Source organism: Bactrocera tryoni, chromosome 3, assembly GCF_016617805.1.
Source record: "Bactrocera tryoni isolate S06 chromosome 3, CSIRO_BtryS06_freeze2, whole genome shotgun sequence".
NCBI lineage: Eukaryota > Metazoa > Arthropoda > Insecta > Diptera > Tephritidae > Bactrocera > Bactrocera tryoni.
Window position 1 is genome coordinate 78,784,703 of NC_052501.1, and position 109,761 is coordinate 78,894,463.

Here is a 109,761-nt window from a genome sequence, read left to right on the forward strand (position 1 = left end):
CAATAAGTTAACCAGGGTTAAGCCTAACTCGATTGCATTTACAAATCAAATGCTGACAAAACATAGCCGTAGGTGTGCCCTAAGCAAGCTTTGTATGTAGTACAACTACTATTCGACAAAAAAAAACACAAAAAAACAATGTACGCATGCATGTATGAATGTACATACTTACGTACATATGTATGTATGTATTTAGATAGAATCCACTCGCACAGATTGTAAATGCAGTCATTCATATGCAAATCGATGCCTAACTTTATGTATGTATGTTAAACGAAACAACTTTTAATCGAATTCTTAACACGCCAACGAATCTCACAGATTTCAGAGATTTCACAGATTTACTAAATAAGTGCGGGATTAGCGGCTTTTTATTATTTATTTACATACATAAATGGATATGTATGTATTTACATGCAAATGTATATATTTGTCTAACACAATGGGAAAAATGGCTTTGTGAACAGCGAAATTTAGGCTGAATTAATTTTTTCACACATATACATAAATACGCGCGCATATATATACACACACACACACATACACAGCGGAACAAAGTTAGTGGTCGAAAACTTAAATTGAAATGTCTGCCTCATCGCCACATGAAATTAGAAGTGTTGGGAACTGCGAACAGGCCAAAAGGCCAACATCATGCCACCAAAGCAACAAAAAAAAAATAACAAAGAAACAACAACAACTACAGCGCATATCCTTTCGCATTTTAAAGCTGTCGCTGGCAAACGCCCCTAGGCTCTTTTCAACTGACTTCCTTGCTCGCCAGAAATGTCATTTTCGCACAAACACGCACACTCGCATACACACATAGGCGCGCGCACGCATCGCAAACACACTTGCAATGAAAAAGCAATAAAAATTAAACTAAAATACAAAATAAAGCAGAAAAGGAATAGTCAGCATTAAGCATAAGAGCATCGAAAAACTATGCAGACAGAGGCAGACGTGTCAGAAGACCTTAAAGCTGAGCAAAGCAAAACTCGTAAACAGAAACTGAAATTTTCGGACATCAGCAGCAAGCATACAAATACACACACAAACACATGCAGATATAGTGCGCATAGCGCAAGTGGCAAAGATGAAATGATGAAAAACGAACAAAGATGTGGCACAAAGCAAAAGCCAATGAGTACATGAATACGAAAACAAAATACAACAATAAATATGCGACTTTGGATTTTCAGCGCGAGTACGAGCATATTGTATATGGGTGTACGTATGTATGTATTTGGGTATATTGGCCGCTTACTGAGGGTGTCCTGCTGGCCAAACTTCATGCTACAGCGCTTAAATCTATTGTGAATGCGTGCAGCAAACCGGAGATTGAGATGAAACCGCATTGAGCGCGAGATTTCACTCAAAACGCGGCAGTTAAGAGTCGCGAGAGAGCGCAGCGACGGAATTATGCGGAAAGGTGTGTATGTTTGAAGGTAATAACGCGGTGGTATGGTGCTGCCATATGCGAGTATTGGTAAGATAGGTAAAGTTTAGTAATTCTGCCATTGTCGCTAAGAAATTTATAGAAAATTTGTTCTTTATATTACAAAAGAAGGCGCACACCTAATGTGAAATGAGAGATTTTTTTCATATTTCGTCAGGTTACATTACCACAAAATTAAGATACGAAATTTTTTAATCATTATCTCAATTAGTTTTTGGGTTACAGCCTTCCAGAATCTAAAATCTCAATTCAATCAGCTTAAACAGTTTATTCATTAAGGGTTCCATTGGTTTTACGGCCTCAAAAATTTCTTGAGTTACAGCTTTCTTAAATGTTTCCTCTAGTTCAATTAGTTTATCCTTAAGGGGTCAACTATATAGTCACTTAAAATTTTATATGTCTTTTCCTCGAAACTGCGTTTTCAAAGTCGATTGTGAAGATTTCTTCGCGAACTACTCAAACGATCTTAATGAAATTTTACCCAGGTTTTCAATATATAAATTACAAGGTCGAACGGAGATTTTTTTTAAATAACAGTTACTACAAAACCATCGAGAAGTCTTCATCTTAATGACATTTTACACCGATCTTCGATATATATTTTTCAATGACGGAAGTAATATTTTTTTTTCAATTACAACTATTTAAAAATAAAAAAACTTAAAGAAATTTTCACCAAAATTTTAAATTTTTTGTAAAAACGTCTGCAAAAAAATACAATTTTTCGTAACCGCCGGAAATGACGTCATAATGGCCAAGTTTTGACTACTTTCTTTTGAAAATTTCACATAATCTTTTAAAAAAATGTATTGTTCAAATAATAAAAGGTTTGATAAAATATTTACATTTCTAACTGAAAAAATAATTATTGAAAATATACCGTTTTTTTGCTCAACGAACCTCTTGAACGAGTTTTTTCTCGAAACAGCGTTTTTCAAATAAGCCTGAATAATTATTAGGCGAAAAACTATCCGATCGCCATCAAATTTTTTCTGCATGGTCTGTACTCTGGTCCAAAGAATGATCCGTCTGAACAAAAATCGAATTAGGACATTCCATAAACGAAAGTTCTCTTAGGCGATCTTCTGAATAAATAGTTGAAAGCGATTGAAGTAATCACGAGTTAGAATCGCGAAATCATAAAAAACACCTGTTTGAACTAGACATATCATCCCCTTATAACTTTTTTTATAGAACTCGTATTATTACTCGAAATGAAGATTAACTGTTCTTAACCATCAAAAATACAAACACGCCACTACCCTTCCTTTTCCCGACATTAGATCGACCATAAATTATTTATCCCTTAATGTTCGTTATTTAATCTTTCGTTTTCGATGGATTTCATTCTCTTATAAATCTGTTTTCAAAAAAACTAACAACTACTCTGGTCTAAAATTATACAAGTTTCAGGAAATCTGTAAATTGTTAATGATTTTTAAAGCATCTCGCTATGTTTTCAGCTTGAAAACAATAAGTAAAAGCAAACAAATTTTGGTTTCAAATTATTGAAGCTAAAATCAACTGTCACGAAGTGGTCTACGTTCCACCTGAATGGCAGTGGTGCGTTCAAGGACACGTCAAGGACAGAGTTTTGAAAACAAAAAATTATTTAATCTAACTCCAAATTTAAAAATTAATTAAAAAAGTATAAAAAATTTGTGCAAAAAATATGTGTAGTTTGCTGGCAAGCTATCGTCAGAGATAGGACCAAAATTTTTTTTTTTAAGTTTATAAATTGCTATAAAATTCCTATAATATTTACTTATATTTTATATTAATCATTTGTATCATAACCAAAATATCGTTTCCAACATTTTATGTAGTATGTAAGTTGTGGCTCATTTTGAAAAAAATATTTGGCAAGCGAAAAAGCATTCAAGTGGCAACATTGGCACTGCAGCATTGGCAACGATATCGAAGCCAGTAGCAGCAGCAACCGTAGAGACTACCGCTGTTGATGCGATGATGAATTCTCAATAAAAACGTTGCAATTTACCAAACCAAGCAATGCAAAGTACAGAAGTGTTTGCGCAATGCTTATACGAGTGCTTTGCAAAACAGAAATTAGATGAAGAAGAAATACAAAAAAACGGAAGAGTAAATAACGCTTTTGACCCGTCGTCATACAACATGAAGGGCCCTTAAGCTGTCACCATTCTTTGTGGTTCATGCCATATTTGCTTTTGTACATTGTATCTCGCGGCCCATAAATTACGCAGATAAACAAAGTCGCTAGTATGTGTGGCTGTATGTGGCTACGCCACCTGACTATTCTCACTTGAAGTTGTAATTAAAAAATTATAAGACTTGTAGGTAGCTAATAAGTGCTTATGATTGCAAGGAGTAGCTGTAGCAGCGGCAGAAGGCAAGAAAAATAGCGTGCAACAATTAAACAGGGCAAAGTATAAACAATATTTACATACAGATGTACACATCATATCGCTTCGAAATATATACACATTACCAACATTGCAACTACTTGTACATAAGTACGCAAAGTATATTATATACATACTTGCATGCTCGCATATACACAGCACTCCTATATTTAATCATTTTGTAGATAAAATTTAACTCACATTAGCACACCGATTCATGCGACGCCGAATTATCCTTTTTTTCCACCAAAAAATATCGATACTGACAATTTTTCGCTCGTACAAATTGTATTAACGCCGAATATTGCTTTTTTGTTGTTGTTCTTGTTGCTGTGCTCCTGTGTGGAAAACTCACTTCCAATTGACACTTTTGTTACAATTGGTTTTTCACGAAACGTCGCTTATGCAGCTACATGCATATACTTACAACAAGTATACTCTAGCGTGTGTACGTATGTATGTATTTAGTAACACATAGCATTTTTCACAAAAATTTTGCACCTTTCACTTCACACTTTTTTCTCCACTTTCGGGTTTCTACCCGTTTCGTGTACGCGCAGCACCACAATCAGGAGGAGTCGCACATACAAAAGCAGTCGTAGTGGTCGGTTGTCGTATAAAAAAAAATTTTTTAGGCAAAGTATTATATACTTATTTGACGGCTTTGCTTTGCTCCGCCAGCAAATTGTAATTCAATTCGATTTATTATGTACTATATACTCTGTTTAACAAATAATTGTAATGAAATTTACAAAACTTTTCGTGCACGAAAATTCGCCTTACAGGAGTAAATTTTCCCATAGCCAAAATTAATTAAATCAACTTCTTACATTACTTGTGTGTGTGCGTGTGTGTATGTACACTTATTTTCTTGTTAAAAACTCAGGTTTGTCACAAAAACGTTTGAACGCGTGCACTTTTTGAACTTTGTATTTCACCGTTGCGTGCTCAAAATCAACTGAAGTTGCAAGTTGTGAATTGTGAATAATTTTGTGTTGCCTGAGTGAGTGGCGCTCAGCGCTGTCGACTGCGCTGCGTGCGCTGTGCTGATTGAGTGAAATTGTTTGGTCATTCCATGGGCATCATGCAGTCGTGGTGGTGAGTTGTTATTTCATACTTGTAGATATGTATGTGTGGTATGGTGTATGCAACATGCGCTGCATAATATTAAAGAAATATAAATTTTTAAATAAATTAAGCGCTTAAATATTAGTTTAATATTAAATTAAATATTCGTTTCTTTAACTTTATAAAAAAAAATAGTAGGATAAGTAAAGTATTAATTTTTTATATTATCAAAAAGTAGAGATTTCGTTAAACATAAAAAATTACTTTAAAAAAAATCCGAAATTTCAACATGAGTGAAGTGATTGAAAATTAGAGGTTTTTCGATTTAGAGTCCAAATTAAATTTCCTGATATTTTGAATCCTTAATATTTTAAGAGGAATATCCTAAAAAAATATGATACAGTATGTTTGGGATATGTGAAAGTAAATTTATACCAATTTTCGTGGAAAAAAATGTTGTAAAAAATAAAAATAAAAACCAAAAACTTGGTTATTTAAATTTTTCACATACATTTTGCGGTTACGTGATAAGAATCTAGATACAAGAGTCATAGATCTATTAATTACCTACAACATTGCCATATAACTTTTTTCTCTAGGACCCGTAGTTTTGCCGGAAATCGAAGTAAGCCGTTTTTAACTCTTAAAAATTCAGCCACCTCCCACCTCTTACTTTTCGAGGCCTCAGATCGCTCATAAATTGTTTTTCCATTTAATGTTGGTTATTTTATCTTTAGTTTCGGATGGGTTTCAAACCACTATGAATTTCTTCGTTTTTATCGTTTTTAAAGGCTTCGTCTTTCGAAGTTAGCTTCCAAATCGAAGTAAATACATTCGAATTTCGAAACTTAGCTCGTTGGCATCACAGTTTATTATATGTATTTAAGTTCCTAACAGTTCTTAAACAGTAAAAATTTGAGTACCATCCTTGTTTTCTTCGAATTTTAATGGTCTATAAAACTTTTCGGTCATTTTGAGCACCATCCTTGTTTTCTTCTGATTTTTATGATTTTATAAAATTTTTTCGGTCCAGTTTAACCAACAGATGTTATAACATTTCCAAATCGGGCCAGTATTTTTAAAATATATTTTTTTTCTTTCAACTTTGCCCTCCGTTTGTGGCACTCGGTTAGTAGGAGATCGCTAGCCTTTACTTTCGATTGACGCAACCTTGTCTATAAAATTCATATGAGTGGCGGTTGGTAACGGAATCTGGAAGTTGTGAGAGTTACGAGCTTGGAAGAAAAGCGTATAATTTTTATCGGTCAGAGTTAGAACAAGAGTTGCCTTATCCATTTTATCCCAACGGAAACTCAGCCAATGAGCAATCGCCAATACTATTGATCTTCCAAGGTCCTACTGGTTCAGTAAGGTCTAATAGGTCCGATAAGGTCCTACTGGTTTGTTTATTACGATCCCTGCTCCCAGTAAAACCCGCTATCCATCTAATAATTTTAGGTCAGTGCGGACATACGAGGCAACACGGGCATATTATTATATTTGATCTTCTTAATGAGCCCGGGCTAAACTAGCAATGCGACCGAGAAAGTGAGACCTATGAGAAGGTACACAACTTTTTCATTCCCCATTGGGGATGAATGGGCCATGCTTCTTTTTCAGTTTTAATGCGAAATCTATCATATTATCACCGACAAATCAAAGAATGAAAAAGGAACACAAGAGGGCTTCTTCTGTAGTATTGTATTTGAAGAAGGTAGCTTCAAACTAAATGACCACATTTCAGTCTTTCAATCCGAAATTGTGGGCATCACAGAGGGTGTTAAGTGGACTTCTGCTCTAACCAGCACGCTCAGAAACCTTCTATTGGATAGCCAAGCGGTCGTTAAACAGGCAGAAGATATATTTTCAGTGGGTAACTCGGTTAAGATCATCTGGGAACCCAGTCATATGAGAATAGAAGAAAATGATATAACAGACTAGCTGTCTCGCTCGGGGACAGCTGGAAACACAATTCCTATAAGCTGGCCCAGGCTATTCAACTCCTTTAAGGTTTTTTTGATGCAAAGGACCCTAGAGAAACACCTCAGATCTAGTAACACAAGCAACAAGAGAGAGAGAGGAGAAAAATAAAAGCAAAATTATATGGTAGCAACGGTGGCAAACCTCAACCAAAGGAAGGTGGACTCACAGACTTATACCTGACATCCATACGTGGATAACTAGACAACTAGATAACTAGGGACTAGGATTTCCACATGGCCCAAATATTAAGTGGGCATGGGTACTTCAGAGGCTATCTTTACAAATTTCAAAATGACGTCAGTCCGTATTGTTCGATGTGTACGGAGTCTATAGAAGATTCTGAACATGTTTTTCCATTGTTCTCGGTTTCTAAATATAAGGGAAAAGTTAGAAACTGCACTAGGTGGTAGTCGGTCCTCTGATAAATAGAAAGCTGTTCGCGTAGCGGCAACTTCCTTCATGACTAAGTTAAGACAGTTGCAGCAGAATAGGCGTCAGTCCGGTTCATGCTATAGAAGCGACGTAAAATGTCTTATTACTCCCACGAAGTAATACCTTTTCTAATGATTCCGTGGGAGAGTCTTAAGTGGGAGTAGATTAGGTTTAACGGATTAAAGTACCGGACACCGGCTTTCGATGATTCCCCCTACTATAAAAAAACACAATCCATACTACAAAATTACTTTAGTTTTCAAGTATCTGCCGGGGAAAGCAGAGGAAGAGGAAGACCTTCTTTCTGTTGGAAAGACCAGGTGGCACCAAACAGCAAAGAAGTCACTGGCGGTCTGTTGCAAACTCAGCTATAACCGCGCAAACGATGTCTACGCCAATAAAGAAAAAGAAGAAGTTTTGATGGTTGACAAAGCAAAAAGTTCCTACTTCTAGACAAAAGGGAACTTAGTATCACTGTAGGACACCTACAATTAAGATCACTCTCTTAGAAAATGGGAAAAGTGTTGTTGGCAGACTGAGTCGCTGGAACATTATCTAAGCAAATATTCAGGCTTAATTCGGTTGAAATGGGAGATATTTCTCGGCTCCAATGCTTCAATTTAAGAGATATTAAGCAGCTGGGATGCAATAGCACCACTGAGTTGTGGGATAAGGCTTAATTTGGTTGCGGCTTAATGACGACCTAAGAGTGACCAACTGCGGTCTGGCTGCCAAGCTCTTTCCTTTTCAGCCAACCAACCAATTCAGATAAGATTTTCAATAACAAGGCATACGAAGCTAATGTTATATACTCAACTAATTGTGAATTGAATGAGTGACAAGTATTTTCACTCGAGTTCAATATGCTACAGCTTATAATTTAGTACTAAATAGTATAATAATTGAGCAGGAAATTGAGTTTTTTCTTTATAAATTCCACAACATTTTTGATTATTTTCCATGAGTAGAAGAAGAGTAGAAATAAACTTTGAGTGAAAATCAGTAATATAATTGTTACTCTTACGCTTATACTCTCGCTTAAAGAGACATATAGTTTGATTGAGTAAATTCAAGCGAGAATTTATACTTAATTCAAGATTTAAGATAACTAATCCATTACTTACGCTAAATTCTTATTTCTTTCGTTGTTATCACCAATTACACTCAATGCAATTGAGAGAGAACGCTATTGAGTTTTCATAATACGGAGCAATTTTCCGCAGAGTTTGAGTATTGAGTAATTTTCCTTTTGTTATGGCAGCAACAAAACCCAGCATGCCAAGCAAGTAGGCGCCGATGAGCAAGCAAACTTTACTTCTAATAAGAAAAGGTCGGTCGTTAGCGGAAATAAAGTTTAAAATTCGCTTAGAGCAAAAGCTTAATGATAGTTAATGCTCACTAAATTGACGAAAAAGTGTTGTATGCATGTATGCTGCTGCCGTTTTCAGCGGCTATGGGAATGTCTGCTGGCTGCTTGCTGGCGCTTTTCCGCTTTATCACATTCACTTCCGTTTTTCGCGTCCAGAATGACTCTAATCGGCTTATTGTTATTGTGTTTTTTGTTTTTGTTTCGCTGTTTGTTTTGTTCTCCAAAATCTCTTTAATAAATGTGACATATGTGTGCTTGGCGACGCTGGCAAGTCAGAGACGAAATGACGCGCAGTTAGAACGGCATTCACTAGGTACTCTAGTAAACTACATAAATACAGGAGAAAACAAATAGAAGATCAGACACCGTTTTTATTGCGATCGAGGGATTAAGCTTTAAGTGTTATTGTTGGTAATAATGCGAGCATAAAAAAGGCGCAATCATACACTGTACATGATACGGCACAAACACGCATGCTGCACATAACTGACAAACACTCACATACACCATCGGGGAGTAATGCCGAATAGAACGTGCCCTCAACAAAGAGGCAACTACTTTGTGACAATTTGTAACAGTCAGCAACGGAATTGGCGTTTTTGTTGTAGGTTGTGCGCATGTGAAAACCGTGTTGCATATGCGTTTCGGGGCATGGTGGCATGTTATTAGTGTCCGATTGCGCTAATGTTCTAGAAGAGCATATTTGCGATGCTGAAGGAAATAATTCGACGCATCTTGGTATATAAAGAAATTCTATTGGACCACACGAGAAGTGGCTGATTTTATGGGGCATTCTGTTCGTGGATACCTAAGACCCCCCGTCTGAGCATTCACTTGCAAAATGTTCCAGCGTCTCCTCATTTCGCTCTGCATTCCGCCGATTCCACATTTCCCATTTTCTGAAGGTGGGATCTCAAGCCTAGGTGCCCTGTGTTAACCACTACAGTGATACTAGTCTCACCTTTTGCCTAGAAGTAGGAGCCTTTTGATCCGCCATCAACACGATCCCAAAGTAACTTCGTCGTATGGCCTTTGTTGCTTGTGTTCCAAGACCTGAGGTGTTCTTGTAGGGTCTATTGCTTCAAACAACCCTTGAAGAAGCTTAAAAAATTGGTGGAATTTATCCCTACAGTAATTTAGTATCCGTTTTGCTTAGAAGTAGGAGCCTTTTGGTCCACCATCAACACGTTCCCAAAGTAACTTCGTCGTATGGCCTGTATTACTGCTTGTGTTCCAAGACCTGAGGTGTTCCAAGACCTGAGGTGTTCCTATAGGGTCCATTGCTTCAAAAAACCTTTGAAGGAGCTGAATGGCCTACGGCATATTGGGGAAATTGTGTGTGCAGCTGCCCCTGAGCGGGCTAACACGTCTGTCGGGAATAACAAATGCAGTGTGAGATAGTGCATTATCGCTCTTCTTTGTTCAATAAATTCAGATATAGTAAAAATCGAAGAAATCACTTTTAGAGCCTTAACCTTTCAATTTGATCACAGTAGTATTTTCTAAACAGAAGCAGAAGCTTAGAGACTACATTCAGAAAGATCTAAAGGCGAGAAGGAGTAAACATGCATGCCATTCGTCGTCTACATCTTCATAGCTTGAGGCATGAATTGGAACTGTACACTATAGTCTCTCAATAATTACATACTTCGCAAAAGGCCGTCTCGTTTTTTGATACAAAAATCGGAGCTACATACTTACAACAGCTCAATCTTCAGCATGGCACAGAGGAAGGTCCTTGAAAAGATATACCGTACAAGTCATCTTCTGTTAAGGATCTATAGAAGGTAAGCCCCTCGATGTGAACTTTAACGAACGCCATAACGGTTGTTCAGAGATTGACTGGTGATGTAGGACTGGAGCCAGCCATTCCAAAGAAGGGAACGGTGTCAGCAATTAGTCGAAGGAAAATCGCCAAGTTGGCAAGCAATATTTAGAGAACTTGCCCAACACGCCCAATGAAAAGAAGAAAACAGCCTCAGTTAAAGTCCTCTCTCGACAAACAAAAACCAAACTCTAAAAGTCACTCATCATCCCCGTCGTGCTATATGGTGTAGATGCATGGACGGTGACAATATTTGATGAGTCGGCGTTACGGGTTTTCGAAAAAAAGGTTCTGCGAAGATTTTTGGTCCTTTGCGCAACGGTGAATAACACAATCGATGGAACTATGAGCTATACGAGGTATACGACAACAGCGGCTATATTGGCTAGGTCATGTTGTCCGAATGGATGAAAACACTTCAGCTCTGAGAGTATTCGATGCAGTAACCGCCGGAGGAAACAGAGAAAGAGGAAGACCTGCGCTCCATTGGAGAAGGACTTGACAACACTTGGAAAGAAAAGGAGGAACTATTGTAAACTTCGACAATAAAAGAGAAGAGAATCTTTTGAATTTGTGAAGCTTTGGTGGAATCGAAGTTATTGTTTTTTCCTTGTTTCTTCTGAGATCAGACTGTAACCAAGTGCAACTTATCTGGGTGGCCGGTCACAAAGGCATAGCCGGGAATGAACTGGAATCTGACCCTTTCATTGCGGTTGGCCCGCATATCATAAATGAGCAGCTCCGTAAAGATGATGGAGCGGGTAAGGAGGGGTATTGGTAACAAGTCCAAAGCATGCGACATGGAGCCCGAAACTCCAGAACACTTGCTAATTGACTGCACGGCAGTCTGTAGGCCAAGGATTAAGGCCCTTGGATCCAGTATATTGGAAATTATCATTATTGCGACTTAGGAGAGGACACAATAGACCTTTGATGGCGGTACAATCCTCATATGTATAATTATCTAACCTAATCTTTCTAAGATCGACTTTCAAATATATATCAGCACTCTAATAGACTTTATGGCCTACTTCACACAATTACTTTAAACATATGTATACTACACATATGCATATTATAACGGTATATAAGTAAGCACACTAACATAGAGTATGTGTGCGTGTGGGTGTGTGCTCAATTAATTTGTTGGTGAGCAATTTATAATTAAATCTTCTCACAAAATCAGGCCTCTTAGATGTGGGTACCCACTTGAGTTAAGAGTGTGAAAGCATTAATACACACACACGCATATAACTAATGTCATTAAAGCTCAAAAGAAGGTGTCAAAGGACAATAGACAGACATACACACGGATACTAACACAAAGCAAGCGCACTCAATGACTGGCTAATTGGAAAATGTACTCTAATGGAGAGCATAATGGAGACAATTTCGATAGAAAATTAAAATCGAAAAATCTAAAAATTGAAAAATTCAAATATTTCGACAATTAGTATTTATTTATTATTTATTACTTGTATTATTTATCATAATTATTTATTACACTCATACGCTTTTAATATATATAACTATTTACATACATAGTACACGCAAAACACATTTAGTTACTTTGCTTATTTCACCTCCATTCTTCTCACTTTTCTTTTCTTTTAAATCACAGATGTATTACTTCCGCTGCCGTTGACGTCCTCGTCGCACGCCGACGCCGCAGCTGCTGTGAATGCTGCGCTGCGCGCCATCGGCGCTGCATTCGTCACCAGATTCTCAATCGAACGGAACGACGAATAATTATTCGCTGAGAGTTCGCAGAGTTCGGGCGTCGAGGGCGACACAACCGCCACGGTGTCGGGACGCATCTGTGCAGTCGCATGCGAAGTCGAGCGCAGCACGGTGACCACGTCGTCCGCGGTGTAGGGCGCACCACGTAGGTTGCGCTGTCCGGCATCCGCGGTGAGTGCACGTTGACTGCGCGCACCGCCGCCGCCAATTGTGTGATGTTGCTGATGTTGTTGTTTAACAGTAAACTTACGACCGAGCGACAGTGAGCGCTGCAGTTGTTCGCCGGAGCTGCATGGGAAAGTTTGCTGTTGATCGGATGTTGTGAGCGCCGTATTTGTAATCGGTATGTCGGCGCTCGTGTAATGTGGCGCCGCTACTTCGTGTGTATGTAGCGATGTAGTGGGCTGATTACTCTCCGAGTCGATGGTGAGTATGGGGCGTGCGCGACTGCGATCACCGAGCACACTAAGCATACGAATTAAGGAAGAGATAACGGTACATTAGTGCTAGTTCGTAATCAAGTTAAAATTGTTTTGTAATTACCGGCGTACACTGCGACGTATGCTTTGTCGTAGTATCTTGGCGAAACGCGCACCGGTCGCTGTGGTGTACGAGGGGGGTGGCGTATATTTTGGCGGTGCATCATCTTGTGCCTGATATGAGTTGAGTTCGAGATTTCCAACGGCGCCGTTGCCACCGCCTCGTCCATAGTCGCTTCTGCTGCGATCACTTAAGGAGCTGTTGCGTATTTCACGTAGACTTTCGCCGGGACGATAGAGTAGTTGGATGCGCTGCAAAGTTGGGGGAGACTGTTTAGTGATGTTTTGAAAATTTTCGAAAATCAGACGGAAAATATATTGTTTATTTGTTGTACACAGGAAACTTTCTAACAAAATGCCACCAATTGACATTGCAGTGGAAAGCTCGGCAGCGAAGTCAGCTGCGGTGCTAGGGGAATTTTCCATAAAAACCTTCGGACATAGCTCGATAGTCAAGGAGTCGGTGGATTTAATATACCCCATATCCGTACGCTTTATCTTCGAGACAAGGTTTCAGGTCCGGGAAACGAAATAGCTGATGGAATTGCCAACAGTGCAATTCTCTTGACTACCAAACCTTCTCACGAACTGCATAAGGCGTTAAAAACGATACACAGTGAAATTACTGAAAGGGTTAACAGACGGATCAGGGGGATTTGGAATGCTTTAAGGGCTTGCAGGATCGTCAAAATCATATGTAAGGGAGCAGAGGGTAAACACGCAAGCTTTCTACCTTAGGGAGCCGAAGGTAAACACACACGGCCTCGAAAAGACTGTAGGACGGTTGTCGACTTAGTCACAGGGCGCAACTTACTGCCATCGGATGTAGAAACCGCAAAGAAGTAGACATAAGAGAGACGCTGGATCACCTCCCCTGCTTATGTCCGGCCTTATCTGGAGTTCGGCTTAGATATCTAAAAGCTTCACAGTTCAAGGAACTGAAAGCATAATCAGAATTTGATATCAAGTCTCTACTAGATGCTGGAGCACCTCATCTGCTTATGTCCGGCCTTATCTAGAGTTCGGCTTAGATACCAGCAAGAAAGTAGGATAAGAGAGACGCTGGAGCACCTTCTCTACTTATGTCCGGCCTTATCTAGAGTTATTTTATTTAGCTGATGGAAAGTTTTGATTTTATTGATAAAGTGTGAGACCACTAGTCGGGGAAGGAAGAATCCTTAGTTTTTTAAAGTTTTCTCGAAAAAGTGTTGGACGAAAAAGTCTGAGATAACTTTTTTCTCTGTACAAGTTTTGGTTTACTAAAACGCTCACTGAGCTCACGGCTTTACTGGATACTATCTATTATAGGTGCCACCTCTGAAGCGCATATGAATTTTTTAAAGAAGGTTTTGCGTCAGGAATAGAGGCCGAAGTAAAATATTACTTTTCAAAGAATGGGTCTCGTTACTATACTCATTCTTTGAAGTTATCGGTGGAGGATGTTATATTATTTTATTTTATTTTTTTTTTACTTTCATTATCAACCCCTCCGGATAAATAACACTTACGTCCAATATATCCGGCGGTCCATTTGTTAAATATCGATAAATTTGTATAATCGCTGTAACCGGTATAAGTAGTAGGAAACCAATTTGCAATGAAGCTGCCACTTTTCTGGCCCAGTAGGTGAAATACGACTTGCCACGCCAATAATAGAACTGATTCGAGAACGATGACTTATAGCTGACGACCGATAATGTTATCAAACCAATCGGCAGCAAAACATTCCATGCCAAGGCGACGAACGCGGATAAGGAGTTCGTGAACTTCAATTTATTCACCAAATCATCACCATTGTATGGACGCCCGCGTATCAAGAACACACCAAATATCTGTGCCGTCCATAGTATAGCAACAAACCATGAGCCGCCTAGCACCAAGTCCATATAATACAGTATGGATATGCCGATTTCGGTTGTGAAGGGTACACCCAAGAGCATGGCAGTAACGCAACTCAATAAAACTGCGCTAATTGAATTACCCAATGCGCTGGCAATCGGTTTCCACATGGCGCACAATTGTGATATGCCCAACAGGGTGAAGGAGCCAAAAATCACGGCGGCCCAAATCCACGAGAGGTTGACACGTGCGGCTATAAATGTGGCGGGCAGGATTTCGCTGACGAAACGTAAAGCTTGATAGCCGCTTTCCTGGAGCGTTAGCTGTCGTCGATATGACTCTCCAATAAAACTGGAGTAATGTGGCATCCATTTCGCTGGTATCGAAATGATATTCAAGTTGGTTATGGACTCGGTCGCGAAGACGGACTTTGATGATTCCAGTGATTCTATTAAATAAGCAAAGTATGTTGTATGAAGTTTTTAAATAAATTTACGACTTACCAAACGAACCCGGCACATAAATGTAGGAATGCTGATTCAATATAAGGACACAAAGTTGTCCCATCATTGCGGCCATAGTGAGACTGAAGAATGTAAGCGTTATGGCAAAGATGCAATCGCGTCTTAACGATATTTCGCTGCGACTAGGCGGATGTCCACGGCTTGTGATGGAGATTACTGAAGAACCAAGTAGACCCCAGGTGAGGAAAACTTCCTGTGCGGCAGCAACCCACATTTTGGAATTTTCGAAGAAGTCACTGAAGTCGGTGCTGCTCAAGGCGTTCTGTGGCGAAAAATAGTAAATGTTACGCATTTGATTTTTTCAAAAATTAGTAAGGGTCCAAGCTGATCTTTTACAGTATCTCATGCGTTATAAGAATATAGCGCTCTGATCTAAGGGAGACTTTAAATATCTCCTGTCATCAAACAAACAGTCACGTCTCGTCACTGTTGACAGTCACAGCTACGAAGTCGAAGATAATTTAGTCTATATTGGAACCAACAACAACGTCAGGCTCGAAATCCAACGCAGAATAGCTCTTGCCAATAGATTTTACTTCGGACTAAGTAGGCAATTTAGAAGAAAAGTCCTTTCACGACGAACAAAGACCAAATTCTACAAGTCACTCATCATCTCCGTCCTGTTATATGGTGCAGAGGCATGGACGATGACAACATCTGATGAGTCGAGTTTTCGAAAGGTTATGCTGAAGAGTTATGGTCTAGAGCTGTACAAGTTATACGAATATTGACATAGTTCAGCAAATTAAGAGAGAGTGGCTAGGTCATGTCGTATTCGACGCAGTATCCGCCGAGGGAAGCAGAGGAAGAGGAAGACCCCCACGCCGTTGGAAAAACCAGGTGAAAACTCAGCTATATGCACATATGCGGTGTCCATGCCAATAGACTTTAAAGTCCATGTGTCAGTTTTAAAAGCTGAGCCTTTGAACTCGACCGAATTCATGCGAAATTCGGCCGGTCGTCAGATAATTTACAGATCACGTCGGAAACTTTCAAAAAACAAAACCTTCTTTATTTACCTGTAATTTTACGGGATCCACGATGTAGAGTAGTTTACAAATAACGCATGCCAAAGCCACGATTGGTACAAGGATGAGCGGAAAGACCGCATTACCGAACGATTTCAGACCTTTGCACAAAACTAAGAATACAAAAACCCAAATTAGGGTCAAATTGAAGGCCAACTGCAATTAAAGTTAAAAAAATTATTAGTTCAAACTGAAAGGCCGAACAAAATTAGACTCGCAACTCACTCACCCGATTACTCACACGAAAACGTACATTGCCACCATCCGCCGGCTTCAACAGGTGCAAACGCTGCAACACAACAATATTAAAATAATCGGTAATGCTTTCGGTTATATTCGCAGAGCCATTCGTGCCGCGCCGATAGGGGTTAATCATTTCCTGCCACATGTAACCGTCCTGTCCCTTGTGCGGAAATGTGTCACGCAGATAGATTAGCACCCAACCGATAGCGACGGTCGAATAAATGGCAATGAAACATTGCACCAACACCAAAGCAATACCGATACCGCGACATATCGGACTGATCTTCCACATTGACACCGGACCGGCCTTAATCCGTGAGCCCAAACACATGTGCAACAGGAAAAGCGGTATGCCAAAAAGTACGGAGAGCAAAAAGAATTGCAAAACAAAGTTGCCACCATACTCCACGGTCAGCACCGCAAAGCGTGACATATTAAATAGACCCACTGTACAGCAGAGTAGTGCGAAAGCGCGACTGCACATATGCGGCCACTCCTTATCGCTGTCCTGCGCGCTTGCGTGTGTAGTGTTATTATGCTCCGCATCCGTTTGTTCGTAACGACCGTTTGTGACGAGTGTCATAGCCGCGTTGTGACCACCATTGGTTGATGGCGTGGTCGAGGCGGAGTCTGTGCTGGATACGATGGTGATGGGACTGGAATTGCGCGACGTATGCGCCGAACTGCCATCCGAACCCACCAAGAAGTTCGAGTGACGCTCGTCGGCAGCGTGTGCGGCATTACGCGCTTGACGCGCCGCTGTCGTAATTGCAGGCGCGCTCTGCGGTCGTTGATTGTTGCCAGTTGAGCCGAAGCTGTGATTGCCTTCTAGTATATCAGGTCGTACGGAGAGTACAGGCGGTTGCCCCGCCGCGCGACGTCCAAACTGGCGCGGTCTATTCACCAAAGTGCTGCTGGTGTTGTCGTTTTGTAGTAATAAATTATTAAAAATATCTTCTTGTGTCAGCATTTCAGTGCGACTGTTCGTGCTAGTGGTGCTCAGACGATTCTGTGAGTGACAACGTCTGAGCTCGGGTCGCAAAGGCAAAGTGTCGGCGGCCGCTGTTTCATACGCCACCGACGTCTCGTCATTTTGTGCGCTAATACTGTGATGTTCTGTAAAATCTGTGAGATGCGCTGCGCCCAAGTCATCATTATCGGCTAAAGCTTTACCGTCGTGACGTGCGTCGTATGTTGGCTCCGTCCAAGGTGGTGGATCTGTTGACTGCAAATTTGTGCGCTCATTGTTATCCTCGGTTATGAAGAGTTCATTGAAAGCCTCCTCGCTGGGCATGCGTGTAACTTCACGCGGTGTGTCCTCCAATCGCTCCATTAGATCTGAAAGTAGTGTAAAAGTTTATGTTTGAGTTATAATAAATAACTGAGCAATTACATTTGCTCTTACCCTCGTACAACTTCTCTTTCGGTGAGGTAATTGTGCGTCTCAGTAGCTGACCGCGTTCTATGCTGCCACCTACGACGCTTGCCTCCTCATTCTGCTCCCGCTCGGCATTCAGTTGTGTACTCTTTTTACGACTCATCGGCAACGAACGGTTACGTTGTCGTGTAGTTAGACGTTTCGGGCTTGGCGTACGGGCCAACTCCGTCGAACTCTTATCGTCCTCATCATTATTACTAAAACTATAATCATCCATCTCTTCTAGATAATTATCTAAATCCAATAAACAGTCTTCGACTTTAGTCTCCAATGAATTGGTCGCGTTTAGCGGCGTCGCACCGTGTATATCCAAAATCGTGTCGAGCTCATTGAGCACACGTGTCGCATCGTCGGGCGTACAGTCGCTGGTATCTGTTGAATGCATGGATTCGTTTTCGAGATCACTGCCATCCCACGAGGAATCAGTCGGTGTGCGCTCGTGTGGGAAAATATCCTCACGTCTTATATCGTGCAACTGCTCCATCTCCAACGAGACCGTTGTATCGTTACTATTACTTATTTGTGGAAATATATCCAAACTACTAATTTGAAAGCTATCCTTGGCGCTTCCTAAGCTACCCTCAGCTAAATCTATTGCAGCATTATCATAGTTAAGCGTATTCAAGCGCGATAAGCTTCTCGCTGTCTTCACGTCTCTCAATTGTGCGCTCTCATTCCCCAAAGCGTGCGTACGCTCCGCATCAGTTTCCACTACTGCGCAATTCTTGGCCGACAAGAAACGTCGTGGAAGACTAGAAAATGGTCGGGAGCGATGGGAGGTGCGTGACTTTTCGCCATCTGTTAGGCGATCACGTTCTTCTGTTGTTGTGCTGTTGCCAGCATTGCTTGCTTTGAACATAACTTTCTCCTAATTGTAGTTGTAGTATGCTTTTTCACCGCCAACACTGCCTCCGTATGCTATTCAAACTGCAAATGTGAAAGAAGAAGAAAAGTGAAGTTAGGAAACATGCCAGTGCAATAGCGCCAAAGCCCGCGTAGATTTATTTATTTAGTACACACACACACAAACAAACATTTAAATATTGCAGTTAAATAGTCTGTGCAAATACGCTGGCGACCGCTTGCAATAATGCGCTGCCGTCCAGCTCATATTTCATGTTCGAGTGAGTCTTTCCGCGTCGCTTGACTGCCTCACTGACGCGCCGTCTTATCGGCTGTTAGCGCCGCGCTTGGCACATAACTGGCGGATGTCTTATTCAGGTGTTAAATGCTTGTTGTTGCTGAAAGCAGTGGTCTTGTGAAATTTCAGTAGAATATGAAAATTCGATAGCCGTTTTGAATTTCCAAGCCCAGCGAGCCTCCGATGACGGCAATGACCCACATTGTTTTGGGTTTTTTTATGTGCGATTTTATTACTCATACTATTGGCGCCAGAACGCGCTGTGAGCAGGTGTCTTTGAAGTGGTTGAATAGAACATTTAAGTTGGCGGTTTGCTGGTCAATTAATAAATAATAGGAACAGGCTTCCTGCGGATTCATATCCATGATATCCGTACAGGATATGGCGCTCTACTCCGTTTCTTGGGCTCCGTTTCCTATAAAAACGCTCCAGAACACGAAAGCAAAATTCTACAGCTATGTCTAAGTCTTATTTAGTAGAGCTTAGGATGGCTCTAATGGCTAGTTTAAATACAAATTCGATCTCTAAAACTGCACGCAGCGCGTACTGAAGCCGCTCGACCTTTCCAAGCGACATTGCTGCGTTCTATGAGCTCTTGAAAAGTTCCAAGAAGATCCGACGTTTTCGAGCCAAATTTTTTCAGCGGTGAGGTCCATTTCTGGCTCAATAGGTATATAAACCAGCAAAATAACCATATTTGGAACGACGAGCAACCTGAAGAGATTCAAGAGCTACCATTTCATCCAGAAAAACAACGGTTTGGTATGGTTTGTGGGCCGGTGCAATCATCGGTTCATATTTCTTCAAAAATAATGCCGGTAACCGTCAATGGCGACCGTTATCGCGCCATGACAACTGACTATTTGATGCCTGAAAGTGAAGCTCATAGCAAGACGGCGTCACTTCCAACACCAATCATTGGATTTATTGAGAAAGCAGTGTGTACATAATTTCACATTTGGGGCCGGTCGATTGACTATCAAGATCGCATGATATTACACCGTTAGACATTTTCCTGTGAGGATATATTAAAACAAATTCTGTGCAAACACTCCCGCTTCGATTCAAGTCTTGGAGCAAAACATCACGCGTGTCATTTGCCGGTTATCAGTCGAAATGCTCGAATGAGTCATCGAAAATTGGATTCAAAGGTTGGCGCATCTGAGACGTAGCCACGGCCAACATTTGAAAGAGATAATCCTCCAAAAATAAATGCCAAAGAATGTTCCTTCGAATGATAATAAACATTCCTCGTTAACCTCGCAACTCAAAATGCATCACCCTTTATAACCGTTCAACAGAGATATACTGAGGCAGTAGAACTTATTCAGGAAATGATTTTCGCTCTCACTTTCAATGACATGAGAGTTGAGCATCTCTTTACCTCTGACTGAGATTTGAGCTGAGTTTCAATAGCTCAATTGGAATCATGGAATCTCTTCTCATTTTCTCGAAGACGGCTGCTTAAGAACTTAATTCTCAAACTAGGACGAGAAGTCTTAACTATATATAACTATAACTTTCGATATATTCACCACCCCTTCATAAATTTTGAACTCATTTTAGTGCTCGTGTGAAGAGTTCAGAAAGACACTAATGCGTAAGCTCAGATAAGCTTTCGAAAGTGCGTATAAACGCGTTTTATTTTTAAATCATCGCTTATCAGCGCGCTTTTATTTGTTTACTTGCCTTCAAAATAATCTATTTTTGAATCCATTGAAACTACTTATTCGTCATTGGAAAATACTTTACCGTAAAGTTCATAGATTTTTGAATTGAACGATAATTGGCGGAAGAAACTAGGTTACAGGGTCACAGAGAGGTTTAATAATAGTGAAACGTCAAACGATCTTCTTTTTTTAAGAAAATCATCTTCTCCGATAAGGCTCACTTTCATCCACCATGAACCACCATTACATTCGCCTTAATTGACAGTTTGGTGTGGTTTATCGTCTGGTGGAATCATCGTTCCGCACTTCTTTCGAAATGAAACTGTAGACGATCGATCGATGATAACCAACTTTTTTGGCCGCAAATGGAAGAAATTGATCTTGATAACATCTGGCTCCAACAAGACGAGGCTATGTGTTACACAGTTCGTCCAACAACCGAACTATTACGAGAAAAGCTGGGAGATTCGATTAGTTCAAGAAATTATGACATTAAATGGCCTCCAAGAAGTTGTGGTTTTACACAGTTAGACTACTTCTAGTATGGCTCATTTGAAGGCATAGGTCTTTAGCTGTAAACCAGACTCTCTAGAAGTCAATATTGAACTTGTTTTTCATGATGTATATGTGCTTGATTTAGTAGAAAAAGTACTCGAAAATTGGGTTCATCGAATTCATTTCTGCATAAGAAGTCGGGGAGCTTCCAACTACTTGAAAAAATGTCTCGTAGATCATAGAAATTTAATTCCTATATACATACATATGTACATATATGGCACCTTTCTACAAATGTGTCTTATACTCTTGCTCATTTGCATTTGGAATGGCACGGAGAGGTCAAATAATTTAGTGATCGTCAGAATTAGCGGTACATTGCGGAAAATCGTGTGCAGCTAATACAAACACAAACATACAAACATTTATAAATGCCCATAAATATGTCGGCTGCTACTTAACATAAACAATGAGAGTTGCAATGAGCAACAACAAAAATGGCAATAAGCTAATAAACATTTTTTAGCACAAATATAGTAATAATGCGAACTGTAGCAAACAAGCGAATGGAAAACGAGCAACAAAAAAAAACAAAAACCCAACACACGCAGATTATAATAAACAAGCAATTGTTTACCTGCGTAGATATGTATATACTACTATATAGATTTATTGTATATTTTTGTAATAAAAATACATGTGGCAGGTGTGTTATTGTTTTTGTAAAGAAAGAGATATATTTCTCATTTTATTTATTTTTTTATATTTTTATAATTAGTATATCTTTTTAATTTTATAGCTTGTTATGACTTTTTAAGTTTTATTATTTTTTAATTTTATTTTTATTTCCTTTTTTATTTTCAGCGTGAGTCGCTTTAGCTATGCCTAAACGTAAGTGAACTAGTCTCTCAGTTTTTGAGATATCGTTTCGAAATTTTGCACACGTCTTTCTTTTCCCAAGTAGCTGCTTATTTGTCAGAATCGCCGATATCGGATCAATTTTGTCTATAGCTGTCATACAAACTGAACGATCGAAATCAAGTGCTTGTAAGAAAAACTTTTTTGTTTGATGAGATTTCTCAACAAAATTTGGTCTGAGTTATTATCGAAAGCTATAATGTAATCTCCGCAGAAATTGTTCAGATCGAATCACTGTGGCATATAGCTGCCATACAAACTGAACTATCAACATTAAGTTTTTGTATGAAAATCTTTTTCATTTGAGGAGATTTCTTAACGAAATTTTACATGAGTTATTACTCAAGGCCATAATATTATCTCCAAAGAAATGGTTCATGTCGGATAATTATAGCACACAACTGCCGTACGAACTGAACGATCGGATTAAAGTTCTTGTATGGAAAACTTTTTTGTTTGACAAGATACCATTCACGAAATTCGGCCCGAGTAATTACTCAAGGCAATAATGTAATCTCCGCAAAAATTGTTCAGATCGAATCACTGTGGAATATAGCTGTCATACAAACTCACCAATCAAACCCCAGTTCTTGTATGGAAAACTTTTTTGTTTGACGAGATATCTTCACGAAATTTGGTCTTAGTTATAACCTAAGGAAATAACGTGGTATCCTTAGAAATTGTTCAGTTTGGATTACTAGAACGATAATGTGATATCCTCAGAAATTGTTCAGATCGGATCACTAGAACATATAGCTGTCATACAAACTCACCGAACAAAATCGAGTTAAAGATCATTTTGTACGCTTTTATGTCATAAGAAATGCAACAGTCAAGGGTATTATAGCTTTGGCGCAGTATTATTTTTTTTTAATTTTATTATTTTTTTAATTTATTTTTTTTTCTTTTTTCTTTTTTATTTTTAATTTTTTTTAATTTTTTTTTATTTTTTAAAGTTATTTTTTACATTTTTCTTTTAATTTTTAAATTATTTTTATTGGTTTTTGCACCTGTGAAGAGTATTATATGTTGCCTTGGTGCAGCATTATTCTTTATTATTTTTATTATAATTTATTTATTTTTTATTATTTATTATTTATTATTTTTTATTTATTTAATTTTTTTAATTTTTTTTAAATTTTTTTTTAAATTTTTATTGTTATTTTTATTGTTTTTTGCACCTGTGAGGAGTATTATATAGAGCTTTAATGAAGCATTGTTTTTTATTATTACTTTTCTTTAATTTTTTTATTTGTATTATGTTTTTTTATTTATTTTTTTTTTGAGTTTTTTTATTAATTTTAATATATTTATTTTTATTTTTAATTTTTTTTTTTAATACAATTTTTAATATATATTTTTTTTTATTATTTTTATTATTTTTGCACCTGTGAAGTGTGCTATATGTAGCTTTAGTGAAGCATTGTTTTTTATTATTACTTTTCTTTAATTTTTTTATTTGTGTTAAATTTTTTTATTTACATATTTATTTTTTTTAAGTTTTTTTTTATTTTTTTTTATATATTTATTTTTATTTTTTAATTTTTTTTAATTTAATACTATATGTATGTATTAAATTTATTTAGTACTACATATATGTAGCTTTGGCGCAGCATTAGTTTTAATTACTAGTATTTTTTTTATTTTTTAATGTTTTATATATTTTTTTTATATTATTAAAATTTTTTGTTTTAATTTTTTTATATTCTTTTTAATTTTTTTTTAATATTTTTACTATATTGTATATTGTTTTTTGCACCTGTGAAGAATATTAATTGTAGCTTTGGTGCAGCATTATTTTTTATTTTTCTTTTTGTTTTATTTATTTTTTTAAATTTTTTTACAGCAAAAATATTGTGTTTCACTCGTCGGCAAGCGGCCGCTTGAGTTTGTAGAATTAGAAATATTTACAAATATCAAGTATGAATGGAGAGCATATACATACATACATACATACATATGTATGTACATATATAATGTATGTATCTTCATATATGCAATTATGTATTTTTCGTGCTTTATGTACTTGATGTACATTTGTACGCTCATTCACGCGCTTGTTCGTACGCTATGCCTTGGCCAGCCTTAATGAATGCCACATAGTTTCCTTTACGCCAAACTATTCTACACTTTAAACGCAATAAGCAACATTTTTAATTAGCTACCATATAGTACCATTTTACGATTGCACAAGTTGTACTACGAAAAAGAAGCAAAACAACAACAACATATTGAAAAAAATAATGAATGTAACACGGAAATTCGAGTTATTTACTGAAGCGTGATCCACGTTGCTTGTTATTATTACTGCTGTTGTTGTCGCTGGTGGTGGTGTTATTGGGCTTTTGAGCGTGTATTTCAGGGGGGCGTCTACCACAGTGATACATGTGCGTAAATATGTATGTACATATGTATGTATATACATATACTTGATGATGGGCAATAATTTTTATGCGTTCAACACTTTGGAGGCGCACAATATGATAATGAATACACTTTACACGTTCACTTATCTATCAGACACACATATGTATTTACATATTTACTGTTCGTGCATGACACACTGCTCACTGTTTGCTATAAAATGTTAAGAAAAAATATAAATAAAATTGTTTTAAAAACTGCTCAAACACTCACGACACTGAACTAGTCAAAAAATAAAAAATAAAAAAAAACACAAACAAAAACAACAAAATAACTGTTAAATTTGTTGCTTATGATTTTTATTTTTTATTTCAATAAAACAGTTAAAATTTCAGCTGTTTACATTCAAATTGTGTTGAATACCGAATTGCGCTAAGAACGCTTGAAAACTTGAAAAGTTGAAAAGTTGCTTTGAGCCGAGCGCTGACTATAATAACAACTAAGCTGGGCAGCGTTTAGTGGCCGTCAACGTCGCACGTTTGCCAGACTAGCAATACGCGCTGATCTCGCAGTACCAATGAGCGTTATAACGTCGTGGTATTGGTGCGCGGCGCAGGCACACACACAATACACATACATATTTATATACATATTTGGTGTGTATAAGCGTGTTTACAGGCGTAACGTAGCACGTAAGCAACGTAACGTAAGCGCTACGTTACTCTCTTTTAAATATTTCTATGAATGTGTGCGTTTAAGCGCGCGTTAGTTGGGTTTTTTACACGTGTGTGCGCGCAGCAACTGCTCGTGTGAGACAGTGAGTTTATACGTAAGTATGTGTGTGTGAAGAAACCAGTCTTCGCTTGGCATTGTTGCAGAACTACAAACATGAATCGCATGAATTGCAGGTAAAATATCAAGAAAAGTTCACCCTTTACACTGCGGGCGCCCGCGCGTTTGCAGGCGCGACGAACGTGTAGTAAACGCTTGCAAGTTCTTAGCCAGTAGGCGTATAGCGCGCGTGCACAGTGCGCGCTAAAATGCTCATGTAGTCTTAAATATTAATAATATGCGGATTTGTTGAGCTCGCGTTGACATTTATTTGACTTATGACATAGCTCCGCTTTGACTCATGGCTTGGCAACGCGTGTGTCGCAAAGCCGCCGGTTTGGCGTTTGGTCTCTAATGATTAGGCTCGCATTTACACATACAAAGTGTTGGTTTAACCGGTTTCGCGTTGCTAATTTCCGCTTTTTGCGAGCTCGTAATTTCGATTAGACCTTCGTTAGCGGCAAGCGAGGTCTTTTTGGTAGTAATTTTGCGCTTCCGGCTTCATGAGCCTACCAAATTTCGCATTTACGAACCAGACGTTAATAAAATGTAAGGCAACGGTAAATACAAGGGAACTGGAATGTAAGTCTGTCCGTTGTAGGCAGTATCATGATCCAATGAAGTGTCTCGTGTAACGTAACAGTAAATAAAAGGGAACTGGAATGTCAGAAAGACGACGTAGACAGTGTAATGATCCAAGGAAGTGTCGCTTTCAAATAAAAAGTGTTTGCTGGAGTCGGTATATGAATGGATTATTTCAAAATCTAGCATTTCTGCAGCATGTCCTGGACTAAGGCTAGAACACTACTTCACAAGCGCTCGGCTGAGACAATTACTAAAGCACCATGGACTAACCGCTTATATTCCACATATGTTTTGAGCGTTTTTGTAAGCTGGCCGAGGTCATTGCATAGAGAAATACTGATATCGGAAGAGTATCGAACCTTGGGATCTTTTACATCCACACATGCATACATATGTTATCCGTCCATTAGTAAGAATTGAGCTTTTTTGTAAGCCGGTGGAAGTCATTGCAAAGAGAAATACTGATATTGGAAGAGTGTTGAACTTTTGGGCCTTTTATTATTTTTCTTGGAATATCATTAAGCTCAACGAAACAATTCAACCATATAAATAGCTAAATTACCAACAACAGAGCTGTGAGATTATCGATTCTGCGACAGTCGGCGCTTCGTAACCGACCGAATGGATGTGGGTTTTTAGTCGACCAAGCACAGCAGTTCCGCAGAATTCCTCAAATTATTTGGTGTACGTTTTCAAGAGGTACAAGAACAACAGCCATCTTGATTTATCGGAATACCTAAATTGTCGAAAGTATCCAACAAGCATCTAGCATATCTAGCAAATGGAGCTCTAAAAATTCACCGAAACCGAGAAAACCAAAATTCGTTGAAGGCACTGAAGGTCACCCGCATACCAAGACTTTTAACCAGTGTCTGGAGACTTGGTCCGCTTGTATTGGCTCTGGTGACTATTTGGAAGACGATTCGATTAACAATTAACATGTTTTTCAAACAGCGGCAAGATAACGAAGCACGTCCAGGGTTAAATACAAGAAAAGTTATTTACTTCCGAAAACTATTTTTTTTTCACGGTAATAAGCAGTAATACGACAAAGGAAGAAGCAAAACAAAAAAATTATAGACTCATTAAACGCTTTTAAGAGGGTTGATATATATGACAAACCAAAACCGAATCACCTAGGCAACTAAAGAATTACAGTTAGACCAACTGCAAAAGCTCAAAGGTGGAACTATGGCCACCGCACAATTTTGTGAGTCACTTTAGCACCTTTTGTAAGTTCCGACATGTGCAGATGTATGCGTTCCCTAACACACACACATACCATGTATACATATATACAAGTATACTTTAAAATGTATGTATATGTGTGTTTCGGTGGCGGTTATTGTCGCTGCATGCGCGGTGTGCAACATAAATGTCATACAGAATGCATGTGCGGCTAATGGCCTGGTAGTCAGGCAGGCAGGCAAGTAGACAGACAAACGGGACAGACAAAGAGTCAAATAGACAGCCAAGCAGAGTTCAGTGAAACGCATTTAGATAAAAAAGAAACATATGCTTACTAAATACGGACACATGCACGTAAATCCGAGCACGCATACATAGCTGGACACATACATACATGTATATTATCCATGTTTGTGTACTTCTTGCCTGAGAAAGGAACTTATAAGCGCAAAGGCAAGAGATAAGAACAAGAGCGGCAAAATGTTGGTATGTGCACACACACACCTACAGAGAGTGTTTATGTACCTACATACATATCTATGTATATGTACATTTAGGTGTTTTGAGTCACTCAATTCCGTGATTTGAAAGGTTTCGGCGTTTACATACCCTTCGGGATTTCCCATTTTTGCTACATATCTAGAATATATTATTTCTTCGGGATCGCGAAATTTGAATACCTACTTTCGGGACTACAAAAATTCATAAAATTAACAAAACCAAATGACTGAAAATAATAAATTATACATACATACGTAAACTAAATTAATATTTTCAGGATTCCGAAATTTCAATACCGCAATTTGAATGCCGATTTCCGGGATTACAAAAATTCATAAAATTAACTACAAAAATACTGGAAATAATAATATAATATACAAGCGGATTACTAAATTACTATTTTCGGGATCCCGCAATCTGAATACCGAAGTTCGGTACTACAAAAATTCAAAAAATTAACTACAAAAATGTTGGATATAATATACAAATCATGCCAGCGGATAACTAAATTACTATTTTCGGGATCCCGAAATTTGAATACCGAATTCCGGGGCTAAAAAAAATCATAAAATTACCTAAAAAGTAATCGAAATAATATATATATGTATCATATAGACGTATAAGTAAATTACTATTTTCGGGATCCCGAAAGTTGAATCCCGAAATTCGAGATCAGGCAAAATTAAAAATAATTACAAAAGCACTGGAAGTGATATGTCATACATAAATTAAAATTTCCTGATTTGAGTAATGATTTTCGGGACTGCAAAAATTCATAAAATTTACTACAATTATTCTACGAAATTCGAGTTCAGGGAATATGCATACAATTAAATACGTACTAAGTTCGAGCTTTTCATAAATATGGACTTAACTCCCGTATAATCATCAGGCTTCCGAAATAAAAAGTTTTAAGTTAAGTTATGTAGTGTATTTTAAAGAAATTATGTAATAATTACGATTTCCCCTATTAATTACAAAAGCTTAATCAAAAGGTTTTGGTAGCAAAAAATCTCTGCAAGCTCGCGCAAAGTATTACCAGGGTCCATAACCTACATATGTGAGTGTGTGCATATACATATGTACATATGTACATACATATTGAGATAATGTCGGGATCCCTAAACTCAATCCCATTTTTTTCGGTATTTTTGCACTTAAATATTCTTTTTTGTCTATATGTATGTTTCGTAATTGTAAAACTTACAACAGAGATTTTGCAACACTTTAAGCTTTCGGGTTCCCGAAACACAATCCCGTTTTCTTCGGTATTTTTGCATTTAGTATATATTCTTAATTGTCTATATGTTTCGTAATTGTAAAACTTACAACAGCGATTTTACAACATATTAAGCTTTCGAGATCCCGAAACTCAATCCCGTGTTTTCGGGATTGTTGCGTTTTTGTATATATTCTTATCTGTTTATATGTTAAGAAGTTGTAATACTTACAACAGTGATTTTACAACATTATAAGTTTTCGGGATCCCGAAACAAAATGTAATTTTTTCGGAATTATTGCATTTATTGTTAAAAGTCTTAATTTTCATTATATTGAACAGTTGTAATACCTTCAACAGCGATTTTACAACTCAATAAGTTTTGGGGATCCCGAAAATCAATACCGTTTTTCGGGATTGCTGCGTTTACATACATACATATATGTATATTCTCAATAGTCTATAATGTGTGCCGTTAATGTTACATTAACTTCCTATGAAAAGTAACAGTAAATCTATAAAGATACATTTTGTAATACATATCTACAAGTATACAAGTATAGGGAGGCATTTGTGAGATACTTAGATAAATCCATATACTATAAGTATATGTACATACATATATATGCGTATAAATGAATATTATATTTGTGTGCCTGTGACATGGCTGCCCATCATTCATATCAATACTTATTGCTGCACATTTCACTGCGTTGCACCACACTCCCGTTTCATATCATCATTTCATGCATTTTGATTTGATTTGATTTCACTCAGCAGTGCATTGAACATTTCACTAAGATTACTTACGGCTTGAAAATGCATTTTTAGCACATATCTACATATGTACATATGTATATGATGAGGCACATGTGTATTTATTACATATACATATGTATGTATGTTTATATTTGTATGTATGTGTGTATATTTATATTTGCTTGTATGTACATATATATTTCAGCAGTCACCACGTTGTTTATTTATTTATCTGTAATTTCTGCGGCTACTCGCAGCTTATTTAGTATAATTGTTTTTTTTTTTTCACAATTTCATTTGCATTTTTTACAAAATAACATTTCACAATTTCATTACCACACTTGAGCATTGACTTTTAGGCGAACTTAGTCACTGACCGTCAGCACGTTACTTAAGCGCTCGCCAAACACCTGGCTTTGTGGCATATTTAGCAAAGACTTGTGCGAGCAATTTTTCAACTACACACTCACACATACATACATGCAATTATACATGTTATATGCATTTGAATGTTGTACGTTTGTATGTGTATGTATATACATATGTATGTATTGTATGCATTATAGAGTAGTTACTGCCTATTTGGAGACAACACGTTGGTTGCTATAGCGATTGGTGTGTCGGCGCACAACGAAAAATTGCCAACAACCAATTAATTGCGACAAGTGGGGTTAGCGGTACATGCATATACATAAACATACAGACATATGTACATATATGCATAACTAACGTGTCATATACCTATGTACTTGCTCAAATACGCTAAGCTATTAGTCGGGTATATAGTGTCATTTACTGCACCTACAAAATTCACATTTGCTTGTATTGAGGAACTTGTGCTTATTTCTAAAAATACAATGCGACATCAAATGCAACATTCAATAAAAAGCAACAACAACAACAATATTGTCGTAATATTTTATGCACATTTTTAATTTGACGAAATTTACACTCTTGAACTCAATTAAATGTAGTTAAGCGCTAGACTGCGAAATTCAAATGCTACAAATGCAAAAAAAACAACAACAACGAATAAAAAAAAAACAGAAACAAATGAGTAAAAACTTTGACTGCACCGAAGCTATAATACCCTTTGCAAAAAAAAAAACAAAAAACGATTTGATCATTCACTTTGTATGACAGCTATATGCTATAGTCAACCGATCTGAACAATTTCTTCGGAGATTGCATCACTACCTTTGGCAATAACGCATGCCAAATTTCATGATGATACCTCCTCAAATGAAACAGTTTTCCATACAAGAACTTGATTCGGAACGCCCAGTTTGTATGACAGCTATATGATATAGAAGTCCGATCTTGAACATTTTTTCAGATATTATAGCATTGTCTTCAAAAATATACTCTACCAAATTTGGTTAAGAAATCTTGTCAATTATAAAAATTTTCCATACAAGCACTTGATGCCGATCGTTCAGTTTGTATGGCAGCTATATGCTATAGTGATCGGATCGGATCGGAAAATTCTTAGGAGATTGCATTATTGTCTCAAGTAATAATCTGTGCCAAATTTCATAAAGATATCTCGTCAATTGAAAAAGTTTTTCATACAAGCAATTGATGCCGATCGTTCAGTTTGTATGGCAGCTATATGTCCTCGTCATCCGATCAGAACAATTTTTTCGGAAATTGCAGGATTATCTCTGATAACAATTCATGTAAAATTTCATAAAGATATCTCGTCAATAGAAAAAGTTGTCCATACAAACTAACTAGATGCCGATCGTTCAGTTTGTATGGCAGCTATATGCTAGTATATTGAAGCGATATCAGCGGTTTAGACAAAAGAGCAGCTTCTTAAGGAGAAAAGAACATGCAAAATTTCTGCTCGTTATCTCAGAAACTGAGCGACTAGTTTGCGTATACTATACAGATCGAGAAACGGAGTTGGATCGAGTCAACACACCAAGCTGATCATTTACATATATACCCATATACTTTAAAGAGTTTTCTACGTTGCCTTCCGTGTGTTGCAAACTTCGTGGCAAACATAGTTTATCCTGTACAGGGTATAAAAACCAATCACAACAACAACAAGCAATGGTATGTCATCACTATCGCTGGGCAATACACAATTCTGCTGTTCATCAATAGTGACTTTTTATTAAATTAAATGCTTTGGCGCACACCATGCGATATATAAAGACATACAAACCCCCATATAGGTATATGTACGTGTGTAACACTATTTTTAGTTAGAAAGTCAATTAGATTTGCAATTTAAAATTACCAAGTATAATTTAATAATGTGTTTTTTTGCTGGCGATTTTTTCACTTGAAAATAAACAGGGTTGCGCAGTTAGGGTTTTTCATTAATGGACTGAATGTATTTCATCGACGCTGCAACTATTGCTTTCCAACAACCTACTTCAAGCTCTTTCCAACACTTCTTTATTGGTAAATCGGTTAAATTTTACAATTACTGCTTTTCAAAGTCTCCGAACCGAATGTTGTGGTTGTAGCGACAGAAAACATTTCTGTAGTAATTTCTAGGCTAATAGTCGGGTCGGGTCGGTACCGGTTTCTTAGACCCGACTATCGTGCAAATGGAAGATTAATCGCATCATACTCGGCCTTCATGCGTTTGTTTTTATCGAATAAATAAATCCCAGTAAGAACGTCAGCTCAAACTGAACCCTGAAAGCGTAAGTCTTTTCGGTTTTAATAGGTCCGCCATTCAACATGATTTCAGTTTCCAATCGACTTACAAAAAGAACAATACTTCTAATAGTGTTAGCCCTTTGGTAGGTAAAGGATTGCCTTTGCCATGTAATGTTTCTCAGAAGAACCATAAACCGTACAGAGGTCTATGAACTTGGCAATGAAACGTGAGAGTCCCTATGAAATACCTATATAAACATACAAGTATATATGTATATATGATCAACGTAGCGAGCTAAGTCTGGCTATATATGTATGCTAGTCCCTTACTTTTTGAGAATCGACTTGATTGGAAATTTGACGAGATATCTTCACAATAGATTTAAAAGCGTCTTAAACCAATTCAATTGCTATTCACTTAACCCTTAGGAGAGCTCGATGGAAAGGATTTTCAAACACATACCGAGCCAAACAGCGTTAGATCACCGAAATAACAGCCCTTGGCCGGATGAAATCCGGACGTAGAACCGACTGTTTTGGCAGCTTTTAGGGAAAAGATAAAGCAATGTTCTTGGCAACACACAAAGCAATCAGCCAATCGGTTGTACCATAATCTACATGTATGGTCGTCTGCATACAGACACGAGAAACTTCAGACGTGTAAAAATACTGCACGAGTGCAAAAAGCCACTTGATGTCTCCCGTTGAACATTTACATGACGATATCCGCATGCTTCCGGTCAAGGAATATAATGAAATTCTCTCCATCAATGTTTCCACAGAAACCATCACTGCAGTCGTCCGTTTGAAGTTCTTTCTTGTTTGGGTCGACAACATCGAACAGTACGCCAGCCAGACTTCGGACGCAACTTACTTTAGAAACGCGCGGACCGCCATTTAACGTGGAACCATTAACAACTCCACCGGCTCCATCTCAATGTATGGCGTACTTGAAGTCGAAGAGTAAGAGAATCTAGACAGGCGCTGACCGCCATTTAACGTGGAGCCATTAACAACTTCACCGGCTTCATCTCAATGTATGGCGTACAAGAAGTCGAAGAGTACGAGAATCTAGAGTGAGCCTTGGGAAAATTGGTTTTGAATACTCTTCTTCTTCTTTATTGGTGTAGACACCGCTTACGGTTACAGCCTAGTTTACAACAGCGCGTCTTCCTCTTCGCTGTTCGTTCTGGACACTGCAGCATAATCGACCCCGACATGCACTCAAACCATCTCCTTGCAAGCTCAGCGAATCCACGCTTCTAACACCCCTTTTCTTAAGATCCGATACTGTCGAAGCAGCACGTTAACTAGGCCTACCTTTAAATAACTTCGATGACAATTAAGCCGAACCTTACCACCCAAGCGGCGACTAGATAACCGCTACAACTACAACAACGATAGAAAAATTCGGTTTAATATTCATTCACGGCGAGCAAGAAGAGAACATGTTTCAAGCTCTTTAGGCCAAACGTAGTAAATAAGTACGGAGTTCTCAACGCTGTTGCCTTTCGTCAAGCTGTTACAAATGTCGAAATGGATCCACATTTCTACCGATCCAAGAATTGTCAATGTCACAATATGTTAGGTTTAGGTTAGGTTAATCTGGTAGACCCATAAGCCACGCATAGACCAGTTTGGTCCTTTGCCATACCAGATGGAGTTGAGTTGCTAGGTCCATGAGGAGTAGTCATCCTTTAGTATACCTGAGCTTGACGCGAATTTTAACAGACTCTGCGGCCTCACTATCGACACCTCCTTCTATGTATCATAACGTGGGGACTGCAGATGCTTACAGAGTAGTCTTGCCAATGCGAGACAAGTGCACAAGAGATGCTCCATTGTTTCGCTGGTGCCCTGCTCTAGACATTTTCTGCAGTCTTCTCCACTGCTCGAAGTTACTTTTCGTTAAGCTGTTTCGAAGAGTTATCTGGTAGACCCATCAGCCACGCATAGACCAGTTTGGTCCTTTGCCATAGCATATGGAGTTGAGTTGCTAGGTCCATGAGGAGTAGTCATCCTTTAGTATACCTGAGCTTGACGCGAATTTTAACAGACTCTGCGGCCTCACTATCGACACCTCCTTCTATGTATCATAACGTGGGGACTGCAGATGCTTACAGAGTAGTCTTGCCAATGCGAGACAAGTGCACAAGAGATGCTCCATTGTTTCGCTGGTGCCCTGCTCTAGCCATTTTCTGCAGTCTTCTCCGCTGCTCGCCTTGTCAACTCAATAACATTAGAAAAAAATTTTTAGGGAATATTTTGCGTCGCTACAACAACAAATAAGTTTCAATTAGGTCTGCGTTGAGCGATGTTGGCTGCAGAAGTGACCACATTGGAGTGGCAAACTATTTATGTTAAGATAAGCGATCGCTAAGTGAAAAACCTACTTGGAACACCAACCTATTTTCAGTATGGATAAGGCAACGAGTGCTTTTCAACCTTACAAACATACGGTGCTGCATATAATCCAATGAAAGCAGACGGCTAAGAACTGCATACGTACATACAAAAACATATGTATATGTATATACATATTTATCTGTGCATGTATGTATGTATTGTTGTATTTGCATATTTGTGTGCGCTGAGTAAATTGCAACTATCTTCGCTATCACTCGGCTACTTGATACATACATACTATACATATATATGTATATACTTACATATGTATATGCAAACATATTTATATACATGCAAACATACTTATATACATGCAAAGCTACATAAATATATATATATGTATGTATGTATGTATGTTTGTACATCATTAGCCGCTTTCGATGCTCCGCTTGCACTGAAGATGTACTCACACAATATCACCACCACTACACAAACAAACACACGGTCGCACGTACACACATACACACGCACACACACAGCTGCATCACTTTCAGCTACTCAGATACATGGTGGTTTTCATTAAGCAACCATATTACCAAGAACATCTGAATGCCGAATTTCGAATTGTTTTGTCTTTTGCACGATTCTGGTTTCACTCTCCTACGCCGCTCTCACTTCCGTGCCCTTCTTTCAGCACTAATTGGTATACTCAACGTTTTTATCTCTACTACTTTAAATATATTCATTAGTAGATATTTGTTGAATAAAACAGAAAAAAAACAAGAATTTTTGCTCACTTTGTAAACTTTGGAGGAATTGTGGTACAAATCATATGTACATATGTACTTAGGTACATAAAATCTCTATATATTTGTATATATGCACGTTTGTATGTCTTATATATGTACTTGCACAGACACTGGACCGACCAAGCGACCGACCGTCGTACCGATCTTTTACGCTATTACCACGAGTATGTGCTCTTTTGGCGAGTGAAGATTCCAAACTGAAGCAACGCAAACGAACGTGAAGGCGCATAGTCGCCAAAGTGATGAGATATCAAGAGACAAGCGTTTGCGCTCTCAGACACCAATTGCATTTTCACAATGCTCTCTTCATGCGCCTGCTGGTCGCTAGTATGTGCTAATGTGTTGTATTCTCTTCGCTTTCGTTAGCATGCGCATGTGATCGCTAGAGCTAGAGCTAGCTTTATACCCCACAAACGCTAGAGTGCTGTCTGCTCGTATTTCAAACATTACTTCTAACAGTTATAGTTGGGGCTTTGTAATGCTGCTGTGGAGTTTAAATGTTGACATGAATGGCAGCTAAGATTAGGTTTGAGAAAGAAAAACTTTCGCCGATTTTGGACTAAAACAAAAGAACGCTTAGAAGAATGATTGTATGAGCGGATCCATGATGGTCACACATTATAGTTGAGGTTTTGTAATGCTGCTGTGAAGTCAAGTCAGTGGAGTCATCTAATATTAGGTTTTGGAAACAAAAGCTTTCGACGAGTTTGGACTAAAACAAAAGGCCTCTTAGATAAATAATTGTAAATCAGGATGCATGATGGAGGATAATGTTGAGGGGAAGCGCGTAACGGTTGGAAAAAAACTTTACCATGTCGAGATCAAATGCTTAAATACATATGTATTAACTGCCTCCGTAGCCCAAAGGAGGTTGGAGGATGGAACCATGTGTAAAAGTTCATCCAAATGAGGAAAGTTTGTTGAGCGCCATTCACTTGGGGGTGGCCAAAAACGATGCTTTTACATATGGCTCAAGTAGCTTACCAAGTATCTTCTGGGTACCCAAAACAGATCTGTTTGAAGGCGAGTTAAAGTGAAAAAGCAACATCCCTTCCTTGTGTGTTGGGTATGGAACTGGTCCCGTAAAAAAACACCCCCAATGAGAAGCTGGCTGTTAGCTGCTTCTATAAAAGAAATGCAGGCACGATGCCTGGTCAGTGCTTAGGTGACGCTCGCACCGCGATGTGATGTGATTTAACAGTCATAATGTAATCTCGCGGGAAGCTGTCTGTTAGCTGTGATGTGATTTAACAGTTATACTGTAATCTCGCGGGAAGGTGGCTGTTAGCTGCTTCTATAAAAGAAAAGTATTGTGGTTGTTTTGGTTGTTGTTGTTGTAGCGGCCACTTTTCCGATTTGCTTCAAAACTTATACAGAGGTGCCTTATGTGAATAAAAAAAAATCGCATGTCGTTTTTGTTGGTGTTAGTGTTTAAGTGAAAAATTCAAATTTACAAAATTTAACGAAAATTTCCAAATATCAATAAAAAAAATTAAAATGAATTTATACAAAATTTCAATACCTCATAATCCGTTTTTTCGTAAAACATTTATTTATAAAACAAAAAAAAATTTGAAAAGTGAAAATTAAGAAAAAATACTAAAAAAAACTTTTTAAATGAAAAAAAGGCAAAAAATTTAACGAAAATTTCCAAAAATAAATTTAAAAAAACAATTCAAAATGAAAAAATTTTTTGAAGTGAAAAAAATCAAAAATTTACAAAATTTAACGAAAATTTTCAAAAATAAATAAAAACAATTCAAAATTAAAAATTTTTTTTTTGATGCATTTTTTCGTAAAATATTAAAAAAAAAATAATAAAATTAAAAAATTGCAAATTTATAAAATTTCTATAATAGAAGAAATACGAAATTAAAAAAAATTATTTCCTCATGATCCGTTTTTTCGCAATTTTTTTTTATTTAAAATAAATAATTTTTCAAACAAATAACTCCGTCCTATCCAGCTCGCGTACGTCCTTAGCTTATTCGCATAGAACTCCCTGCTGCAACTGACAACGACGATTTTTCGTGAAAGTTGGCTACATTTAGGCGCTCAACATTTCAAATCCAAATAAAATTTGAAATCCCTGGTTGATCAAAAGACGGCATTTCATAGATTTTTTCGCGTAGAACTCCTTACACTAACTCAGAACTGCGGTGAGTTTCCATGAAAGTTGCCTACCTTTAGGCGCTTAGCATTTCAAGTCCAAATGAAAATTTAAAGTGCTTGATCGATCAAAAGGCTGTATTTTATTCCTTTTTTCGCGCAGAACTCCGTACTGTTACTCACCAGAACTGTGGTGAGTTTTCGTGAAAATTGCCTATATTCAGGCGCTTAACATTACAAATCTAATAATTAACACAACAAATGTTTAAATAATTTATTTATTGCATAACCATTTTTATTTTCACATACAATAATACTACACTAAAGAAAAAACACAATATTTCGATAAATTACATTCGATATTCATGAGAACTGGTATCAATTTGACTTTTTAAAAGTCGAAAAACATAACAGATAAAATACATGATTTGATTTTATTGCAAGGTAGATAGGTTTATCATACAAACAAAATTTTTAGTTTGTCGTTCAATGATAAGTAAAAAGCTACTAGTGTTTAACTTTATCTATATATCGATATATATAAAGTGTATATATATTTATGTGTGTATATATTTGTAAAATCATTATTTATATTTACTTTACCATTCCAAACTAGCATAACATTTATATAAGTATATGTGTATGTATGTACTAAAGCAAATTTAATAGCAACTACCGTATAATAAATTAATATAACACATTTTGAGAGGAAATAAATAGTGAAGAATGTTCAGCTATTTACGATAGGTAAGTGCGTACAAAACCTTTAATGTCGGCACGACACATGGGACACTGACCAACGCCGGGTGCGCATTGCACGCATGTAACTGTAAATGATAAAGGAATTAAACAATTAAATATTAACAGCTAAATGCAGCGTACGCACCTAAATGTCCACACGGCAAAAACACTACACCGACTTCTTCATCCAGACACACTTTACATAACCGTGCATCCTTCAGTTTACGATTTTCTTCTTCCAGTGATAAGGTTCTATTGAGCGTTTGTTCGCTAGCTACTTTGTTTGTGCACGCATCATCGGCTTTATCTGTTTTAGCTGCTGTTTCTGTGTTATCACCAGTGTTTTTCATTTGCAAGGCATTGGTTACCGCCGCCGAACAACTCGGTCCATTCCACGCACTACCATATACTTGATTTTCTACATTACTTTGCTCTAACGTTGTCGTACTATTGTTAGCGTTATTATGACTTTCACCACAATTACTACCCACGCCGGCTTCATCTAGCATATTTATTAAACGTGAAACATCGCCTGCCAATGAAGCACTAACGCCTTCCGTGCACTGACCATTTGCGATTGGTTCAGCATCGTCAGGATCACCGAATACCGCTTTAATTAAATCTTCGACTGTTTCATATGGACGCCCGCAAGCTAATAATTGCCGCTGTGTGGCATTTCGTATTGAGCCACCATCAATGCCGATTTCGAGCGCCTGCAGTACGGGTGCTGTCATCATGGCTTCATCAATGGAAATTTCGTTGTGTGGTTGATGACCTGATTGTCGCGTCAGATCCTGTACATGCTGTATGTAGTTCGCCCCTTTAACGAGACGCACGAATTGGCACTGAGGAAACCTATAGCAAATTTAAATAATACTATCAAATATATGTTCTCCTATATATTTAGTTAGCTAGTAACTACTCACCACTTTGCATGCTCGAACCAAGGATCATCTTCGCGTTGCCATGAACGCAAACCTATATTACAGTGAAAACAACGCACTTGATCTTCGACATTTTGATAGTAGAGCCCAGCTTGTGCGAGTGCATCGGGTTTCTGTATATCAGGTATGGGCCAATTGACATATGTGCGTAGTCGTGAATCCAATGAGGAAAATTTTGGCTTTTTCGGTGTAGAAATTTGTTGTATGCCCAAATCACGTAGGCCATCGCTCGCCATTTCTATAAGTGGACCTAATTGCACGCGTGGACAGTTGGGAAAGAAACGTTTATGCTCCTCAAATGCATCGTCTTGTTCCTCCCACATAGCTATTATGCCCTTGCACCATGCACATTTTACTTGATCAGAACGATTTAAATAGTAGAAACCTGCTTTGGCCAGTGATTGCGGTGAAATATTCGGATTCTAGGTTAAGAAGCACAAAAACGTAAATATTAATTCAGTATTTATATTTGAAGTTGAAAATATCTACACATTACAACAAACACTGCGCACTTCATTAGAAAAACAAACATACAAAAATGTATATATTTACAACAATGAGTAAACTAAATATAGTACACAAATTTGTATTTCAACACAAATGATACGCTTCTTTATCTATAAATATGTAGGCGGCGCACAGCACACGATAGCTACTCACAGGCCAATTTTTAAAAGTAGCCAAACGATTGGCCTCCACTAAATAATCACATTCCTCAACAGATTCTTCCATTTTCAAGTCAAATGATAAATATTTTACTTTTCTAAAACCAAAATCAACTTTTCGGAGTAGTGATGTGGAATTCCTGAGTAGTATTGAAGTACTTCATGCTGAAGCACTTAATAACCGAATACTTCCTTTTACACAGCAGACAAAAATATTTTTTACAAGTTTTTTACTTAAAGTGATCCAGTAATTTTTTATTATAGATAAGTAGAATTTAATTCGTAAATATAATTTTATATAATTTGCTTAGCGATGAATACATTTATAGAGCTAAACAAATAATCGGTTTAGTCAGTAACCACTGCATTAAAGACACAAAATATTTACACCGAAACAATGCTGCTTTGTTGTGCGGAAATATTTCCCTTTTTATTAAAACTTAACTTGCTTCAAAATCAAAAATTACGCTGCAAAGATAAAAACAATATTATTTGGTTGGAGTTCAAAAGAAATATATATACATATATCATATATATGCATATGGAATTATATTTGTGTGCAAAAAAACAAAACATTTTAAAAGCATACTCAAAATATTTATTGCCTCAAATTATTCTCTGGCAACACTATTTCCGCCTGTTCAAATTTCGTAATTTCATCAAAAGAATGTAAGCAGTAAATTTATTTTTGTGTATTAATAAATTTGTTTGTTTATAATGAAAGTTATAATTTCAAAATAAGTGCTAAGTGAAGAGTAAATTGTGTTTGTGAAATTAAACATTTAGTTTGATTTGTATGTATTTATCGTTTTACCAATAAACGGCGTATGCGGAAGTGCCCGTGTGCAAGACGCTGATTCAGTTGCTCAATAAATTTGTTGCTGTGACGTTGAGCTTGATGGCGTTAAAGCTTGCAGACTGGCATCTTAATAGCGTGATATGCTAGTAAAATATATATAATTTAAGGTAGCCTAAAGAATTTAGCAACTTTTCGGCAATCATAACCTCAAATGTATTTGAACTCTGCCAAGTGCTCTATATATGTACATACATATGTAAGTGCTTATTTTGCTATAGAAAGCCGTAAAAACATATGTATATCGCTTCTGCATTATATACATATATACGTACTTAAATTGGCTCTAGAAAGCTGTAGAAACATTTATCGCTCCTGCATTCATGTTTATATGCCCTCGTTGGACTACCTACAGGTAAGTAACACATTTGGTTTATATTTACAGTGAAAACTCCCTTGGGCGGACACTCACCGTCAGTCAACTTTTGTCCGCCCATGAGAGGTGTCCGCTCAATGGAGTGGGTAGCTATTTTATAAATTTTTAATTTTATTATGTCCTTAATACTCACCACTTTCAGATTTAAATGCAAAACAATTCATATAACATTGTTCAAACAGGAATTTATGTATGTATTATGTACTTCAAAAATTCATATAAATTTCATGTTGTAATATATAAAAAATATAAATATTAAATTCATTGCTTGAAAAACTGGGTAATTGTAGACTGGCTTAAGTTTTTTTGCTTTTTTAAAAGAAAATTGTTTTGCAGATGGCTTTCCAAATTTTGCAACAATCCGAATGCAATAAGGTCGTCGCTACAAAATCTTTTTAAATTTGAAACGGCAGTCAATGCGGTTTCGTTTGAGAAAATTTCATTTCTTTCTTCGGTAGTACTCTCGTTATCAGTACTATTATCGTCAATAGTTTCTATGGTTTCGTCAATTATAACGTCTAACTCGAAGTCTGAGCTTTCGGTCCATGCATTATTATCTATTTGGACAAAGTCATCCGGATTTGAATGAGTACACTCTCCAAGGGCTTTTGATAATTCAAAAATCGAAGCCAGCGTTGATAACGGCAAGTCATCTTCGGGATCGAATTCAGGAGCCAGATTTCTATTTTTGTCAAATCCTGCCTTTTGGAAGCAATTTTTTATGGTTTGCGGTTGAACATTTGTCCAGGCTTCTTTTATGAAATGTATTGCCTCTAAAACGTTTATATTTTTTTTTGGCGAACCAGTCTCAATGCTTACCAAAATATTTTTAACCTGAGAGTTTCGGTAGTGAATTTTAAAATTTTGAATAATTCCTTGATCCAAAGGCTGGCAAACTGAAGTGGTGTTACTAGGCAGAAATAGTATTTTAACATTTTTCAAACTTATATCTCGAGGGTGGGATGCTGCGTTGTCTAAAAACAAAAGTACTTTTCTGTTTTCCAACTCCATTTTTTTGTCGATTTCTTTCAACCACTGTGTCATCACTTCACGCGTCATCCATGCTTTCTTATTGGACTGCCAATTTACTGGAAGCTTTTTTAAATCTATTGATGCAAACGCTCTCGGTCGTGCAGCTTTCCCTATGACAAGGGGTTTTTCTTTTTCCCCTGCCATATTTGCACAAAGCAAGACAGTCAACCTTTCTTTCGATAGTTTACCTCCACGGCATACTTCATTTTTAAGAGCCAATGTTTTGTTTGGCAAAGCTCTGAAAAAAAGGCCTGTCTCGTCCGCATTGTAGACATCCCTAGGGCTATAACCAATCAGAAATGATGGTAGTTTATCTAAAAATTGCTGCACATCTTGCATATCAACAGCAGCACTTTCACCACAAATGTATTTGAATGTTATATTATGACGGCTTCGCCATTTTTGTAGCCAACCGTTAGAAGCCACAAAATCTTTAATCCCCAGCTTTCGGGCAATTTCTCTTGCCTTTTCTTGGATTATTGGTCCAGATATTGGAATGTTTTGGCTTCGTGCCTTATTGAACCAGTCTAAACACATTTCATCAACTTTTTTTCCATCGATTTTCATGAATGACCTTTTTGATTCGACATTGCTCCCAGACATCCATTTTGTTCGAATTTCTTCTTTATTTTTAATAACCAGCGCAGCCTGCGTTTTTCCAATTTTGAACCTGATAACAAAAATTGGGCACATTTTCAATAACGTATTCCAACAGGAACTCAGTGTGTTTATAATTATGTTGCAAAAATATGTGAAACAGGAAAATAATACTCAATTTTGTAGTACTAAACGATTGTGTTTGATTTAAAAAAAATTGTATACACAAAAAAAAAATTTTAAATAATTTTTGCACGATTTTAATATTAAAACTTACCTTTCGGCCAATGCGCGGACAGACAAATTGTTTTCCTCACTAACGTTGATTAATTCAATTTTTTCTTTTAAACTCAGGTTTGACCTCGCCATCTTACGCATTATGTACACAAATGTTTACACAATCACTAAACGCAATTCACTGAACAAAAAACCTAAGCATGCGCAAAAAAAAAGGATAACCACCTTACCGTGAACAGCCTAATTGAATTCGGGGAGTCCCCTTTTTCCATTTGTTATAATCTGTTATTTATACATACGCCATACACACATTCTCATATTTTGTCCGCTTACGAGGGGTTCGCGTCCGCCCAAGAGAGGTTTTTGATTGATTTGTTATGAAAACAGAAGTCAATGTCCGTCGATAAGAGCTTCGTGTCCGCTTAGTAGAGGGGTTTCGTCCAACTTTGTAGCAATGAACTGTCCGCGTCCGGCCAAGAGAGTGTCCGCCTAAGGGAGGGCGATTTGTTCTGAAAATTGTACTTAAAACTTGGTGCATGAAAAAATGTCCGCCCAAGGGAGGTGTCCGTCTAATAGAGGTGTCCGTTAGGAGAGGTTTCTCTGTATATATAACAATACTTGATTTAACATCCTTTACTAATAGATAATGAACGAGAAAATACAAGTAATATTTATCCTCACATTTAGAGTTATGTTCACATGTAATCGCATAAGCATTTCCTTGTTCCTGCCCAACTGATTTATGCACATAATTTTGTAAGATTTGTAACCTTACATTTACTTTTCTTCATTTTTTGTAGTATAAGCAAAAAACCAGCAAAACCCACATACGGTGTTTTAAAGCCGGTAAAACCGGCCATCATTGAGCCATCACTTGTTGAAATTTAATTTATTTATTACTCTTCTTCTTAATACAACTCGAGCGACAACAAATCAGTAAAATGAAGATGCACAAACTATATGCATATAAGTATGTGAGATTTAAATTAATACGACTGCGCAGATACTCTTACAAATAAGTATATCTGCACAAGCGTACAGGTAAAAAACCACCTGCAGAGTTGGGTCAACTAAAAACAGGAATGGCTTAGCTGCGTTGATGAAATAGCAAACACGCACACATACAACATATCCTCATATGCACTTACACATGCACATATGCCCGATTAATCTCGACCTTGAGGAAAGTTTATGTCTTTATAAGCACATTTGTATGTCTTTATATGCTAATTTTAAAGCTAACGGGCATTGGCTTCGTATACGAATTTGAAAAATTGCACAACTTTTTCAATATTAATAATGAAAGATATGAATAAGCTGAATGCACGAGTGATACATACAAACACGCCTGCGCGTAAATGACAAAAGTTTGCTTTTTTTGTGTACTAATCACTAACATTGACTTACAAAACGCAAATAGACTTAACCTCGTGTCAAAATTAGGGACAAGTGTTCATGTGGTAGTGTGTATGCGTGTTTGTTTTTGAAAGCTGAAACAACCAATTTCAAAAATATTACAAACAAAAGAGTGTGCAATCTTCATTACCACTCCCAAAGTTAGGTATGTGCATAGATTGCTTTGTGCTTCGTGTTTTTTTTTTAATCCAATTTGATAATTTTTACCAGTTTTCTAATAAAACCTCACAAAAATAGACTTGTGTGAAAATAAAAAACCTTAGAACTGTGCTTAAGTAAAGTTTTTGATAGCCTTCTTCTTTATAGGAGTGACAAATGGGCCGCATTTTTCAAAAAATAACAGCCAAAATTTGGCGAAAGCTGATTGAAGTTATTGGTGAATAAAAAAATAATATATTCAAATTTTTTTAACTTTTTTTTTAATTTTTTAAACAGGCAATAAAAGTTCTTAAAATACTTTCATAATTAGTAAGGTGATTATTTGCATAATTTTACACTTATATAAATAAGAAATTTTATACTAACTTTCCGCATTTCAGACCGAAAAAATTTCTAGCTGCTTGCGTTATAACCTGAAACGTGTTCTTTTACTAACACATATGGAGAACGTATAGAAAAATATACTTTAAAAAAAGAAAAGTGAAAACAACAACAAATTAGTTCTTACATTTTGACACTGTCATTAACCGTAAATGTGGTTTTTGTCATTTTCGAAAACATTTCGGCGGCGTCGTTAATGCACGGTAAATAATTTCCGTTTTAAAATGGTCAAAGGTAGAGTTTATTGTGTTGACAATGGAAAATTATTTATGTTTCGTTCTTAACATCAGCAATTTAACGCTTATAACGGGTATAACTTGAGCAATTAAACTTGTGTATAAAATTTATGTCTTTGTGTGTATTTGTGTGCCGTTGCGTAATATCGTTATATACCAGTCAAAGTTTAAAGACAGAAAGGTGCTAAGTAGAAGCAGCAAGAAAAGAGAAAAAATACCCAAAAAGTAGGTTAGTCTGGAAAGACGACACAGGCGTTAAAGAAGAGCTTAATGCGTGTACACACATACCGACACACACACAGAGAAATATCCGCAAATTGCGGTAAGAAAATACTAGCCTGACGACCGGCAAGCTTGCGCACAACAGCAGTTCATCACCGCACAGCAACAACAACAACGCATACGAACGTAGTATTTGTATCCAGATCCCAAAAACCGCTCCACGTCACTTTGGCTACTGGCGACAGCAGCAATCTAGCAATCTGCTTCACATAACCAACAAACATTTGGCATGGCCCTTGAATGTGGTGATGCTGAGGTGTGTGCGCCACCTAAATATGTAAACATACCTTGCATATACACTACATACGTATATACATATGTATGTTTGTATAGACAAAGGTACGTAACATGTCATACTTGACTATAAAAGCTTAAGATGACTGCAGCCAGTGGTTAGTCTGTAAACACGCGTCGCAGCCAAACGTACAAATCCATAATAAAAATAAACAAATAAGTGCATTTTGTAACAGAAAAGTTTTGTGTGAAAGTAGAAAAACATTCGAAATTCAAAATGTTGAAATTTATTTTGGTTGCCTGTCTCTTAGTACAAATCGCCGTTGCGGCTCCCATTGTAAGTGCCAAATATTTTTATTCAAAAATTCATGCTTGTGTGTATGTATGTACAAAAAATTACTTGTAAAGGAAAAAAATATTTTATGTAGTATGCTAGAAAGCTACGTATTCCTTGTGACTCGCTGTGCCGCTTAAGTTCTGACACACTTTTGACGTTTTGTCGAGCGATCCATTTCGCATTTCTCATAGGGGCTGCATTTAGTGTTGCCACAGTAGGCGCCGGAGTTGCCGCTGGCTGCAATTGTTAAATAAAAATTACTTTTTATGTACATATGTACACATGTTATTAGGTGAAAAATCTTTGCTAGAGTTTTTTAGTGAAATAAAAAAGTTTTCTTTAAAACACTAAGCAAACTTACGAAAAATAGATAGTAAAATAAATTTTAAATTTTTTAAATTTATTAAAAAAGTTAAAATATTTTTTTTGGTAAAAAATTAAAAAGTAAATACATTTTTTGGTAAAAAAAAAATAAATTAGATAAATAATGTTTTTTTGGAAATAAAAATATCATTGATTGGTAAACAATATTTCACAAGAAAATATTTTTTATTAAAACATAAAAATAATATTCGTTAGTAAAATTTTCCTATTTTTTCTCAAAAAATTGAACATTGTCATTTTTTTTACAATGTTCAACAAAAAATATTTGGTTTTGTTTAAAAAGTGTAATTCTTGGCTGAATAGATTTTATAAAAAATTATATTTTTTGATTAAAATGTTAAAATTTTGTTTTTGATAAAAAAAACTAAAAATAAAAACTTTTTTTGGTAAAAAAATTAAATTAGGTAAAATATTTTTTTTGTTACTAAAACTTTTGGGTATAAAAATTAAAATAATATTGGTTGGTAAAAAATTTGTCACCATTTCAATTATATTAAATATTTTTCTTAAAAAATTGAGAAAGTATTGTCTTTGGTTAAAAAAGAGTAGTTTTTGGTTAACAAGAGATTTTTTTATTAAAAAATTAAATTAAAATAGTTACGAAATACATTTTTGTGATAATGGAACTTATTTTTTGATAAAAAAAATATTTAAAATATTTAAAAAAATTTAAAAAATGCCTGGCATTTTTGATTTATTTAAATAGTTTTCTCAAAAAATGTAGGATGCCCTGTTAAATTTTATAATAATGTCAAATAAAAAGCAAAAAAATTTAAACATTTTCAAGCATTTTTTAATAATATTAATTTTTTTCTTATAAAAAATAATACTATTTGGTAAAACAATTAAAAAAATCATTTTCGAATTATATTAAATATTTACTTAAAAAATGTAGGATGTCTTGTAATTTTTTTTTAATAATTGGAGGTTAAAATTTTTAGTTAAAGAAAAAAACAAAAAAATTATTAAAGAAATAAAATATGTAAATAATCAATGAAAACTACTAATTTTTTGGCAATAAAACTTATTTTTTTGGTAAAAAATATTATTTTAAAAGATAAAAATGGCTAATAAATAATAATTTTTTACAAAAAATAAGTTTTATAACCCAACAAATTTTTAATAATTTTTCTTAAAAAATGTATGGCAAATGAATAAAATAATATAAATTATAAAAAAAAATTATTAAATATTTTTTTGTGTAACAAAACTAGTTTTTGAAAAAAATATAATTTTAAAAAGAAAAAATTAAAATTGTAAATAAATAATATTTTTTTATAAATAATTTTTGGTAAAAAAATATTACTTTAAAATAAAAAAATAAAAATAGTTATTAAATAATGTTTTTTAAATAAAATATTGTGCCACTTTTATTAATATTTTAATGAATCAAAACACTAAAATCAGAAAGAGAAAATACTAACCACACAAACTATTAAATTATAAACAGTATCAGACAAAAAAAAGTATATAAAATTTGAAGAAGTAGTGATAATTTATATCTAAAACTCACTCAGTAACTGTTATTAATAATTTTTTTTTACAACAAATTTTTATAAATTTATGAAATAGATATGTATATATTTTTTATTTATTTTTATTTTTTTAATTTTAGTTTATTTCTGTTTAATTTATTTTTTTCATTAATTTAGCAAAAAAAAAACAATTTTTTTTCGTGAAAAAATTAAATTTCTCCGATTTTTCTGCTCATACTAACATTTTTACATTTATATATAAATTTATTTGGGATTGTACTCACAATATTTGTCGCCACCCTTGGAGTTGCCATTGCCCTGGTCCAATTGGTTGCGCTGTATGCACGAGCGTTCGTTGCACAAATTCGGGCAACATTTGCCGCCGATTGCACTACAATCCGTATCTTGTTTGCACTTCGGTGTGCAGCTCAGCACCTTCGTGGACGAGGGACAACCTACTTCACAAAAATGAACACAAAAACGAAAAAGTGCAAGAAGTTTACTCAATAACTGACACTTTGAAAAAGAAGCGCAAACAAAAACAATTTAACACATACTTTGTGCATTGCTCATTACCACCAGCGCCAACAACAGCAGCAGCAACACTTTGAAAGTTGCACCGCCTGTCAGAGAAACAACAAAAAAGCAATAAAAAGGATGAAAAATTCATATTCACTCATATTTTTATGCAAATTTTTTCAATTAACACTTGACTGATTTTTTCGCAATCGGAAATCGCAATGTGTACAAATGAATTTCTGTGTGTAATTGTCATTTACCAAAGAGACGGTAATTGCTGTTGTTGGTGTTAAATGCTGACGATCCGTTGTGGCGAAACATGTTCACTTCTGCGCTATTAAATGAAAACTACCTTAAAAGCGACGCGCACACGCCGTGTTTATAAGTTTGTTTGTGCTCTGCAAACACTTACGAAGTTGAACGCCTGCCGCCCCCCGCCAGCCCATAGTTTTCGTTTGAAGTTTCTTGCGTTTATTTTGCTTAATAAGAAATTAGTTACAAAGGTACACACAGATTCATTTACGTGTGTCGAATATTACATATGTACGTATACACTAGGGTGGGTTAAAAATCTGAACTTTTTTTAAAATTAAATTACAACCACTAATATCTTTTAAACGGTTAGGTCTACAAAAAAATTGTTTAGGAGAAGCCTTTAAGAACTTATCTTTCATCTTTTGCTGTTAATTTTCATAGTACCACGCGAAAAATTATTCGAATTTTTTTTAGAACCACCCTAGTATAAACTTATGTTCGTCCTTGCACGGCTGTTGGAAGCTGGTTTACGTTTTGAGCGTCTTTTGCTATTAATTTTCATAGTACCAAGCGAACAAATTATTCGAGACTTTTTATTAGAACCACCCTAGTATAAATTTATGTATGTACGTACCGATCTTGGAAACTTGTTTTCATTTTGAGCGTCTTTTGCGAAAAAATTATTCGAGACTTTTTAGAACCACCCTAATAAAAACTTATGTATGTACATACGTCCGTGCACCGCTCTTGGAAACTTGTTTACGTTTTGAGGTTGACAACGCATCTTTCGCTATTAATTTGCCGCCAGCAAACTTTTAAGATTACTTGTTTCCAGTTCTTTTTCGCTTATTTACATACAATACATGAATATCAATGTATATATGTATGTATATATGCATGTATATACCCTTCATACGCCGTTGATCGTAATTACTCAGCGTTCGCAAAATTTGAGAATATCAGCTGAAATGTGACGCCTGTCTCATAGAGTTTTGCTCAACTCTCCCATAGTGTTCTACTCCCAAACAGCAAGCGTTGAGCATACCGCTGCTGTTTTGCTGAGCTAAAAAAACTCGTCTGAGACATTTTCTTCTCCTGCCTTACTCTCTCTTTAAACCGTTATTCAGTAAAAGTTGTACTAAAAGTTTTCCTCTTGAGCTCTGGAGATCTAATGAGCGAGCCATAACAATATCTGATTTTTTTTCAAAAAAAAGTAAAGTCATAAATCATGTCGTTGGTATAAAGAAGCCTTCCTTACTTCATTCCGACCATATCGGTTCAAATTTCAGTAATTTGGTACGGAGAAGTTTTCGTTCCTTTCAACCTTTCTTTAGACTGTTCGAACGTAAGAAATTAAACAAAAAGATTGCATAAACACCATCGCTCTAACCCTGCTGACCCAAACTGAGCACAACTCTTAAGTATTTTTCAACCTCTTTTCTTTATGGAAAGGGTATATGCTCTGTCATAGAGTCATGTCTATACCTAAGCCACTTTGCGCTAATTTTCATTTATTCCATATTTATTTTTTCCTCAAGGAGATGATAAAAATTACTCACGAAAGATATGTTGTACTCGAAGTGTTGAAGAGAGGGCTGCGGTCAGAGCTCGGGGTTATTCTGAAGTGAGATATATTCTTATCTCGATGACGCATCGCTTCGTGAGATATGTATATACATACATACATAATATGTATGTACATATAATTAGTAATTGTAAGAAACTGTTTTGAACTCGAAAGTGGCCTTTCCAAGTAATTGTAACATTACGTGTTAGTTTACTTTGCCCATCGAACCATAGAGATCGGACAGGCTGGGAGCTCATTTTGTACTCTAAATTACAAATATTTAATCAGAAACTTTTTTGTCCTGTACAAATGTCGACTAGGCTGACATCCATTATTTATATTGGATTTTTTCTCTTCGAAGACATTACTGGATGAGGATGGGGTGACATTAGTAGTTCCGAAGTGCTCTGGCTCTGTTGCCATTTTGTGTTTTCTCAGTCTTAAGCAGATTCTAGCTGAAAAGTTTTATTGGATACTGAGTTAAATTATTAAATTGAGAACTTTCCACCGATCCGAAGACATATTATCTATATTGTGTAGAGCTCCGACCTTCTGAGTGACATCATGTGGCATATTTATATGTGTGTATATATGTACATATATACGCGCCTATTCATACATACTTACATAATAATACATCACGTTTTAAACGATGGCGGTGCACATGCACGTAAAAAATTAAACAAGAAATCGCAGTTGGATATTAATAAAAAGTACTCGTTTCTACATACATACATACATACATACATATGTATGTACATACAATAATACATAGAGACATAAAAATATGCAAATGGCTGGGTAATTACACATTTTGAAATGCACATCAGCTTACCGACACTTCTGTAAGTCAAGTGCTTACTAATGCATATGTATATTATCGATTTTCGGGATCCCGAAATTTCGGTATTGTTGAGTAAAAATTGCTCAAACACAATATTTTCGCCTTTTATATATTTTAACGTAGTCCTGAATATTTTCATAATCGATTTTCGGGATGCCGAAAATTTCGGGATTCACAAATCGACAACAAACATGGCCATTGCAATCTGAACTGCTTACGCTTACTAATGCATTTAGTATCGATTTTCGGGATCCCGAAATTTCAGGATTTTCACTTGAGATTGTCTTAACTGCAATATTTTCACTGTGTATTTGTATATTTTAACGTAATCCCGAAAAATTCCGTAATTGTTTTCCGGGATCCCGAAAATTTCGGGATTCACAAATGACAGCAAACATGATCATTGTACGTAAGCTTATCTACACATTTATACGAGCAAGTGCTTACTAATGCATTTAATATCGATATTCGGGATACCGAAATGTCGGGATTTTCACTTGAGATTGCCTTAACACAATATTTTCAGTTTTTTGTTGATTTCAACATAGTCCCGAAAAAATCGGTAATTTTTTAGAGATCCCGAAATGTTCGAGATTCACAAATTGTCAGAAAACACAAAGTAAACACGTCCGTTAAAATACTAAATGTACTACCAAAAATTTTCGTAATTTTTTTCCGTGATCCCGAAAATTTCGGGGCTAACAAATTGTCAGAAAAAAAACAAAAGAAACGCATCTGTTAAAATATTAAATGTACTTCTGAATATTTCCGTGATTGTTTTCCGGGGTCCCGAAAATTTCGGGATTCAAAAAACAAACACGTCCGTTAAAAAACTAAACTGTAGATATCTACCAGCATGCATAACTAATTGGCTGTATTAATCATTTGCAGGGCACTAAAGCCCCGCACGAACATCTTAAGGCTATCGACAGCGCTTCGTGCTAAAACTGGTTAAACAAATGTGTATTTTTTAATGATTTTACAAGTACACAAGTAGGCATACAAACATACATACATGCATATGTATGTATGTATATGAGCACATTCAAGTAATTTTGTAAGATAAACAGTTGCAACACTAGCAACAGCATCTCTGAGTTTGTGCAATTCATGCCTAATAACAGGTTCAATATTTACATTTCTTTGAGTTTCACCGGCTTCACTCACTTTTATTTACTTTTTTGTTGACGATAATCGTTTTTTACTTGTCTCATTGGTTTTATGTCACAAGGTCGTATGCGAAAGCACCGCTTTTGTGGCCGAGTGAATGTGCCATTGCAATGAAAGCACTTATAGCATATATACATACATACTAACTGTACATTCATACATACATACATACACACATGGAGTTGTAGTTTTGCAATAAAAAGTTATTTATTTTCCGTACATTCACTATTTTTTTGCTTTGACTATGCAGGACCAAGCGGAGGCTGAGGAGAAGGCCGAATTGGAGCGTATCCAAAATGAGAGCGCACAGTACTCTTATGGCTCAAATATCGAGGACAACATAAACGACGGCGCCATTCAACGTGAAGAGACACGTGATGGTACAAAGGTAAGAAATTGTTCAAATAATAGTAAAAGTTTGACTTAAAAGGCTTCAATATCCGGATAATATTGAGAGGAGATTAGGTGAGATGAGATGGGATGAGATGGGATGAGATGATATGAGATGAGATGAGATGAGATGGGATGAGATGAGATGAGATGGGATGAGATGGGATGAGATGAGATGAGATGAGATGAGATGAGATGAGAAGAGATGAGATGAGACGAGATGAAATGAGATGAGACGAGATGAGATGAGATCAGATGGGATGAGATGAGATAAGGCGGTATATTACAAAGGAAAAGACAATGATAAAGTAATTTATTGGGGTTAATTTAACTTTAGAAGAAGTAACATTAAGAAGTCGAGAGATAAGCCTGGGTTGTAATCTGATTTATTGAGATCGGAAGGAAAATATGAAAGACAGATGAAGATCCGCAGGTTATTGACTGAGATGAGAAATGAAGTCAATTTATAAGCTCTTAAGGCTTAAGAAAAAGGGAAAGGAAATTCGCCAAGAAGTTTTATAAAATACGGAAGGAAACATCGGACACCCTAGGTTAGGTTATGTTAGATTAGATGGCTGATCTAGAGAGATCGCATGTGGACTGCTATATGTCCTTTGTGAAGCCAAAGAAAAGAGGAGCTCCTACGTTCAAACTTATAAATTTTTTATAAAATTTGCGTAGGCGTTTAATTTACATTCCCGCCAGTTCGGTAGGATGTCTGAAGGTCGCTCCCAAGTGTTTAAGTCTTGACCTCCCAAACCCAGAATAGTCAAGAGGGAAGTGTTGAGTTGTTTCCACCACATCTTCTTCCATACAGTTTCTGTAGATGGATTCCCAACCTTACCGAATGGACGCCAATAGGGCAATGGCCTGTTAAGAACCCAACAACTAGGGAGAGACTAGTCTTACTGAGAGCAAGGAGATCAATAGATCTCCTGCGATCGCTCTTGAGCCTAAAGGCCTTTGCACAGCACATATATCGAATAGCGCTGGGCAAGCTTCCGTGAAGCCCAGCTATCTAGTAGTAGAACACAAGAGGATATGTGAGCACCGAACCGTGTCCATTCCACCGATAGCGGTTCCAGAGTGCCTTTCTTTGCTAGCTTATCATCTTTACAATTTTCTGCGATTCCGCTATTGTTATTATTATACTAAATTATCACAAAGATACTTGATGCTATTGATAGCGAGGTTGACCAACCCTGAACGCACTGTTTGTGATTTTAAGACTAGTATCGCCGCTCTGGCATCGGAGTGGCTGGTCACCTCTCTGAAGGAGGCTGTACTTCGGAGCAGTAAATCTTCTGCGACCTTAATGGCTGCAACCTCGGCTTGGAAGACATTGCAATTGTCAGGAAATCTAAAGCTGGAGTTGATAGAGGGCTCCTGACAGTAAAATATATTATATACTATATATATACAAATAATCAGAGTCGATTTAGCCGTAGGTGTCTGTCTGACTGTCAGCCCGTCTGTATATCCGCGACTAGCGCTCACATAATTTCAGTATATTTTTTTTCAGATCGAAACACTATAGCACTAAGCTGTTCGATCGAAATAAAGCTAATCATCTTCATATACTTTTTTGTTATAAGAAAATCAACTGTGCAGGGTATTACAGCTGCGTTGCAGCCAAAATTAACGTCTTCTCTTTTTAGAACTGGTTAACAAACTATTTTTCTTCATACTTTCAGGTTAAGGGCATGTACTCGTACCGCGATGGTTATGTCATGCGTACCGTGTACTATGAAGCCGATGAGAATGGTTACCGTGTGGTCAAGGAGGATACCCAAGAGATCGGCGATGGACCACAGTTCGATGAGAATGGCGAGGCCACCGTTGAGGGCTCTTTGATACCCAAATACTCCATTCGTTTGGACAAAACCGACAACGAGAAGCACTACAAGGATGCGCGAACCAATTAAATCGACTGCTTAGCATTTAATGCATACGCTTTATAAGCATTATGAGTTAAGAAAACAGACTGAAACAAAAATTATGCTAGCATTGCTTCGCTTGTTGCATAAAACAACGTGTTTTTTTTTCATTTTTTTTATTAAATACAACTTGAATTTAATGTGATTTCGTCACAGTGAAGTTACAAATAAAAACGAAATGAAAAATTTACAAACACAAATCTTTGATTGAAGCGCACATTTGTTGTAGTTGCATGTATGTTTCACTACATTAACGGTTTAGAACCGGTTCAATGTCACATTGCATAGATAAGCGGTTGTTAAGCACCGCAATTTCAGCACATCAATTGTCACAATAATAAAATTTCACAATTTATTGCATTCTTTGTTTTTGTTTTTTTTATTTTATTTTATTTATTTTTTTTTTTTGTTGTAAGACTTTTTCATGGTTACTTCATGCATATTTATAAAGCTCGTCGCATACATAATTGATACTCGTCGTCAGATGGCACGCTTAAACGGTTCCTTTGCTACGCAGTGGCTGCGGCTCATCGCGGCTCGCCTGTGGCAGCTCCATTAAACTATTATTGGATTTCGATATGATTAATGCTTTTTGTGAATCAGTTAAGTTGATAAAGCTATGCTTGGTCTTAAGCTCATCTTGTATGGATGACAACAAATCGGGCGAGTTGGCACGCCTACCGGCCGCCGCAGCGGCTATTGCGCCCAGCAAGCCCGCACGCTGCTCATTTGCGGCCGTCACATGCTCTTCGTCCTCGATGCTTGCCAGCGCATTGGGTCTGCTCTTCTTGCGCATACGCTTAGAGCCGCGTGTGATCAGCATGACGGCGGGCGACTCATAAGGCAATGCCTGTATGACAGTCTTCAAGAGTTTGGGTGGTGTTTCCGGTGTTTTCGGGTTACTAATCACCACATCGGCTTTCAGCGCGCTTTTGGCACGTTCCTCCTCACGTTCGCGTGCCGCATTCTTACGCATTAGAGCGCGTGCCCGTTTCTTCAGCATCGCTTGTGCGTTGGGATAGTAGGCGATCACTTCGTTCAAATCGGATTTGGAGAGTACGAAGAGATTGGCATAGCCTTTGGAGCGTACATCGGCTGTGCGCCGATCGGCGCCATTTATACCCAATAAGCTGATTTCGCCGAAGACTGAACCCTCGGAGAGTGTGGCTAAGACAATGTCACTATTTGGACCGCCCATCACTTGCACTTGTCCGAGTTTGATAATATACATTTCGCGTCCCACTTCGCCTTTGCGACACACATAATCGCCGGGCAGAAAGGTTACAGCACGCAATTTCAAGACCAAATCACGTAGCAGCGCCTCCTCGCAGTCGGCAAAAAGTTGTACTTTCGAGAGTGTCTGTATGTGTACGGCGATAGCGATGTCCGTCTTCAGATTGATCGGTAATGAGTCCAAAATGTTGGCTTCATCTGCAGAGGGAGCAAGAAAGTTTTGATTATTGTGAAAGTTTGTGCGTTTTAAGCTTTTGTTGAGCATTTATATACTTGACTTTTAGTAAACTTGCTTATGTTAAGCTTTCAGTGAAATTTGTTGTAGGTATTGTGGAAGCTTTTTTTGTTTTAAGCTTTTGTTGAGCTTTTGTGTTCTAAACTTTCATAAAAATTAATTTTGTTTACGCTAGCGTGGAAGCTTTGATGAACTTTTTGTGAGCTTTTAGTGAATTTAGTTTAGCCCAGTGTCAAAGCTTTTTAGTTTTAAGATTTTATTGAGCTTTTTAAACTAAACTTCTAGTATGCTTAAATATGTGAACCTTTTAGTGAAATTCGTTTAGACTAGTGTGGAAGCTTTTTTCGTTTTAAGGTTTGGATTCTAAACTTTCATAAAAATTTATTTTGTTTACCCTGGTGTGGAAGCTTTTCATGAGCTTTTGTAAACTATGCTTTTAGTAAGCTTTTAGTGAATTTTTTTGCCTAGTGCGGAAGCTTTTAAGTTGTGAGGTGTTATTGAGCTTTTGTAAACTAAACTTTTATTAAACTTTTTAATCTTTTATTATAGTTTGTTTAGGCTTGTGTTGAAGCTCTTTTGTTTTAAGATTTTGTTAAACTTTTGCATTCAAAACTTTTACTCAAGTGAATTATAGGCTAACGAGGAAGCTTTAGATGAGCTTTTGTAAACTAAACTTTTAGTAAGCTTTTAGTGAACTTTGTTTAGACTAGTGTAGAATTGTTTGTTTACACTTTGATGAGCTTTTGTATTCTAAACTTTTGGAGAGCTTTCGGCTGATAAGCTTTCAGTGTGCTTTATTTACCCAAGTTACCTACCTAAAGTACGTTGTTGCTCCCACGTAAACTTAAACCACATTTTTACACGTCCCTGCACCTCTCTCGGTAAGTTCAGACGTCGCATATACTCCAAGGTCTCATCTTCCAATTGCCGATATTCATTTTTATTGCGCGTCGCTGTGGAAATTATATCGCGTATCTGACCGATCAGCAATGCAAATACAAATACACCCATCAGCCATGCGGCGGTCATGAAAACATATTCGCCTTCCCGTTCGGGTTTTGGATTTTTACCTAGAGACGAGAGAGTTATGGTATATGTATAGATAGAGATTGTGTATAGTTTTAAAATGTGCGGAGTTCAAAAGCTTACCTATAGATGTCGCTGTTTTAGTCGCGAAGGCAAAGCAACGAACATAGGGATGTCCTTTGCCGCTGAAAACCCAACGGTTTACGCCTAAACCTGTAGATAGCAAGTAGTACATGGTATGAAAAGATCTAGTTGAGTTAGGATTATGTTACCTTGATAGTCACTGTAGGCATAGTATGCGCAAGCCGTTAAGTGGATCATATACAACATATAGGTTAGGGTCTTAGCAACACGTACCTAAGAAAAAGAGGAGAAGACGTTATAATATCTGGTATATAAAACATAAAACATCACATACGAAATGTGGCGAAGATATAACACGGTCCAACAGCTTGAAAACCTCCCAGAAGCTTTGTATTTTGAATAGGCGTGGAAAACGCAGATAAACAGCGCCAGTGCCATATTTTAAGTAGAAAAGCTCCAGCGGAAGTAAGGCGAGCAAGTCCAACTGAAAGTTAAAAATATAAATTTATAAAAATTTACTGTTTTATTGTGATTTAATAAGGCTCTCAGTCATAAAAGTAGATATTATATAAAGCGGTTGAGAATTGTTGACAAAAATGCGGAAATCGATGAAGAATGGGCGGAGCAAAAATATTCTGTGCTTATTTACATAGTTAGGTTAGCCGTTCCAAAAGAGGTTCCACTTGGACAGCTGAGAACTTCGGATATAAAAGTGCCGATCCAAAAGAGGATCCCACTTGGACAGATGAGAACGCCGGATATAAAAGCCTAAAAAAACGAAAAATACACACGCTTTAAAACTCACCTTAAATTGGAGTTTTCTCATGTAATTCTTGCGTGTAAGATTCTTATTCTTCACCCAAAATCCTTCGAATAGATACATTATACGATGCTTGAAGAATATCACATCCAAAAGGTAGATAATGTCCGCACAGAAATCACAAATCAACCACGTGTTCGTATTCTCCGGTGTTTGAAATGGAAATGTGGAACGTAAGGGGATAACCCAAGCATTATAGAGGAACGATATTGAGACAACACACAACCACGATATGTAGATTTTACCCTGCGGATCAAGCGTCTTCTCCTCATTGTTGCTGCCGCACAGACTCGAACAGATCCAGACATTCGAACGCGATGTGTCAGCTTCGAAGAGACGTCCACGATTCAATGACTTGGCGGCGTCTTTCAGTTTAGTTTTGAAGGGCGAATTCTCGCGTGTTGTACTTAATGATTTCAAACCTGCTGGGAGTGAGCGTACGGGGGAAGCTGAACCACCGGTGCTGCTGATGGTGCTGGCATCGGCGCTGTTGCTGCTCGACGGTGTGGGTGGCAACTCAATGTGGGACTTCACTTTATTGGCGCGTGCGGTAAAGCGACGCACCAGATGGCGCACCTGATCACGCACATCCTCGTTGAGACTGCGGAGAGGGAGTGGAAATAATGAAATGGAAAGTTTTAAAGGAAGTGTTGGAGTAGAAAATAAATTTATGTATCACAAATTTAGTTACAAAAAATTAATCTTTCAGATCTTAGAAAGAGTAATGAGGGATTAATCGGTGCGCAATTTGGGTTGGGGTTTTCTGATTCCTGAAAATGTAAGAAGTTTTGAGTTGTCTGAGGAAAATCATGTCGGATTCAGTGGGGGTAAAGTCTGAAAGACCGTAAAGACTATAAATTGTTATAACCGACACTTTGAGATTTCTTAAAGAGACCATAAATACTTTCTTAAATAATATAAAATCGGAGCAGCGCTAGTTGCACCGATTGTTTCGTACTTGTACTTAAGAACCGTTTGGCTAAGACGGATTATCTTATTGTTCAGATTTTCGAGATCCGAACAGCGCTACTTTCTCGATTCGTTCTTGTTAGAACATTTAGCTAGGACGGATTATGCTAACCGCGCAAATTTTCCAAACCCGAACGGTGCTACGTTCACCGATTCGTTCGCATTTGAACTTAAGACCCGACTGGCTCAGGACGGATTATGCTAACTGCAAACGTATTTGAATTTCTACCAAATAGAAGTTTAAACCAACGAGTTTAAGGGAACAATTAACCAGCAATGTCCCTCTCTAAGAGGGTTGTTTGCACAAGTCACCAGTCCGCTTACCTCGTCGCGCTAAAACGCCTATCAGTAGCGGTTTCCGTTTCCGGCTCCACCGCAGCGAAATCACTCTTCACCAACTCCGGACCGAAGTTCTGCTCATCATTCAATATGTCGGGCAATTCGTCATAACAAATTTGCACATCCTGCTCATCGTCATCGACCAACGCCTGCGACTGGGACGTCGTATTCTCTGTCATTGAGGAGCCCACACTTGGTCCACGTCGATGACTGCTGCTGTCAGGCACATTTACATTATTGCTAACGGCGTTAGAGCAACCATTTAAACCACAAACAACAACATCATCGTCATTCTCATCGGGCACTGCACCAGGCAGCAAAACCACCGCTTCGCAAGCCTGCTCGGGCGCCTGACCAACAGCAGCCGCATCCGTTTCGACTGTGGTCGGTGTTGTTGGTGTGGTTGTTGTTGTTGATGATGACTTTGGCGTCGGCGTTTTTGTGCCATCCAATACACGTCGCACGCTCTCCGGACTCACCAGCGGTTTCTCATGCACATACTTCAAAATATCTTTAACCAAAGCGTGCGTGCTCTGTACATTGGAACCATGCGGATCGGCCTCCAAACAACCGATACGTCCATTGCGAAAGTAAAGTTTCGAATTGGTCAGACGTGGACTGCGCATCTTCTGACGTTGCCGCTTGAAGGAGTGCACTTTGAAAGTGACCGGCGATGACTTTTGCGTGCTGCTATGCGCCTGGCGTTCGGTGGGACTCGGTGTTTTATTTTCCTTATTCGGCAGCGCTTTGCTGCGACGTCGCTTCAGCGACGGCTCGGCTTTATTAGCATTACGTACAGCTATTTCTGTGGCGGTAATGACATTTTCAATCTCTTTAATATCCTTGGAGATCTCCTCGAGACTGCGCCGCATAGTCGCCTCCTGCTGGCTGGGTGAGTGATAGCGTGTGCTATTCCATTTTCTATTGTTCATTGTTGCAGTTGTTACTTTTTTGTTATGGTTGTTGTTTTTAATGTTGCCTGTTTGTTTGTGCTCATGTCATGCGGTTGACATATGCTGGGTTGGGTGGCGGTGGCGGTGGCGTTGACGTTGACGTTGGCGCTAGAAAGGTCACTGCTTGCACAGTAAAGTTGACTCGGTGACGTTATACTGTTATAGTTCACTCGGTTTTCACATAAAGTGTTTTTAATGCCACAACATTGCTGCCCAGCGTCTCAAGGCATTTTTACGATTTTTATTTAAAATTATTTTTGTTTATTTTTTTAAATTTTTTTGTTATATATTTTTGCTAAATTTTTGTGGCAAATATTTTTTCCAATTTTTATTGCAATTATTTTTTTTTAATTTTTTCCAATTTTTGTTTTTTGTTTAAATTTATGTTAAATATACAATTCAAGCCAAATTATTTTTCATGGAAAAAAATTAACTGCGTAAAGCCGAATGTCAATTCGTGGCTGTCAAGGTGGTTTGCTTGGACATAGCCAAATGTATTGAATTTATTTTTGAACTGCACACGAAGCGTTATAAATCGAAACTAAACGCCGAGCACACACTGGAAACAAAGGCAAAGCGCTGAATAAAATTATTATTATTAGTTTATTTTTATGTTTGTTTTTTTTTCGTATTTTCCTTTTAATTGGCATATGTTTTACGACGCATGCAGCCGATTTGTGTGTTTCGCATGCCAAATATGCAATCAATCGATCGCTGCCCGATAGTGGTAAATTTTATGTCGTTAAAGTCGCTATACCCACACATACATACATATATGTACATAAAAATATATTTAATATTGTAATTTTGTGCGCTATACTTGGCTGACTAATTGCTTTTCACTGTTATTTGTGCACTTAGCACAAGTGGATGTGCTTTTCGGCGTGTGTGTGTGTATGTCTCATATGTTAATTACACTTAAATATATAAATATATTGCCGTAGATTAGAACAAGTGTCCTTTAAGCAAAATTAATTAGTCCAACAGCATTTTTGTTGTTGTTTGAATATTAAAACGCTTAAAGCAGTTTGCAAAGCACTACATTTTGTATAATATTATATTAAAATATTAAACTTTATTATAATTATATTATTATTTATTTACTATATTTCCTGTAATAGGTCACTTTTTCACTTGCAAGCACGTTTAACTCTACATGTTTGCACATTAACTTTTATTTCGCCAATTAACTGAAGCGCATGCGCATTTTGCCACCCACTCCACCCACAAAAATGAAACAGCTGTGCGAACTACAGGTGATTTGACAAGTTTCTTTGAACTCGAAACACTCAAATTTGTTGTTGTTGTTGCTAAAAAATAAAACAAATCCTTACGTTGAATAATTTTGAGGCACGCTGCTTGATAACACGGGTCAATTCACTTTATAGTACATTATACGACACGACAATAGCAGCGACTGTGGTGAGTTTATGCGTTCGTGTATGTAAGTATGTTTGACCAAAACTATTGTGTTTTATAAATTGAGCGTTGACATTTTTAATGCTGGCAAATATATTTACATACAAACACCAATTTTACAACTGACACATACACAAACAACCGAAAAAAATATAAATTTTAAATAACCCACACAGCATCCGCCGGAAGTAAACTGGCATACACATACACGTTTACATATGCACACACACGCGCTAACACAGTACTGCATATACATACATACACATATTAAGCCTATCACAAGCGAAGCTTAAGAAAACACTTCACATTATACCCCCTACCAACGGTTATAAGTAACCGAAATATAACTGAATTTATTTTACTCCAATAATTAGCCAAATAATATCAAACCTGAAAGCACCATGCAACCACACACAAATTATTCAAAAATATTTTTCGTTTTTTTTACAAAACATTACTTATATTGTACTATTGTTGTTTATGCACATAAATTTGTATGTAGTTATTATAAACATTAGCGTTAATCGAAAAAATCCTAAGTTGCAAGCGCAGAAGAAACACATTACTCGTTAATTAGTTGAGTGCAGTTTAATGAAATGAACCGTTAGAGGAAGTAAAGTTGTATATTTTATAGTGACCACACATACTGCGTTCATTTTGGTTATATTTATATTTATAAATTTTTGTTTTATTTTTATTTTCATTATATTGTATATGTAAAGTACTTGCGTAACATTTACGAAACTTAAAATGTACATGAAGAAGTCTATGCATAAATGTTCGAATTAATTATTATTAGCTTTTAATTTAACTTTTATGGTTTCGGCTGCTGTTCTTAACTTCAACATATAAATTCTTTGCAATTGTTTTTAGTGCTGCAACTAATTCCCTACGCTGTAGGTTCAACATTTACGCTCTCTAGTGGTTTTTCTTATTTTTCTTCTTCTTACGATGTGGTTTCTTCCTGTTCTTTCGTTCCTATTTCTTGCCACCCTTACCACTGTCTTCTGTGCTTTTAGCAGATTTATCATCGGCTTTTTTATCTTTGTCCTTTACATCTTTGCCATCCTTCTCCTTATCTTTATCCTTATTCTTCTCTTTCTCCTTTTCCGCTTCCTTGTCGGCCTTTTTACCTTCCTCCGCATCACGATTCGTCAATTTGTTATTGATGAGATTGTGCAATGCAATGATGGAGCGCACCATAGACGCCAAATAGACGACCAGCATTTGATCGTTCGTTTTAACATACATGGTTTCGGTAAATTGTTCACTCGTTATGTCGGGTAATAAGTTGAAGATATCCTGCAGCTGGTATACAATTTGATGATTGATGGGCATTTTGCCATCACCAACACGTTGCAAATAGTTTTTGATGTCATGCAATTGTGCGTTTAAGCCTTTCAAACCCATTAATTGGTTGGTAATTTTTTGTGAGAGGCTGCCGACTGTGGTGTCCTTGATATCGCGTAGTAAATGTTCAACGCCCACTTCCTCGGCTTCTTCAGCGCCAATTTCGCTGGGCACATGTTCGAAGGTTTTGCTCGTCGGTGAACCATCATCATGCACCTCTTCTATTGCGATGTAAGCTTCAGTTGGTAAACCTAAATCTTTGGGTTTCGCATCAATTATCACCAGCACTGAGTTGGGGCAATAGCGACGTATTAACTCGTTTATGGCAATATCATTTTGATGTAGTTTAGGACCGGTGTGATACCAGCCGACAACACGCTCGCGTGCATTTACTTTCTTGAACATGCCATACATATTTTCCAAATAATCATGATCTAAGAACCACACCGACTTGTCTTTGTCATCCTCATCGAAAGGAACTTGATAAATATAGTAAAGTAATTAAAAAACCAAGTTGAGTTGTAAGTATTTCTCATATACATACCAGCAAAACTGTTGGAGACATCAAGAATTCCTTTTGAACGCCAACAACCCAGTAACACACCGACAACACGTCTCTGGTTTCCGATTTTGCCCATACGGTTGAAGTGATCCACCACAGACAGCAACACCAGTGGGTGCACAATCACCTTGTTTACATTTACCTCCAGTGATGGCATTTTATTTATTTCCTATTATTTATCTTAATATTTGTAAGGTCGATGGTAAAATTAAAACCAACTAGATGACTTTTGGAAAACTTTTGCTAATAATGCCGATCAAGAACAAGAGCAATGACAGTGGAATAAATTGTGTGATGTTGTCGGCACTGACAACTGAAGTCGATAAAATAGTTGAACTGATAACAGAGTGTGTAGCATTGCAGATTGTTTCTTATGAAAACGTTGCATGTTTTTTATAAAAGATGTATTAAATTATTATTATTAATACAATAATATGAAGTATATGCCCAACTTGAATATCATAATAAATTTTTCTTTTAGATATTTTTTTAAGTGTATACCCAACTTGAATATTAAAATAATTTTTTGCTTTAGTTCTCTGTCCTTAATTATTTTCAGCCGATAGATGCCGCCGTAAACAGAGTGCATTGATTACGATTTTTTCTTTGCGCAATTATTTGATTGCAAGTTGAGAGTAGGAAACTCTTTTTTTCCTATTTCGCTTTTATGTCAGTTTCTACTTTCTACTATACTTCGTAAGTTGATTTAACATCGGTCGGAATATGTTTTTATAGTTTAATAAATTTTAGTTATATTAATATTAAAATTGTCAAATAAGCGTTTTATTGAAAGCATATAGTTTTATTTGGTGTTACTATTTGTTAAATTGTTGTGAAAAATAATTGTAAAAAATGTCCAAGGTGCATTGTGGCAGCAGATCCTTACATGTTCGGCAGATTGCTTAAGCTGCTTTTAAGCTCAAATATTTTCAGTTCAGTGCCAAAGAAGGTGTTCGAACATATAATATGTGACCCTAATTAGTAAAATTTATAGGTTTTTGAACCAACAAATGTTTTTTTGTTGCAATTTTTATTCCTCGCATGACCAATTTTAATCATATTTTGTCCTACCTCGAATAGGGCTGCCAACTTCTACGCAATCGTGCTGATGCGTCGCTATGAAAAAATGGGTGTGCGTTCAAATCAGTGACCTTGCCTTTGATTATAAGAAAGTGACATAGTGCTTTAATTTCAATTGGGAATTTTCCCATTTTGCAATAAAGATAAACTGAAATGTATGTCATATTATTTAAAAGTTATCATTTGATTACATATTTCGGGTAAAGCACGACAGTTGGCAGTCCTAAAATAACCGCCATTTTATTTTAGTTATATGTTCTTTTGGACGGTTTCAGTGCTGTCATGAATCAATGTAAATATGAGTGACTAATAGCGATAGTGATAAGCGCCGCAATTTTACCTCATCGTTAAAAAATTTTGTGTTTAATAGAAGCAAAAAAAAAGTGTTGCGAAAACTTGGCTTATAATGTTAATTAAATGCACAAAAGTATAAACGAGCTATGAATGAAATTGCCGAGTTGCCACGCGAAGAGCTAACGAATGGCAGCTGATGGTTGGTTGGCTGACTAGCTAGCCTGTGCATGAATGAACCAGGAATGCAATGAATATCGACTAGTTTCTCTGGCTGGCTGGTTGGTTGGGTGTTAGCACTTTCATATTTACGTATAAATAAAACTATTTTGAAAGTCGTGAAAATTTTATCGCTATTGCATATTAAATGATAACAGACAAGTTGATAATTTTAAAATCGATTCGTTTCCACTATGGTATGCAAGGCCGACTACGTGAGAGTTACTGATGCCAAGAAAAAACATAAAATTGATTTTCTCAATTTAACGTCTAGACTTGGACAATATCATGGCCTGGTGTAGTTAGTTAAAAGTCCAATGTAAAAGTGATACGTGATTTTTATATCCAATTAATTGAAAATTATATAAACGTGTACAACTAAAGTACATATTTAAGCCGAGCTGAATTACATAGGTATATAAAATTAGTGAAACATGCAGTTTTTTCGCAGCTTAAATGAGTCATATTTTGTGCACTGATGTAATATTTAAATTTAGAAAATTTCAGTATTTGCAAACAATTGAATAAATATTGTAAACTTTTCACGCTGCTCATAAACTTGGATCATATGCTAATCACTGTGCCAGATGTGACAACAGTCAAAGCAATCTGCTAAACATCTTCGTAAACAAAATATTCAGTAGGGTCGGGCGAAATCTACTTTCACCATACCAATGTGCGAATTTAAAGTCTATATTTTAAAATATAATACATGCATTAACTTATTTGATACATTATTGACCCGTTCAGTAGAAAAAAAAAACAAGATATTGATTTCTTATTTTCATACTGTTGAATAATTCCATTCAACCCATTTCAATTGTTCATCATTTTTATTATTGCTGTGCATTTTTTGACGCTATTGAATCTTTATTTGGTTTTACAGTTCTAAACGTACCCGATCACAAAGGCATGAAGACCTAAATTTAAAGCCGATAATTAAATTAGAGAAGAGAGCAGAATCGTAGAGAACTTTAGAACGACTAAAACGCAAACGGTGGTAGGGGAACACGTGCGTCGCAACAAATACTGCTACTGCTACTACTGTCTGCTGCTGCTACTGTTGTTTGCGCGAGAAGGGTGACCCCCTTTGCTTATTGGAATTGAGTGTAAACTTGGTGGACATGATTTTCGACTGATTTGAAAATAATACAAAAAACGAGAAGCAAAGAAACTGAGAAGAAGAATTAGCTACTGAAGAGCAATTAAGCTGCTGCATGAAAAAAGCTGAGTGAAATGAAAACAAATACAACTACTTTTGTATGTTAAAAACAAAATGTAGTGCCTTTGGAGTGTAAAACTGCTGTGGATAATTTTTTTTGTAACGTTAATGTAGCAACATACCCTTACGACATAAATATTTAGCTATAATTTATATACGTTAAATAAGCATAACAATGTCGTTCATAAATAATCTTAAGAAAGTATTCCACCTTGGTGGTGGTGAGGCGAAAAAGAAACGCCTCTATAATAACATCAAAATGGACACAGATCCGGCGGAGTTTTGGGAAATGGTAGGCGAGTTGGGAGATGGAGCTTTTGGCAAGGTTTATAAGGCGCAGCACAAGGAACAAAAACGCTTTGCTGCGGCAAAATTGTGCACATTAGAAGATGAAGAGAATCTAAGTGATCACATGGTTGAAATAGATATTTTGTCAGAGATAAAGCATCCAAATATTGTGGAGTTGTATGAAGCCTTCTCAATTGAAGACAAGCTGTGGGTGAGTTTTTACAGTCAAACATGCATGTATGTATGTGATATACTGCTACAATTTATCTCTTTCTGCAAAAAAAAATCTACTATTTTTGTTCATAAATGCGCAAAACTTTGTTATTTTGCAGATGTTAATTGAGTATTGCGATGGCGGTGCACTTGACAGCATAATGGTGGAATTAGAGAAACCACTCACGGAACCACAAATAGCCTACGTTTGCCGGCACATGACTGAAGGTTTAAATTTTCTACACAATAATAAAGTAATCCATCGAGATTTAAAAGCTGGGAATGTATTACTAACCATGGAAGGCGGTGTCAAATTAGGTTTGTACATTATGTTTGCTATAAAAAATAAATTATAATTTCTTTATTCGCTTTACAGCTGATTTTGGCGTGTCGGCTAAGAATAAGCATACTTTACAAAAGCACGACACATTCATAGGCACACCTTATTGGATGGCGCCAGAGCTAGTGTTGTGTGAAACATTTCGGGATAATCCTTACGATTTAAAAGTGGATATCTGGTCACTGGGCATAACATTAATCGAGTTAGCACAAATGGAACCACCAAATAGTGAAATGTCACCGATGCGTGTTTTATTGAAAATACAAAAAAGCGATCCCCCCACACTGGATCAGCCATCAAAGTGGAGTAAGGAATTCGTTGACTTTCTAAAGAAAGCTTTGGTCAAAGTGAGCGCCTCTTAAGCAATATGCCATAATTATTTTCTTAAATTTATATATGCACATGCATTTTCTTATTCTAGGATCCACAACAACGTCCACCTACAGATATTTTATTACAACATAAATTCATTAATTGTGAACTAGACGCTAAACCCATAAAAGACTTATTATTAGAATATAAAGCTGAAGTTGTTGAAGAAGTTGTCGATGATGATGCTGAGGTAAGCGTTATTTTGTGTATTTCTAACAGTGCCTTACTATTATATGTATATTTACATATATACATATTTCTGTAGCATGTACAGTTTGTATGTACAAGTGCAAAAATAAACACATGCTTTCATTATTTAATAATTAATAAGTATAATATAATAATTTATTTACACGCTGCTAATTACCTCGCGCAATGCGTTCTTTTCCATAAAACTGCACACTAATATTGCAAATAAAATAAACAAATTATTTGTATACGTTTCACGTACATTGTTGTTGCTTTTAGAAGCTTAAACGCCAAGTGAAGCGGCGCTCTCTTTATCAGAGGGTTGGTAAGTCGGTGGTGGACTGCTGAGCGACCTCGTGTGTCGTTTATTGTTTACCACAGAATTTTTCATGTCGTTTTTTCTAACTTTTCATTAAAGTTTAATTAATGATTGCATGCCATATTTTTTGAAATTGCATCATATCGTTAACAACATTTTGTTTTTCGATTGATTTTTTGAAAAATCATACATTTCGAATTCATGACAATAATTTTTTTTTATTTAAAATTGTGAGTTTTTCTTATTCGAAAAAATTTGAATGGTTTTCTGAATTATAGAGCTTTAAACATTATGAAATGCAAAACCAAAACTAACAAAAACAAAAAAAATATGGAAAAATTAATAAAAATATACATAAATTTTATTAATTAAAATAATTTTAATTTTTTTCAATTGTTAATTAATAGATCGGAAATTAATAATTTTTTTAATTTTAAAATTAAAAATATATACATAAAAAAATAATTTTTATTTTTATTGAAATTTTAAAAATGTTTTTTTTTTTTAATTTAAATTTTTTTTTAATTAATTAAATTTTCAATATTTATATAATTAAAATTATTAACTTTTTAAATTTTTAATTAATGAAAATTAGTTTAACTTTTTTGTTTGTAATTTCTAAGTAATTAAAATTGTTCTTTACTTTTAATTTATTTTTTAAATTCAATTGACTAATTTTTTTTTTAATTTTTAGTGAATTAAAATTAATTATTTTTGTTTTAGTTTAATTAATTTAAATTAATTGTATTTGTTTTAATTTTTAATTAATTTAAATTAATTTAAAAAATTTTAATTTATAATTAAACAACTGTTTTGTTGGATATATTAACGGAAACTAATAAAGTTTTTTTTTAACGTTTTTAATTAAAATCTCAAAACACAAGTAATTGTATTTTCAATAATTATATAATTTTTTGTAAAAATTATAAATTTGTAAATCACCTCGCACATCCGTAAATTCAGTGTCATCGTAAGCTTTTTCGTAGCACCATCTCTTCATTTTCTAATTTTTAGATTAGTCAAAATTTTTTCGTTTCCAAATTTACTGTAGTCGCTATATTTTATTATACATAAAGTGCATATAATATTTAACAAAAATCGTATATAAAAAAGCTTTAAAGAAAATATATATTTTTTTCATATTTCATTTGTTAAATTAAAATTTTGAAAAAGTATTTATTGACTACTATAATTAATTTTTTTTAGATAATTCGAAATTAATTTCTTTAATTCTAAATTAAAATTCTTTTTGAAAATTCGAAATTAAAATTTTTTTCGAAAATTCAAAATTAATTTTTTTTAATTCGGAACTAAAATTTTTTTTGAAAAATCAAAATTAAATTTTTTTTCGAAAATTCAAAATTTTTTTTTAATTCGGAATTAAATTTTTTTCGAAAATTCAAAAATAAATTTTTTTCGAAAATTCGAAATTAATTTTTTCTAATTCGAAATTAAAGTTTTTCCGAAATTCTAAATTGAAATTTTATTTTGAAAATTCGAAATCAAATTTTTTTTCGAAAATTCGAAATTAATTTTTTTTAATTCGAAATTAAAATTTTTTTTTTGAAAAATCGCAATTTAATTTTTTTTCTAAAAAATTAAAGAAACATTATAAAACTAAATATAATATTTTATATAAACTGAAAATATGAAATATAAACTAAATTTATATATATTTTTTAAACAGTTTCGTGCTTATTTATTATAATTGTGATCATTTATTTATATACCGTTTATGTTAAATATCTGCAAAAGTGCAATAATCTTATAAATATTGTGTATTTCAACATAAACAATTTTCCTTCAACTTAGGAACCCCGCAACTCGGCGCTCCGGCTCGACCTGGACGATGACTCTGCCTCTTTGCAGAGCCAAGATATTGACAAACGTAAGCTTCACCTTCTCATACACTTACACATATACAAACACAAACACGCATTCGTTGTTGTGCCAAGCTTAGCCATATGATACGATTTATTTAGTTCCAGGTACCCCAACATCAGTATCTATGGACTCTAAAGAACCAAATCAAACAAATAGTATACCACAAAGTAAACTATCACAACAACAAGGCGGAGCTGCAGATAATGCTTCACCTGTTTTGCAAAAAACTCTTGAAAATAATATAACACCATCTTCTAAGGGGGCCAAAGAGGATGAACCAATATTTAGCGTTAATAATACGCCCAAAGATAATGACACGAGTAATAAGACGCTTTCAACAGCTGGAGTGGCCAGTAAGCAAGCAGTTGCTACCAACACTGCCAACGAAGCTGCTGATAGTCTTCCTGAGAGAGGCGTTGACGCCGATAGGAAGGTGAGTAATGCACACATTTAGTAAATAAGAAACCTTTTACTTACTAAATTCTCGCTTTTTAACAAATAGATCACCAAAAAAGAGAAGGGTAAAGCGCCACCACCACCGTCTACTGCTGCTGTAATCACCAAGCCGACCGAAGCACCAATACCCACAACGGCAACTGCCAACGCACGCGCTGAGCCGGAGAAGCGCAGCAACGAAGAACGTACACAAGCACCGCTAGCGCCTATGACGGTGCCCATCGAGCTGACCAAAAATGTGGAAATCGATGTACAAACAACGCTTGCCGCACAAGCTGCACAAGAGCAAGCGCACGTGCCAGCACCACCATCGCCGACCACATCATCGGCAGCGGTTTCGGTGAATTCCGCTTCGTCGTCGTCGGTAAAGAGCGGTGCTATGCTCAGCTCCAGCACTTCGCTCATCACCATAAATAGCGAGGCGTCGCCAACCGGCACGCCAACTCGTGCATTCAACAATCAGGCACAACAACAACAGCAACTACAAAATATAGTTCATCCCAATAGCTTGGAAGCTGGCGTCAGTCAGATAAGAGTCGTGACCAGCACGCATCCACCGGTCATAATTGACAATTCAGTGCCGGCTGCCGCTGCTGCAGTGCCGCAAAGTGAAGTGATCATTGTTTCGAATGATTTGAATAAGAGCACACATGTGCCGGAATCTTCAACTGATGATGATTTCACTTCCTTCGATGACAGTCTGGGCGATTCACCGCTATCACCCCGTCAGTCATCCATGATAGTGGCCGTTTGCGAGGAGAACACCGAGGAAACGGACAAGGCTGACATAAACACCGAAAGTAATCAGTCCATACGCGGTAAAGGTTCGCGTGCGCGCAAATTAGACGAGAGTGAGGTGCTAATAGTTAGCCCATCTTATGTGGATGATGATTCTGCGTACAATACAGCCACCGGCAGTCACGAACACAGCGAACATCTAATGGACACTAGTCACGTGTCTGTTGTGACTGTTGGCGATGAGATCAAAGTCAAGGATAGTAGTCATCTAAGCACCGATCAATATGATACGACACTCAGCAACGACAACAACAATCTGAATAATCAACGACCATTCATAAAGAATCACAATAACAACAACCACCAAAACGGCCAAATTATCGCTGGCACATCGACCGAAGATGTAAATATTATTATAAATCGTAATACACCACAAGACATTGGTGTCGGCAAACGACCGTCACCGGATAATAGCGTCGGTTCTATGGATTCGCGTACATTAAGCGATAGCGGTTCGTTGCGTTCGAGTGGCGGTGTGGTACGACGTGCTGTCGGCTTGAATATTGCAACGGTTGATCAGAGTGACGTTGAGAGTATCGGCACCACAACTAGTCATGATAGTCGTAATGAGGCGGAGACACCCATAATGGGCACGAAGATACCCGAAGATGAGGAAGTTGTCATACGACGTAAACAGGGTGCGCCGAAGATAGCACCCACTGGGCCGACTAAAGAGGAAATCGAATTACGTAATCTACGTAAGAAGACACGAAAACGTACGCGAAAATTCGAAATCGATGGTGTACAGGTGACAACCACCACCAGTCGTGTTATATACGGTGACGAGGAGTCGGGCAGACTATACGATGATCATGTGTTCCGCAAGCAAGAGTTGCGTGAATTGAAAATGTTGCAAAAGCAGGAGAAGAAACAGCAAAACGATTTGCAATTGAAGGAGCAAATAGCGCGTGAGCAACAGGATCGTCGTTTCGAGCAGGAGCGCATTTCGCTGGAGAAGACGTACGAAGCGGATATGGATACTTTGGCACGACAACAGAAGCAGTTGATTGAGCGCACGGAACAGGCTCAGGAGAGTGAGGTGAGTGAAAGTTTTTTTTTGTGTTTTGGTTTGACGGTCCAAGTAACCGAAACCGATTAGGACTGTCAACTTACTTGACTGACAGACAACTGGGTTCTCACCGTTGTGCCCTCTCTCCGTTAATACTTAACTTCTATATTTCGAAACTTCCTCAACTTCGAGAGGGAATTTCCCCATCACCTCAAGGCAATCGGTTGACCGGTCGTAAACTACGTCGCACCCACGTAATTGGCTGGATAAAGTGAAACGCAGACGAAGAAACTTCAGACTTGTCAAAACACTCCGAATCTCTTGATGTCAAGGAACATAATGAACTCCTCTCCAGGCAGTTTCTGCTTGGATGTTTTCGCAGAACTTGAAGTCAAACCAGCACCCGTTGCAGACGAAGAGTTCGTGTTGCCTATGGAATCTAAACTGACCCTTGCGCAACTTCGTTCTAGATACTGTAGCAGGCTAAACTCCTGCTTATCTAGAATCGACTCCGACATACTAAACATACATATGTCCATCGTGCAGTGAGTCCCCGCATGCCTCTAACCATCTCTTTGCATATCCAGCGCACCGAACTCATATAGCGCCCCTCTCCCTAGTTTCCGACCCCTTCGAAACAGCACGTTTCCTGGGCCTACCGTTAGATGGCTTCGGTGAAAACCAAACCCCCGACCCTTTACCACCGTAGCGGGGTTAGACAACCGCCACAAGAACAACAACATGGATGATTTCTGTGGCCACAACAAACCTTTTTTTTTTAATTTTTAAAACTTTTTTTTTCTTTTCTTTTCACAGTTGCGTAGCTCATCGAAACGCATACGTTCCGATCAAGAACAGGAATTGAAAATCTTCCGTGAGAATTTGAAACAAGAAATCCGTTTGCTCAAACAAGAGGTGGACTTGCTGCCCAAAGATAAACGTAAGGACGAATTCAAGCAACGTCGTTCCGCCATGGAGCTGGATCATGAGGAGAAAGAGCGCGCCTTCCTGGATTCGCTCAAAGAACGCCATGAATTGCTATTGCGACGCTTAAGCGAAAAGCATCGCGATCATCTTGCCACCATCAATCGTAATTTCCTACAACAAAAGCAAAATGCCATGCGTACACGCGAAGCGTTACTTTGGGAATTGGAGGAGAAGCAATTACACGAACGCCATCAGCTGTCCAAGCGCCACGTCAAGGAGTTGTGCTTCATGCAACGCCATCAAATGATTGTGCGACACGAAAAGGAATTGGATCAGGTGAAGAAAATGTTGCAACGCAAAGAGGAGGACATGATTAAGAAGCAGGCACTGGAGAAGCGCGCGCTGCCAAAGCGTATACGTGCCGAACGCAAAGCGCGCGATTTGATGTTCCGTGAGTCATTGCGCATATCCACGAATCTGGATCCAGAGGTCGAGCGAGAACGTCTTAAGAAGGTGTGTCTGTGATCTTTAATTTTGCAATAACATTTTTTTATATTTAATTTAAAAATTTCAGTTCCAAGAACAAGAAAAGAAACGCTACACGTTAGAGGAGCGTCGATTTGAAATTAAACACCAGAAGCAGTTGGAGGAATTGCGCGCCACACGTGAGGGTGCGATAAGGTAAGCACAAATTATATACGCTGAGTTGCTCAAAATTTGATTTGAGTCTGATTTATGCCTGATTTGAGGGAATCAGTCAACCGTTCCCATAACAGTCGGATCTAAGTGACCTGAACGGATCCGGATTTTTATCCGTCCAAAGACTGTCCACCTGGCACCATTCCTCGAAATTATTTTAGACATGTTTTGTGACACTACAATGACAACAGCAAAAATAATAAAAGTATAATATTTTTTCTAACCTCAAAAATTTTCAAAAATACAAATTAGTCTCGCAGTTTTTGAGATAACGATCTGAAATTTTATAAATGTTTATTTTGTTTCAAAAAGCTGCTCAGTTGTCGGAATCGCCGATATCGGACCACTATAGCATATAGCTGTCATACAAACTGATCTATCGAAATCAAGTTTTGTATGGCAATTTATCAATTTGACGAGGTTTCTTAACGAAATTTGGCATAGATTATTATCCAAGATAAAGCAATAATCTCCTAAGATATTATTCAGATCGGACCACTATAGCATATAGCTGTCATACAGCTATCTATCGAATCGATCTATCAAAATCAAGTTTTGTATGGAAAACTATTTGATTTGACAAGGTTTCTTAACGAAATTTGGCGTGAATTACTGTCCAAGTCAACCCAATAATCTCCGAAAATATTGTTCACATCGTACTATTATAGGGTATAGCTGTCATACAAACTGATCGTTTAAAATCAGCTTTTGTTTGGCAAAATTTATTATTTGACAAGATATCTTCACGAAATTTGGCATAGATTATTGTCTATGGCTACACAATAATCTTCAAAAATATTGTTCAGATCGTACAACTATAGCATATAGCTGCCATACAAACTGATCGTTAAAAATCAATATAAAGACTTTTTATACCCTTTTATACTTAAAAACTGCAACTGTAGAGGGTATTACAGCTTCAGTGCAGCCGAAATAAACGTATTTTTTTTTGTTTATTTTTTAGTTGTATGGAAACGTGTCTACCAATATTTTCTTTTAGGTTAGGTTAGGCATTGTTGGTTATCAAGTTATAGGTTATTGTTTCGAAGTGATTCAAATACTTTTATTTGTTCATTTTCATCACATTTAATGCTTTTTCCTCTCGTTCTTGCAGAGAACTCGAACAGCTGCAGAATGAAAAACGCAAAGCTTTGGTCGAACACGAACAGGCCAAGCTAACAGACATCGATGAGCGCCTAAAGGCTGAGTTGCGTGAATGGAAGGAGCAATTAGTACCTAGAAAGCAGGTAAATATTCGTTCAATTTAACGTGTTTGCCGTTATAATTTCCGCACGAAAGTTATTTATTTAACACTTTATTTGTTTTTGGTTTCAATGCAAAAGGCTAGCGGCTGAGTTGAGCGCGAATGGCGTAGTAAAAAGCATTCAAGCATTTGTCTAAGTTGAATTTGCAATAATTTTCGTTTATCATTTTGTGTATTTTGTGCAAAAGGTGTATTTATTTGTTGTTGTTAGTGAGTGGTTTTATTTTTTTGTTGTAATTTTTGTGAAGCATTTTTTTTTGTTTGTATAATACACCGAAAAGCGTATATATGTGTGTGCTGTGCACATATAGTTTGTTTAAATATATTTATGAGTTTATTTACATGCTCCTCACTCGCCTAGACAACCGCCTGAATGCGTCTGTGTTGTGCTTTAGTTGCTTAAGCTTCAACATTTTTGTTGTTTATTTTATATTTTAACAGTTTTGTATTGTTTGCAGCGTAAATATTTGATTTTCGATCGAAAGCTTTAATTTTAGGTGAAAGCTTTAATTTGTAGCGTGTTTAGTATTGGCTTTGCGCTCAACTCGGCGCTGTCTCTGGTGCTTAATTTACGGTGGCGTTGTCGGGCTTAACTGTATTTCTTAAATTTATTAATAATTTTTGTTATTATTGGTATTTTCTATTGATTTAATTGGCAAGTTTGTTTTGTTGCGTCAAACTTGCCTAAAAAGCTTTACGAAAAAATGTTGTTTACTAAATACTTTTAAGGTTAAAACCTCAATTTAAAGACTTATCTCTTATGTATATCCTCTTCTCTTTTAACCGCTACATTTAATATGGCTTGAATTTCGGATATTAATAATGGTATTGAATTTAATACAACAAAATTTTACTACTACTAATCATTATATGCTGAAATTGCATGCAAACCTGCCAAAAATGCCAAAAAAAAATTCTAAAAAAATAAAAAAAAAAACAAAAATATTTATATACATAACTCCATATATTGGGCATGGGAAAATTTTGCTGTGTATGCTTTGGCGTTGGTACTGCTTTCCAAAAAAAAAAAAACCAAAATCCACAAAAAACTACTACAGAAGCTTATCGACACGCTTAACGCCATGTCTGAGCGTTTCGAGCAAAAATATGGTCCTATACCCGAACGCGTGCCCTTCACCAAGCAAGATATTGAGGTGCCCCTGCAGCTACGCGGCTTCTTCAATGACGCGCCACGCACGCTACCGCGCGGCCTCTTCCTCAGCGACAATCAAATGTTACGTTCACGCACCTACTTTACGCTCTCATCCGATCCGCGTGCCAAATTCACCGGCTCCACACCCGATCTGAGTCGCAGCGTGCCCACCACACCGATTTTTCGCAAATTTGCGCAACCGAAACTGCGCAGCGACAGCTTAGCGCTCGAGCGCGCGCCCAAATTACGTGAGCAACGCGCCAGCGAGGATATTGTTGAGTTGCGGCAGGCGCACGGTGTGCTCACGCCACGTTTTGCAGCCGCTGCTACGGTTACAGCGGCGCCAACAACAGCGGCGCCAACAACAGCGGCTTTAACAACGGCAACAAGTACCACCAACGACAGTATCGATATGCCAAGCGCGGCTGGCCAATTGAAGGCAATTAATGTGCAGACACCTACACTCGGCGCCAGTCGTCAAGTGGACACCGAACGGCCGACGCTTTCGACTTTTCGCAGCACAATGCCGCCGCCAACAAGTCAATATGCCACTACTACAACAAAGTCGTCTAGAGCGCCACTACGCGATGCGGATATTGTGCATGAACGCTTCAACAAAAGAGATAATGCAAGAGTTGTTGACCCAACAACCAAAGCAGCAGCATCTGCAGCAACAACAACAAGCGAAACCGAATTGCGTCAACAAGCGCAAAATCTGCTTTACTCCTCATCGTTTGCCATAAAACGGCCCTCACTCTATGGTAGCGGTCGCTCCTCGCTGGGCAGCACACAATCGCTCTACGACATTTACGAGGGCAGCACGCGCTTCAGCAACAGCAACGAACACACAACGCCACTGTCACCGCCGCCGCCGTCCTTGGGGTTGGCAGGCAAGCGTGCGAGCGCGCTGTTGGACAGCATTGAGCCCTCGTTGCGCGCCTCCATCAAGTTGAGCAGCGTGCAGGAGCTACAGAATTTGGATGATAACGAGGTGAAATACACGATACCGCGAATTGGCACAACCGATAGGAAGTCGAAGAACAAGAAAGCGTTCAGTCCGTTAGAAGAGGATTCAATGGCTTAGAGCAACGTCTGCGTGTGTGTGTGTGTGTGCACAAAGCGTAGTATACGTGCGGACATGCAAATAATAATAAAATATGTGGCTTATGCTAAGAGAAACGCAAATGAAATTCATAACTGTAAATTTTAAGGCCATTTAATACGCAAACGGAAAGAAAGTGATTTCTAAAAGAAAGAAATGAAATGGTTTACAAGTGTACTATCACTCCCAACTACTTACATCGCATATCTGCATACATACATATTCATGCTTTAAATAATTGCTGCTGCATAAGACATCGTTGTATCCACATATGTGTTGACACTAACTTTTTTCGTTTGTTTCCTATGTTTTTTGTATTTGTTCGGACACACTCCTTTCCATTGACCATTCCACGGCACTGCCATACATACAAACATAACTGCGTGTATGTGTGTTGGACACTAACTGCTGTAACTGTGCATAAATACATGTATATACTGGTGTGTGTGTGTGCGTTGGTGTGTTTTAGCATGTAACTACACTATGTAACAACTATGTAAATATGCTTCATACAAGCAATTTTCATTATATAGTGTAAGTGCGTTAGGAAAAACGTTGCCATATTTTTAAAAATTTTTTCTGTGTAATTAAATACCAAACAGCGCTATGCGTAAATCTAAACATTCCAAAGCAAGTATTTTTTCTTCAATAAAAATACAAATTAAAATGTATAGTTAAAATGAGAAGTATAGTATTAGGCGCACGCCTTCTTAAGCATTTCAAAAAATATTTGAAAAATTCAGTTATTCATAGAAAAATATAGATGATGGTCATTTAAACTTCCACAAACGCAATGAAGCACTGTTAAACGCTTTAAGCGCCTGAAAGTATGCCAAAAAATAAAACAAATATTTAAAAATACAGTTATTCATGCCAAAATATAAATGATGGCCATTTTAATTTATATATTCTCAAAGAAGCACTGTTAAACACTTTAGCGCCTGAAAGTATGCCAAAAAATAAAACAAATATTTAAAAAATTCAGTTATTCATATAAAAATATAAATAATGGCCATTTGAATTTCTAAATTCTCAATGAAGCACTGTTAAACGCTTTAAGCGCCTGAAAGTAAGTAAAAGAAAATTATTTTCTCTAAGCAAACATGAAATGTATTGCAATTTCTTTTCCGATTATATAAAAAAATATTTTAAACATTTAGTTATTCACAGAAAAATATAGATGGTGCCCAATTGAACTTCTGCAAGCTCAATGAAGCACTGTCAAACACTTTAAGCGCCTTGTATTATATTTTTTTCTTTTTCATTATTTATTCTGTTGCGCTGCATCATCTAAATTCTGCAAGCTCGATAAACTCTTTCAGTGCCTGAAAGTATGCCAAAAACTAAGCTTCTCAAAGAAATCATAAACATTATTTTTTTTCATTATTTATGCTCTTTCACTGGATAATATTGCAGTTTAATTGTAAATTAGCCGCAAGAAATGAGAATTTGCGCCCAAAAGATGCTACATACAATTTTCAAGCTACGGTGCGTTCGCACGTCTGCTTAAGAATTTCAAAAAATATTTAAAAAATTCATTTATTAAGCAGAAATACATATGATATGGGCATTTTTAATTGAAGGATCTTTTTGTTTTATAACAGCTGTGAACTGTAAAATTTTTTGTTTACGTAAATCCGATTATTTCGTGCGATCGTATTTCTATTGCCTACAATTAGGCGCATTATACTTTTTAAACCGATAAAATATCTGTTTGGGAGCAATAAAATGATGATGTTTTATAATACTAATAACATAAGAAATAAACACAAAATAAGAAAAAATTTACAAAAAAAAAATAAAAAAAATATAAAAAAGAAAGTAAAAAACATTTTCTGGATAAAAGTAAAAAAAAAAATTATATAAAAAATTAACTTTATTTATTACTCTTTTTGTTCTGTTTACTTAAATACGATTAACTTGGAATGTGACATTTTTTTGTGGTTATTGCCTACGCTTAGGCGTATCATAGTTCTAATTAACATTAAATAACGATTTAATATAATTATTTATAAAGCAAATGAGAAAAAAAAATTATTTATAAAAAAATAATTTCGTTAAAAAAAAGTTGTGCATACTTTTAGGCGCAAAAAAAGGCTTAAAAAGGGTAATTAATTAATTTAATTTCGTGTTTCCGCTTTTTCTGCAAAGAGCCAAAGAAATATTTATTGAATAGTAATCATTTCGTGAAAAATATTTTTTCATACTTTTAGGCGCACAGTCCGGTTTTTCTTTCAAAATAAATGTTTAATTATAGACCCAATTTATTAGGGAATACAAGCCACTGGATGTAGGTGTTTCAATATGCACTTATACAAGCGCGAGTGTTTAAAATGAAAAGATCCGTATATATAAAGAGTACGAAAGTTTCGAAACGACGTCCAATGCACTTAATCGCTGTTAGTCGGCGTGGGTGGAATCTTGTCGAACGAAGGTTGCTGTGTATAAGCGCTGTGTTGTTGGATGTTGTGTTGTCCTTGAGTGTAGTATTCTCAGGTGTGGTGGGTTGTAATAGAGTGCGGCAGTTCTTCTCAGATAGAGTGATGTAAGGTACATATATACTATGTAGAGTGGCTTAGCCCAGTTATACAAGAGTATGCGCCTAAAAGTATGCTAAATTATTTCTGAAATAAATTTTTATTTTTATATATTTTTGTCAAAAATTCGGGGTTTCTTGGAAGAGCCTAAATGATGCAAAACAATGAGCCTAAAACTATGCAAAGTTATGTCTTTTACGAAATTATAATTTTTAATATGTTTTTATAAATAATTTTTTGGCTCTTGTGTGTTTACTTTATGTATTATTTCATGATATTAGGTAAATTAACAACATGTAGCATACTTTTGGGCGCAAATACAAATTTAAGTAATTTCATTTAATTCCAGCGTTACTTTAATACTTTTTAATAATATTTTTTCCTATATAGTGATTTGCAATTAATTTCATTGCCATAAAAATCTTGCCAAAGTTTTGCTGCAGCTGCAAATACGCGCTTACCAAGCGGCGCGCTGCTTTTATTAAATAATAAATAAATATACATACACTTAAATTAGTATTAGTGTAGCATTTATAAATAAAATTTTCGATGCACTTATATTACAAAAACAAAAAAAACATACGCACGAGTGAGTTTTTAATATTAAAACAAAAAAACATATATTTTCCTACTAACATAAACACACGCAGCATAAAAGCAAGCAAGTAATGCCAAATATTTTACGAGTTATTAGCACTAATATAAACTAACTGCAAGCAATATCAAAAGAAAGTAAACAAAAATTAATTGTAAGGGTTTGCGTACATGGTGCGGGTAGGTGTGGTGTCAAAATGTGCGCTTATTTTACTGTAATATAAAAAATTATTTTTTATAATTAAAACAAATATTTTTAGGAATAAAAAAAAGCATTTTCAGATTAAAAAATATTTTTCATTATAAAAATAAATTTTTTCATAATAAAAAAGAATTTTATAATTAAAATAATTATTATTTTTTTAAATTAAAAAAAATATTTTCTATAATAAAACAAAAAAATTTTTGTAATTAAAAATATATATTTTGTAATAAAAAAATTCTATAATTAAAAAAAAGTATTTTCTATAATTAAAAATTTTTTTTCAATAATAAAAAAATTGTTTTCTTTAAACAAAAAAATATATTCCGTAATAAAAAAATATTTTTTTTCTATAGAAAAAAAGTATTTTATAAAATTTAAAATAAAATATTTTTTGTAGGTAAAACAAATAATTTTCCATAATTACGAAAATTTTTTCAATAATAAAAAAAATATTTTCTGTAAATAAAAAAATATATTCCATAATATAAAAAAATATTTTTTTCTGTAACTAAAAAAAAAAGTATTTTTTATAATTTAAAATAAAATATTTTCTGTAAATAAAAAAAATAATTTTCCATAATTACAAAAATTGTTTCAATAAATAAAAAGAAATATTTTCTATAATAAAACAAAATTTTCTATAATTAAAACAAATATTTTTTATATTACAGAAAAAAAATATTTTCTATAATAAGAAAAAAATTATAATTAAAAAAATTAAAAAAAAAAAAATTAACTTAAAATTTAATTAATTTTAATCAACAAAACCAAAAAAAGTGGCTTAGCTTTATGTCTTAACACTCTCCTAACATTTATCGCTGCTTAACATAACATAATCAATAACATATTTCTGCCTATGTAGGAAAGCATATTCATATGTACATACATGCATTATGTAAATAGCTAAACTACATAAGCGACTTAATACGAACATACTATTCTATATATTTCTATGTAATTGAATTTTTTGTAATTTTTCTCTTAACCGGCTCATCTTTCACACTCTCGGCTATTCTCCCACTATCGATACAACTAACTGATTATATAACCAAACTATACCATATTCAATTCCACTTAACGTTCATTTGACTCATCTGTTGTTGTTGTTGTACCGTTTGTTGTGGCACGTTTATCTTCTTTACATCATTTGGTTTGAATTTCATTTAAATTAGCGGCTGGAGGAGACATTCGCACAGCAATTGGACGAGATGGAATCGTTGTATGGCGGCGCACTGGTGGTCTCCATGCCGTCCGACACCTTACAGCGCGATCACTTTACCGGCTCCACACGCAGTAGTCTGTCGTCCTATTCGGAGGGTTGAAGGCATACTTTATTGACTAAAGTAATATTAAACAAAGAGGAAAAAATAAAGCGAGCAAAAAAAGAATAAAAATATTCCAAAAAAGAAAAAAAAAAGTTAGACAGCGGAATAAATAAAAATATATAATATATAAAATATATATAACGCAGTAAATAAATAGGCATATATGTATATGCGTATGAATATTAAATTAATTTAAATTCCAAAAAAAAAAATGCAGAAAAAACCATAAAAATTTAAGTAAAATTGCATGAAAGCGAAAGAAAGAAAAATTTTAATAAAATAATGCTAAAAACTGCATAAAACGAAAATTATTAAATTAAATTAAAGCGAGCATATAAAAAAATCGTAAAACAAAACGAAGCAAAGCATGCAAAGTTGAAACAGTTAGTCTGTCGAACAGAATGGCTAAGTAATTTTAAATATACACTTACACATAAATATATATAAATGAATATTTTTTAGTTTAATATTATCTGCTTATATATCCTAGTTCTACTTAATTATTATTATTATTATTATGATAATTATTTTGTGTGCGCCCAGCCAGCTGTCGCTGTCTACTGCGCCGCCGTTAAATATATTACACACACATACATGCCTACTACCTACCTACCTACCTACTACCTAGTTACATTCATACAAGTATATACAAACCTACCAATCTCCCCTTATTATACCAACCTCTATTATTATATACAACTTTACTTCCATTAATATTGTAAATATATATAAGCCTTCAAAAATAAATGATCCAATATTGTAATAGATCGTTAGAAATGCCTTTTTCATTAATCCCAAAATAAAGAAAAAAATAAATCAAGAAAAAACGTTAACTTAAGATTCCTTACAAGCTTTGCGATCGGTCACATATAAGCATATAGTGGTTCGATCCACACAATTTTTTCGGAGATTGCAAAATTGTCTTAGGCAATAACCTATGCCAAATTAGATGAAGATATCTAGTCAAAAGAAAAAGCTTTCCATACAAGCACTTGATTCCGAACGTTCAGCTTGTATGGCAGCTCTATGATATAGAATTCTGATCTTGAAAATTTCTTCAGATTTTGTAGAGTTGACTTGGAAAATATTCTATACCAAATTTCGTGAAAAAATCCTGTCAAATGAAAGAGATTTCCATAAAAGTACTATGTTCCGATTTTCAGGTTGTATGGCAGCTATATCTACAGTGGTCCGATACAAACTGTTTCCTCGGTTTGTTGTTAAGCGTCTTGTTGAGTAAAGGACGAGTGAAAATTTTCAGATAGATATCTCAAAAACTGAAACACTTCTTTTTCTTTATTGGCGTAGACACAGCTTACGTGGTTATAGCCGAGTTTGTGCCAGTCATTCTTACCTTTCGCTGTTTGGCGACAATTGGAGATTCCAAGCAGTGTGTGCAGCCAGGTCCTTCTCCACCTGCTCTTTCCAACGGAGTGGTGGTCTTCCTCTTGCTCTGCTTCCCTAGGCGGGTACTGCATCGAATACTCTCAGAGCCGAACTGTTTTCATCCATTCAGACGACATGGCCTAGCCAGATTAGCCGCTGTCTCTTAACGCGCTGAACTATGTCAATGTCGTCGTATATCTCATACAGCTCATCGTTTCATCGACTGCGGTATTCGTCGTTGCCAATGCGCAAAGAAACATAAATCTTTCGCCGAGCCTTTCTCTTGAAAACTCGTAACGTTGACTCATCAGATGTTGACATCGTCCATGTTTCTGCCTTCTGTCCTTCCCAATCCTGACAGAGCTTTTGGTATCGCTCAACGTCGGTTTACACAGCCGTATTAGTTTCGCGGGGATGCCAAATTCAGACATCGCTGCATAAAGGCAGCTCCTTTTCGTGCTGTCAAAAGCAGGATTGAAAACGACGAAGAGGTGGTGCGCGTCGATTCTCTTTTTACGGGTCTTTTCCAAGACTTAGCGCATGATAAAAATCTGGTCGATTGTAGATTTTGCAGGTCTAAAGCCACACTGAAATGCTTCAATCAGTTTGTTGACGGAAGGCATCAGTCTTTCACACAATAAGCTCGATAAAACCTTATAAGCGATGTTAAGGAGGCTTATCCCACGGTACTTGGTGCAGTCCCTTTTTGTGGATTGAACAGAGCACACTTAAATTCCAATTGTCGGGCAGGCTTTCGTCCGATCATATTCTACAAAGAAGCTTATGCATTCTTTCTATCAGTTCTACGCCGCCGTATTTGAATAGCACGGCCGGCAGTCCGTCGGCCCACGCTGCTTTGTTCTTCTTCAGACGGGTAATTGCTATTGGAACTTCTTCATGGTCGGGCAATGGGACGTCCGCTCCATCGTCATCGGTGGAGGATTGTGGTTCTCCATCTCCTAGTGTTATGCTTTCGCTGTCATTCAGCAGGCTGGAATTTCCTCCATAATTTTAGTATGCTCTCTGGGGGAGTTCTATAAGAGTACGCTCCGATCTTGAAACCTTCTGTTAGTCGCCGCATCATTTTATAGAATTTTCGAGCATAACCCCTATCGGCCAGCTGGTCAAGCTCTTCGCACTCACGCATTTCGGACTCTCTTTTTTTGTTTGCAAATGCATCTCGCTTCCCTCTTCAACTCTAGGTATCTCTCACATCCCGCGCGTGTTTTGGTCGATCGTAATGTTGCGAGGTAGGCAGTCTGTTTTCTCTCCGCTGCGACACTGGACTCCTCGTCGTACCAGCTGTTCTTTAGCTTTTTACGAAAACCAATGGTTTCGGTTGCAGCAGTATGTAAGGAGCTTGAAATGGCGTCCCACAGTTCCCTTATACCGAGTTGTTGACGAGTGCTCTCAGAGAGCAGGAGTGCAAGTCGAGTAGAAAATCGTTCGGTTGTCTGTTGTGATTACAGCTTCTCGACGTCGAACCTTCCTTGTGTTTGTTGGGGTGCGTTTTTTGCTGCACAGAGGCGGGTGCGAATCTTGGCTGCAACAAGATAGTGGTCCGAGTCGATGTTAGGACCTTGGAGCTAAAACACTGGAGACGTGTCTTCCATCTATCACAACATGATCGATCTGGTTGGTGGTTTTTCGATCCGGAGACAGTCAGGTGGCTTGATGAATTTTCTTATACTGGAATCTAGTACTTTAGATAACCATATTTCGGGTCCCGGCGAAGTCGATCAGCCTTAACCCATTCGGGTATGTTTCATCGTGGAGGCTGAATTTACCGACCGTAGTGCCAAAGATACCTCCTTTTTTCTTGTCTTATTCATTATTTTTATTTAGTTATATTATTTTTACCCACTAATTCCGTATTCTCCGCGCCCAAAACCTGGCATTTGATCTGACCTCACATTGAAACAATTAACTGCTGCAGTTATTATTTTCAAATTTACGCGGATTTTCGTGTTAAGTAAATAAAAAATAGCTTACAACATCTTAAAGATGCCATCAAACAGATATTTTAACAGCTACAGTACATCCACCCTGCATTCTGCATTCTCGGCAACATTCAATTGCAGCAACAACATGCGTTTTGTGCGAAAAATATTTTATCGTTGATATTAACCTAAATTTTTGAGTGTACGTGCACGAACACGCACACACACGCATGCGCATGCATACACATGCATAAATGGCCGCAGCAACAGGCGCGCTAGGAGCAACAGTGCACAACGCGCTGCTCGAAGTCCATATTGATTGAAATAGTTCAGTTTTTCATTTCGTGCTGCTGCTGGCTGGACCGAGAGATAATGATGACGAAAGCACAGCGATGACGAGACGACACCATGCAATGAAGCTACTATGTCGCTAACAATAACAATAACAGTTGCAACAACAAAAACAACAACAATACACATAGCATGTGAATATTCTGAGCTTGTATGTATTATGGATGTGTGTGTGTGCATATGTGTATATATGTATGTTAGTTTGTCACAAAAGTAGGAATAATGTGCCTTATTGTACCTCCAACTGATTGGGATGCCTTGCCGAGGTACGTGCGCTGAATGGCATAATCAGTTCGTTTGGGAAACAGAATTCAAGACGTACATCAAGATTCAGTTGCAATAATGTGAGGACAAAAAGAAAAACGCCACACCACCAGCACCACCAACACCCGACTGCAAGGAAAGCAAGGAACGCATTTAAGTTACAAAAAAAAAAAACAAAAAACAATAACAATAACAACAAAAAACAGGAGTAGAAATAAAACGAAAGCACAACAACAATAAAAGAAATCAAGTTGCCAACTGCATTGAACAACACAAGGCAGATAACAAGCAAGCAAACTGCAAAAAAGCAACAACAACAACAATAACAACAACATGAAAAGAAATAAATAACTAAAGTGGCGATAAAACAGGATTGCGTCGCTTGCATTTTAAATAATCGATCGGTTGAGTAATCGATAAAAACAGCAGCGCGGCGGCAGCGGCGGCGGCGGCGGCGGCCGCAGGATCGCTGAAAAAGAATAATTGTACGAGCAATTTTGTATTGTGAGAACACTTTGGTAAATGAGCTTTTATTATGAATACATTTACTGTTGTTGTTTTTGTGTAGCGTTTTTATTCGTTTTATTTTCTCCCGCTGTATTAAGATTAATTATGTGGCCGCGAAGCGTGTCCTTTGATTAAATGGCTATGGCGCGCACAAAAAACGAGTTGTTGTGAGATAAAAAAAGCAACAAAAAAAGCCGCTACATTGTTAGTGCGCTAATTTAAAAATTGCTTATGAATATATTTCCGTAGCCAAGCATAGAAAATTGGTTGCCGTAAGCGTTTAAGTTGAGCAAATGGACCGTTGCCGCAAGGTAGAAACATCTCCAGTGGATTATGAGTGTTCAGGGGGTCGAAGAAAATATATGAAAGTTTTTCTTGGCCAATGAGAGCTTTCTTGAACAATGGAAGTTTCATCGACAGTAATAGTTTGGTAACCAGTATAAGCTTTTCTTACCCATGAAAGCTTTGACAACTAATGAAAGTTTTCCTGGACAATTAAAGGTTTCCTGACCAATTAAACCTTTCCTGACCAATGAAAACTTTATTGATCAATTAAACTTTCCTGAAGAGTAATAACTTCCGTAATCAATGAAAGCTTTTCTTGACCATTGAAAACTTTCGTGATTAATTAAAATTTTCTTGAAGAATGATAATTTTCGTGATCAATGATAGCTTTGCTAATCAATGAAAGCTTTTCTGACCAATGAAAGCTTTTTTGAAAAATTAAAGTTTTCTTCGCCAATGAAAACTTTTCTAACCAATGAAAGCTTTTCTGTAAAATGGAAGATTTCATGGACAATGATAGCTTTGCTAACCAATAAAAGCTTTGTAAATTAAAGCTTTCCTGGCCAATGAAAACTTTCCTCATACATGAAAATTTTCCTGGAGAATGATAACTTTCGTAATCAATGAAAGTTTTTCCTAACGAATGAAAGTTTTCCCTAACGAATAAAAGTTTTCCCTAACGAATAAAAGTTTCCTAACCAATAAAAGCTCTCCAGACCAATGAAATATTGCCTAACCAATGAAAGTTGTCCTGGGGAATGAAAACTTTCCTGGATAATGATAACTTTCGTGATCAATGAAAGTCTTCCTGACTAATGAAAGTTTTCCTAAACAATGAATGCTTTATTGACCAATGAAAGCTTGCCTGAGCATTGCAAGTTTTCCAGGGGAATGAAAGTTTTCCAGGAGAATAAAAGCTTTCCTGGGGAATGAAAGCTTTACAGGACAATGAAAGCTCTGCCATAAACTTATACTAATTGAATGTAAAGAAAGTTCCTTTAAGACATTTGAAGAGAACCTGATACAAGAGGAGTAGAAAAAAGGCTAGTGGCTAACTGTTCACCGTGAATAAACTACCTCTGGAGCTTGCCTACCTGCCAATGCCCCGTTTTGGTTTTTCGGGAAACAAATTAATCGGTAATAGAAAAAACAGGAAACTTGTTAATTTAGGCTGTTTCGAATCTATAGTACCCTTCCTTACATAGTCTTCCTTTTGCAGAGGTACGAACTCCTGCAGCTGTAAAAAATATGTACCATGTTCAGATAGTCATCTACTTCGGACAAATTTGAGTTATAGAAGTTTGAGAGAGAGAAAGAGACAGACCGCAACCGGAAGATTAATTTTCCTTGTTTTCTGCAGCCCCAGTTTTTTGCTGCTTCTTCCTGATCGACTAAAAGTATTGCCCTACATCGCTTTCTGCTTCTCAGTACGAAAAAAGGACGGAAATTTCAGCGATGATCACAAAAAGTTGGTCAATATTTTACCTTAGTAGAATAATGTAAGCGTCATTCAACGAACTTTTGTCCTAATCAGAACCTTAGTACCTGAAATTGATGACTGTTGTTTTGGTGAAGCCGCAGAAAACCTTCCTCAAACAGTTTCTAGAAGTGCGATCGAGTTTATAGGCCTTGGTCTAATACAAATCCGGGTCCGTTCCGGTTCTACAGTTTCGACTGTCGTAGGAATGGATGAGCGAAAGTTTTGCGTGAAAACTGTTTTTTTTTGTCACCTCATATCCTCTGATCCGCTATTTACAGAAACTCCAAGACCTGAGTTATGATAAAAATTTGTAATATTAATTAATTCCGACTGTCGTATGAACGGATAAGCGAAAGCTCTGGGCTAAAACTACCGATCGGTTATTCACAGAAACTCCAAGATCTGAGTTATGATATATTTTTTAATATTAAGAAATGCGGGTCAGTTCCGCTTCCATAGTCCGGACTGTCGAAGGAACGGAAGAGCTCTGTATGTAAACTGTTTCTTTTTTCTCGCCTCATATCCGACACTCTGAAGCCTTTCTTCAATATTAATACCTTGGAAAAATTCCTTCTTATTTGTAAAAGTGCCATTACAGATGCCGGACTGCCAGAATGACTTAAAAGGATCCGGTTTTAAAAAGCTGAATTTAGTGAGATGATATGTACGACTTTGTAGCATCTTGTTCTAGCAAAATTTTTCCGAACACGAATTACGACTTCTTATTAGTACGATTTCTAGGTTAAAATATTCAACTTCTCTAAAGTCTGCGTTGAAAATGGGATTGTGGTGTTCCTATTCAACCGTCAACTTCAGTTACATGTCGGTGCACCCTGTTGATAACAAAACAGGCTCTGACGACTAATTATGGAGTTCATAACACCTATTAGGATTAGGGTATTACCAGCTTCTAAGAAGAAATAGCAGCCAGACATCTTCAGGTATAACAAGCCCGTTTCCACAACAGTCGGGTCTACGTAACCAGAACGGACCAGTATTTTTTATCAATTCATATTGTCAAGGACTGTCACATCGACAAAGTTTTTGCCGCTACAACAGGTTTAGAACTGACAACCCACGCGGTGGTAACTATTTGTCTTGAAAGACAAGTGCCTCCGAAAGCAAACCAAAACAACGTTGACCTCCGGCAAACAGTAGGCCAAAGGTCATAAGAAGCCGTAGTGCCAAAAAATGAGGATGATGCAGTCTCTTCCCATTTGGTTTGGAAATCGTGACTCATTGCTGTTTCCAAATTTGCCTGAAGCTTAGGCTTCCTACTACATTGGTTCGTTAAGTCGCGAGTTCGCATAATTTTTTTCACTGCGCGCTTAAATATTCATACATATGCAATATGCCGCATAAAAGTTTTCAGACTTTGTAGACACGCATGTCATAATTATATTCTTAGCGCCACTTTAAAATTATGGAAGTAGGTTTAAACACAAAAAAATGTACATATTTCGCAAACGCGCGAGGAAAAAGTGGACGGCAAGAGTGGAAAGTCCCATTGTTTACGGTCTTCGCAGTAAGTTGCCACGATTGGGAATATTGCTCGAATTTTTAAATTATTTCAACGCACACATACGCGCCACGTCAGCACATGCACGCGCACACGGCTGAAACGTACAATATATCAATATCGACGTTATTGACCGATCCAAACATTCCATATGCCACTGCTAGTGGCTTGTGGCTTGTGGCTGGCGCTGATGGCCTGTGGCCTGCGACAGCGCACGGCAATCAGACGGAGGATGCGCACCTCGAGCCAACAACCGACTGCAATTCAGCTGCGAAATGCTTGGCTTTGATTTGGTGCATTGTTGTTGAGTTTATTTGTTACTACTCACTCATACCGCGGCGCATGATTTTGTTTTACTTATATTTCCTTAATTTTCCTCATATTTTTACTTTTTACTTTTTACCATTTTTTGCTGCTGCTGCGCGTGTGTGTGCTTTATTTTGGTGTCGCTTGCTACGCATTGTGACGAGCGCGCTAAGGAATGGTATGGCCGTTGGTATGCGACGTCTCGTCTCGTCGCAGTTCGTCTTCAAATGCTGCGTCTCCGTGCGCTTTTTCCTGCCGCTGCTGCTGCTGCTACACTGCATTGAAAATCACAAACAGCAGCTACTGAAAAACAAAAAAACAAATACAAAAAAATTGAACCAAAACAACAGCAAACAGCAACGGAGAATCCAGGAAAGACAACAATGCCAAAGACATCAACGCAGCCAATATGAGCAATGGACAATGTGAAAAAAGTTACCGTTTTCTACTTGACTTTTTCTTGACATTTTATGCCATTCGCAACATCCGCGTACAGTTCAATCGATGATGTACGATTTCGAGTCAACGCGCATGCGTGTACGTGTGCGTGTGTGCAACTGTGAATATGCTGCGGACAACGGCGCGCAAGGAGTCAAACGTATTGACGATCCGGCGGACGAACGCGCGGTTGGACGCAGGCATGGACGAGCGCGCGCGCGGCCAGACGCACGCCTTTAACTAAAACACAAACGCGCGCGCCAACAACAATTGCGCTTTGGCTGACAGTGGTAGACTTTTGAGGACGTTGGATGTTAATAGCAATATGGTTGCTTGATTGCGCGCGCCTGTGGCTGCGGTGCAGGCGGTGGCGCAAATATGTATGAGTAGGTATCCACCAGCGCGACAACATCAAATATTAAGTAGCAACTGAAACAGGCAGATAGACGTCGCGTCTCGTCGCTAACGCTGTTAACGCCGCGCCCGCGCCGCGCTCCACAAATAATACTATTACTACTACCGGTCTTACGACTACGTCTGCTAGCGTTGCGGTTGCGCGCTTGTTGCGCCTGCGCCAACCTGCTATATAGCCTACGCCGCACCGTGTCGCGCCGCGCTCCTGTTGTACGCATTGTTTTGTGTTCGCATGTTGTCGCCGCTGCGTCGAGCACTGCGCATTGATCATGCTTCTTTCTTGTCTGCCCAAGCTGACTGACTAACTGACGGACTGCCTGCGTTGACTGACGAGCGCCTATCAACAATCGATCGCCTGCTCGTCCACTCCACCATGTATCACCACCCCGCCGCCGTATCCCTGGTAGCTCGAGCGCTCAGCGGCGGACAGACAATTTTATCCAAGATGCGTGGGATAATTCTGTTCTAATTTGTTGCATGCGCTACTGTTAGGGGCACAAACGGACACTCGTACGTATGAGCGCACAGACACACACACACACACATATACGAACTTATACATATTTTACAAATGAAATGCCACATTGTAAACGGTGTTAGTATTCTGCGCATTGCTTTTTTCGCAACGGTGTTCCGTACCGTTGTGTTGTGCGGCGCGCTCGATCGATAGCGCGTTGTCGTTGTCTGTTTCGTTCTTGTTGTTGCTGCTACTGCTATTTGGTTGCATCGATTTCCAGCATCGCGCAAGGCATTAAAGTGTTTGAAATTCTGCAGCAATACTTATTGAAACAACGTAATTGTGCCTGCTGAGCTGCTGAGCACTTAAATGCGCTTTCTTCTTCGCCAACCGTATTCTTCGCTTCGTCCACTGTGATTCTGTGCTCTATGCACGCCTTCATGGCATCGTCAGCGTCATCGTCATCGTCAGCTTCGGCTGGCTTACTTCCTACTTTCCAAGGCGCGTTGTTTCTGCCACGCTGCGCGCATATACAAGTACCAGGCGATTGATGTGCGAATTTATGTGTAAAATTTATCTGTGTTATTTGTGCGTGGTCGCGCGTGTGTGTGTGTGTATTGGTAGGGGGATAAGTGGCTTAATTGCCAGTACGTACCTTCCTTTCCAACTTAATTAAAATTATTGAAACGACAACAAATTTATAAATTAACTAGCGCGCAATGAGGATTGGATTCTTCTCGGAATAATGTGCGCTTTCTCAACGTTTATGAGAGCAGAAACGGTGGTCTCACTCAGCTCATGTGGTAGCTAGTTTTTGTTTTTTTTTATGACCGAGTTTCAGGCACTAAACAAAACAACCTTCAGTTAGCAACACTGCTATATTGGTCAAAAGGTTAGTTAAATTGCTTGACTTTAGCTGACAAAACCATGCTTAGCGTATCTTAAATTCCGGATGGTTTTGTTGCAAGGTCTCATGGTTCTCTTATTGTTGTTAGTGTACCTTAAGTAATTTTGATGAACGCTGCCGAGTTGACAGTCCTTGGCCGGAAAAAAGTCGGGTTCATTCCGGCTTTCTAGCCCGACTGTCGTGCAAACAGTTGGTTGGTTGGTCCTATTTTTCGCGTCCTTTACTTCAATTCCAAGTCGCTTTTGATGTGTACCAGTGCGACAAGTTTTCCTCAAGGGCACATTCGTTTTACCGCCTCGAAATGTCTTCATCCTGCCTTTGCATATACCGCAGCTGATTTTGTTGTCAGCTTTCGATAGAGCCGTCTATCGACTCTTCGCAGCTGGCCAATAGAATCGGTCTCCTGATTTTGTTGTCAGCTTTCGATAGAGCCTTCTATCGATTAGCCACTAGAATCGGTCTGCTGAATTTATTCGGCTGCTCCTCCTTAACAAGCTGCCAATCGTTCACCTATTTCGGGTACAAATTTCATCTGCAGCTTTATACACCTCACCTCTCACTCTTCGAGAGAGGGCGACCAAATGCAAGCGAGCGGCCTCTTTGGGATGTCCTTAGCGGTTATAAGGTTCAGTGTGAGGTCTGCAAAGTAGTCGCTAAGTTTAGCCATGCTATCCGTTGAAAATTTGAGGGAACTTAGTCTACGGACTTGATTACGTTGTCGCTAAACTAGGGTTTTTAAGGAATCAAACTCCAGGTGGGGAGTCGCCGGATTGTCGAGGATATAGATTAATACCAGATTCGACAATCTGACGTCAATCACCAGCCAACTCTCCTGAATGGGGTTTGACGAGTAGGAAGATTCGTCTATGCTGGACACTAGGGTGCTGCCACTGGCCATATCACTGAAGTGTCTTGCTGTTTTGTTCAGCTCGGCTCCCCTTGCTTTAGTTTGTTTTGGTCACGCTTCCTCTTCTGGGAGCTGCTTGGTTTCACGGCTTCCGAGGGAGTTTCCGATAATGTTCTTTTGTGTTAGGCGCTTTATATCTTCCACATCAACCGAGGCGCTAGCAGCTTGATCTTTGGCTATCTGTCCGAATACAAAGACTATTCTCTTGTAACGGCTTTTTCTCAATTGTTTTTGAGATTGTGTTCGCTTTTTGCGCTGCACCGCACAGCCAATGGTCGCCTTTGAGGTAGATGGTTCGATATTTGAGATTTGGGTACTTGGGTTATTATCCTCTGTTACTGCTGCTGTCTATACTAGTGTACTTTGATTGGTACAGTAAGTAGTACTCTTTATAGTCTCGGATCGCATAAGTTGTAATGTTTGTTGCCATCCTTGTCGCAGCGTAAGCGTACCGGTATCTCGGTAGTTCGTAGGACTTCGATTTCCCTTTCCTTTCGCCACGGCATGACGACTAACGTTGAATGGCAAGCGCCCGGGAAGTAAGCTGTTCAGTAGTAAAATGATAGTGAAAATGCCAATGGCCTACAAAATAAAAATTTTAAAATATTCGACCAACTTCGTGCGATGGCAAAATTATTTTGTTTAATCAAAAAAAGGGAGCCAGAGGAGTTTGATTACAGGAAGGATTATTGAAAATGAAACTAGACGCTGTGAAAGCTTATCGAAACCTGGAAATTTATTTTCTTGTGGCTTCAAGTTAGCCAAGGATCATTAGTTAAAGTATTTATATACTTATACTAGGATACTTACAGTAATGATAAATGATAAAGATGATAAAAAGTAAGCGAGAACTTCTCAATTACTTGTGAAGCCACGAATAATCACCTTTGGACTTCCGTAATTGATTGTCCATTGTGATGCACAGAACTTCTAGAAGTATGAATCAAAAAGATCATCGCATATCGACATAACGCCTACAATCTGCCACAAATTAAGGCGGCTAATTTAATTTAAGTAAGCTTATTCGCCGGGTTCGTAAAAAGTATGGCAACGTAGATGCTTCAGCTTTAGTTTGGCAAGAGCTGTAAAGCTGAGGAGAAAGTGTCTAGATGTTTCCACCTCATCTTCTTCATTGCTACTTTGACAAGTTGCGTCCTCCAAAATCTTTAGGCTCACCGCATGGGTGCCAAGTGACTGCGTCAAGTTAAGACACCTGTCCTTGCGGCGATATGAGCCTTGCTAGCTAGTTCAATGAATCATTTATATTCCACTCTGGGCCAGAAGACTTTCGCAACATCACAATGTCTGGTTGCCGACCAACGCTTGCTGAGCTCGCGCGTAGATCATAGATCAAGCGCCCGAATGCACGAATACAGTGAAGCTCCTGCTCGTTCCCTTCCTGTTGGAATTTGGGTATGGATTTCTTTTCTTCAGAGCTCATCGGCTTTACAAATTCCGACGACTCTGTCGTGGCCAGGGCCCCTTAAATAAGGAAGTAACTTCTTGCTGCTGCTAGTGAGGTCATGCACTTTTTGACTAGCTTTGAGCTCACATTTACCGCACTTAAGGTTTGTATAGCAACTCTGCTATCGGTGTGAATGCATAGCTCCCTAAAAGAAGCCATTCGACCGAATAAACCACGTTCAGCACGCAGTTAAGAATATATGCAGCTGTAGCTGAGAGTGTACACGTAGACCGTGGAGAGTCGATTCGGCGCCGTTCGCAGCAACTCGATTTGGTGTGATTTGTGGGGCCGGTGGAATCATCTTTTCATATTTATTCAAGAATAATGACGGTGAGAACGTAACCGTCAATGGCGACCCTTTTCGCGCCATGTTAACCGACTATTTAATGCCTGAAATTGAAGCTCTTGATTTCAGCGACAATCGGTTTGAACAAGACGACGCCACTTCCCACACATCGCATCAATCGATGGATTTATTTAGAGAACACTTCGGTGGGCAGATAATTACATGTTTTGGGTCGGTCGATAGGCCACCAAGATCGTGTGATATCACACCGTTGGACTTTTTCCTGTGAGAATATGTAAAGTCTAAAGTCTATGTCGACAATCCTGCTTCGATTCAGGCTTTGGAGCAAATATTACGTGTATCATTCGTCAGTTACCAGTCGAAATGTTCCAACGACTCAACGAAAATTCGACTCAACGGATGGTCCATCTGAGGCATAGCCGCGGCCAACATTTGAAAGAGATAATCTTCAAACAATGAATACTAAAGTATGTTCTTTCGAATAATAATAAACATTCACCAATATATTTGAAGTTTCTGTGTTTTTTCTTTAAAAAACTAGCGAACTTCGAAATGGATCACTCTTTAATACAAACAACTTTCGTTCTCTTCGCTTTTTTACGAACTCAGTAAACGGGAGCAAGTGAAATGCATAGAGCATATAGAGCATATATTTACCGTTAAAACAGGTTGAAAATTGGGTTAAAAGCATACATATTTTTAATAACTGCGATAAAATCCAAACGAAATCATTGGACAATAAATTCGAGTGCGCCGCTCTGGGCGGAAGGAAACGCATGTCACTGCCAGCAACCGCAAAGTACAACACAAACAATGCGAAAGCAAAAGAAAGCGAGTGAAAACAAACACCAAGAACAAATTAAAAAAAAAATAAAAAATATCAAAAATACTAACAACAACAAAAACAGCGACAAACAGGAAAAATCAAAACGCAAAAAGGGCAGGAAGACATACATAAAACGAAGTTAAAGCTGCTGAGCCGGTGAGCGCGGAACGGCCGCGCATTGAAATTCCCAATTGAAATGCACAATTTGTACGATTTTGTGGAAGTTCGTCAGTTTTCGTGTTGGAGTAGGCGAACGGCGCACTTTACTTGACTGTAATCAAGCGACTTAATTAATTCAAATGTGCAATACTTTGAGGGCTTATGATAACCAGAACACACAAAGGGACACACAACGAAATCATAATATAATTATGCTGTTTTTTACTGTTGCTTTTGCGCACGCGCGCATTTGTCGGCCTAGCCTGGTGGCGGCGGCATTAATTTTCATTGTTTTTTCCTGTTTATTTTTTATTTTTTCCGTTTATATCTTACTTTCGTGCCACTTGACAACTTCTTCATAGTCAAATCGACCGGACCTTAACGGAAGCCTACGACAAGCAACCTGGTTGAAATCACCTGTCCGCCAATCAATTGCGGTAAACCGTAAATCGAACGGACAGACACTAAACCGTTGCAACAGCAACGCATAGAACGAGCGACGGCAGCGTTTTCACGACGGCGTCGGTCAGTCGATTGAGCGCGGGGGCGGTAGTTACTAGCGCAGGCCCGGAAGGGAGGACGGATGGCGAACAAACAGAACAGCTAGGCAACCTGGTGACCATACAAACTTCTTCCGTTCTAAAAATGTGCCAACAACAACAACTACATTACACATATTATTTGAAGCGCGCGCTTATTATCTACACAGCACAGCCATTTGGGCGTTTCGGCTTTGCATATAAACAGCCAGTAAGCAGTAGGCAATCACACAAAAAAAACAAGCAAAAAACAATAACAACAACAGTAAAAAGTCATAATTTTAGTGTCATATTGCTGTATAGTTGTAGCAGCAGCTAGCACACAAAACGCCCGGCACTTCCTCCAAAATGCAGAACAGTGCGCACGCGCGTGGTGCTAAGCGTTCAGCACTCGTATTGAAAGCTAATAATTATGGCGTTGAATTATGAAATGCGCCATGCATATTGAACGTAAAATGTTGCCGATAGATCTGTTAGTATGTAAATGGGTAAATCGTCAGAAAAAAAGTTTGTGTGTGTGTGTGTGTTTAGCAGAATTATACATAAATTATATTTGCAATAATTCTTTGGCGAAAAATCAACTTTTTTCGTTCTGCGTATCGCGTCACTGACAGCAATGTCTGCAGTATCAGAGTCAGTAGTCAATGCAGGCGAATACGGTTTAACTTAGAATACAACTTAGAATATAAATTTATATTACTCACAGCTTGTGGAGACTTTCTCTAGCTTGTCAATCAAATCTAACCTCAATTTTATGCATGAAACCATTCATGAGTGCGAACAATGTAATTGTTCGACTGTTCGAAGTCTAAGGTCCGAGTCTGAGTTCGAAGTCCGAGGAGGTTCGAAATCTAACTATCGTTCTTTCGATAAAGAAAAAATCTTAACCTCAATAATAATTATCTTTTATCTCTTCTATCGACTGAAAACGGGTTCCTCTGAGCTACAATTTAAGCTTGGAGAATAAGAAAAAATCACACGGCGCCAAATCTGGTGAATACGGTGGTTGATCGATGGTATTCAATGCGTTTTTGGCTTTAAATTAGGTCACGATCGTGGCTCGGTGCGATAATGCATTATCATCGTGTAAAATCCAAGAATTATTCCTCCACAATTCTGGCCGTTTTCGTCGGATATTCTTACGCAAACGCCTCATTACGGCCAAATAGAACGCCTTATTGAACGTCTGTTCCTCCGAAACAAATTCATCATGCACCAAACCACGAATATCGATATCTTGACTTTTGAGTGGATTTGGCATGGATTTTTTGGTTTCGACTCGTTTTTTTTCCTCCATACCGATGACTTAATTTGTTTGAATGTCAACCTCATAAGCCCATCTCTCATTGACAATTATAATTTGTGAATGTGGGAATGGAATTCGCACGATCAGGCATGCCCAAAAAGACCTACTTACGATACTCTTTTTGAAAAAAAAAATCGAACGAGTCTAGTAAGAACGCGTTTCATACCCAAAACATCCACCAAAATCAATCGAACGGAATCGCGAAGGATGACGAGCCCTCTTTCCATCTCTATAAGACTTGCCTGAAGATTTTCGAACACCATATCCTTCACTGTTTTAATATTTTCATCGGTTGAAGAGGTTAAAGGTCATCCAGAACGATACATCTGATCTCTCGATCGTCTTTAAAAGCCGTAAGCTTTTTCCAAGATTCGCAATGATTCTGCACACGAAATTTGGTTAGAAATTCGAAATTTGAGACAAATTCTTTGTTCGATAATTTTATCCATTGTAAAAATTGCAACGCACTACTGAGGTGTACCGACTTAAGCGGCTGCTGTGAACAAACTGGTTGACAGATCACACTCAAATTTGGCGTAGTAATAAGGACAGTCCTACCAACGTAGCAAAACAATAATTTACCTATTTCGTGAAGATATCTTGACCGATAAACAAGTTTTGTTGTGGCTGTGGCATAATTTTGCCGAGTTGACAGTCCTTGACCGGATAAAAATTCGGATCCGTTCCGGTTACGTAGATCCGACCGTCGTGGGAACGAAAACAAGTATCCCATACAAGGGCCTGATTTTCATCGCTCAGTTTATATGACATCTGTATCCTATAGTGGTCCAATATTAACAGTTTCGACAACTTCGCAGCTGCTAGTGAAAAAAAGAAAGTAAGAGCGACTTGTTATCTTATTTTGATACTTCAACTAGTCCCTTGAACTAAGAAGCTCTTATGTTGATATCTATGCCGGTTCGCATGTGATGCCTGTTGGTTGTGACTTGTTAGTAGACAAACAACCGTCCTGCATTTTCTTCGAGACCGTGCGAATAAAAAGCTTATTTATTTTTCTGCGGTGCTCTGGGGCATGATTTTGGCGATCTTGCATGTTCTTAAGGCATTCCATCTCGCCCTGATCTGTCTGTCAGCCCTGTCCGAAATTTCATTATATATCGTTTTTAGTGTCTTTCGTATTTCCTGTACTTGTTCTATAGCCAGACGTATGGCACGTTAACAGTCTCAACAGCTATTTCGTTTCCCGAAATTCCTTTGTGATCTGAAGTGAGTATATACAAGCCGCTTTCCGGCAGCCATTAAATGAACAACCCTGGTTCTTAAAATATTCTGTGGCGTAATGCGATGTGAGATTATTGCCTTGAATGGCTATTGACACATATATTTATAATGTTTATGTTGTTTGTCGCGTTGTTAGGATGCTTGAAGTGATGCCTGAGGCCCAAGTCTGAGCAATAAATTTCGGCTCCCATTCCATTAGCTATTTTTGAAGCGCCTGTATAAAAGTTTTAAGTTCCACTGGTGAGTCGCATGCTCCTGCGCCATCCATTCCTTTTATAGTTTGACTGGAAACCAACTCTTTCACATAAAGCTTGCGGATATGTGATCTATTTTATTCATATTATTTGAGCTCTGCCCGAAGATAGTAGAGAATTCACCTAGGTTAGATGAGGGTTAGGTTAGATTTCTGATCTAGAAAGGTCGCACGTGAACTGCTATATGTAGTTCTTTGTGAAACCATAGAAAAGAAGAACTCCTGTGCACAGGCGTTTAATTGCCATTCCTGGCAGTTCAGTGGAATGTCTGAAAGTATGCGCTACCAAGTGTTTAAGTCTTTAAGCCGCCAGATTTCCGTTTGGTGAGGATTTCCGCGTTTTCAGACACATGTTCTTTTAGAAACCCAGATTATCTTAGTCTGTTAGCAACTTTCGCAGCGGATGTCTACGGCACATCACTCATGCTGATAAGCGCCGCCCGTTGAACGCTCTCCAGTTTCTTCGCAAGTGTGGTTTTTTCTAGAGCTCTCCACCACATAAAGACCGCTTTCGGTGAGAGACCTTACCTTTTGCCAATGGCTCCTCTACAGCAGTATAAGGTAATCGATGCCTTTTTTTACTCTCTCTTTGATATTCTCCTTCCATGAAAGCTTCCTATCCAGGTTGAGCCCTAGATATTTCACTGTAACCGAAGGTTGCAGATGGATGTCTCCTATTTGAGAATTCACCTAGAACACAAAACATATCCAGGTCCAGCTGGCGCACAATCGGCATTAGAGTAGAGTATTATCTCTGCGATTGTCGAGCTTTCAACCGAATCAAGTAAAGCATCTTCATAAATGCCACAATCAAATCGCATTAGATTACAAGAGTAGAGCCTAATTTAACTGTTCATAATGAAGATTTTTATGTTGCAGATTAAGCCTACAGACGGCTTAAGTGTTGTAACTTGTAGTCTTATACCCAATTGATTTTTTACTTTTAAGCAAACCATCCTAAAGTTGCAATCTGAGTTTTAAGTAGTAAATAGATGGCCGAACCAATGCTTATACTTTACAATATCTACTTACTTAACGGAATTGTCGCTGATATTACCCTTTCTTGTTATCTATCTCTGATCATGACGACCTTAATATTTATTAAATCATATAACTTCGTTTACAGTGGCAGCAAGGTGATCCGATGTTTCTGTTAGCGATGTAATGAAAGGTAGAAGGCATTAAAAGTTTCACAGACGGTATAAAAAGCGAAATTGAAGTAGTGCCACGAACTCATAACAACGCAAAGGTGTTATATATTATCAATCAAGTGGTATGTGCCATTTATAAAGAAAATCCAGTGACGGCCAATTAAACACAGTTTATCGAAATAGTAAGTGAAAACCATTGTTAGATACATATGTGGTATATATAAAATAATTCCGAAAATAATTTTTAAAATTAATTTATGCAAATTATGGGTCAACACTGCGTATACGTAACCTTTGCAGGATGATAAACAACTGGCATAAATGGAATTGTTTGCGATTTTTAACTATTTTTCTGAAAGAAAACTATTTTAAGTATTTCATTTGAAAATGATACGTCAAAGCTTTGATAGTTCAGAAAATATTTCATAGAAAAGAAGTCGCCAATGTATCTCTATAGAATCATCTGTTTATATACGTACATGCTCTTAGAGCTTTCCAGTTTCTATATAAATATTGGTTTTCAAAAAAGGCGGCGTCATATGTGTATGTATATGTATGTTTGGCAGTTTATAGTGCTTAAAATACCAGTTACTTTTGGTTAATATACTATCTCATTATACATTGCAACCACAACAACTACAGCAACAGATCGTCTTTAAAGAAAATAGAAGAAAATTTAGAAGGGTCTAATGATTGTACTAACTACGCCTAGAGCGCTTGCCAAAAGCGATAGTACTATATATATAAATTTATGAATTGTTTGGCGATAATATAATAAAAAAATTCTCTACTTGTTTGCCACAACTACTTTAATTTCTTCAAAAAGACCGTCGCATGTCGACAAAGCATCTATGGTCACCACAAATTTTCATTATTAACAACATCCGATTCACTGGGTTCGTTAAAGTATGGCAATTGAGATGCTTCCACCTTACTTTGGCGAAAGCTGGCAGTGTAGGGGAAATTGTCTAGATTTTTCCACCTCATCTTCTTCATTGTAACTATGACAAGTTGCGTTGTCCATAATCTTTAGCCTCACTGAGTGGTTGCCAATAAGAGTGTTCCATTTGAGACGCGCATCAATGCGACGATGTGAGCCTTGTTAAGAGCTGGAAGTTCAATGGAGCTTTTACGTTCCACTCTGGGCGGGAAGGCATTCGTAACCCCCAAAGTCTGTTTGCTAAGTTCTTGCGTAGTCCATAGATCCAGGGCACGAATGAATAAACACAAGTGTTCATTCCCATTCTGAAGATATTTGGGTAAGTTTAAATTTTTTTTCAGTTTAACAATTTCCGGCGATTGCGCTGCGGGCAGGCATCCAAACAAGTTTAATATGAAAGTAGGTTGAAGCTATTGCTAGTGAGATCATGTAATTTTTGATTAGCTTTGAACTCAAGGTTTTTATAGCAATTCTGCTATGGGAATGGATGCACATCTTCTGAAAGAAGCCACACATCGGATAAGTATATCTGCTGCTATTTTGGTAGCTGCCACTTCTGCTTGAAAGATACCGCAATGGACTGGTTGTTGGTTGGACAGTTTGAAAAAAAGTGTTGTTTGAGAGCTCCCAATGTAAAACTCGCCCTCCAACCTTCCACTTAAGCTTCGATTCATCCTTGAAAACGCTCACTGCACCTCTTCCCCAGCGACTTCAGCGACTCAGCCCAACCACATATCTATAGAAAGTATTTTCGCGGAGAAATTGACGCGGAATGCAATCGAAGTGAGGAATTTCTATCTCTCTGGGACCCATTATGTGTCCAATTGCCCGGAGTCTGATCGCAACCTTCGTAGCAATGCATCTGCCTGCTAAGCACACGGGTGCTATATGTAGAATGGCAATAAGTGCCATTGCTTGTGGTGTAAGAAGGATGTGGCTCAAGTAGTTCACCTTCTCGGCTGGTAAAAGTCGAGAGCCCCAAATGAGTGTAGAGATGGGTCTAAGATTTTACTACGTACATATTTAATTAAATTGTTTATCAATTCACTCAATATTCACGACTATTTTATTCCTTCGAAAAATGTCATTTCGCAAGCATTTTGATTAACAATCTCGCATTTCACCGTCGCTGCTGCAAAACTTATATTTTTAGACAAACAAATAGATTAGTTCGTCTAAAAAATTTATTAGTACAAGCATTTCAAATCTTTCGAAATCGTTGCCCATTAAAATATAAATAAATATATTTTTGCATATAAATGCTCAACATGTTTTAATCCATATTATGCAAAAGCCGCGCGAGAAGAGTCCCATTTCAAGCAGCCAAATGTATAAAAGTATGTTTTTCAATTTAATGTGCCGCCTTTCTGCTCTTGTCTACGTATGTGTGTGTGTTTATTTGTGCATTTGAGAGCCAAGTGAAAGCATGCGTGCACACTGACACACAAACATACATACAAATATGCATAGAACGAAAGAAATACAAATATGTATAAAAATAAAATCTCATGCATTTACTAAGAAAGAATACCAAAAGTAAAAAAAATGAGAAAAAACGCCAAAGAATATACATATACTATAAATAGCATAAATGTCGCACAATGCCGAGGAGAAAGCAACAATACATGATTTTGTACAAAAAAAAAGCAAAGAAAAAAAGCTAAAAACAAAAGTTTAGTTCCTAAAAATATAAAGTAGGTAGTAATGTGCTCATTTTACCAAATATTTTTGTCGACATACATATACTTATACATATGTATGTACATATATATATGTGTACTGTTACAGATCCAATGACCAGACTTTTTTTGTTATTTTATTTTGAATTTAGGACAAGAATTGGAAATATAATTACCTTTAGAAGAAAACTTTTTCTATTAATAGATTTTGTCGATTCTCGAGAAAATAATTAATGAGCACATGTGTTAGAAAATGTAAATTGTAAATGGCGACTTTTCGCCGTTAGCTAAATGGTTGTATGTATGGTATGCATGTAACTATCACTCAGGGCCGTGTGGAATTCTAAAACAAAAAAAAATAAATATTTTTAAATGGTTAATGATCTCGGTTGATTTTATAAAATTTATAAATTTTTTACTTACCGAAAAATAGAGACTCATAAAGAGTTGTTACCCGATCCGGCCTGATTAAAAATTTAAACAAGCCTCTTTCGGTTTAAAAACGTCCATGTAATTTAGAGGATCTCAGCTATTACAGTCCAACAGAATCTTTATAATGAAGCGGGCCTCCAATTCGTCTTATTTGATTAACAATAAACGAGTAGAAACTCGAACCATCCAAGCTACGATTCAGTAGGTGGCTTTATAGGCAAACATTTTGCCAGTTGCTCTTTCGAAAATAACTGTTTTTCTGGTTTCATTACAGAAATCCAAATTAGTAAAAATATGAATGAGAAGACTAGTACTAGCGGCATCTTCGCCGCCACATATCTCCGAGAGGTATGGAGAAGAGTCGCAGTGAGCTTTTTCACGGTTGGATCGAAGTTCAAAAGGTAGGTTTAAAGGGAAGTCCTCTGTTGGAGCTCTCAAGCAAGTTTGGTTTCAGACTGCTAGTGCATAATAGTGTCTTTCAAGCGGAAGTGAGCTTTTTCACGGATGGATCGAAGCTCAAGATTTAAAGGGAAGTCCTCTGTCGGAGCTCTCAAGCAAGTTTAGTTTCAGACTGCCAGTCCATTGTAGCGTTTTTCAATCAGAAGTGGCAGCCAACAAGGTAGCAGATGTACTTCTCCGAAATGCGGCTTCTTTCAGAAGATATGTATCCACTTCCATAGCAAAGCTAGTTAAAAAGTACGTGAAGCTACTACTATATTAAACCTGTCTGGGTACCTGACAAAATCGGATTCAGCGGAAATTGTTAAGCGGATAAATTTGCAAGAAAAGGCACCTATATCCTAATTCCTTCAGAACGGAAACGAACACTCAAGCTCAGCAAGCGTTGGTCAGCAACTAGATCCTATGGCGTTGCGAAAACCTTTGGCGGAGAGTGGAATATAAAACATTGCTAGCCCTTAGTAAGGCTCACATCGCCGCAATGATAGGCGTCCTAATTGGCCACTGTTCCATTAGCACTCACGCAGTGAGGTTAAAGACTGTGGAGGACAAAACTTGTCATAATTGCAATGAAGAAGATGAGGAGGACACATCTGTATACTTTCTATATCACTGTCTGGCCTTCGCCAGACTAAAGTTGAAGCATCTCGGTTGCCATACTAACTAACTAACCCGACGATTTAGCTGGACTTGATATTAGGCACCTTAATATAATTGTGAGACGCCTTAGGCGACGATATGCGACGTTTTCTTGATCCATGCTTAGGAGTTATGGAAATCACAACGAATGAGCGTTTCTGCTGTCAAACTTTTTTGATATCGGGACCACTACATTTAAACCGAGCGCGCAAAACGAATTACTAAATTTTTTTTTCCTGGATTGGTACCACCTTTTTTATGTTCATTTCAAGTTTGAACTCCATATATTTACTAGTGTATGTTTGGCAGCTATTTGTTGACGAAGTGTGTCTGGCGTTTAACAAATCTCATGGCGATTGCTCAATTTTTGTGTCTTCAGAACTTCCACCAACTCGAAAAGTGGTTTTGAGAACTATGCGTTTAAAAAGGCGCTGGACACCGCTCTACCACACGGCCGATAACTATTTTAACAGATTTCAACTCGAAAGAGAGCTTATTCTTGAATCATAAATCTATTTAAATATAAAAAAAAATAAAAAGCATTTTTTTTATCTAACACGGTAGAAATCTTCCTTAACGGGATTCGAAACAAACGGTGTACAGGGCTTAGTTCTTAAAAGCTTGCCTGCTTCTTCTTTATTGTCGAAGGTACCGCTTACGCGGTTATAGCCGAGTTTACAACAGCGCGCTGGTCGTTTTTCTTTTTCACGGTTTGTCGCCAATTGAAGATTCCAAGTGTAGCCAGGTCCTTCTCCACCTTGTCTTTCCAACAGGTTAGAGGTCTTCTTCTTCTTCAGCTTTCCTCGGCGGGTACTGCGTCGAATATTCTCATAGGTGTAGTGTTTTCATCCATTTGGACAACGTGACCGTAGCCGCTGTCTCTTAATTTGCTGAACTATGCCAATGTCGTCTTATATATCTCGTACAGCTCATCGTTGCATCGACTGCGGCATTCGCCGTTGCCAAAACGAAAAGGACCGTAAATCTTCCCCTGAACTTTCTCTAGAAAACTCGTAACGCCGACTCATCAGATGTTGTCATCGTTCTTGTCTCTGCACCATATAGCGGGGCGGAAATAATGAGTGACTTATGGAGCTTGGATTTTGTTCGTCATTGAGAATACTTTACTTTCCAATTTTCTACTCCGCCCAAAGTAGCACCTGTTGGCAAAAGTTATTTTGCGTTGGATTTCGAGGTGAACATTGTTGTTGGTGTTAATACTGGTCCCAAGATAGGCGAAATTATCTACAACTTCGAAGTTATGACATGGGAGCCTAGTCGCGATTGCGACAACTATTAATTTGATGACAGGAGATATTTTGCCTTGCTTCACAACCACATCCATTTGCTTCGCTTCCTTATCCATTCTGGAGAAAGCAGAACTAGCGGCGCGGTTGTTAAGGCCAACGATATCAATATAATCAGCGTACGCCAGCAGCTGTACACTCTCATAGAAGATGGTACCTTCTCTATTCAGTTCTGCAGCTCAAATTATTTTCTCTCGCCTTGTCTGTCATTTTTTTTTTTTTGATCTCACAAGTTAGAAACCTCCCTTAAAGGTCTTAGTTCTTTAGAAATTGTCTGCTACTGCACACATTTTCCACTTCCGAATTATTAATTATTATTTCAATGTAAAAATTTCTACAACTTCCTCAAATTTATTTCAGTAAAATATATATATTCTTAAAATTTCAGCAAAATTTGTGCAAATGAGCGAATTTTTAATTTAAATTGCTGTTATAAACAAGCTGAGAGCGTATACGCAACAAATGTCAAAAGCAAGAGGGTTGCCATATACATAAATATATGTAAGTATATAAATGATTTTATTGCAGCTGTTGTATACAAAAGTAAACTCGACATTAATATTCAAACAGCGACTAATACTCCTTACTGAAATAATCATATAAAAGAAATGTCTACGTAAAAGAAAATATACGAAGAAACTACAATATCCTTTTCGCCAGTGTTACGCCACAAGACAAACGCCATTTTAAGTCAGTCTACTAAAAATAAGTGCAACACAATATTTTTATGAGAGACATTTTAGACTTTTACAAGCCACTGACATTCCACGCAGACTCTATGGAATTAAGTATACATACATAAGATTAGAATAAATTCCAGAAATGCCGGCATTTCAAACATTTTTGCTCACATACTTGCATAGTAATGCAGTAAGAGTCCGCTGTGTCGTCGTAGTAAAGCAAGACATGGAAGTTTGCGTGTATGTGCTGACAACGCGCTGAACTAATGTAAGTGATCTTTTAGGCAATCATAACGATTAACTTTTCTCATTAGTAACCAGTAAGTGCCACAACTCCTACCACCATGATCGCAGCGGCTGACTGGCTTGTTGGCCGGTTGGTTGGTTGGTTGGCCAGCCAGCAAGGCTTGCTTACTTACGTACACTACTTTTGTACTTACTTACATTACTTACTAGTATAGCTGTGCTATATATATATACATATGTATGTATGTCAGTAAGTATGTGGGTTGCTTAACGCTTGACCGCCGACAACTCAAATAATTGATATCCCAAGAAGGTATTTCATTTAATTAAATTCACCAGCCACTTACAAAGCGATTCTGAATTTTTCTGTGGAAGACATGCTGGCGACGTTGTGCAAGTATGTCGTTCACTTGGCGTAAAAGGCAAGATTCCATTTGGAGTGATGATGCGACCAATATGCATCACAAACCACCAACACCACAACAACAACAATCTACCTGCACCCGCCACACCGCGCCGCGCCACTCACCACAAGCAAGCACATAGACAGCAAAGCATCTTCACTCCAAACACCAAACTGGCAAGCAGTCGATCAGCGCAACTAGCCAGCCAGAACTAGCGGTCTAGCTAGCCAACCAGGCAGCCAACTAGGCAGCCATCGATCGTCTTGATCGGCGCATACGATCGATCGATCGATCCAAACGTTGGCGAGCCACACAGACGCATCAACTGCATAGCATACTTATGCGCTAAGCTACGGTGGACAAGGGTTGGCAGGACGTCAGTTGGGCGGTAGGCATGTTGTTAGACTGTCTGGTGTTGCTGCAAGATCAGCTAATACTTAACTATTGCTGCCGATGCTGTTGTGGGCGGGAAGGGCAGTGGTGTTTGGCGGGTGCTGCTGCTGCACAAATAGGGGTATAAATCTAGTTGTACTTGCTGGCCTACCCGTGGAGTTGGTTGGCAGTGTCAATGTGAACAGGAGTAGCATAGAATCTACCATTATGGCTAGCTGCTAGCTAGATAACTATAGTGGACACAAGATCTTTAAACAAACTAACATGTTGTTTGTTGGAATGCAGTGATTATCATCAGGGAGCAATAACTGTGATGACATAGCAGTCCAAACCGACTGAAGCAGTCAGTCCAGCGCGAGTACCAAGCGAAGTCGTCATCGCCAACACACACGCACGAGTGCTCAGCTACATAAGTGTGTGTGTTTGCGCGCATAAAAAGTGGCAAAAGTCGTTGCAGCATAGACGCTTAGACGCAAAACGAGTCGGAGCCTCGTAGCTAGTCACTGCACGTGGACTGAAAACTATTTCCTATTTAAGGATGTCAGGCAGTCCGTGGCAGTCAGCAGCGCACGGCGTGCGGCAAGCTGCCGGGGGAGAGGTTTGGCAGTCAGCGGGCAGCCGTGTTCTATGCACGTTGCAATAGTTGGGGAAATACTTGTACTTTATATGATCATTCGGGATGCAGAATGTGTTTTATACGTTTATAACTCTATAGGCAAACGAGAGAGTAGCGTGTGCGTCGGAAAGTTTGAGCATAACAAATTCTTTAGACGACGATACGCAACTGCTATGATGATTTCTGATTTTGTTGATGCGCTGCGCGCGGGCTGCTGGTGCTGGTCGTGGTGGTGGTGGTGGTGGTGGTGCTGGTGCGGCTGCTGTTCCGCCATCGTCATTTCGCCAACGTCAACTTCCACTCACTTGCATGTTGTTGTCGTCAGTTCGACTGTGTTTGAGGACGAATATTTGCGCGTTGCATTTGGTGGCACGCACATAACCGTACATACACACACATGCCCGCGCATACATACATACACATATGTACGTCCATTTGCGCATGCGCTGTGTGCGCGTGTGTGTTGCACGCGCGTATTGGTGACGTACTCGAAGTCGCGTATTCGCCGTCGTACGTGTATAATGATACATTACGCAAATCCTCCAGAGGTTGTAATGCTGTCGCATGTTTTTACCATTTCTGGCCGCCAGTGCTGCTGCAGCAGCAAGTATGTCTCACTAAACTCCAACTCGACGGGCGCGCTTACATACATACATATGTATGTATGAATGTATGTAAGGTAAAAAAAACAATAAATGCGAAATAAAAATAAAACTAAGCAGCGAAAAATGCTGCAGAAAAAATGAAGATTCTGAGAAAAATCCGGTATGGAATGTTCCAGTGGGATTTGTCAAAACTTCTTTAAAATAGAAAAAACGCAGTTACAAGTGTATGTCTGTGTATGTGTGTATGTGTATGTATGAGTACTTGCATACCGCATTGCAGATGTACTACGGACATGCAACTACTTAATGTCTGCCGCAATAAACAGTAACTCTCAAAATGTCTACCAGCAGGCACAGCTGATTGTAGAAATGCGCGAAAGGTCAGCTGATTTAGTCTAAAAGTGTGCATCTTTGATTTCCCGAACCTAAACACTGCTATCTAGCTTTACGAGGACCTACGGAACCGGCAGGAATTCGGTGTTTCGCCAAGGACTGTCGGATTGGACTGGGAATGTTTAACAGCAGTTCAGTTGATAGTAGAAATGTGGGAAAGGTCAGCTGTTTTAGTCTAAAAGTGTGCATCTTTGATATCCCGAACCTAAACACTGCTATCCAGCTTTACGAGGACCTACGGAACCGGCAGGAATTCGGTGTTTCGCCAAGGACTGTCGGATTGGACTGGGAATGTTTAACAGCAGTTCAGTTGATAGTAGAAATGCGGGAAAGGTCAGCTGATTTGGTTCAAAAGCGTACATCTTTGATTTTCCGAACATAAAAATGCTATCTTGCTACTTGAGGGTCTACATAACTGAAGCGAATTCGGTGTTTCGCCACTGGACTGTCGGACTGAACTGGGTTCGCGCCAAGGACCAGCGATTGGGCAGCATTCCGCAAAATTATTTTGGGAAAGCCAAGTATCGATCAGAAATTCCGGCCTAAAATATTTGAAAATCCACCAAAACATGCAAAAGTCAAAAAAAAAATATAGAAATATGAAATGCCGTTCGAGCTCAGGTCCTT

General features: G+C 37.5%; 8 protein-coding genes across 18 annotated transcripts; 2 read left to right on the plus strand and 6 right to left on the minus strand.

The window, feature by feature from the left end:
• Nucleotides 1-11,991: 11,991 nt before the first annotated feature.
• Nucleotides 11,992-35,496, minus strand: LOC120770232. 4 transcript variants are annotated; one of them, XM_040097517.1, is made up of 8 exons: nt 35,302-35,496; nt 17,833-18,792; nt 16,414-17,765; nt 16,176-16,340; nt 15,136-15,418; nt 14,302-15,080; nt 12,798-13,045; nt 11,992-12,719 (listed from the first exon to the last, which is right to left on the minus strand). In XM_040097517.1, exons 2-8 carry the CDS (start codon nt 18,722-18,724, stop codon nt 12,125-12,127), a joined length of 4,314 nt encoding a protein of 1,437 aa, XP_039953451.1. In that variant the 5' UTR covers nt 18,725-18,792; nt 35,302-35,496; the 3' UTR covers nt 11,992-12,124. The 4 variants fall into 4 exon arrangements, with proteins under 4 accessions (XP_039953451.1, XP_039953454.1, XP_039953452.1 ...); XM_040097520.1 differs by lacking the exon at nt 35,302-35,496 and adding an exon at nt 35,101-35,199; XM_040097518.1 differs by lacking the exon at nt 35,302-35,496 and adding an exon at nt 24,857-27,707.
• Nucleotides 35,497-37,686: 2,190 nt separating this feature from the next.
• Nucleotides 37,687-39,889, minus strand: LOC120772301 (death-associated inhibitor of apoptosis 2). Its single transcript, XM_040100810.1, has 4 exons — nt 39,768-39,889; nt 39,090-39,529; nt 38,309-39,018; nt 37,687-38,249 (listed from the first exon to the last, which is right to left on the minus strand). Exons 1-4 carry the CDS (start codon nt 39,837-39,839, stop codon nt 38,161-38,163), a joined length of 1,311 nt encoding a protein of 436 aa, XP_039956744.1. The 5' UTR covers nt 39,840-39,889; the 3' UTR covers nt 37,687-38,160.
• Nucleotides 39,890-40,569: 680 nt separating this feature from the next.
• On the plus strand, nt 40,570-54,646 carry LOC120770523 (larval cuticle protein A3A). 2 transcript variants are annotated; one of them, XM_040098065.1, is made up of 3 exons: nt 40,570-40,983; nt 52,380-52,517; nt 54,214-54,646. In XM_040098065.1, the coding sequence occupies exons 1-3, from the start codon at nt 40,783-40,785 to the stop codon at nt 54,442-54,444; spliced, it is 570 nt and encodes a 189-aa protein (XP_039953999.1). In that variant the 5' UTR covers nt 40,570-40,782; the 3' UTR covers nt 54,445-54,646. The 2 variants fall into 2 exon arrangements, with proteins under 2 accessions (XP_039953999.1, XP_039954000.1); XM_040098066.1 differs by lacking the exon at nt 40,570-40,983 and adding an exon at nt 44,986-45,915.
• On the minus strand, nt 41,074-43,475 carry LOC120770522 (tigger transposable element-derived protein 6-like). Its single transcript, XM_040098064.1, has 2 exons — nt 42,911-43,475; nt 41,074-42,706 (listed from the first exon to the last, which is right to left on the minus strand). The coding sequence occupies exons 1-2, from the start codon at nt 43,009-43,011 to the stop codon at nt 41,266-41,268; spliced, it is 1,542 nt and encodes a 513-aa protein (XP_039953998.1). The 5' UTR covers nt 43,012-43,475; the 3' UTR covers nt 41,074-41,265.
• LOC120770524 lies at nt 46,036-48,654 on the minus strand. Of its 2 annotated transcripts, none has more exons than XM_040098067.1 (4): nt 48,554-48,654; nt 48,332-48,397; nt 48,059-48,232; nt 46,036-46,152 (listed from the first exon to the last, which is right to left on the minus strand). In XM_040098067.1, exons 1-4 carry the CDS (start codon nt 48,612-48,614, stop codon nt 46,049-46,051), a joined length of 405 nt encoding a protein of 134 aa, XP_039954001.1. In that variant the 5' UTR covers nt 48,615-48,654; the 3' UTR covers nt 46,036-46,048. The 2 variants fall into 2 exon arrangements, with proteins under 2 accessions (XP_039954001.1, XP_039954002.1); XM_040098068.1 differs by having other exon boundaries at nt 48,059-48,229; nt 48,554-48,652.
• A 177-nt stretch (nt 54,647-54,823) lies between the features above and the next one.
• LOC120770521 (cyclic nucleotide-gated cation channel beta-3) lies at nt 54,824-60,406 on the minus strand. Its single transcript, XM_040098063.1, has 7 exons — nt 59,148-60,406; nt 57,840-58,455; nt 57,369-57,518; nt 57,223-57,307; nt 57,074-57,163; nt 56,740-56,994; nt 54,824-55,887 (listed from the first exon to the last, which is right to left on the minus strand). The coding sequence occupies exons 1-7, from the start codon at nt 60,092-60,094 to the stop codon at nt 54,950-54,952; spliced, it is 3,081 nt and encodes a 1,026-aa protein (XP_039953997.1). The 5' UTR covers nt 60,095-60,406; the 3' UTR covers nt 54,824-54,949.
• A 1,697-nt stretch (nt 60,407-62,103) lies between these two features.
• Nucleotides 62,104-63,711, minus strand: LOC120772081 (26S proteasome non-ATPase regulatory subunit 7). Its single transcript, XM_040100478.1, has 2 exons — nt 63,429-63,711; nt 62,104-63,363 (listed from the first exon to the last, which is right to left on the minus strand). Exons 1-2 carry the CDS (start codon nt 63,601-63,603, stop codon nt 62,513-62,515), a joined length of 1,026 nt encoding a protein of 341 aa, XP_039956412.1. The 5' UTR covers nt 63,604-63,711; the 3' UTR covers nt 62,104-62,512.
• Nucleotides 63,712-64,331: 620 nt separating this feature from the next.
• LOC120772861 (serine/threonine-protein kinase 10) lies at nt 64,332-82,036 on the plus strand. Of its 6 annotated transcripts, none has more exons than XM_040101684.1 (12): nt 64,332-64,395; nt 65,923-66,757; nt 66,879-67,077; nt 67,136-67,446; nt 67,521-67,661; nt 69,792-69,867; nt 69,962-70,296; nt 70,366-72,156; nt 72,943-73,566; nt 73,628-73,734; nt 74,867-74,999; nt 76,075-78,145. In XM_040101684.1, exons 2-12 carry the CDS (start codon nt 66,434-66,436, stop codon nt 77,251-77,253), a joined length of 5,220 nt encoding a protein of 1,739 aa, XP_039957618.1. In that variant the 5' UTR covers nt 64,332-64,395; nt 65,923-66,433; the 3' UTR covers nt 77,254-78,145. The 6 variants fall into 6 exon arrangements, with proteins under 6 accessions (XP_039957618.1, XP_039957617.1, XP_039957621.1 ...); XM_040101683.1 differs by lacking the exon at nt 64,332-64,395 and adding an exon at nt 64,805-65,098; XM_040101687.1 differs by lacking the exon at nt 64,332-64,395 and adding an exon at nt 64,805-65,098 and having other exon boundaries at nt 69,968-70,296.
• Nucleotides 82,037-109,761: the final 27,725 nt, after the last annotated feature.

Coding starts and splice junctions, on each gene's coding strand:
- LOC120770232 (XM_040097517.1), bottom strand. CDS start 18,724: ATGTTCAAAGCAAGCAATGCTGGCAACAGCACAACAACAGAAGAACGT. Junction 16,341..16,413: donor GTTTTCGTGTGAGTAATCGG/GTGAGTGAGTTG, acceptor CTTTAATTGCAG/TTGGCCTTCAATTTGACCCT. Junction 15,081..15,135: donor TTATGTGCCGGGTTCGTTTG/GTAAGTCGTAAA, acceptor CTTATTTAATAG/AATCACTGGAATCATCAAAG.
- LOC120772301 (XM_040100810.1), bottom strand. CDS start 39,839: ATGGAAGAATCTGTTGAGGAATGTGATTATTTAGTGGAGGCCAATCGT. Junction 39,530..39,767: donor CTACTTTTAAAAATTGGCCT/GTGAGTAGCTAT, acceptor TTCTTAACCTAG/AATCCGAATATTTCACCGCA. Junction 38,250..38,308: donor TTTGCCGTGTGGACATTTAG/GTGCGTACGCTG, acceptor TATCATTTACAG/TTACATGCGTGCAATGCGCA.
- LOC120770523 (XM_040098065.1), top strand. CDS start 40,783: ATGTATTTGAACTCTGCCAAGTGCTCTATATATGTACATACATATGTA. Junction 40,984..52,379: donor CCTCGTTGGACTACCTACAG/GTAAGTAACACA, acceptor TTGACTATGCAG/GACCAAGCGGAGGCTGAGGA. Junction 52,518..54,213: donor AGACACGTGATGGTACAAAG/GTAAGAAATTGT, acceptor TCATACTTTCAG/GTTAAGGGCATGTACTCGTA.
- LOC120770522 (XM_040098064.1), bottom strand. CDS start 43,011: ATGCGTAAGATGGCGAGGTCAAACCTGAGTTTAAAAGAAAAAATTGAA. Junction 42,707..42,910: donor GTCCGCGCATTGGCCGAAAG/GTAAGTTTTAAT, acceptor TTTTGTTATCAG/GTTCAAAATTGGAAAAACGC.
- LOC120770524 (XM_040098067.1), bottom strand. CDS start 48,614: ATGTTTCGCCACAACGGATCGTCAGCATTTAACACCAACAACAGCAAT. Junction 48,233..48,331: donor GGTAATGAGCAATGCACAAA/GTATGTGTTAAA, acceptor ATTTTTGTGAAG/TAGGTTGTCCCTCGTCCACG. Junction 46,153..48,058: donor CAAGGGTGGCGACAAATATT/GTGAGTACAATC, acceptor TAACAATTGCAG/CCAGCGGCAACTCCGGCGCC.
- LOC120770521 (XM_040098063.1), bottom strand. CDS start 60,094: ATGAACAATAGAAAATGGAATAGCACACGCTATCACTCACCCAGCCAG. Junction 57,164..57,222: donor TGCCTACAGTGACTATCAAG/GTAACATAATCC, acceptor TGCTATCTACAG/GTTTAGGCGTAAACCGTTGG. Junction 55,888..56,739: donor GGAGCAACAACGTACTTTAG/GTAGGTAACTTG, acceptor CTCCCTCTGCAG/ATGAAGCCAACATTTTGGAC.
- LOC120772081 (XM_040100478.1), bottom strand. CDS start 63,603: ATGCCATCACTGGAGGTAAATGTAAACAAGGTGATTGTGCACCCACTG. Junction 63,364..63,428: donor TGTCTCCAACAGTTTTGCTG/GTATGTATATGA, acceptor ATATTTATCAAG/TTCCTTTCGATGAGGATGAC.
- LOC120772861 (XM_040101684.1), top strand. CDS start 66,434: ATGTCGTTCATAAATAATCTTAAGAAAGTATTCCACCTTGGTGGTGGT. Junction 67,662..69,791: donor TTGTCGATGATGATGCTGAG/GTAAGCGTTATT, acceptor CCTTCAACTTAG/GAACCCCGCAACTCGGCGCT. Junction 75,000..76,074: donor AATTAGTACCTAGAAAGCAG/GTAAATATTCGT, acceptor AAACTACTACAG/AAGCTTATCGACACGCTTAA.